At 39.7% G+C, this 144,179-nt stretch overlaps 3 protein-coding genes and 5 long non-coding RNA genes across 18 annotated transcripts; 4 read left to right on the top strand and 4 right to left on the bottom strand.

The window, feature by feature from the left end:
* Positions 1 to 2,958: 2,958 nt before the first annotated feature.
* Positions 2,959 to 8,858, top strand: LOC102081567 (uncharacterized). Of its 3 annotated transcripts, none has more exons than XR_002064024.2 (7): positions 2,959 to 3,080; positions 3,163 to 3,219; positions 3,883 to 3,935; positions 4,073 to 4,136; positions 4,240 to 4,312; positions 4,406 to 4,468; positions 4,561 to 8,858. It is a non-coding gene; the product is annotated as an uncharacterized LOC102081567 (long non-coding RNA). The 3 variants fall into 3 exon arrangements; XR_001224428.3 differs by having other exon boundaries at positions 4,237 to 4,312; XR_002064023.2 differs by having other exon boundaries at positions 4,052 to 4,136; positions 4,237 to 4,312.
* A 793-nt stretch (positions 8,859 to 9,651) lies between these two features.
* Positions 9,652 to 13,202, bottom strand: LOC112848303 (uncharacterized). 2 transcript variants are annotated; one of them, XR_003222357.1, is made up of 4 exons: positions 12,591 to 13,202; positions 10,542 to 10,689; positions 9,898 to 10,048; positions 9,652 to 9,803 (listed from the first exon to the last, which is right to left on the bottom strand). It is a non-coding gene; the product is annotated as an uncharacterized LOC112848303 (long non-coding RNA). The 2 variants fall into 2 exon arrangements; XR_003222356.1 differs by lacking the exons at positions 9,652 to 9,803; positions 9,898 to 10,048 and adding an exon at positions 10,183 to 10,211.
* Positions 13,203 to 21,249: 8,047 nt separating this feature from the next.
* Positions 21,250 to 21,703, top strand: LOC109204535 (uncharacterized). The gene is made up of 2 exons (XR_002064027.1): positions 21,250 to 21,505; positions 21,599 to 21,703. It is a non-coding gene; the product is annotated as an uncharacterized LOC109204535 (long non-coding RNA).
* A 1,308-nt stretch (positions 21,704 to 23,011) lies between these two features.
* LOC100710495 (glutathione hydrolase 5 proenzyme) lies at positions 23,012 to 36,013 on the bottom strand. Its single transcript, XM_025897093.1, has 13 exons — positions 35,948 to 36,013; positions 35,783 to 35,904; positions 34,762 to 34,889; positions 34,580 to 34,687; positions 31,708 to 31,885; positions 31,459 to 31,619; positions 31,084 to 31,230; positions 30,821 to 30,951; positions 28,174 to 28,367; positions 27,917 to 28,005; positions 24,298 to 24,404; positions 24,011 to 24,121; positions 23,012 to 23,925 (listed from the first exon to the last, which is right to left on the bottom strand). The coding sequence occupies exons 1-13, from the start codon at positions 36,011 to 36,013 to the stop codon at positions 23,788 to 23,790; spliced, it is 1,680 nt and encodes a 559-aa protein (XP_025752878.1). The 3' UTR covers positions 23,012 to 23,787.
* Positions 36,014 to 39,435: 3,422 nt separating this feature from the next.
* LOC109204407 (golgin subfamily A member 6-like protein 22) lies at positions 39,436 to 43,158 on the bottom strand. The gene is made up of 4 exons (XM_025897092.1): positions 41,938 to 43,158; positions 40,792 to 40,840; positions 40,256 to 40,347; positions 39,436 to 39,606 (listed from the first exon to the last, which is right to left on the bottom strand). The coding sequence occupies exons 1-4, from the start codon at positions 42,796 to 42,798 to the stop codon at positions 39,436 to 39,438; spliced, it is 1,173 nt and encodes a 390-aa protein (XP_025752877.1). The 5' UTR covers positions 42,799 to 43,158.
* Positions 43,159 to 47,667: 4,509 nt separating this feature from the next.
* LOC102081842 (glutathione hydrolase 5 proenzyme) lies at positions 47,668 to 137,695 on the bottom strand. Of its 7 annotated transcripts, none has more exons than XM_019365555.2 (12): positions 136,975 to 137,695; positions 135,954 to 136,081; positions 135,772 to 135,879; positions 132,711 to 132,888; positions 57,319 to 57,479; positions 56,945 to 57,091; positions 56,682 to 56,812; positions 55,296 to 55,471; positions 55,036 to 55,127; positions 53,377 to 53,483; positions 53,096 to 53,206; positions 47,668 to 53,009 (listed from the first exon to the last, which is right to left on the bottom strand). In XM_019365555.2, the coding sequence occupies exons 1-12, from the start codon at positions 137,208 to 137,210 to the stop codon at positions 52,872 to 52,874; spliced, it is 1,713 nt and encodes a 570-aa protein (XP_019221100.1). In that variant the 5' UTR covers positions 137,211 to 137,695; the 3' UTR covers positions 47,668 to 52,871. The 7 variants fall into 7 exon arrangements, with proteins under 7 accessions (XP_019221100.1, XP_019221099.1, XP_019221096.1 ...); XM_019365554.2 differs by lacking the exons at positions 56,945 to 57,091; positions 57,319 to 57,479 and adding exons at positions 132,088 to 132,234; positions 132,462 to 132,622 and having other exon boundaries at positions 136,975 to 137,691; XM_019365551.2 differs by lacking the exons at positions 55,296 to 55,471; positions 56,682 to 56,812; positions 56,945 to 57,091; positions 57,319 to 57,479 and adding exons at positions 130,309 to 130,493; positions 131,825 to 131,955; positions 132,088 to 132,234; positions 132,462 to 132,622 and having other exon boundaries at positions 136,975 to 137,688.
* On the top strand, positions 74,889 to 76,560 carry LOC109204537 (uncharacterized). 2 transcript variants are annotated; one of them, XR_002064030.2, is made up of 3 exons: positions 74,889 to 74,932; positions 75,353 to 75,698; positions 76,201 to 76,560. It is a non-coding gene; the product is annotated as an uncharacterized LOC109204537 (long non-coding RNA). The 2 variants fall into 2 exon arrangements; XR_002064031.2 differs by having other exon boundaries at positions 76,170 to 76,251.
* Positions 123,244 to 123,872, top strand: LOC109204534 (uncharacterized). The gene is made up of 2 exons (XR_002064026.2): positions 123,244 to 123,674; positions 123,768 to 123,872. It is a non-coding gene; the product is annotated as an uncharacterized LOC109204534 (long non-coding RNA).
* Positions 137,696 to 144,179: the final 6,484 nt, after the last annotated feature.

Genomic DNA, 144,179 nt, shown 5'->3' with positions numbered 1-144,179 from the left:
CAGCTGATTTGCAGCTGCCCACATGGACACTAACTCTACCGGTTCTGCCAAGAAGAATGGTCAAATATCCAGATAGTTCTGTTTGTTTATGAGCAGCACAAGATAATATTCCCACACTGTGTAACAATCCCACTGTGCCTCTACATCTGCACTCTGTCCTTATTGGCTGGATTTTTGTATTATTAAATATTAAATGTAAAATGTATCCTGCTGATCCTTGACCAGGAGTGATGCTATCAACTCTTCCACAGAAGTCAAACAGCTGGTTGTTGAGGATCTGTAAAGAAAAAAAAACTGGATGAACTAGATCTAGTGAGACAGACAACAGAAACTCAATCGTACAAAGCAGCTTCTAAAAATAAGTTTCCCAATATTGTCTTTTTTAAAACCTTTTTAATATTTCAGTTTCAAAGGAAGACACATTTATGATAGCTGGTTCCTAACAGTGAAACAGATTCATCCAGATACAGACATGTAGTTGATGCTGCTGGTGACAGACGCAGCAGATCCATCCTCGGCCAGCACAGACACATGTGTGGTACCCATGCTATCCAGATACGAGGTGATGTCATAATACTGGGGATCATGAGTCTCATTGATAATCAAGCTCCTTATATGGCTGGCAAATTATCCTCTGTGAATATCTTTGTCATCTGTATGAACAGAGTATTTAAACACACACACACACACACACACACACACACACACACACACACACACACACACACACACACACACACACATACAGGTATATCAAGTTATGTGGAGAGATGAAGGCAGATAGCGAGAGTTCAGTTTGACAACCATTTACTTAACTTAATGTGTCTGATGCGACAGCTAATTGCAGAACAACTAATGAGCAAAATTGTTGGTGGTTATTGTGCAGCTAAATGTATATAAGGTCACAACGACCCCAAAACCAATGAAGAATATGTATAAACTGATAAAACACAACAGCAAATTTTCACATAAAGTTAAATGAAACCAAATCCTTGCATTTTAAGAGATAAAGACAGATACTTTCCCCTACTTTAGGTGACTGTAGCTAAATTTGATACATATATGTTAGTCTTAAAAGAATGAGGAGGATACACCATGATACACCGAACTCAGAAAGCAGAACGTTCTGACAGACAGACTCAAGCTTATCAGAAAAATAGATAATAATTTTCTTTTTAGAAGAAGTGACCTTCACTTTTTAAATATTTTATACCATCTATATTTGGTGTTTTGTGCTATTTGTGGCATTTCTGGTATTGCTACATTCACTCTGATCAAGGATTTATTTCATTAATCCACTGGCAAATTTAAAAGATTGAACATAACGATGATAATAATAATGCTTTTTCATCAACTGTGTTAGGCTCTTAACCTTTTTTAAACAATTTTATTTTTTTTTAAATCCATTCTCAAGGCCTTTACACACCACACATGCAAAATCCATGCCAATATTTTGTGCATTCAAAATATATTTCGGACTGAGCTATTTTTCAACTTTTGCAACTGTTCACACCGGCCGCATAATTTCTCTGGCATCATTTCTTTTTTAAACCAAGCTTGATTTTTCCAATTTTCTTCATCTAAATAAAGTGATCCGACCAATCAGAACACTGCATTTGGCAACAGTTGCGCTCATGACTCAAAACGCCCAGATTCTCACACAGGTATGTTGCTGTGCTAATGACAACACAATAAGGAATAAGGAAGCAGTGTTACTGTGGTATTTTAAGATGCCATTTCATCAGCCTGAAACACAGTGGCATCTTCAAAGTGCCTCTCTCACCTCACAGATTCATTAGACCTACATACAATAAACAGATGCAGGTCTTATGGTATTATGGCAGATAAGCAGCCCATCTTCTTTCCAGCTATAGTCCTTGGGACATGTCTGAGGCAGGTCAGGGCTTGTGGTTGTGGGGACAGTCTCTTTGGAGTTGATAATTTTCACTTTACCTTTGAAAAAGATGGGATATTGTTACTTTATTCCGCAGCAGGGCTGAAGTGCGGCATCAGAAAAAGGATATCTTGTTACTGTAGCTGTCCATCACAGTGAATATGACCCCGCCTCCGATGCCCGCACTCTGTGGGCTAATGATGGAGGTGCACAGCAGTGCAGCAATGGCGCCATCTACTGCAGAGCCGGTCTCTGAAGAGAGTTCACGGTTATCACCTCGGGTGTCACTGTTATTGCTGCTGTGTTAGGGCTGGAAAATCAATCGAATCTTAATCTCGATCACGATTTTGGTGTGAAATTAAAATTGAACAAAACAAAACAAAACTGAAAAGCATGCCCTGCAAAAGGAAAAGCAAAAATCCATAATCAGCGCCTGACCACTGCCCGCGCCAGTCACAGCTGTTTCTTGCACCGTGCTGCTTGAAAGTTCCTGGATGAGTAACACTACTTTAAAGACATTTACAACTAAATCCACCTGTTTGGCATAGCAGAAGGCGAAGTGCTTGTTCTGAAAGCAAAAGAAGAAATAGAAGTCAAAGATCGCTACAGGTGTGTCTGTGCATCAAAACAGTATAATATTTGATCCCCAGAAAGCCTACCACAAGCTCTCTCACATCAACTGAATCTTAAAAAACGAGCCTCAAGTTATTTTTCTTTCGTTTTTTTATTGCCAAAACCGGTGCCGTATGGAAAACAGGTCAAAGGTAAAAATATAGAGCTGCCGAGTTTTACTGACATCCATCACGTAGTTTTAATGAATGGAGTGAAAGACTTTTTGCTATAAGATGCGTTTAGATCAGGACAATGAACCCCTTATTTAAACAGCGAGGTTTTAATTAGCAGAGATACAGCAAGATGTAAAAGTGAAAGCACTGCAATGTTGATTTATTCCAATTATTATTATTATTATTATTATTATTATTATTATTATTATTAGTGCTAGTAGCATAATTGGGAAGGCTTTAGGACCCAGGGGGATCAAAGGGAGGGTATAAAAGCGGAAGTAGCAGCAGGTGTTCTCTTCTCCTTTGCACTGTTAAGTGGCGGTGAACAATGGTGATTTGAGTCTGAGACGATTTAGTTGCCATTTACACGTAGTTGTATTGCCCTATGGCAGCGATTAAAGGTACAGGCTGTTTTCTTTCTTAGTCAGTTTTCTTTAAGTTTGTTGAAATGCATTTGATGTTTATTGTATTTTATGTTTTTAGTGGTCATTTAAGAAGACACTAAGCAAGTTGTGCAGCAAACATAGCAGTCAGCTGGGGGTATGTTAATTTAATATATTTCACATAAAAAGGAAATGTATGCACTGGCATGTAATTTATATTATATTGTCTCCTGTAGGACGATTGTGTCACTGTTTTTTCTTTTTCTGCTTTTGTTGCACTTTTCTCCTTAGTTTGCTTTAGAGTACAGGTCACATTTTAAAACTTTTTATTTTTTGGTATTTGGGTTTCCTTTTATGTTTACTGGGCCAATGGCCAATGTGCAGTCCCTGAGCTGGGGCTCATACCTTATAGAAATTAGGCTTTTCATAGGTGCTCATGGTAAATTGATTTGCTGTGTTTAAGATAACTTGATTGCAGTGATACCAGTCATTTCCTTAGGGAAACATTTAGTGCATGTGATAAGAGAAGTAAAATGTGTATATATAAGTGTGTGTGTGTGTGTGTGTGTATTATAAAAAAGAAAAACACACACACACACTTTTTCTTTTTTTAGAAATGCCTACCCCTCAAGAGTTACCACAGTTTACCTCTCCTATATAAAGCACACCTCAGAGCCGCTGCATTTTTTTCTCAGTACCTGCAGTGGACCAGTGCATTCTACCGATCAGCAAGGCTAACATTGTTCTTTTTGTTAACATGGACTGTATTTTATAAATGAATATCGTATACTGATACACAATCTATTTTCTAAAACAAAAGCTTGATTTTTGGAAGGTGTGAAAACGGCACAGGAGACGTTTTACAGGTGGAAGGTTGGTGTTCTTTATGTCTTTTAAAATATACTGATAGCCATCCTCTGACACAAAATAGTATCTTTGTACTGTGTGTCTAATGTTAGAGAAATCATCTGCCGTGTTTTATTTCATAGCACATGTCTGTGTTTCTTCAGAAACACCTGCTTTTATAGGTCAAAGACAAAGAAGGCCTGTTAGAGACCCTCTAACAAGCACAAGGTGTTTACAGAATTAGTTGTTTAAATACGTTTTTTTAATTTTATGTTATTAATTTTTTAAATGATTTAATAACTGTGCTTTTCTCTGACTTGCGCATCAGAAGGTTTTTCTGGTTAAAAAAAACTGACCAGAAAAACATTCAGACTCGGTGGTCATAAGACCAAGCCTTACGCCAGGTGTGTATGCAAGTGTCTGTATCCGTGTGTCAGAATTTAAAATGGTTTAAATAACTACAAATGATCTATTCCCCCCTGTTTTTATACCTACAGGTCAGAGACAGAGCGCGATGCGTGTGGAGAACTTGGCACAACCTGAATAACACTGGACAAACAGTAAGTAAAGTCATAAAGAAAAAAGAGACGTGTATATTCTGTTTTCAAACGATGCAGTGCGTGCATGTTTTAACACGTGTCTGTCTGCACAGCCAGCACAGAACCCCTCTGCATGATGAGGACGATGACGAGCCCATGACATTTCTGGAATATTTACGCCGTATAGAGCAGGAAGAAGACAAAAAACAAGCAACTACAATCCAGGCTGTGTGTGATAGTGGAGAGCTAGACCCCCTTTTTTTTTTTTTTTTTTCCTTTTTTCCAACAACTGGTCACCTCAGGGTGAGTGTGTGCCTGGTGATTTTATCAATGTTTTTGAGCACAGTGTATCAGACTTTAATCTCCTACCTACCATACCCAGGTGCATGAGTATTGATGATGATGCACGCATAGATTTTTGAAGGTTATATAACAGATTCTCAACTAGCAGAGTTTTACGATGCCTTCATCAATACCACTAGTGCTCCGCTTTCTGACCAGAGTTCTAGCGACCCAACAGCCGATAACGTGATAGAAGCTAAACTTAACAACAACAACAACAACCACAACCACAACAACAACCACAACCAACACATGAATACTTACAAGAGATAGCTGGAGCTCTAACTAAGGTTAACGTGGCAATAAACAAAATGTGCTGTCTATTAGATAATATCTGTACCAGGATTTTTAATGTTTGACTTTTAAAGCCCTAGCCATGGACCCTCTTAATAAGTTATTCAAACACAGTAATGGTACCGCTAAGCCTGTTACATGGTTTGACTCTGAGGTATTTAATCAGAGGACTGAAGAAATGATAACGAAATGTGATATTTTGCACAGAAGACTGAATAGTATGTGTATCTGAGAACGCAACCCGTGCCACACCATCTGATGCCGCTCCTGCGGCTTCTGCTGCTCCTGCACACATCACAGTACATCCCCATTCCTCTAATGTGATCACTATTCCTCCTCATGAGCCCTCCAACACTGACAATGTGTTAGGTGTTAATCCTTCACAGACAAGAGCTCCCCTTACAAACCCACACGGGTTTGGTAAACATAGTCATATCTGCTTCTAATGCAAAAGAATTGCGTGAGCGTATTGTTTTTAGAGACATAAGCGTGGATATTCCAGACCAGGTACCAGCGAGGGTAAGAGATTGCGTAGCCAATGTCATAGATAGGGCAGTGTCCGGCTCTCAGCCGGGCAAATGTTGTTTTGAGAGGCCCTTCCCTGGCTTCTGATGTACAGACTGTTTTAAATGCTGAAGATGAGTACGATGCAGATCTGTGTTTTGATGAAATGGCACAGGTCATGCAGAGTAATGATGGTTCTATAGGTGATGACGAATTAGTTTATTGTCATAGTAGCGCAGAACAGTAACGGTGGTGCCCGTTTAAGACTGGCACGCACACCATATGACAACATACTGTCAAAGAAAGGTAAAGATTTGTACATAGCAAACAATGCCCCCAACAACTTGTGCTATGCAAAAGGCATTACAGGCACCCAAAATTTCGTGGGTACACGTTCATAGCACATAACGCACCTGGCTTTGATAACTACATACTTCTGGAGTACTTTGTTAAGCAGGGCATAACACCCAGTATCACAATGAGAGGGAGCTGTGTGATTTTGATGTATGACATGGATTATGACCAGTGATGGATCGAGTCATTCGGCTTTTTGCCCATGGGACTTGCTAAAATACCCGTCGCTTTAGGTTTTGAAGACCTGGAGAAGGGTCACTTCAACAAAAAATTTAATACAAGAGGTAATGAGTATTATGTGGGACCATACCCAGACCCCTCCTTCTACGGCTATGACAGGATGTCTGAAAGTGGTGAGATTTATGGAATGGTACCAGACCGTCTCCCTCTGATTTTTCCATGCTGAATTGAGGCGTTACTGTGTTAACGATGTTGATGACATGCTTGCTCTTATGTATGATGGTGCATATGTTGACCAGAATAAGATGTTTTCTAACTTCTCTATTGAATGGCTTCAATATGTAGCCCACACTACCAACACAGTGGTAAAACACGTGCTCCGAGGAGCCGAACAGAGAGTTGGTCCGTATTTTGTGGATGGTTTTGACCTCACAAACAATATGGCTTATGAATTTGCAGGGTGTTTTCACCATGGGTGTGTTAAATGCTACCCCGAGAGTGAGGTTAACCCTGTCAGCAAGGCATCCTACGGACTGCTGCATCACGCGTTTTGTGATAAAGTGAATGCGTTGAGATCACAACACAGTGATGTGGGAGAGTGAATGGGAGGCATTGAAGTAGACAGCCCCCGCAGTTATGACATTCATGCGCACATACAGAAAGCCAGAACACCTGAACCCTCGAGACGCCCTCTTTGGAGAGTGCACCAACACCATGAAACTGTACCACAAGACTACTTGTGATGGAAAAAATACTTTACTATGACTTTACCAGCCTCTATCCCACAGTGCAGTCTAAAAAAGATTATCCTGTCAGGCACCCGCACATCATTTACAACAACTTTGACAGGCTGGAAAATTATTTCAGCTTTGTTAAATGCTCAGTACTCCACCTAGAGGTCTGTTTCACCCAGTCCTTTCCTACAGATGCCACAACAAACTGATGTTCCCACTCTGTAGCATGTGTTCTGAAAAGGGGAACCAGCAGACAGCATGCCTGCACACTGGCACTGAGAGGATGTTGGCAGGCACCTGGTTGTCATTTGAGCTTGAAAAAGCACTTGAGAAAGGATACAGGATTGTTTCTATTGAGGTGCAGCATTTTCTCAATAAGAGAGATACATTGTTTAAAGCCTTCTTAAAAAATTAAACAGGAGGCTTCAGGCTATCCAGAACATATTAAAACCCCTGATGACCAGCAGACTCGACCAAGAGATGTGTAACTAAAGCTGTTAGAAACTGTAACAAACTTCTGCTAAACTCGTTATGGGTGCGTTTCAGCATGAGTGCAAACATTCATCTGAGTTAATCACGGACCCTTCTAGATTCAGCCAGTTAATGTTTAGTGACCAGTATGACATGCGTCAGTTTAGTTTCATCTCTGATGTTGCCATAGTGCAGTGGTGCCAAGCTGGTGGTAGAGCAGCCCGTGTGAAGGATGTTAATGTCTTTGTGGATGCCATGACCACTGCACATGCTAGACTGATGCTGTATGATTTGCTATACAAGCTACAGCAGCGCGTGTTGTATTATGACACGGGCAGTGTCATTTTCACAGCACCCCCTGGCGACTGGATGCCGCCTCTAGGACCTTTCCTCAGGGATCTCACAGGTGAACTAGATTCTGGAGAGGGGGGTGCGGATTTAGTCGATAGTCGAATTTGTGTCCGCGGGGCCAAAATGCTATGCATATCACACCTTGCAGGTCAAGACACACAGGTTAAATGTAAAGGTGTAAAACTCAATGTGCTAAACTCAAAAGTTGTCACCCACGACTCCTTGAAAGGATTAGTCCATGTGTTTGTAGCCAATCAGACATCATACACACACCTAGTAGCTGTATCTGATACTATCAGACGTGATAAAAAGATCTTTCATTTGAAGAGTGAAACCATTGTGAGGAACGTCAAAGCGGTCTACAACAAGCTCCGTGTGTTCCCAGACTATACAACTCGCCCTTATGGATATTAAATCAGATTAAGGGTTTGATGGCAGACTGCAGCACCTTTTTAGCATGGTCGTCAGTGGCCCCAGTAACTGCAGAAAGACTTTTTGACCAAAAAAAAACGTTGTTGAAAATGCTTCCAGGATTATTTCACATAGTATTGATAGCATTGTGTATATACATATGTATGTGTATACTCATGCTGGCAGCCGCTATATAACCATTTTCTTCAGATAAGAGACATTAACTTTGTGGTATGCCTACCTACAGACAAGAACAATTTGCTTATTATAGATAATTTAATGAATGATGCCGCTAATAATGTAAAAGTACAAAATGTGTTCATGAAATATGTGCATCATAGGAATTTGAGTTGTATATATCTAGTTCAGAATTTGTTTTATTCAAGGAAAATCCAGTAGAACCATTTCCTTGAACACTAACTTACCTAATTTTGTTTAACCCTAGAGATAAATAGAACCAATTTACTGTCAGACCATCCTGTTGCTTATCCCAAAGCAAAAAACACTGAAGAGGTGAAAGGATGGCATTGCGCATGCAGGGGAATCCATCTCTGTTTGCACTTTATATACAAGTCACCCCCTAGCCTGCGCAGACTTATTATTAGTAATGCAAACATAGATTTCATTAATGCATTGTGAGATAGCCTTTAACGTACTGCAAGGCAGATCATTAGTACAAACAACCAAAAAAGGGGAAAAAACAATCAGACTGATCGCTGACAAAAAGATCAAAACTTTGAAAACCCTTTCGTAACCTGTCTGATTGTGAACAGGTGAACATGGAGCATGTGCAAAAGATGTTTTTGGTACCCCAACATCAATTGGACTTATTAAAGCAGCAGCAACAGCATGCAGGAACCATCAGGAATGGAGAGCTTATTTTATCAGTGCTGAATCGCTCGCCAGATTTGATTTCTTACAATGACAAAGGTGAAATTGTTGTTGATAAACACACCATCCCGCATTCTCGCATTTATGATCTGATTAAAGCAGTGACAACTACACAACATTTCTGAGGGTTTGAGACCTATTGGCTGGAAAGAATACATGGAGCGGACCGTCGAGGCTTAGTACATTAAAAAAAATAAAACAACTAGATTTTTTAATTCAGAGCCTTTTTTATGATTAAAATGTTGGGGTTTTTCTTTTATTTCTGCTAAAAATGTTTGTTGGTTGTTTTTCCACTTATTACCGCTAAAATATTGAATTTTCTTTTATTTCAGCTAAAATGGCTATGATGTGAATGTATAATATACATTAAAAATTGATAATAAATAATGCTGACTCGATTAAATCATGCTCTCTTATTATGTTATTATTCTCATTAGTACATATCAGTATCCACGTTGCCCACACACATAATCACGGCATAGAGCAACAGGTTGTATGTTGTTGACAAAACGACACACCATAGCATCATTACAAATAAAATTAGTACCATGTGATGGAGATGTCGTTCTGCACTTGTTTTTCCGAAATTAAAACACTAGAACAGTGTTTTGTTTTTTTTGTTTTTTTTGTTGTTTTTTTTTAGAAAAAAAAATCTTTATCGCTGGGGTAAAGCTGTCTCGGGAGTTGCTAAAACTATCAAAAAAATAACTGTCTCTCGAAATATAAACAGCCAGCGTTCCCCGGACAATGTGGAAGGGTGGGTGTTTACAATAGTGGCGGAGACGTCAGGGGGCGGAAGGCGTTCCCTCAGTGGCGCTCCTCTTCTGCGATTGTGTAAAAACATAAGTCAATGTAGTGTAAGCAGCTTGAAAAGAAAGTAATTGAACTTGTTCAGTTTTCTGGGAGACGGTTACTCACACAAGGGCAGCACACTGGTTAGCACCGTTACCCAACCGGAAGAAGGTCCTGAGTTCAGCTCTACCATCGTTCTGTGTGGAGTTGGCATGTTCTCCCCGGTTTTGCGTGGGTTGTCTCCTTGTACTCCGGCTTCCTGCCACAGTCCAACGACCTGCAGTTAGTGGCAATAGCCTAATTGGAAAACCTAAATTGCCCATAGGTGCCAATGGTTTTCTGTGTCTGTGTTAGCCCTGCAACAGACTGGTGACCTGTCGAGAGTGTACCCTGCCTCTCGCCCTAAGATAGCTGGGATAGGCTCGAGCTCCCCTGTGACACTGAAAAAGAAAATGAGCAGAGAATAGATGGGTGGTTGGTCAAACATAAATATTCCCAGTCACTTTCAGTTCAAGCTGCTTAGCATGATCTCATATTTGCCAATTTCTCTACCTCTTCCCCCTCTGTTGTGTGTTTGTGTGAGATATTCTCACTTTTGCCATTTCTTCTGTCTCTTTCCCCTGATCTGTGTGTGTGTGTGTGTGTGTGTGTGTGTGTGTCCCACAAATTGCATACTCTGCTTTTGTCCTCAAATCGGGTAGGAAGTGTCTGTGTGGTTGAGCTGGTCTGGTCTGTCTAGACTTTCACTAGATAGATCAGGCTTCACCCACCTGTGAAACAGGTGGAGGGTCACCAGGACATGCAGAACTCGCTGACAGACTCCTGGCCACCTCTTGCCTCCTTAGTAGAAAGGGCCACTCCCACAGGCGGAGGGCTGTGAGGCATCCATCCCCCGTCTCATCAATAGGGGGGTATCATCTGAAATAACAATAGATCGCAAGTGTCAATAAGTGGAAGAGCACATTTTTCAGTGACAAATTAATTTATCCAATAGAACATTTTGTGGATAGGAGCATAGTCGGAGCATGCCCTTGATGGAGTTTTATGAAAACTCCAAATGTCAACAACGCAATAGGATTGTTTTAATTGTTTCTGCCGATTTTGATTTAGTGAGTATCCTTATTAGAGCTTCTTTCTAGGTTAGAGAGCACACAGTTTGTACCTCCAGCTAAAATAAGATTGTGTGTTGTCATATCCAGAATTCATGAGAATAAATAGACAATGAAGGTTTCATCATCCCAGTTGGGGTCGTAAACGTTGGCTTAAATCAGTTGGAGTCCATAAAGTTGGTCAACCACAATAATACAAGGACCCATAGGATCAGATAAAATGGTTGATACAGCAAATGGGACGTTTTTACCAATAAGGATGGCCACCCCTCTGTCTTAGAGTTAAAGTTGGAATGGACTATTTGGCCAACCCAACCAGTCTTTAATCTATATTGGTCTGTTATACAAAGGTGAGTCCCCTGCGGAAAAGAGATATCAGATTTTTGAGTTGTGTAAGCACCTTTTTGCACTTAACAGGGTGATTCATAGACTTAATGTTGCAACTTACAAAGTTGGCTCCATAATCCGTAAGCTTCGCCTGTTTATTGACAGCAGCCATAGAGTTATCTAATCAAAGAGCAACAGTATGAATGTGTATGTGTGATAGCCACTAACGTCCAATCACATTTATGTGAATTAACTTATATTTAAGCTTTTTTACTTTAAATGTAAGTGATATTTTCTTTTGAAAATTCTCTAAATTAACTAGTTTTAACTATAGAGCTGGTAAGTAGTCTGGGATATTTGTAGCTGATGCTCCATTTTTGTACCAGTAGGTGGCGGTGTGAGACCATGGTTTGGCCTGTTGTTAGTAGTCAGAAGCATGCTCAGCACTGTTTTCTCATAATGGTGGTGTATTCCCTGCCTTATCATTTCTTTCCTGCTTGCAGGCTAGTATTGTGCCAGAAATAGAAAAAAGCAGTCACACCTGATATATTGCATAGATTAGTTATTAAGGTCCGAAACTGAAAGCACAGAAACATTTAGGCTAGTAAATTCAACGTTCTGCAATGTTATTGATCGGATCCACCTTTATCGTGTGTTGTTTTAGTTGTTTGTTTTCTGCCATAAAGTATTTACTTAAATTCAGTGCACATATCAAGATGGTGGTGATTACACCATTCTTTTGGAATCTTTCGAAATTCATGGATTTATCTTTTTTGCATTCATTTTGAAGCGAGTTTCATAAGAAGATACTCGATGGTCGGTTGCGTCATGTGTCTGGCGACACTCAATAGAGGACATTGAACGAGATCTACCCATTCGGAACCATGATAACAGAGTTCTGGCTGATCGGAGCTGGCTTGAACCTGGCTTATCGAAGAACAAAGAAAGCGGTCCCACAAGGCTCGCCGACATGACTGACGATGGGCAATACCTAAGTACTCACACTGTGTTTATTGAATGCAATATGGATAAGATCTTGGAGAAGCTCACGGCTCTGCAATGGGAAATTGATAGACCTAGTGACCAGTGATGGACATTAGACCAATTGTGAAATTGCATGCAGTTGTTCACATTAACCCAAACAATCATCTCCTTCACTCATTTGGCTCCTGAACAACAAATTCTCTCTGATCCCATCCTTCAAGGACACCTGTGTCGGATGAGAACTGTTGACTTTGCTTAACCGGGTGAAAGGACGCTCTCTCTCAAGTTGAACAGAATACACACACACACACACGCACACGCACACACACGCGCACACACACACGCGCACACACACACGCACACGCGCACGCATGTACACTGACGCAGATGTACACTCACCCCCCTCCAAACTCCTCCGATGGTTGCACCCACCCAATGCAGACGGCGATTGATTGGGCCAGCGTGGAATTATGCTGCTGTCTACACCGGCGAACTCTCACCCCATTTACCCACCCCTGTTGCTTGTCATGTGTTTTCATGGTGTTACAGTGTGAAGATTCATGTGCTTTTTGTGCTGAGGAATTTTTGTTTTCTGTTCTCATACTGATCCCCTACCAGGAGCTCAGTCTGAGTAGAGTTCTCTTTCTTCATCCTCCACTCCCCTATTGTGTTGCACATTTCACTGTTTTTCTGTAAGCTCCCTGTTCTGACCTGTCTCCCCAATGTGATGTTTGTGTAATGTATGTATGGTCGGAAGGGGTCCAATTTTGCTGCAGGCAACTGCAAGTGACAAATAACTCCTCGTCGTCACCGCCGCCGCCGCCATGTTTGGAAAAAGTAAATACACAGTTGTAATACTATAAAGTAACAAAAGACTGCATAAGTTTGAATTGGAATAAATAATGGAGCAACGACTAGCCACGTCTCCCTGACTAGTAATTTCTTTCCTGGTTGCAGGAAAGTAATTTTGGAGTAATTTTTGACCAGGATATGTCCTTCAGTTCAGGTGTGTGTGTGGATAGTGTTAATGTTAGTAGTACTACCCGGGTAGTGTATTGTTTTCAGATCTCATGAGCTTATCTGTCAGGAAGTAACGCGGCTGTCACTTCTAAGTAGGCTGGAAACCTTCCTGCATCGCAGCTGGGGATCCTGAATCCTGACTCGCTGCAGGTGAATTTACTGGTCTCACTCACACAATTTCAGACTCCAACAAAAAGACCAACCTGCACAGGGCAGTGAACACATTTTGCATTAATATAAAACAACTTAATCAACACTAGTGACCATACACCTCTCACTCTTCGTATATGACAACTTAATGCAATCGATAATAACAGAATTAAAGAACCTTAAAACAGTTTCCAAAGGCAGTTATCACACAAAATTAACTCACATCTCCTCTTTTGTAAACAACAGTAACATTAATCCAGCGCTTACTGAATTGTGAGAATGCACCTCATCGACGCACGAGAGAAGTACAAAACGTGGTCGTAGTACTATTTATCCAAAGACTGGTCATATTTATTTCACTTCAGTTCATTTTCATTTCAAACATGTACATTCACCATCATTACATAATATCATTCCATTATTTTGTTTGAAAAGGAGTAGGCAGAAGTATACACTTATTTGCCCCTACCCCCTCAAATTTTACATCTCATTCATTTAATTTTCTTTGTCTTAAATTAAACAAACAAACAAATGAAACAACAGCAAAACAAACAAAAAAAATATGACAATATCGTTTCTTTCATATAAATAAAGACAGAATATGTCAATTTGATTCACAAATAATAAACAAACCAAAACATCACTTCAATTACCGTCCTGGGTTAACCCCGTTTTCTTCATTCTTATATTTGTTTAAGATTTGTTTTTTATATTTTATTTTAAACTGGTTTATGTTGTTACTTTCTTTTATTTCTTCTGTTAGACTGTTCCATAATTTAAATCCCGCTATTGAGATAGACATACTGTGTCCTTGTTCTAGCGCTTTGTATTTTTAAATTCCATTTCCCTCTTGTTATACCCCCCTCCTCTTTCTATAAACAATTTACAGATATCTTTTGGAAGCATTTTATTTCTTGCTTTAAATATTATTTGCGCTGTTTTAAACTTCACCAAGTCTTGGAATTTCATGCATTTTGATAAAGAGTGCATTTAGCCTGGAGAAATAGTTTGCTGATTTATAAGAAAGCCCTCCGCAAAGCCAGAACATCTTACTATTCATCACTGATTGAAGAAAATAAGAACAACCCCAGGTTTCTCTTCAGCACTGTAGCCAGGCTGACAAAAAGTCAGAGCTCTACTGAGCCAACAATCCCTTTAACATTAACTAGTAATGACTTCATGAACTTCTTCACAAATAAAATTTTTATCATTAGAGAAAAAATTACCAATAATCATCCCACAGATGTAATATTATCTACAGCTACTCTTAGTACCATCAGTGTTAAGTTGGACTCTTTTTCTCCAACTGATCTTTCTGAGTTAACTTCAATAATTACTTCCTCCAAACCATCAACGTGTCTTTTAGACCCCATTCCTACAAAACTGCTCAAAGAAGTCCTGCCATTAATTAATTCTTCGATCTTAAATATGATCAACCTATCTCTAATAATCAGCTATGTACCACAGGCCTTCAAGGTGGCTGTAGTTAAACCTTCTCTAGACCCAGCTGTCTTAGCTAATTATAGGCCAATCTCCAACCTTCCTTTCATATCAAAATTCCTTGAAAGAGTAGTTGTCAAACAGCTAACTGATCATCTGCAGAGGAATGGCTTATTTGAAGAGTTTCAGTCAGGTTTCAGAGCTCATCACAGCACAGAAACAGCTTTAGTGAAGGTTACAAATGATCTTCTTATGGCCTCTGACAGTGGACTCATCTCTGTGCTTGTCCTGCTAGACCTCAGTGCTGTGTTCGATACTGTCAACCATAATATCCTATTAGAGCGATTAGAACATGCTGTAGGTATTACAGGTACTGTGCTGCAGTGGTTTGTATCATATCTATCTAATAGACTCCAATTTGTGCATGTAAATGGAGAGTCCTCTTCACCCACTAAGGTCAATTATGGAGTTCCACAGGGTTCAGTGCTAGGACCAATTCTATTTGCATTATACATGCTTCCCTTAGGCAGCATCATTAGAAGACATAGCATAAATTTTCACTGCTATGCAGATGACACGCAGCTCTATCTATCCATGAAGCCAGGTAACACACACCAATTAGTTAAACTGCAGGAATGTCTTAAAGACATAAAGACCTGGATGGCCGCTAACTTTCTGCTTCTTAATTCAGATAAAACTGAGGTTATTGTACTCGGCCCTGAAAATCTTAGAAATATGGTATCTAACCAGATTCTTACTCTGGATGGCATTACCTTGGCCTCCAGTAATGCTGTGAGGAACCTTGGAGTCATTTTTGACCAGGACATGTCCTTCAACGCACATATTAAACAAATATGTAAGACTGCTTTCTTCCATTTGCGCAACATCTTTAAAATTAGAAATATCCTGTCTCAGAGTGACGCTGAAAAACTAGTTCATGCATTCATTACTTCCAGGCTGGACTACCGTAATTCATTATTATCAGGCTGTCCTAAAAACTCACTGAAAAGTCTTCAGTTAATCCAAAATGCTGCAGCAAGAGTCCTGACAGGGACTAGAAAGAGAGAGCATATTTCTCCTGTTTTGGCTTCCCTTCATTGGCTTCCTGTTAAATCCAGAATTGAATTCAAAATCCTGCTCCTCACATACAAGGTCTTAAATAATCAGGCCCCATCTTATCTTAATGACCTTGTAGTACCATATCACCCTATTAGAGCACTTCCCTCTCGCTCTGCAGGCCTACTTGCTGTTCCTAGAGTATTAAAAGTAGAATGGGAGGGAGAGCCTTCAGTTTTCAGGCCCCTCTTCTGTGGAACCAGCTTCCAGTTTGGATTCGGGAGACAGACACTATCTCTACTTTCAAGATTAGGCTTAAAACTTTCCTTTTTGCTAAAGCATATAGTTAGGGCTGGACCAGGTGACCCTGAATCCTCCCTTAGTTATGCTGCAATAGACGTAGGCTGCCAGGGGATTCCCATGATGCATTGAGTTTTTCCTTTCCAGTTACCTTTCTCACTCACTATGTGTTAATAGACCTCTCTGCATCGAATCATATCTGTTATTAATCTCTGTCTCTCTTCCACAGCATGTCTTTATCCTGTTTTCCTTCTCTCACCCCAACCGGTCGCAGCAGATGGCCCCGCCCCTCCCTGAGCCTGGTTCTGCCGGAGGTTTCTTCCTGTTAAAAGGGAGTTTTTCCTTCCCACTGTCGCCAAAGTGCTTGCTCATAGGGGGATTTTCTCCTTAACACTTTGCATCTTCATCCACCAACTGCAACCACTCACCTGCCACCTCCGCTGGAGGATTCGCTGCCCGGCCCGCCGGAGGACTTGCTGCATGAACTGCCGGCGTGAATAATTATCGTCTCACCCAGTTCATCCAGCATTTCCACACCACAGCAGGAGCAGCCACGTCAGAGTTGTTCCACATCACCATCACTTTTCCCTGCTGATCCCGCTCCTCCTTCCAGGAGGACGCAACATCTACACCACTGGCAGTCATCAGCAGATGCGGTGAGTCAAAAAGACTTTTGTTTTGCTCCTTCCGACCCAGGAAATACAATTTCAGAGACTGTGTTTTCTGAGGCTGAAATTTCCCACTCGATGGACTTAAAGGATTGTCTATCTTGTGCTCTGCCTGGACATAGAGATACAAAAGTCTGTGTTCTTTCTGCTCCTTCCAAGCCTGGACCCTGTGTCAGTCATTCCCGAGTCTATAAACTTTATGACAGCTAACTCAGGTTTTGTCATATTTGAAATTGTAAATGCAGAGACCATATTTTCTGGCTTCATGGACTTTTTTCATGCTCCTTCTGAGCCCAGGAATATTTTTTATTTATTTATTTAACCTTTATTTAACCAGGAATGTCCCATTGAGATTAAAAACCTCTTTTTCAAGGGAGTCCTGGCCAAGAGGCAGCACATTTCCAAACAAATACATACAAACAAACAAGATTAAAAATTACACAAAACAATTACACATTATTGAGGCAGTCTGTAGGCCTTTGAGTTTAGTTTTAAAAACATTTAAGGACAACAATTCAGTCAGTTTCCAGTCTTTCTGTAACAGGTTCCATGAAAAAGGCGCAGAGTGGACAAAGGCTTTCTTACCCAACTCTGTGCGGACAAGGGGAACAGACAGCAGCAGCTGATCATTTGAACGCAAGAAGTAAGAACCACTATTTGTCCTTGTGACCAAAGTACAAATATAAGGAGGCAACAATCCAAGAATAGCTTTGTAAATAAAAGTGTACCAATGCATATGTATATAATAATACATACAGCAGATGCTGGCTCCAAGTCTGCATCCTCAAAGACTGTTTCTGTTGTTTAAAAAACTGGCTTTTCCAGAGACTCTAATTTTCCCCAGGGCTTCCCCAGAGGTTGGGTTCCTGACCTCATCTGACTCTGGACCTTTGGAAGTAACGGAATCTGTACAGCCTGTGAATTTAAAGGACCGTCCCCAACGTCTCAGGTGGGACAGACAAGCATGAGCAAGCATCAGACACAGCCTGCACCTGTGTCTGATTTCGCTGGAGGCACTGGTGAGCCCGTCCAGCTGGTTAACCCATGTTCTGGAGCCTCAGGAGAACCAACATCACCACCAACTCTACGTCCACTACAGCTTTCAGCTCAGCTTCCTGCTCAGTTTTCAGCTCAGCTTCCTGCTCAGCCTGCAGCTCAGCCATCTGCTTTGCGAGAGGTCTTCATACCTGCTGATCCTGTGTCTGCCTCTGCTGCAGGGTCCGAGGGGCTTGTCCAGCTGTCTTCAGTTCCCGCTGGAGGGTCCGAGGAACTGCTTCAGCTGTCTTCTATTCCTGCTCGAGGGTCAGAGGGGTTCCTTCAGCCGTCTTCTCTTCCTGCTGGACGGTCCGAGGGGTAACTGAACAATACAAAAGTCTGCTCTTCTTTCTTGTCCTCTTGTTACTGTTGTAAGGACTGCACTCACTTTCAGCTGACTTTTTTCACTCCCATGGGGCAGCAGCTGAGGTGAGTTTAATTTGGTCTTCTGCGTTTAAGCCTTTATTCTTAAGTTAGTGACTTAAAGTCCAACCTTGTTTTCTCTTTCAGAGTTTAGCAGTCCATGTGTGTCTTCCTTTAAGTTAAGTTACCACTGATTACACTGAAATAAACCCAGTTACCACAACTAATTGATGGCTTTCTTTGCATTCTGACCGGATGAGGCCATGGTGATAACAATTTTAATTTCCTTTAAACCTCCTAATTAACAATCGGTCTTCGTATTTTCATCTTCTTAATATTAATTTTTTTAATTTATTTGTCCTTCACTCACTTCAAACAGTACCACCATGCTTGTCAATGCTCTTGTAACATCTCATTTAGATTACTGTAATTCTTTAATCTCTCGTCTACTCGTCTTACTTTCAAAGCGCTTCATAACCTTGCTCCTCCATATTTATCTGTCTTCTTCATACGTACTCACCCCCTGGTACACTCTGCACTTCTTCAGCTTCCTTTCTGTCTGTTCCACCTGCTCGCCTGACTTCCATGGGACTCGGAGCCTTTAGTAGTTCTGCCGAGACTTTGGAATGCACTTCCACCAGATCTTCAGACTACAAACTGTCTCCACTTTTAAACCGTGTCTTAAAACCCATCTATTTAAAATTGCATACCCTTCATCATGATTAAGTCTTAGACTATTATTACCTTTTTTACCTTTTATTCCTGCTTTCATACTTTCATCTTTCATACTTGTTTTATTTTTCATTTACCTTTGGTTTTTATTTTATTGTACTAATGTAAAGTGACCTTGAGGGTCTTTAAAGCCGCCTATAAATAAAATGTGTTATTGTTATTTTCATTATCATCTTGAACAAAAACATTCATCCATATGAAGGACATCTTAAGCTATAAAACACAGACAACATGCCTCATAAATCAACCTCTTTATATTTCTGTGCAGATTATTGAGACTTGCAAATTTAAAACGTGTTTTGTAGCTAGGAATCAGTGCATCGTAGTCTTTTATGAAGCATGGAGTTTCTGATATCCAACTTTAACTCATTTCAATACCCTCTCCATCAAGACTTTTACTTTGGAAGGTATAGCCTTTATTTTTATTTTATTTTATTTTATTTTTTTCACTGCAAGCCGGCTGGTGTCCCTGGTGGAGGTTTAGTATTTACATCAATATTATCTGAACCTTATCCGACACTGTTATTCAGTGCACAGCCAGACACGCAGTTGACCTGTCAGTGGCACAGCTTTGAATTAATTTTTTGTTATTTTCTATTGTGGGTTCCAATCACATTTTTTGTGCATTTTGGAGCCATTTCCTGTGATGCTGGTGAGTTATATCCAAATGGGTGCATTATCATGGTGTGCAGCTTTGCCTGGAGACACAAGTGTTCGTCGGTTCTTTCTATACTGGCCACAGTCATGAATGTTAAGTATGAATGCAGAATTTGTGCCTCACACATAAAAGTAGAGAGAAATGACACGGTACTTGTTAATGAGCCTTATGAACACTATAGTCCATTAATGTTTTGGGTATCAGTTTGTATTAGGGTTGGTGGGGTCAGTAATTGTGTGATGCTTTATTCTGGTTGTCTCCTGTAAGTTTAGTATGTTGCTCTTGTACATCAGAAAGCAGACATGTCTGTTTATACAGTTTAAACGCTTTGCTTGGCCTCCTCCTTTTTGCTCTGCTGTGTTCCTGAAAAAGAAGTCAGAATTTCCACGTTCCCGGTCATAATTTGAGTCTGAAGTCCCCTCAACTCAGATTTCCCACTCTGGAAGTCAGAGCAGCCCCATTGCCCCCCGACTTACCAATCCATGGAACATAAATAATAGACAGTAAAACTTTTAATTTGTCCTGCCACTATTGTGTATTTGTGACTTGTTAAATAAGTCGTACGTAGAGCACGGACCAGGTTCTATCCATGAACATGCTGCAGCTGTGTCTTTAAGCACATAATAGGATTCATTTGGGGGGTTTTGCTGAGAACCAATAAAATCCCCCCCCTGCATTCATATGACTGTGTCTCACTTCTCATGACAATATGCTGGTAGTTCAGGAACAACAGCCAAACTCTTATTAAGACTTGGGAATAATTCTTAAAACTGTATTGCTGACCAACATTTGATAACTTTAAAGCAGCTTTTTTGCAACTTTCAGTTTGCATGCATACCAACTGTTTAAGTAAAAAAAAACTTTACTTTTTAGCATTCTCTGATAACAGCAATGGGCATCGGAGTCAGATGGAGTTGTTCCATATTATCTGGACAAGGTCTACATTAGTATTGGTTACAAAACATTACTTAGCACCTTAGACACTATAAAAGATTTAAACTGTCAATATTTTTTTATACCATCTATATACAGAGGATGATCCATAAGGATGTCTGACAATGGTGTTCTCACATCTGCAGCTGCGCGCTGACTGGTTTCCCAGAATGTCCATCATGTAGCAGCATCCTGTTTGAACTATATATTAACCTTCATGTGCTACATGAGTCTCTAAATCGTGAATTTATTTGTGTAATCATGGAGTCATAAGCTGTTCTGTTTATTTAACAAAAAATAAACAAATTATTTAATAAAATTCAGGGATATAGAGGAAGCCCATATGTCCCAGTTTTTCACTGGCACTTTAAACACAGCTTACATTTCTTCCAACTTACATGGAACAAACAGGTTAGGGATATAGAACAAACAACAAATTCAAAGAGGTGGCAAAAGTGCAGACTTTAATTGCGTAGAAGTACAGATATCTGTGTTAAAAGATACTCCAGTAAAAGTACAAGTAAAGTTCTGAGGCAACTACTTCACTCAAGTAAAAGTGAAAAAGTACAGGCTCTAAGATGTACTCCAAGTAAGACAGTAAAAAGTAGCGCCGTGAAAGACAACTCTACTACTTTTGTACAAAGATGACTGAACCTTATGCAATATTAATATAATATTGAAATAATATTTGCACATAAAAATTGTTTTAACCTGGCCTGAAAGGTTTTGCTTCTAAAATAATGAACTGACACTGGAGGGATTCATGTGGATTTGCTGTGATCAAAAGACTGGATTGGAGACCCTCGGTGTGCTGAGTTCAAGGAGGAAATGCCTACCCTGGAATTAGGTGGTAACCAATGAGAGGAAATTGTTCAAAACTTGGAGAAGAAGAGCTTGAGAGTTGAAGTCCCAGGATCTGGTGTGGAATCCCACTCTCTAACTACACAAGGCCTGATAAGGTGGGTGGAAAGCCTTTCTCAGGAAGACGCAAGATTGATATGTGCTTGGCTACTTGTTCTTCTGAGTGACCACCTTTTCCTGTTTTTAACCAGGTTAACAACTCCAACCGTGGTGGCTTTGGGCCTTGGATTGCAGGCCAGCACTGTGTCTTCAGCCACTAGTCTTCTTTGGAGGAAAAATAAATCTTGTGTACTCCATTTTATTGTGAGTGTAGTGGTTTCCTCCTGGTCACTATTGGAACTTATTACTTTCTTGTATGGAGGCCAAGACCTCACCCGCCTCCAAAAATAGAAATGACTGGCCCGTCCTGTAGAGTGCAGTCCAGTTTATTTTCTATGTGTACTCCAAGGTATTTATAGTCTTCCGCAATTTCCTCAGCAACCTCCTGGATTGCACAGGTTTCCTGGTCCTCCTACAATCAATTCTTTGGTCTTAGTCACATTGAGCTGCAAATGATTCTGCTTGCACCACGTGACAAAGGAGTCAATCACAGCCCAGTACTCCGTCTCAATCACCCTCACTGATGCATCCAATCACCGCAGAGTCATCAGAAAACTTCTGAAGATGCCAGGTCTCTGTGCAGCGGCTGAAGTCTGTGATGTAGAGAGCTGGTCCAGATGGGCATAGACACGATTGAGCAGGTAGATGATGGTGTCCTCATTTCCAAGACAGGCTCGTGGGGGAACTGAAGGGGATCCTGTTGTGGCATGAGAATAGGCTGAAGCTGGTCATGGATGAATCTTTCCAGTGTCTTCATTATGTGAGAAGTCGGTGCCACAAGCCTGTAATCCTGGGGGCCACCGGAACATGGCGTCTTTGGTACAGGACCGAGGCATGATGTCTTCCACAGCACTGGGACCCTCTGCAGAGGTTCTTCATGAAGAGTTTATGAGTCTCCACAAAGCTTCGGGGCACAGACCTTTAGGACATAGGGACTCACCCCATCTGGTTTAGCAGATTTGCCTAAGTGGAGTCTTCTCATTTGTCTCTGAACATGCTCATGAATAAAAGCAATAGGTGGGGAAAGGATGTCAGGACGTTTAACGGAGGCTATGGTGCAGCGTGGAGAAGAGTGTCGTGGCTGTGAATTGCAGGCTGACCATAGGCACCACAGTCACAGACAGTGCTTTAATGCACTGGACAAGACTACTCTGTATTTTCATGCAACATTTGAAAAGTTTCTGACTCGTGATTTCCAAAAGGCAGCTTGGATGTAATCCAATAATGGAAACAAGGCAGACATTAAACACTGAAGAAAGGACTTTATTGTACACAAAACTGACATTTTCAAAACAAAACATATCCATTCAAGTCTGGGTTATCTATATCTATCAGTAAAACACATTAAACAACTATAAAAAGCAAACTGTTGCTTCGCAAACTGCTTGCCTGATTAACTTTTACCCTGACCACATCAGCAGAATTACCCACACTTTATAACAGCACAACAATAGCAGGATGGACTAATAAAGCAAAAAAATCTTAATATGCAAACTGAATTTAAAAAAAAAAACAATACTAAAAAGCATTTAAATGTAGCTAGTAATATTCAGATTTTTAAAAAAGACCTTTCTATTTGGCTCGAACAGTCTGTGAGATCCAGCTTTGTTGATGCTCACATCCCTGTAACAGTAACTGCAGGTTATGCTGGCCTTTTTTTTTTCTTTTTTTTTTAAACTACAAATCAATTGATGGATAACTTAGGGTACACTTTAGGGCAGCCCTATTTTATCTCCCTTCTGGACAATCCAGTGGGCTAAAATTTACAAAGTAAACATGAATTTGATAAGACTTGAAAATATGAATTGTTTACTGGTGGAATGGAACATGAAGTCTGTAGCTCTTTTTCCAACAGTCTTTTATATAACCAAACATCTTTGCAGTCAGTCTCGTCCTGCTGCTTAGAAAGAGTGCTTGACCTTGACCTTGTTTAGCCTATTCTATGTGTATCAAAAACCAAAATTAACAAATATTTAAAAGGTCATATTGATTTTTTTATTTTTATTTTAAAAAGACGGATATCAACAGCAACCCCTGAAATTTTCAAAAAAAAGTAACATAGTTTTTACAATGCTGTTGTTGCACTATTTTGCAAGTAACGGATTTAAATAATCTGATTATCGCATTATGTTTTCAATATTACAAATTTTTCTGGACACATGAGTAAAGCATGAATGTACTATCAGTTAACAGATGAATATAGATTGTCCAATGCTGTAGCTACAGCAGTGTCCATAACCCTAAGACCATGCTGTATAACTAATATCACTGACTCTTGGTCTCAGTAACCAGCTGCTTTGCCTTTTTTCCTTTCATCAGACCATGCAGAGATACAGCTGCCCGCCTTTTCCACAGCGTTAACTGTGTTGTAGAATTTTGCTATTTTATGTCCCTTAGCTTCAAGACCATCAACTACATCCTGCAGAGCAAAGAGGAGAGAGACTCAGATGGAACAAGAGCAATAGAACAAGGCATTTATCATTTGAATGCACTGAATATATTACCTTTTCAAGCTTAGATTCAATTTCTACTTCACTTTGACAGTCAACAAAAACAACAGGAGTAACAATTGCCTCCTTAAGGCTCTTTCCAAACCAAAGGTGGTTCATGAGCGCCTTGAAGAGAAAAAATAATTCTATGAGATGAGAAAGTGATGATTACAGGATAAATTAGGGTGAAGAATCTTGTTACTATGGTGCAAGCTTTAACAGTAAAGACGGGCATCAGTCTGCATCAATTTATTTTATTTAATATGTAATGGCACTTTTGTGTGTTTACCATGCATACATACCGAGGCCACTGCCGGGGGAATCATTTCAGAACCAGACCCTCCAATCACCAGCGTCTTCGACTGAGACTTCAGCACAGATGGGGCCATATTGGAGGGAGGCCGCTCCCCTGAGAAATACAACAAAGACCTTGAATTGCAGGACAAAACTAGAAAGCAGTCAGTATCTGGTGTGCAGGGGCGGATCTAGAGAAATTTTCTTAGGGTGGCATGAGGGTGGCAAAGAAATTAAATGGGGTGGCAAAATCAAAGCCTTTTTTTTCCCCCAAACACATATGCAGGTGGTTACATATGGTTAAAATAATTCAAATGCACTAAGTATACACGTTTTTCATATAAATATAGTCTATAACTTAATTATTGTCTGTAGCCCACATAATTAAACACTTTAGTTACATAAAACATGTGAGTTTTGACTCTATGTACTGTATAGCCTAAATATGTAGCCCAATAAGTATAAAATCCAGAAAGCTACACAACATGGGGCGGTTCATTTACAAACACAAGTCTAACTTAAGTTTCACACTGTTATTTGTTAGAAAACAATCACGTTGTTACAGCTTAAATTACACAAAATGTCAGAAATCTGCACTGTCATGAACAAAAATTTAAACCTAATTTTTCATGATTTGTTAGATTAACCCACTCAGGTCCAAAATATAACCGGTTATTTTTGACTCCTTTTGAGTTTACATTTGTATTTCACCCTCAGATTGTTTCATTTTATTTTTTTCCCTTTGCCTTGTTTGGTATCATTCTTTTCAGCTCAACTGAATTTAGTTGTTTTTTTCACTGACATACTGCATTAGTATTACTGATCTGAAGTCACACAAAGAACTTAAAATCCTAGTAGTATTTTTTTACTGTAAAAAAAACCACAGGCATGTTGACTAAATTTTTATAACTTGAAATGCAAATATAAAATGTACATTTTGTAAATATATACAACTATTTATCTAAAAAATGCAGCCAATACACCTGCCGTTTTCTTCATTTTGTACAACCATTTCAAAATATTACTAAAACTAAAATGAGAGAACAATCAGGTTTCGCAATAAGATGCCCCACAAATGATGTGTGCCAGTAAAAAAAAGGTTGTCCACCAAAAGACAGAGGAGAACAGCACAAGGATAAACCTGCAGGCCTTACAGCAGGAGGTGTATCACTCCGCTGGTTTTCTACTTAGTGACAGTGTTTACATTGCAATGTGCCTTAGTGACGTTCATTAGTGCCCTCACTGACACACAAAACAAAACAACGACTACACAACAGAACAACTACACAAGACCACACAACACACTAAGTATACACTCCACACTAAACGTCACAAATCTCCCACATCTAAAAACTCTCTCCCTCTCTCTCACTCGCTCGCTCTGTCTCGCTGCCGTTACCGTCACTCCCAAAACTTTTCCCTCTTCCTAAACAACCAAATAACCAAATCACACGTGTTGACTTTTTTTTTTTTTAAATTGGTCGACATGGTACATTTTTCCACCGATAGGAAAGAGGTGGCTTCTTTTCCTTTCTTTACTGTTTTCGCGCTTTCCTTAGAAAACGCTTAAAACACACACACACAAAAACGTGACGACAGTATTTAGAAAAAAGCATGGCTTATATATATTATCATAACTCTGGATTTACTGGCCTGTAATTAAAATTTAAAAACTATGAAGTCCGAACTTTTAATGTGGGCTGAAATAGAGACTCAGCGTGGCTGCAGCTTGTTGCTATGTCAGCTTAAAATAGTCATGTGATTTGGAGGTGCAGCGTGTCTGTGGACCACGGAGGGTTAATAACACTCACCTTCCTTCCATTTCCAGAGTGTAACATCCAACCACCTGTGTAAAATCCGAAATTCCCATGGTGTTGTTCAAAATGTGCTCTGGCACAATCATAAGCATCGCTTGCTACTGAAAACAAGAAAAAAGCCGGTCCTACTATGGGCTGAACCATTTGTTAATGGTGGAGGGGGGGAACACTATGCAATATATTCAGTTTTAGCATTTATATTCACTGTTAACTGTAACTACGCCCAAACTGTTAATGTTATCTTATTTTAATAAACAACACTGTCATATGCAAAACTGGGGTGGCACTTGGGGTGGCAAGGGATCATTTTAGGGTGGCACTTGCCACCCCATGCCACCCTTCTAGATCCACCCCTGCTGGTGTGGCCATCATTTGCCTCACGCAGTGCAAAACATCTCCGTTGCATTGTTCGGGTTGTTGATTGTGGGCTGTAGAATGTTGGTCTACAATAGCTGTGCAAAGTTGCACATACACCTGCCCATACCAGAACTCCACTGCCACCATGAGCCGCTCGATCCACAACGTTGACGTCAGCAAACCGGTCACCCACACGACGCCACACGTGCTGTCTGCCATCTGCTCTGAACAGTGAAAATCGAGACTCATCCGTGAACAGAACGCCACTCCAGCGTGCCAGACGCCATCAAATGTGAGCATTTGCCCACTTAAGTTGGTTATGACAACAAACTGCAGTCAGGTCCAGGCCCTGATGAGGACGATGAGCATGCAGATGAGTTTCCCTGAGACGGTTTCTGACAGTTCATGCAGAAATTCTTCGGTTATGCAAACCGATTGTTGCTGCAGCTGTCCGGGTGGCTGGTCTCAGACCATTCTGGAGGTGAACATGCTGGATGTGGAGGTCCTGGGCTGGTGTGGTTACACGTTGTCTACAGTTGTGAAGCCAGTTGGATGTACAGCCAAATTCTCTGAAACACCTTTGGAGACGGCTTATGGTAGAGAAATGAACATTCATTTCATGGGCAACAGCTCTGGTAGACATTCCTGCAGTCAGGATGCCAACTGCACACTCCCTCAAAGGATGGGACATCTGTGGCTGTCATGGTCCCTGTGTCTGCCCAGCCGGCCCCACAAGGCTACATGCGTTTTTGTTTTGCTCTCTCTCCCTCTTTCCTTCGCCACTCTGCCTGGGCGGAGCTCACTGCAGGTTCCTGCTCTTGGTCCACACACCTGTTCGCTATTATGTTGCCATTATGTGTCTACCATTTAAGGCTGGGACGCAGACCTTCTTGTCGCTGGATGATTGTGTGAGACACGTTAGTGATCCTCTCTAGTGCTTGTGAATGTTAGCTTGTGTAAGAGTCGTGACTTTGTGTAACCTGCCTTTCCTGTGTGATAGTTTTCCTCTTCAGACCCGCGACCTTCCCGCTGGGTGGACGTGTGTGTGTTGGAGTATAGGAGAAGAGAACGAGTGCAAGAGAGTTTTCCCCTGGACCTTTCCCTTGGATCCTTGGAACCCCGGATTTTCCCCCACTGTATATATTCTGCACTGCTCTGCGCTTGAGTCCCCGCAACCGCATGTGACAGTGGCATTGTGCTGTGTGATCAAACTGCACATTTCAGAGTGGCCTTTTATTGCAGGCAGTCTAAGGCACACCTTTGCAATATTCATGCTTTCTAATCAGCACCTTGATATGCCACACCTGTGAGGTGGAATGCCCTTTCAGGAAAATAATTTCAAGAAAAAAATTAAACTCTTTGTGGTGTTAGTTTTGAAATAATCCGCCTTCCTCATCTGATTACTTGTATTTCATAAAAAATAAATGTAAAAAGTATCCTGCTGATCTCCTACCGGGAGAGGTGCTGGTTCTATTACAGAAGTCAGTCAGCTGGTTGTTGAGAATGATTCCAGTGCTTGGAGAGAGGACCTTGGAGCCAAATCTGTAAAGAATAAACATTAAATTAACTACAACACCAAGACACTCTTTGTAGTATAGAAATAGTCTAAAAATAAGTTCCTCCATAATCTCTTAAATCTTCAGATTCAAGAAAGGAAAAATATCTGATAGCTGGTTTCTAACAGAGAAACAGAATGATGCAAGTACTGACTCGTCGTTGATGCTGCTGGTGACAGACACAGCAGATCCATCTTCAGCCAGCACAGACACATGTGTGGTGCCGATGCTGTCCAGATGCAAGGTGTCGCCGTAATACTGGGGATCATGAGTCTTTTCGCTGCTGATCAAGTTCCGTTTGTTGTCTGCAAAGCTATCCTCTGTCAGATTCTTTGCCATCTGTGTGAACTACAGAGCATCGGAAAACATCACATTACAGAAAACTGACAAATACTAAAATAATAATACATATTAAAATACTTAGAGACAAATATTAAAGCAATTTAGGTTTATGTGCATTGAAAACTTTTATTCTTACATGTTTCAAAAGTTTCATCAGAATTATGCTGAAATGAAAATGCAGAGTTACTGGGAAATTTTTCACATTACTCTAAACAGACCTGTAAAGTACACCCTTAGTGCTTCTATAAGAACTTTAATTGTAAGTAGCAGCCAGGTACTGATAATCAAATGCCCCTGATTAGCTGATAATTAGGAAGGGTGAACACCTCTGTAAAAGCACTTTGTTAACACAAAGTCAGAATCTCACCCAGCAAATTAACCTAAAGTCCAACTGTGCAAAGCTCAGAGATATTACAAAAAACTTCAGATCTGTTCACACCTCAACTCATTATCAATGTGCATAAACCGACTGTGGTGGGGTGTGGTTTGTGGATGAGCTGCGGGCGGGGGTGGAGCAGCGGGTTCAGGCAGAGCAGAGGCTCATTATTTTCATCATGTCCCCCCTATTTTAGTAACAAGCTGGGGCCTGGAGGCAGAGGTGGCAAGTAGTAGTAAAGATACTAGTGTAAAAAACTTGTGTGAATCTGAGTGAAGTTAGCTCTCTTTCTTTTCTCTCCCTGTGAAATACAGCAGCTGGACCTTTAGCTGGCAACACACCATGAGACAAACTGCCAAGGTTATTATCGTTAACGAAAACTAACGAAATAACGAAAACTAGAAGTGAAAAAACATTTTCGTTAACGGAAATAAAAATAAAAACAAAAAAAGGAAAACTAACTAAAACTGTAATGAGTGTTCACAAAACTAACTAAAATTAACTGAATTTATAGCAAAAATGCGTTTAGTTTTAGTTGATGTGTGCGTGTCATACAATAGTCAAGGGTGAAAATGAAGTTTAGTTTCCAGGTTTTTTTCTTGCTGTGTCTCATTATGCCAGCAGGTGGCAGTACGTTAGTCGAGTCGTCTCTGTGTTGCTGCTCAGTCCACGCGCAGAATCATGTCAGGAAAAGTCTGGAGAAAGCGCCAGCTTCCAATTTGGGATTACTTTGAATATGACTGTGTTTTGGATAAAGCAAGTGTCTTGTAGTGGAAAGAGACAAATTATGAGGGACATTTCTAAAAGGAAAAAAATCCCACAAACCTTAAAGTGCACTTGAAAAGCTCACACAAGAAGGCTAACCTAGCTTACCTGGAGAAGGTAAGGGAGCACGCCCAACCCTCATCCCCAGAAACAGAAGCTAACCCCAGGCAAGGCAGCGTGATGCATCCCGAGACAACAGGACTGGGATATCTACATAACTGTGAGTCAATTGCCTTAACACCCGGTGCTCCAAGAGTTAATAGTCTCATTGGGGCCAAGATATACATTTTATAGTTGCCTGGTATCAATGGTTGTTCATCTGCCTTTATTTATTTATTTAAAGAACCCATAGGTGGCAACGTGAGTTGTCTGTCTCTGCGTGTTAGCCCTGCAACAGACAGGCGACCTGTCCAGGGTGCAGGGTATGGTAGCTGGAATAGCAACATACCCAAGGATAAGCAGAAGAGAATGACTGATATGATGAAACTGGGATTTTGTTACACTTTATTGCAAACACAACTAAAACTATAACTGAAACTAATCAAAACTAAACTGAAACTAAGGATTTTCCAAAAAATAAAAATTAAACTAAACTAGCAAACAATTGGGAAAAACTAATTAAAACTAATATAAAATTGAAAATCTGAAGTCAAAACGAAATAAAAATAAAAACTAATGAAAATTGCAAAACTATTAAAACCCTGCAAACTGCACACAAACAATTTGTGTGTTTGCTGATGTTTGTTGAGCTGACAGAAACGTTGCACAGCCTCTTGTGATTAATATCTGAATAGGATTACCTTTCACGTGTTACTGTTTCGACTTAAATTGGTTTGATTTTTGAAAGCTTGCAGTGACGAAATAATAACTTCCTTCAAATGCTTTAAAGCAAAAGTAAAGAACCTATTTTTAAAGTGTAAGGAGTAGAAAGGACAGATGTTTATTTATAAACGTAGGGAGTAAAATTTAAAAAAAGTCAAAGTACAGATACCTGAAAATTCTGCTTAAGTACAGTAACTAAATATTTGTACTTCGTTACTTCCCACCTCTGCCTGGGGGAGAGGGGATGCAGCTGGATTTTTCAAATATACTGATAATTATAAAGTAAATGGGTACATTTATAATTATAAGTAAATTTTGCTAACAACGCTAATATTATACTCATATTGAAACCAGGGCATCCCTTTTAAATATTTTACACTATATATTTTGTGTTTTGTGATGTGGTATTGCTACTTTTACTTGTTTAGTCACTTAAATAGAATCATACTTTATGCAACAAAGCAGGTGCAAATCTGTAGGATTTTCAGATACTTACTTCATCTGAGCTGAAGTTTGGATCTCTGATATTTTTCTTTAATCCATTGGCAATTTTTAAAGCTTCAATATAACGGTGATAAAACAAAATCTTTTCATCAGTCGTCTTAGGTTCTGAATTCATTTTGTATCCTGAAAATATAAATAATTGTTATTTATTTCATTTAAAACATCGATTCGTAGCGTATCACATTTGTAAAAATTGATAAGGATCATTTTCTTATATGAAACAAACTCTACATGCTATAAGCAACAATCAGGAACCTTTCATGATGTTGAGGATGAGGCTGAGGATGGCTGCTCCTGAAGGAGGCGGAGGGAAGTACATCCGGTACTCTCCCAGAGAAATATTCCACGCATCAGTCACATTAGCTTGATACGATGCCAAGTCCTCCAGTGTGAGGTTTCCTTCTGAGCAACAACAGTCAAACAAATGATTCCGCTGAGTCAAAATGAACACAATGCATTTCATAATCAAGACTTTGAATGGATCCAGACAGATCACAGTGTAGCCTGTGAGGGATCATGGTAGATTTTTATAGAACCAATTGATTTTTTAATTTGTAATTAGATCATTGTGCCTGGCAGACATAGAAAATGGTCAGAAAAGAGAGCAGGATGAAACCTGTCTGATAATACCTGCTTTCTGTATGTCACTGATTAAATTCTTCGCTATTGTTCCGTTGTAAAACGCATCTGGTCCCTCGTTTGCGATCGTCTCCAAAGTGTCAGCAAGTTTCTCAAATTTCACAGTATCACCAGTCTTAAGCAGGTTCCCATTTTTATCTAAATATAACTCCCTAAAAGACAAAGACAGTGAAATAAAGCTGAAACATTCATTGTTTGCTCTTTTTATTTATGAAATCACATTGTGGGTGTATTTCATACCGTATTGACGTATTATTAATGCGTGGGATGTGTTGACCTTGGTAGTAAGGAATAGGGAATCCTTCTCTGGCTAATTTGATGGTCGGCTGAAAGAGGTCGGCCCACGGCAACTTCCCATAAAGCCGGTGTGCCGCTTCATAACCTCGAATTTCCCCAGGAACCCCAATCCATCTGCTATCTGGTTAGACAGATAATGGACAGTCAGTGCTGGAAAGTCACACATACATTTGCTCGTGTTTTGAGTAAACTGTAAGGTCCTGACCTTTAATGATCTGAGATGATATTTCTTATAAATTGTTGCTTTATAAATACTCTATTCTATTCTGCTCCATTTCAGAGGGAAACATTGTAATTTTTAAATGTGTGTCTGTTTGTAACTGATTATGTTAGAGATAATCGATAGATAGAGATAACATTTTGCATCTTACATTTACTTTTAGATTATTTCACTATATTTACATATTTACACTATTTCTGGCTTAAAGAAGCATTTAGCATATCTTATACTTACTTTTCTTACTGTTTATGCAGCCTGTGTGCAGGAGTGTAGCACAGAACTCTGGGCCCCATAAATAAATGATGTCTGTAGCTCCCTTTCTTTTCTTGATCCATCTTTCTCACACATATTCTAATTTCTATTTTCTTTATTTTTCTATGTCTGCCACAAGTGAACTGCTATAATAAATACTCCCAGCTCTTATTGCGCTCCATCCCATACTCAAATGCTGTCAAAAAACACTTCTTAACAGAGACTATGCTCATTCTATATATGGATCCACAGCTTCGCTTCAAAGTCAACACACTATAGACGATCAGGAAGTAATGCAGGAAGGTCATTTGTACTCTGCTGACAGGAACAAAAGGGACAGGGACATGTGCATCCACAGTAACCTGTGTCTCTGGCCCCACTTTAGCATCTCACAAGATTTCCAGCTTCACCTCCACAGACAGAAAATCTGCCAGGGAACGAGCGGGGATTAGCCAAAGATGTAGAAACAATGACTGATTAACATGGACTTGTGAGGAAATTTAAGATTCGTCCTGGGGTTGAATTTATATTATCTGGAGACCAGAAAATGGAAAAGATGGGACAGCATTCTGGCAAGCTGTCTATTGTTCAACACCCCATTCAGAAACTGATCTTGCTCTTAGAAGCTGTTTAATGTGATGATTATATCTTTTACTGTATGAAGACTTAATGTGTGGACATTCTCTGCAGACTTGCATTAATAATTCTTTTAGAGTTGGACAGATCGATCCAAATATTGATAGTATCGCTACCATCACTGGTATCAGTATCGGATCGATCCTAACACAATTTGATCAAATTTGAATTTGTTTTTATCCTTAAAGTCCAGTATGTATTCTACTGTCCATCCATTCATACATTCTGCAGGACAATTCAGGGTTGCAGGGGGCAGCTGGAGCCTATCCCAGCTGCCTTTGGAGGAAAGCTGGGTATATTTTTCTTTCTTTTTTTTGTCTTTTAACAAATGTATTTAATAAACCTATGTAATTTTTTGTTTAGTCTGAAAACACACTCTCTTTATATTTCCTAGGGGTGAAATTCCCCTAGGTGGCGCTGTTGCATTTTAATCATAACACCCCCTGACCACCTCTCCACAACAGTGAGCATCTACTTCATTTGTCATGGTTCAGTGTGCCATCCAGAAATTGAAACTGTTAAGTGCTGCTGTTTTTGCAGCTTGTTATCAACACTCAATTCAAAACATTTGAAGGTGGTTACATTACTGCCTATGGAATTGGCTGCTTGCACATCTGGCAATGCACCATCAGTGCTGAAAGGTGTACACAGGTATTAGAGCAACTTATGCTCCCATCAAGTTGACATCAGCAAGACCACGCTAAACCGCATACTGTACAATAGCATGGCTTCACAGTAGAAGTACCTGGGTGTGAAAATGGCCTGCCTGCAGTTCAAACCTTTGACCAAGAAAAAACACATTGGGAGCATGATGAAGCGAAAGATATGACAAACAAGACTGTGGAGCAGTCTTTAGTGTTTGGGGGTTTCATTCTTTTGTCCAATTGTTTTGTCCTAATTTAACTGTGAACTAAACTTTCATAAATTCTCATAGAAAATGAGAATTCAATCAAACTGTTCATCAGAAGGAAAATGTGATTTTTAGGAAACTCAAGCCTGCTATAATGTTAGCTTATAACCAGCTGTCGTTGTTGACTGCCTGCAGCTGGGAGCGCTCCATGTCCAATTAGCTTACAGTAATTACATAAGAATGGTTATGCACTTAGTGTGTTAGAGTCCCGACTTTAGTTCAGGAGATGAGGTTAGAGGTGAGGATGAGGGTGACATTTTAATAAGATACCGCTCATAGTGTCTCTTTCCTTCCCTTCTTTGGTGACCAGAACCCTATCTCAGATGATAAAACGTAGGTATGATCCTTGAGTTTGTCTTGCACACTAAGGTGTAGAATTAAAAAAAAATACCTCTACAGATAACTGACTACACCTTCAAAACCTTTGTGTTTCATCTTGTGCATCATTTGAAAAAAGACCTGACTGCTTCAATCTCTCTGGCTGTTTCTGAAACTAAGGAGCAATATATGTCATGTTGTTAATTTATGTAAGATTATTTTGATAGTGTCACATATGAAACTGACTCATTGTCTTTAATAACTGCCGACAGCCAAACCCTCTGTAGTGGTTTGCTTTATCTCTTTTTTCTTTTCTTTTTTATTATCCCAGTTTTGCTTTCTTGAGGAAAGAGGAATGACTCAGTGTGCATTAGCAGTCACCTGTACAGAATAAATTAACTGTGGCATAAAGGTGAGTCCAAGAGCAGATTAGACTAAACCATTATAAATATTAGCATTATGGCAGAAAAACAGCCCACCTTGCGTCCACTCCATGCTCCACTCAGTGGTTTTAGGACACGACTTAAGCAGGTCAGAGTTCACATTTCTGGGGACAGTCTCTCTGGAGGTGATGATTTTCACTTTACCTTTCAAAACATTACATATTATTATGTTATTCCCCAGCAGGGCTGAGCAAAGAGGAGCGAGGGTGTCTTGATACCGGAGCTGTCCATCACAGTGAATATGACCCTGCCTCCGATCCCCGCACTCTGTGGGTTGATGATGGAGGTGCACAGCAGCGCAGCAATGGCAGCATCTACTGCAGAGCCGCCTTTCTGAAGAATGTCCCTGAAAGAGTTCACCGTTATCACTTTAGTGTTATTGTTATCATGTGTGCACAATTAATTTAATTTTAATCTTTATTAAAATTGTAATGTCACACAATTAAATTGCCATGACTGAATAACACAACGATGTGTTGTCTTTGTTGTTATTGCATGTGCTAAGGATGCACAGTTCATTGAATCTTAATCTCAATCACGTCCCAAATTTAAATTAACCTGATCTTGAAATGTATAAAACCACTTTTTTAGGTGTCTGTGAGGAGCCTAGCATCAGGACTGTGGACAAGCTGGAGACAGGGCAGAGAGGACTGACTGAGACCAGTGTAAAGTCAACAGAAACAGTCCAAGTGGGAGGAAATGAGTCCATGACTTACAATTTCACCATCTCTCACGGAAAGAAAAGGCCTCAGTTCGATATGGAGCAGAGATGGAGCTATTTTTAACCACTAAGTTAAATATGTCAACTATCACACAAAGATTTTTTGCATAGGGTTTGATGCTGGAGAGGAACTAAGCACTTTGAGTGCTCAGTTTCAGTAGAAAGGCAATTTAAACAACAATTTAAAAGTGAAAGCAGTGCTCTGTGGATTTAATCCTGTGTTTAGTTTTGGTTATTGCACTGAACCTGCACTAAATTTAGGTGAATAAGGAGGACCAACTTAATTTTGATCCAAAGATTTGTACATTAGTGGGGAAGTTAAAAGTTTGTATCCAAAGAAGATCCAAAGAAGCAAAAAAGACAGCTGCATTGTGGTGGCAAATTAAAAAAGTGGAAGTAAAATGGTTACATACTGTTTAAAATAAGCCAATAAAAATAATAAACATTTGATATAACCTATATTTAATGCATTAGTAATGCTAACTTTATAAGTTTTAGAAGTTTAAAATGTTACTCACCGTCCAATCTCTGAACATTTCTCGGAGTCTGCGGCCACTGCAGCTTTTGAGAAAGGGCGATCAGGGTCCTTGCACGACGGGTTATCATCATTTTTTACCTTTATAATACCAAATAACAACACCTAGACCAGCTAAACCTACCAATACACAAACCAAAACTCTTACTAATATAACGTTGCGGTGGCGAGAACGACTCGTATTTGCCCCCTCGAAGTCCTGGTATGCAAACATTGCTGCTTTCTTCTCTGCGTAATCGTCGGTAGTTCACTTCCTCTGAAAGTTTACCGCTTGTTGATGTCCCAGATAGCACAGCGACGTATTGCGCACATATATCCGCTGTGTGGGTAATGGTAGGTGAAGCGTAGTACTAGCGGAGACGTGTGTTTGTTCATTGGTAAGCAGAGGTAGATGCTACGTTTAACGATGCTTCCCCTACCTCTCTCTTTGCGCACGCTACACAGAGAGGGGTCCGGTAGCGCTGATATTTTTTACTCATCTATGCAAGATACTGGGTGAACCTCGTTTAACTCAGCTTTTTCCTCCCTGTATGTGATCCCACCAGGGATTGCGTGCACATCGTTTTCCAATTGAAAAAAAGTAGCATTGACGGTCCTACTGTTCTCTATGCGATGTTCATGAGCCACGGGCTGATCTTCCTCACCCAAACCGTAAAGCACTTTGCCTCACGACCTAGTCTCAGGGCAGTGATGCTGGTTCACTGTCTGACCGAGATCTTTGTAAATCCGTCTGCGGAAGGGAGCGAGGGCAGACACGTTACTACAGTAAATTATGATCTTCAGTTCTGCAGCTGAATGTTCAGGTATCTGTCAGGACTCTTTAATTTTGAATTATTTATAGTGATCTAAAACTGAAATTAAAACTCAAGGGTGAAAAATGCAGTTAACTGAAATTTAAAACTAAACTTTAGGAAAAATTAAAACTGAAACAATATTTTGTATCAAAGATGAAACCTATGTGAACTGTATTGAGCTTAAATGTACTTTGTTAGCTTCAGACTTAGACAAATTTGCCAACATAACCATCATGAACTGCATTCAAAGTGCGGTATTTTAATATCTTTTCTTTATCTTTCAGAACATATTATATCTATATGTGTTGTAAATGCGTTGTATAAATAAAATAAATAAATAAAAATATGCGATGCATAGTGTTTGCAAATATACATGTTTCTGATAATAGGACAACTGGTTTGCTGAAATTCTACTTAAAGTGTGGATAGCATCAGGGACATGTGATAGTCTACGAATGGAAAAATATTTGGGCTAAATAACTATTTATCAGCATCATATTTCAACACATCTGGAATAATCTTTTCTTCACTGTCATATAAAAATATTCCCCACTCGCCCTGTAGGTGGCCTTTTATCCTTCAAGCCCAGGTCCTGTCCCAGAGGCCTTGGAGCTTGAGGGTCCAGCGCAGTATCATCGCTGTTTGTAGGACTGTGCTCTTCTGTACACAGATCTCAGATGTCATTCCTGGGATCACACAGCCTGCACCTGAGGTCTTGCCTGGTGTGGTAGACGCCAGCCTCTATTGATCTTGTGCTTCGGCTTGCTCTTGTGCTCCCATGATTTATGCCTCTGTGTTGTCTTTCAGACCAGGTTTATCCAGCCATTGGTAAATTTTCTGAATGCCAGCCACATCTCCTATCTGCCTGTGTTACATGAAGTGAAGGGGCCTGTCCTTCCATGATGGCTCCTCTCTTCTTCAAGTTTCTACTGGCTTTTGGGGTAACCTTATCACAAAACGTTGAGGACTTATATAAACTTAACTACGTTAACTTAGATAAGGAAATTAAGAGTGATTTGGATAGGTGGGCTACTCTTCCATCAGATATTGGCGCTCAAATAGAGATGATAAAAGTATGTCTCTTACCCCGACTTCTCTATTTTTTTCAGTCACTACCCATTGATATACCTGAAAAACAATTTAGATTATGGGACAAAATTATATCCAAGTTTATATGGAATGGTCATAGACCGAGAATTAAATTTGAAACACTACAGATAAGAAAGGATAAGGGGGGTTTGGCACTCCCAAATCTTGAGGCATACTTTTATGCTGCACAAATCAGGTACATCATTTGTTGGTGTGACAATGATTATGAAGCCAAATGGAAGAATTTAGAAAAATCAGTCCAAGGAAGAGAAATTCAAAGCCTTATAGGAGACAGAAAAGAAACAATGAGAGTAATTAAACAGCTGAATTCAGTCACTCAGTTTACGCTTAAAATATGGTTTAACCTGATACGAAAATACAAACTAGAAAAAGAGCTTGGATTAATCCGATGGATAGCCTATGATAAGGGTTTTACACCCGGTTCTATGGACCAAAGATTTAAACAGTGGATTCCTACTGGATTAACAGCGATGTGTACACTAATCAAAGATGGGAATTTTATGAGTTTCCAGGAGATTAAACAAAAATATGACTTAAGTAATCAAGATCACTACAGATATTTACAGATTAGGGACTTTTTTAATAAAGAAGTAAAACATAGTGTAGATCTGGATAAAAATTCGATAATTAAAACCATAACTGAAGTTTACAGAGCAAAAAAAATTAGAATAATCTCTACAATTTCCGAGCATATAATGGAGGCAAGAGGGTGTACGACAACATATGTAAAACTGAAGTGGCAGAGAGAGTTGGGAGTGAACATATCTGATGAGGAATGGTCACAAACCTGGAAAATACAGCAGTCAACAACATCATCACGTGCCTGGAGACTGCACTGCTGGAAAAATGTAATTAGATTTTTTATAACACCCAAAATTAAGAACAAACATACTTCATTACCACAACCGTGTTGGAGGGGCTGTGGAGAGGTAGATGTGAATCATTCCCATGTGTTCTGGTTCTGTCCCAAGATTACAAAATTTTGGGAAGATGTTCATTTAGTTATAGGTAAAATTCTGGGTTATGCTGTATCTAAGACTTGTACATTATTATATTTTGGTGTCATTACGGGAAATGTGATGAAAGAAGATAGATACATATTGAAAATTATGCTTGCTGCCTGTAAAAAGGCAATTACAAGAAAATGGAACAAGATAGACCCACCATCACAGGACGAATGGATAAAAATTATAGATGAAATACAAATCATGGAACAATTGACCTACAGAATAAGGACTCAGGAAGATCAATACCATAAAAAGTGGGAGAAATGGACTGAGTACATAAACCTAAAAGGATAAAGACCAACACATTGATAATGAGAAATGATCAAACTGTAGAAACAAGGAGATCCAACATGTTTTTTTGTTGTTGTTGCTGTTTTTTTGTTTTTTTGTTTCTGTTATCCTACTTGCAGTATTTATTTATTTTTTGTTGTTGTTTTGTTTTGTTGTTACCCCCCTACCCCCCTGTATAGTGTTTAAAGAAAAACAATAAAAAGAAAGTTAAAAAAAAAAAAAAAGTTTCTACTGGCTGAAGTATAAAGTAAGCACATGATCAGTTTTAGCCATCTTCCTAAAGAAGTCATGGATCTCTGTTGTTTCATCTTGGACGATGTTTCTGACACTCACTAGTCCTCGGCCTCCTTCCTTCTCCTTAGCCTACAGTCTCAGGTTGCTGGATTTGGAGTGAAACCCTTTCATCCATGGTAAAGAAATTTCTTGCCTGGGCGTCATTGGCTTCTATCTATCTCAGAAGGGTACCTGATCACCGGCAGGGCATAGGTATTGATTGTCTGGATCTTGTTTTTCCTATTCAGCAGACTACTCCTCACTTGCCTCACTCTCTGCAGGTATTTGGTGGTTCCGGCTTTCCTAGTGGCCTCTTCATAGTTGTCTTTTGCCTGGGGGATTCAAACTCATAACTATCCTTGATAGCAACAATGTTGCCTTCTAGTAGTGCAATCCCCTCAGTTCTGACTCCCTTCCCTCTCTTTGTTACCGTCTGACTAAACCAGACTGAATGAGATTCCAGTGCTGTTGGGGTGTGGATCAGTAAATCAATGGCATAGAGTCATAATCATTTGTGTAATCAATCCAGGTGGTGCACAGGTTAGTCAGTTTGGTCTTACAGTTATAGTAAGTGACTGCTCTATCTACCAGGAGCTGGTGTTTAGCCCATCTCATGTTTCTGACAATTTCTTTCTGGGCCCTGCTCATGTATTAAACCATGTGCCTGTGCACCTTAGCTGCTATGATACCTGATTGGAGCTTCCAGCTGTGCAGAGGCAGTTTATTGGCTGGCTGCTGGATGGGACCAATTCCTTCTGGAGATTATTGGGGATCAGGCCATTCCCCTTTGTCTCATCCAACAGCAGCTGGTTTATTTGTGCTGCCAGGTGCTCATGGAGTGCAGTTAGCTTCTTTAGCTACTAGGCGTGAATCATATCAGGGCCTGGTGCTGTCCAGCTCTTCATGCTTGAGACTCTTTCTTGGATGTCTGTCACTGTGATGATCACTGGAGTTTGTTCAGGGGGGATTGCTGTAGCTTACTCTTATCTCCATGAGCCACTGAGCATTGTTGTTATGTGTTGTCTCTTTTCCTATATGCTCTTGCAGTATGTTGTTTCCAGCCTTCGTGGGATCTGCACAGAGGAGAAAACAGTTACAGTTAAGTAATCATCAAGGCAACAATGGGAAAACAGACTTGTTGATTGAAGAAGGTTTCACTACCACAGTTAGTTCAACACTCAGGGAAAGACTGAAGGTTTGCTTTCAGCATAAACAGTGGCCAGCTAATCAGCAAATGAAAAACAGGTGAGCTTACCCTGCGGAGATCCCAAAAGGATCCCTCAGGGTAAGGTGATCCTGCAAGTCATAGGCAAGTTTAGACCAGGTTTGAGCACCCTCCAAATGTAGCTTAAATCACTAGACATTGTAAGTTAATGTTAACCTTCTGATCCACTAGTCTGCTGGTATATTAGGAGTTGCCAGCAAAGGAGCTGATCTTCCTTACTATTTTAGTTTGTTAAAAACATCTGTTCCTAGTCTGGTTTAATTGGGTTTCAGTGTTTGTTAACGGGCCTTACTCCATGTGGTCCGCCCGGGCACAGCCCGAAAAAGGGACGTGGATCCACCCTGTAGAGAAAAAAAAGATAATAGGATACATCTATGACAATAGGACTGGTGAAGGACTTCTCTAAGTCATTTTAGTATGTATTAAGTATGATCTTAGAACATTGCTATTGTGCACCACACTAAACAGAACAAATTATGTCAAAACTTACTTTAGCAAGATCTCATAAAAGTTTTGCAAGATCTTGAGAAAGACTTTTTCTTTGCATTTATCATGCTTCCATTGGTACCTAAAAAGCTGTCCAGAATGCTGCAGCTGGTTGTTAAAATAACAAGAAGGCTAATTTATAGATAGAAGTACACAGCTAAAGACAGACTCTCATTTTTGTGTGGTGTGACAGTATATTTTTCAGTGATTTTATGCACAGCTGAAGGGTGTACAATGTACACCATCCTTATAATTCCCCAAAAGGTGGCAGCATTTCTACCCCCTGAAAGCTGAATACTTGTGTTGCTTTAACAGGTTTCAAGTGGAGTCGCAGTCGGTCATATTTAACAAGTTTTATTACCTATTCATTAGTCTGTTTATCTACTGGTTTTTAGTTTATAGGGAAACGGGTTGCATAATTGTGCTTTCTCATAAAAAGAAATGCTTATTTAGTTCTGATTATGTTCAACTTTATTTTTTATTATGATACAGAGAAAAGAGATCTTCACGTAGAAAGACCTGTCGATGGAGATGGCAAATGGAGGTTGCAGGGGTAGGGGGGAAAGGAGGGAAGAAGGGGGTAGACGAAGGGTAGAGGGAGGTGCAGGGAGGATACGGGTGGGATGGAGATGTGAAGGGGGAGAAGGAGGGAAGAAGGGGGTAGACGAAGGGTAGAGGGAGGTGCAGGGAGTATCCGGGTGGAGATGTGAAAAGTAATGAAATGGAGAACCTCCTACAGTTGTCCAGACTCAGCAGCCTCTTCCACTCTCATCTCACCAGAACGTTTCTTACTCCTGAAAAACCAGCTCCAGCAGCCTTTCTTCTTCTTCTTCTTCTTCTTCTTCTTCTTCTTCTTCTTCTTCTTCTTCTTCTTCTTCTTCTTCTTCTTCTTCTTCTTCTTCTTCTTCTTTCCTTTCTCTTTTTCTTCTACTTTGCCGTTTATCTTTTCTACCTTTTCTTCTTTCTCTACGCTTTCCTGGTCTTCTTTTGGTTTTTCCTCTTTCTTGCTTGACTTCCTCTTGAAAAAGCTGGATCGTTTTTTCTTTTGCTTTTCTTGCGCCTGCAACGCATCATTTTTCATCTCCAGTGTGTTATTTTCTTTGAGGTTTTCATTGTCTGCTTGAATCTTCTCAAAATCTTCCTGCAGTTTGTTAAACTTTTCATCCTCTTCTTTGCCCTTTTGTTCAAGCTCCTCTTGTTTCTGCTTTTTCTGATCCTCCTGGTTTTCACTGTTTCTGCTTTGCAGTTCTTTGTGAATCCTCTCAAGTTCTTCATATTTTTGCAGGTGTTGGATCTTCTCCTGAAGCATTTCTGTGCTCCTGTCCTGGACTTCTTTATGCTTCTGCTCAAGCGCTGTATATTTGTCTTCTACCTTTTCCTTGTCTTCCTCCAATTCTTTATTTCTGTCCTCCAGTTTTGTCTTCTCTTCCTCCAATTCTTTATTTTTGTCCTCCAGTTTTATCTTCTCTTCCTCCAATTCTTTATTTTTGTCCTCCAGTTTTATCTTCTCTTCCTCCAATTCTTTATTTCTGTCCTCCAGTTTTATCTTCTCTTCCTCCAATTCTTTATTTTTGTCCTCCAGTTTTATCTTCTCTTCCTCCAATTCTTTATTTTTGTCCTCCAGTTTTATCTTCTCTTCCTCCAATTCTTTATTTCTGTCCTCCAGTTTTGTCTTCTCTTCCTCCAATTCTTTATTTTTGTCCTCCAGTTTTGTCTTCTCTTCCTCCAATTCTTTATTTTTGTCCTCCAGTTTTATCTTCTCTTCCTCCAATTCTTTATTTTTGTCTTCTAGTTTTGTCTTCTCTTCTTCCATGTCTTTATTTTTGTCCTCCAAGAGTGCCTGCTTCTGTTCCAGGTCTTGACATTTCTCCTTCAAAGTTTGGACTTCCTCCGAATGTTTCTCCCTTAGAAATTGCTGGTACTCATTTTCTGCTTCAATTCTTGAGTATGCGTCTGACAGCTTTTCCTTCAAGTCATCCGCGTCTAGCTGCTTCCCTTCTAGTATTTTGTTTTCTTGTTACAGCTTTTCATTTCTTTTCTCCAGTTGCTTGTATTTGGACTCCATTTCTTCTCTAAGAGCTACAAGCCCATCCTTATGGCATAAATGCCTCCTCTCTGCCAGAAGACCGTTTAGGCAACTTTTCAGTTGGTACTTGCTCTCTCGTAGGTGAAGGTTTTCCCTCCTGCAGTTCTCAAAAGCTTGTCTGAGACCATTGTATTCACCGGGGGGACCGTACTGCCCAGCGCAGTGAGGAGGAGGTCCTCTGAATCTCGGTTGATAGTGGTTTTGAGACATGGCAAAACAAACCAAGGCAGTAGACTGATGTTCTTCTTGTTTTTTGAAGACGAGTGGAAAATCTTTGCAAAGACGAATTCAAAACTTGTTTAAATGTTTTCAGAAATGTGGCGATGTGAACGTCTAACCGGCGAAAACACACTAAAGAAAAATGCCGAACACTGTGCTTACTTCACAGACTGCACTTCACTGTAACAAACATTAAAACGTTCTATATGCAAATTACGCTGAGACATCGCGTTCGGCTAATGTCTATCACGTGACATCAAATCTGATTTAAAAGAAAACATATTTTCATGAATTTATTTATTTTGCCATTTTCAATAAAGTTTTAATTTCTTATTCTTCAACATATTTAGGATCCTTCTTACTGAGTGTTTATGTCGCAGGTGTAAGTTAGAACGGAACCCCTTCTATAACAGGGAAAGCAGCAGGGGGTGATCACAGAAACAGAAGACGTAATACCCAGTTAAACAGGATTTTCTCCTTAACACTTTGCATCTTCACCCACCAACTGCAACCACTCACCTGCCACCTCCGCCAGAGGATTCGCTGCCTGGCCTGCCGGAGGACTCGCTGCATGAACTGCTGGACGTAATGCTACCATTAGCAACTTTGACATAGAGGCATGTGGCTCAAGTCACTTCCATTAATATTTATGTGGCAGGGCGTGGTCAGTGGTGCGACTGCGGCGAGGTGGACACACCTGAGCAGCATCAGCGATCATGCCGCATCTGTATTAAAAGGCTGTATTGGGTCTTGAGTGTTGTTGTTGGTAGTGTGTATGTTTGGCTGCGAGCTGAAAGGCTGCAGCCGTATCTGTAAAAACACCAGCACGAATAAAGTATGCTTCACATGCGTGCGAGTCTGCCATGGATCTGCCATGTCTCATTAGTAGAAACATTGCCTGTGTAGACTCCTCCAAAAGGCTTCTCTTACTTTACAGACTCACTGTTCAGTGTCACTGTGCCTTCTGTCATCAAAATAAATGATTACTGTGAATGTGAATATAGCCTGGCATGGCACAACTCACCATGGTTTTTAGGGTTTCCCATTAGGTGATAGTACCTGATACCCGGTACTTTTTTAATAATAATAATAATAATAATAGATTGGGTGCCTTGAAAAGCGCTATATGAAATCCAAAGCGCTTTACAATGCCACTATTCATTCACTCTCACACCCTGGTGGAGGCAAGCTACTGTTGTAGCCACAGCTGCCCTGGGGCAGACTGACAGAGGCGAGGCTGCCATATCGCGCCATCGGCCCCTCTGGCCAACACCAGTAGGCGGTAGGGTAAAGTGTCTTGCCCAAGGACACAACGACCAGGACAGAGAGCCCAGGGATCAAACCGGCGACCTTCCGGTTGCAGATACCCTTCCCAACCCCCTGAGCCACGTTTTAGTACCTACTCCGTCAGGGTTCCAAGAGATTCGAGGTGATGCAAAAATGTGACGTCAACAGACTGCATGCCACCAATTGGCTGGACAGTGACATCACTCAATGGGTCATGAAAGCTTCTCCTTCACAAAAAATCAAAACTGCTAATGCCCAACAGTGTGAGCATTCATCCATCCACCTATCATTCAGTAGAGTTAGAAGTCTCGCCTGTATGGGCAGTTAGCTGCCAGTGTCCATCCCAATTACCAGATTCAAGCACCCACCAACCAGCTGGGACCAGCAGCATTCTTTAGCAGCACAAAGACCCATCATAACATCATTCCAGTATTCTTTTTTTTAAATTTATTTATTTGATTAGCATTCAAATCTCTCAGTGAATACAGAATAAAGATCTACCACAAAGTAAGAATGCATGAGATAAGGCTAATCAAAAAGGTGCTGGCTGAAGCACATGCTTATTATGCCAAGCCTTTTAACAAAAGATCCATTAGCATGCAGCTCATGTAGATTGGGCTCGAAGCAAAAGAGTAAAACAAAACAAACAAAAGAACAAAACAAAACAAGTATAAACCTCATTCCTCCCTTGCATACCAGCCATCATACATAACTGCACAAAAGAGAATGTAAAACTCCTTCTATTCCTGATCTAATTAAGAAGGACCCCAGTGAGTTTGCACAGCTGAATAATCCTCTTGACAAGCTGCTGCCACCGGATAGAACAGATTTATTCAAGGATGGATCATTTGAAACTGAATAAAACTCTCCTCGTAGCTGATACCTTAATTCTCCAACCCCCTTATCATGACACTGTGGAAGCTCTATCTGAGAAATTCGGTCAGCCCCACCAGTTAAACCCACAGAAAGATTGTAAGTGTCATTGATGCACCGGATATCTGTCGTGGGGATGTGGGGACTTTTCAGAATTTTGTGCTGCAGATTTGTGCTCTTGTTGGTATGCTGAAGACCCTTGGTCTGGATGGTTAAGTGAAACTGATTTGCGGTTCTCATGTGTCATGACTCCTTAGTAAGCTGCCAGCTGAAATGAGGTTTGAGTTCTGGAGACACATGTGACTGGTTGAAGCTGAAAACACTGAAACATTTAGATAGTTGGTAAGTTTATAGCAAAAGGACAGAGTGAGGACCATCCAGAAATCAAAGAGTCAAAGTCAGTAACACGCACAGCCACTATACTCCATGGCACAGAGAATCTGCTGGCAAAGCAGTCTATTGAGCTACTGAACAGCAAATCGTCTGCTCAGAGCAAGAAGAAAGGCCCACTGAAAGCCTATTGTCCATACTGCAATACAGAGGACTATTATCTCAGTCAATGCCCAACATTCAAATCCTTTGATAAGGTTCAAATCATAGACTGGGTTAAGACAAACCAACATTGCTGGTGATGTGAAAGATCACATCTAGCAGTACAGTGCAACCTGAAGAAAGTGTGCACCATACGTCAAGTCAAACATCTCTGGATCCTACATGAGGTCAACATCAAGAGTGTGAAGGAAGGTACTTTCCTGGTGAGCTCTGCCACTGAAATCCTCCAACTAGACAAACCTTCAGACCGCTCCTGTATTCTGCTTAAAGTGATCAAAGTCCTACTGAGACATGGAGACATGACACTGGACACTTATGCTGTCTTGCATGATGGTTCTGACTGCACCATGCTACGTTCATCTTCAGCTTAGCAACTAGGATTAACAGGCACTCCTGAGGACCTTTCCATGAGAACTACTAACAAATATTTCATACCTTCACTACTCAGCATTTTGATTTAGCTCAACATTCATATCCAGCTACTTTCCTCAAGAAATCTACAAACATCTCGAGGATTTACCCCTACAAACCTTCAGCCGAGTTTCACAGCTGCTAATTGGGGCTGCACCTTATAAACCCTGCAGAACCTGTGCACTTTGAATCACCACGAGGGACAGCTGCAAGGGTTGGACACTGCAAGACATAGCAAAGATTCTTGAGTCACAGCTAGAGCTGCAACTGTGCCTCCTGCAGCCCCCTATCTGTTGAGCTTCAGAGGGGTGTTGAAAAACTGTGGCAAGTTGACATTCTACCATAAAAACGTGAAAAGGAGGTGACAATGTCAAAGGAGGATCAGAAAGCCCTTTAGATACTGGAGGCAAAACAAATAAAGTGAACGTGAATGGAGTGCTCCGGTATGCCAAACCCTTGTTGAGGAGAAAGGATATGCCATTTTTCCAAGCAACCCAAGAAGCAATATTGCCAAACTGTAAGAGTATAGAGAAACATCTAAGCAATGGGTGCTGCAAACAGTGCAGAAATTGAAAAACTGGTAAGCTGTGGTGTTGTAGCCAAACTGCAACCGGATGTTACCTCCCAAGAGCAAAGAGAGATGGTAAATACTTCATCACATTGTCCAGCATAATGGCAAAAATAGAATGGTCTTGAACTGCTCCTTTCATTACAAGGAACTTCATCTGAACAAGACTCTATTGCCTGGCCCTGTCTTGAGTCCTACCCCGGTTGGATTGCGCTTCAGGGAACACAGCAACAGTGATGTAGGGGCATGTTTCACCAGGTGTGCCTACTCTCCAAAGACAAACAACTCTTGAGGTTTCTTTGGTGCATAAACAGAGATGAGCCCCCATACATACATGGATAGCAGGTCCTTCCATTTGGGAGTACCTGTAGCCCATGTTGTGCATCCTTTGCTTTTCAACCTCCTATCAACATGTCCTCCTTCACAGCAAACCCAGAGAAGATGTAAGGTTTTTAAATCCATCATTCAGTGATTCTATGTAGACAATTATCTGAAAAACTGTTTCATCAGTTAAAACTGGGGTGAAGTGCACCAAAGCGTTGGATTTAGTTGTGATCATGTGACCTGTGTGTTTTGAAAGGCATTCTTTTCTATAAGCTTCTGCCGCTTCATAAAGTTTCTGACTTGTGATTTCCATAAGGGAAATTTGGATGCAATCCAACAATAAAAACAAGGCAGACATTAAAAACTGAAGAAAAGAATTTATTGTACACAAAGTTGACAGTTTCAAAACAAAACATATCCAGTTTAAGTCCAGGTTATCTATTCCTATCAATAAAACACATAAAACAACTATAAAAAGTTCAAGGTCAAATTTATTTATATAGCACATTTCCAGACGGACCATGATGCACAAAAAGTGCTTAACAATATGAAAATGCCATTAAAACAAAAACAATGTAAAACAATAGTACAACAATAAAAATAAAAGGACAGCATGAGAATTAAAACAATAACGGGGCGCTAGTGAGGCATGTGAAGACGTCCCTCGGGATAGCTCGTCAAAATAACTTAAAAAAATCTTTTAATACGCTCAAAAGCACGTCAAACGCATTTTTTTTGTAAAATTCATAACCTGCTGATTACTGTGGATTTATTTCTTGGAGCCTCTCGACAATGTTGAAGCCCAAACTTAAGAAGAACGATGCGAGCGATGTAGGGCTCGAAGCCTCTTCGGACTCACCTGGTGGGCACCCCCCACCTGCACTGGAAAAGGATGAATGCGAGCTGTCGAATAAAGCGCTACTACCGCTATAACTAACTTGCGTTCGGAGATAAATTCCATCAAGTCTGAATTGTGCGCTACACTGGACACTCGCATATTAGAGATTTCTACCACCATAAGAGGCGAGATATCATCCTTGAACCAGAGCATCCAGGCCTCAATTTCGGACATAAAAAGCGATGTGGCCAGGCATGATAACACTTTGACTGAACTGCAGGCCTGTGCCTCAAACCACTCTGACACCATCGCCACTCTCGAGGCCACTGTGGAGCGTTTGTCTACGGAGTTAAAGAAGTTGGATGAGAAATGTGAAGATCTTGAGGCACGCTCCAGGAGGAATAATGTCAGAATCGTGGGAATACCAGAAGGCAAAGAGGGAGTTTGTTTAACAACTTTTGGCGGAGGCGCCATCTCTCGAGGAGAAGCCACTTATCGATCGAGCACATAGAGTGAATCGCCAACGTCCCAAACAAAGTGATCCTCCTCGGCCCATCATCTTGAGATTGCTCTACTACCACGTTCGCGAGGACATTCTGCGGAAAGCTGCAGAGAACAGGACCCTGATGTATAAGGGGTTTAAAATAAACATCTTCCCAGATTTCCCTCCCTCTGTTGCCAAACGCAGAGCCGCATTTGCAAATGTGAGATGAATGCTATGTGGGATGCCCGGCGTCAGGCACGGACTGGTATACCCTGCAAAGCTGTTAGGGACCCATGGTGATGTGAGGAAAACTTTTACCGATCCCAAAGAGGCCCTCGACTACGCAGAGAAGCACCTCTCCCATCCACCTTAAAATGTATTAAAAGCACGGATACATCTATATCTATGACGTTGACACAGGACTGTGTTTTTTCTTTTCCATTTATATCCCACTTAAATGTGAATACGGAGCGTTTATTACTATTGACGAGCTGTCAGTTAGAAGGTAAGAGTTACTAGGTTAACAGAGGTTAGCAGTAACAGTACGGGGAAGTATATTGTGTTGTTCTTTTGTTGTTCTTTATTTGATTTTACTTTACCTTTTGATTGTTATTTTACCTGTTGTGAGTGCTTCCCGTAGTTCTCTTTTCTCACACCGCTGCTTGTTTACCCTTGTATATGCAGCCAGAGTTCACACCCATGTTTACTGATTTAAATCTGTTTTTTCTAATGTTTGTTTAGGGGGTTAGTAGGGAGGGTACGGTGGGTCCCACACCCAGCTGTTACGTTGTCGCTTTAAATACTGCAGAGCCAGATAATAACACTCCCTACTTTTCATTGACATGGCTGCTCAGAATAATGTAAGCTTACAAAGCGGTAGAAATGTAACCTTCGTTAGTTGGAATGTGCGAGGATTAAACAATCCAGTTAAAAGAGGGAAAGTTCTTTCTCATCTTAAAACACTGGGACTGGATATTGTGTTCTTGCAGGAAACTCATTTGAAAGATAAATATACGATTAGGTGGATTGAGAATGTGTACCATTCTACCTTCCCTGCTAAAGCGAGAGGTACAGCTATTATGACAAAGAAGAGTATTCCATTTGTACATAAAAGCACAATATCAGACAGAAACGGACGCTATTTGATTGTAGTCGGGGAGCTGTTTTCTATACCCCTCACTCTACTGAATATATACGCCCCGAATGTGGACAGTCCATCTTTCTTCAAAAAAAGTGATGACACTTATCCCAGACATGTCCCAAAGAAACATTATCATTGGTGGGTTTTTAACTGTGTGTTGGACCCCTACCTTGACAGATCTTCTGTAACTAAGCAGGTCAGGAACAACTCCAGTGCATTTCTTAACACCTTTACTGATAATTCAAATGTGTCTGATGTTTGGAGAATTGCCAACCCCGCTGGGAGGGATTACTCTTTCTTTTCAACTAGGCATAATTCATATAGTAGAATTGACTACTTTCTTTTGGATGCCAAATTAACACCATATGTCATTGACACAAAATATCACAACATTGTCATCTCAGATCACTCCCCTGTCACATTAACCTTAAACATCCAAAATGCAACTAGACCGCAGCAAAAATAGAGGCTTAACCCTCTATTGTTAACGAGAAGGATTTTCAGGAATATTTGGAGACACAGATCTCTCTGTATTTTGATGTAAATGACAACTCAGAAACTAAGCCTGCTACACTTTGGGAGGCCTTTAAGACTTACTTAAGGGGTGCTATTATCTCTTTTGAATCAGCTAGAAGGAAGAGAAACCGGGCTAAGCTCCTTCACTTTGACAAACAAATTAAAGATTTGGATAAAGAGAACGCCTGAACGCCATCCACTATGCTACATAAGAGAATACTGTCTTTAAAATATGAATATAATAATATACTCTCAGCAAAAATCAGTAAAGCCTTTTTGTACACCAAGCAAAAATACTTTGAGCTTGGTGACAAACCACATAAAATGTTAGCAAGACAACTTAGAAAACAAGAACAAGACCGTACAATTCATAAAATTACAAATAATGCAGGTGAGGCTTCAACAGACCCCAGAGACATTAACAATCAATTTTTTCAATTTTATCCAAATTTATACGCTGCACAAAATATAGATCGTGACTCTATGAAAAAGTTCTTGGATAGCTGCACTTTTCCAAACCTAGGGGAGGATGAACTCGCACACTTAAACTCAGAAATAACAATATCCATAAATGCTCCTATAATGCAAGACACCGCTTGATTCAGTTTAAATTTTTACATCGTCTACACTTTTCAAGAGAAAGGTTAAATAAAATATACCCTGAGGTCTCTCCTGTGAGAAATGCTCCCTAGCTGAAGATACGTTAAGCCACAGTTTTGTTTTTTGTCCCAAGGCAAAAAAATATTGGGCCGACATCTTTGATTTAATCTCTCAAATTCTTCATGTGCAGTTGAACCCTGATCCACTAATAATTATTCTGGGCGTTTTTGATGATACTGTGGGAATAGACAGTGCAAAGTGGTGTTTTATATCCTATTGTATTGTTATTGCAAAGAAACTTATTCTCACTCATTGGAAGAAGAGAGATGCAAATACACTACATCTGGAGCGAATACGATATACTTTTTGTGATAGACTCTTCTTTCAGTAAAATTTGGGCACCTCTCTCTACATTTCTGCAGCTATAACAAGCAGTTATAGTTTCTTGGCTTCTCATTAGGATAAGCTAGCTGGACAGCTGGGACTGGGGTTGTGGGCGTGTGGGAGCGTATTGTACCATGTTATGTTATGTTTTGTTACATTTTGTTATGCTATGTGATGTTAATGTACAAAAGCAGAGCAACTATCTGATGCTGTAAACTCCACTGTCATATAAACATGTGAATTGGTCAATAAATATATCTTGAAAGAATTAAAACAATAACTAATACTATTAAATAAGACCAAAATCATTGGGTCATAATGTGTTAAAAGCCAGGCCATAAAAATGTGTCTTTAGAAGCGATTTAAATTGATCAAGTGTTTGTGCAGATCTAATATTTAGGGGAAGACTATTCCAAAGTCTGGGACCTGCCACAGAGAAGGCTCCATCACCACAAGTGAGTTGAGTTTAGCCCGAGGGATAGATAGCATTAATCTTGAACTGGACCTCATGTTTTTTTCTGGAGCATAAACAGAGGAACTCAGACAGATAAAAGGTAAAAAGAAAACTGTTGCCTCACAAACTGCTTGTCTGATTAACTTTTACCCTGAGCACATCAGCAGAATTACCCACACTTTATAACTGCAAAACAATAGCAGGATGAACTAATGAAGCAGAAAATCTTAATATGCAAACTAAATATAAAAACATAATAATAAAAAGCATTTAAATGCGGCTTCTAATATTCAGATAAAAAACTGACCTGACCTTTCTATTTAGCTCTAACAGTCTGTGAGATCTAGCTTTGTTGATGCTGACATGCCTGTAACAGTAACTACACCGGTGTTAGGTGTACTCCTGTCCTACAGTTGTGATTTTGAGTTTCACATATGCTGTATATAAAAGATGGTCACAGACTTTTCCCACTAGTTTGTAAAGTTCCATTTGTGAAGCCTTAAACTGAACATTTTGGCTGTCATCAGCGTTTGCTTTTAGTTTTTTGCTTTTTTTTTGGAGGGGGGCGGGGGTAAACTACAAATCAATTGATAGATAACTTAGGGCTCCCCTAAAGGGTACCTTACTTTATCTCCCTTCTGGACTATCCAGTGGGTTAAAATTTACAAAGTAAACATGAATTTGATGAGACTTGAAAATATGAATTGTTTACTATAACCAAAATTTTTGCAGTCAGTCTCAACCTGCTGGCCTGCTGTTTAGAAAAAATGAAGGTCGATGAAACATAGGCATGGGCTTCACATTTTGACCTGAAAGCTGTTTCCTTGTTTAGTCAAAACCCAAAATGAACAAATATTGAAAAGGTCATATTGATTGTAAAAAATTGAGGCGGATATCAACAGCAATTCCTAAAAAAAAAGAAAGAAAGAAATGTCTAGTTTTTACATTGCTATCTTTGCACAATTTTGCATGAAATTTGGGATGTAAATGATCTGATCGTTTTCAATATCACAAACTTTTTAGACACATGAGTAAAACATGTATGTACTGTCAGTTAACAGACAAATATAGATTTACCAGTGTTGTAGCTACAGCAGTATCATTAACCTTAAGACCATGCTGTATAACTAACATCACTGACTTTTGGTCTCAGTAACCAGCTGCTTTGCCTTTTTTCCTTTCATCAGACCATGCAGAGATACAGCTGCCCGCCTTTTCCACAGCGTTAACTGTGTTGTAGAATTTTGCTATTTTATGTCCCTTAGCTTCAAGACCATCAACTACATCCTGCAGGGCAAAGAGGAGAGAGACTCAGATGGAACAAGAGAAGTAGAACTTACTAATTTATCATTTAAATACATTGAATAAATTACCTTTTCAAGCTTGGGTTCAAGTTTTACTTCACTTTGAGAGTCTACATGAACAACAGGAGTATCAATTGCCTCCTTAAGGCTCTTTCCAAACCAAAGGTGGTTCATGAGCACCTTGGAGAGAAAAAAAATGAGGTGAGAATGTGATGATTACAGGATAAATTAGGGTGAAGAATCTTGTTACTATGATGTAAGCTTTAACAGCAAAGACGGGCATCAGTCTGCATCAATTTATTTTATTTAATATGTAATGGCACTTTTGTGTGTTTACCATGCATACGTACCGAGGCCACTGCCGGTGGAATCATTTCAGCACCAGACCCTCCAATCACCAGCGTCTTCGACTGAGACTTCAGCACAGATGGGGCCATATTGGAGGGAGGCCGCTCCCCTGAGAAATACAACAAAGACCTTGAATGACAAAACTAGAAAGCAGAAATCAGTCTGTACACACATATTTGTGCATAAATCATTCATGCAAATGTTTCATACACAAATCAGTTACTGTATTTTCATGCAGTATTTTCATACCTGAATTTTTTTATACTCTACAACAGGGGTGTCAAACTCCAGGCCTCGAGGGCCGGTGTCCTGCAGGTTTTAGATAAGACCCTGGGTGAACACACCTGAATCAAATGATTAGTTCATTACCAGGCTTCTGGAGAACTCCAAGACATGTTGAGGAGGTAATTTAGCCATTTAAATCAGCTGTGTTGGATCAAGGACACATCTAAAATCTGCAGGACACTGGCCCTCGAGGCCTGGAGTTCGACACCTGTGCTCTACAAACAAATTTAGAATTGCATCCGCCCATGCTTATCAAGAAATGATGAAAGTGCACACACAACAAGTGAATTCTCTCTACTGAATCTGTATCAAACTAAAGTGAAATGTCTGTCAAAGTGCAGCTGTTACTGAGACGCTGTCAGTGTGTTAGATTAATGTTTGAATGATGCTATGTCCAAACTGAATTATACAGAACCTTGAACACACTTGAATCAATATTATAGATCTATATATAGATTCATCCATCGATTCTCTTCAGCTTATCCTTCTCAGGGTTGCAGGGGTGGTGAAGCCAATCCTAGCTATCATAGGGCGAGAGGCAGGGTAAACAGAGGTCAGGTCGCTAGCCTGATGCAGCGCTAGCACACAGAGACACTCGCATTCACACCTATGGGCAATTTAGAGTCACCAATTAGCCTAACCCTACTAACTGCATGTCTTTGGACTGTGGGAGGATGCTGCAGTACCCAGAGAGAACTCACACAAACATGGAGGGAACCTGCAAGCTCCACACCAGTGGGATCAAACTCAGGGCCTTCTTGCTATAAGGCAACACCGTGCCAGTGTGCTGTCCTATGTATATATTTAAATGAATAGAAATATCCATATACCGTCAAATCACAATGGTACATTTATATTATAAGGTTAACCCACTTCAGTAGAGAGAAACCCCCAACAATAAGAAGAGCCCCTTATGAGCAAGTACTTGGTGACAGTGTGAAGGAAAAACTTCACACAACAACACGTTCACATGGAAACAGATTTTATTACAGCAGTGTGTTCAACTGTGCCTGTTCTTCAACATTCAAAACATTTTAGCAGGCTATGGTATTAAACAGAATGTAACAGAAATGCAATTTTATTCCAAATTCACATGATGTGCTTCAGTTTGGCAGTTTTGTTGATCATTTCCATGATCAACAAAACATGATGCATCACAATGGATTATGAAATGCCATTTTCTCCTTTCATTTCCTCAATGGTACTATTTTGCCATTATTAGAAGTTACTTAAAGAAATATGTCCTGTCAGGAAAATACTTTCAGGAAAAAAATTAAACTCTTTGTGGTATTAGTTATGAAATAATCCGCCTTCCTCGTCTGATTACTTGTATTTCACAAATAATAAATGTAAAAAGCATCCTACTGATCTCTTACCAGGAGAGAAGCTATTAGCTCTACCACAGAAGTCAGACAGCTGGTTGTTTAGAATGATTCCAGTGCTTGGAGAGAGGATCTTGGAGCCAAATCTGTAAAAAAAAAAAAATTAAATTAACTACAACACCAAGACATTCTTTGTAGTATAGAAATAGTCTAAAAATAAGTTCCTCAATAATCTCTTAAATCTTCAGTTTCAAGAAAGAAAAATGTCTGATAGCTGGTTTCTAACAGAGAAACAGAATGATGCAAGTACTGACCCGTCATTGATGCTACTGGTGACAGACACAGCAGATCCATCTGCAGCCACTACAGATACATGTGTGGTGCCGATGCTGTCCAGATACAAGTTGATGCCAGGATCACGAGTCTTGTCGCTGCTGATCAAGCTTCGTTTGCTGTCTGCAAAACTATCCTCTGTCAGATTCATTGCCATCTGTGTGAAATACAGAGAATTAATAAAATGAATTAATAAAACTAAATAAATAAGCACATTACAGAAAATACATTGCTGTCAAGAAAATTAACAAATTACAGCGAAATGTTAACAGAATTTTGATCATTGATGCATCACTGATGCAAGATGAATGAATGAATGAATTAATTAATACTAGAGGTTATAATATTGGTTAGTGATCAAGCTCAACATGTGACTGGCAAAGATATATTCTCTGAAATTTTTTGTCGTCTGTGTGAACTACAGAGCATCAGAAAACATCACATTACACAAAATTATACTTATTTTTAAATACTAAAATAATAATAAGAATAATAAGAATACATATTAAATTACTTAGAGACAAATATTAAACCAATTTAGGTTTATGTGCTTTTAAAACTTGTATTTATACGTATATGTTTCAAAAGTTACATCACTGCTCAGAATGATGCTGAAATGAAAATGCAGACTTACTGGGAAAAGCTGAGACTCAAAGGAATTTTTACAGCTCTCTACTGGTTCTCTACACCCTTAGTGCTTCTATAAGAACTTTAATTGTAAGTAGCAGCCAGGTACTGATAATCAAATGCCCTTGATTGATCATTAACAAAGGTGAACACCTCTGTAAAATTACTTTGTTAACACATAGTCACAATCTCACCTCAGCAAATTAACCTAAAGTCCGACTGTGCAAAGCTCAGAGATATTACAAAAAAAACTTCAGATCTGTTCACACATCAACTCATTATCAATGTGCATAAACTGACTGTGGTGGGGTGTGGTTTGTGGATGAGCTGCAGGCAAGGGGTGGAGCAGTGGGTTCAGGCAGAGCAGAGGCTCATTAATTTCATCATGTCCCCCCTATTTTAGTAACACGCCGGGGCCTGGAGGCAGAGGTGGCAAGTAGAAGTAACTATTGTTAAAAACTTGAGTGAATCTAAGTGATGTTAGCTCTCTTTCTAGCTATATTGTTCAAATATTATGATAATTATCAAGTAAATGGGTACATTTACAATTATAAGTAAATTTCAAACAATGCGAATATTATTCTCATATTGAAACCAGGGCATCCCTTTTAAATATTTTGCACTATTTATTTTGTGTTTTGTGATGTGGTATTGCTACTTTTACTTGTTTAGTCACTTAAATAGAATCATACTTTATGCAACAAAGCAGGTGCAAATCTGTAGGATTTTCAGATACTTACTTTATCCGAGCCGAAGTTTGGATCTCTGACATTTGTCTTTAATTCATTGGCAATTTTTAAAGCTTCAATATAACGGTGATAAAACAAAATCTTTTCATCAGTCGTCTTAGGTTCTGAATTCATTTTGTATCCTGAAAATATAAATAATTTTTATTTTTTGGATTTAAAACATCGATTCTTAGTGTATCACATTTGTAAAGATTGATAAGGATCATTTTCTTATATGAAACAAACTCTACATGCTATAAGCAACAATCAGGAACCTTTCATGATGTTGAGGATGAGGCTGAGGATGGCTCCTCCTGCAGGGGGCGGAGGGAAGTACATCTGATACTCTCCCAAAGAAATATTCCACGCATCAGTCACTTCAGCGTCATACGATGCCAAGTCCTCCAGTGTGAGTTTTCCTCCTGAGCAAAAACAGTGAAACAAATGATTCTGCTGAAAAAAAATGAACACAACACATCTCATAATCAAGACTTTGAATGGATCCAGACAGATCACAGTGTAGCCTGTGAGGGATCATGGTAGATTTTTCCAAAACCAATCGATTTTTTAATTTGTAATTAGATCATTGTGCCTGGCAGACATAGAAAATGGTCAGAAAGAGAGCAGGATGAAACCTGTCTGATAATACCTGCTTTCTGTATGTCACTGATTAAATTCTTCGCTATTGTTCCTTTGTAAAACGCATGTGGTCCCTCGTTTGCGATTGTCTCCAAAGTGTCAGCCAGTTTCTCAAATTTCACAGTATCACCAGTCTTAAGCAGCGTCCCATTTTTATCTAAATATAACTCCCTAAAAGACAAAGACAGTGAAATAAAGCTGAAACATTCATTGTTTGCTCTTCGTATTTTTGAAATCACATTGTGGGTGTTTTTCATACCTTATTGATGTATTATTAAGGCGTGGGATGTGTTGACCTTGGACATAAGGAATAGGGAATCCTTCTCTGGCTAATTTGATGGCCGGCTGAAAGAGTTCAGCCCACGGCAACTTCCCATAAAGCCAGTGTGCTGCTTCATAACCTCGAATTTCCCCAGGAACCCCAATCCAACTCCTCTCTGGTTAGACAGATAATGGACAGTCAGTGCTGGAAAGTCACACATACATTTGCTCGTGTTTTGAGTAAACTGTAAGGTCCTGACCTTTAATGATCTGAGATAACATTTGTTATAAATTGTTGCTTTGTAAATACTCTATTCTATTCTGCTCCATTTCAGAGGGAAACACTGTAATTTTTAAATGTGTTTCTGTTTGTAACTGATTATGTTAGAGATAACATTTTGCATCTTACAGTTATTTTAAGTTTATTTCAACATATTTACATATTTACACTATTTTTGGCTTAAAGAAGCATTTAGTATATCTTATACTTACTTTTCTTACTGTTTATGCAGCCTGTGTGCAGGAGTGTAGCACAGAACTCTGGGCTATATAAGTATATGGTGTCTGTAGCTCCCTTTCTTTCCTTGATCCATCTTTCTCGCACATATTCTAATTTCTATTTTCTTTATTTTTTATGTCTGCCACAAGTGAACTGCTATAATAAATACTACACTTACACATATTACAGCTCTTATTGCGCTCCATCCCATACTCAAATGCTGTTAAAAGACGCTTCTTAACAGAGACTATGCTGATTCTATATATGGATCCACAGCTTCCCTTCAAAGTCAACACACTATAGACGATCAGGAAGTAATGCAGGAAGGTCATTTGTACTCTGCTGACAGGAACAAAAGGGACAGGGACATGTGCATCCACAGTAACCTGTGTCTCTGGCCCCACTTCAGCATTTCACAAGATTTCCAGCTTCACTAGAAATTGGCCAAAGCAGAAACAATGACTGATTAACATGGACTTGTGAGGAAAGTTAAGATTCGTCCTGGGGTTGAATTTATATTATCTGGAGACCAGAAAATGGGAAAGATGGGACAACATTCTAACAAACTGCCTATTGTTGAACAGCCCATTCAGAAACTGATCTTGCTCTTAGAAGCTGTTTAATGTGATGATTATATTTTTATTGTATGAAGACTTTTTGTGTGGACATTCTCTGCAGACTCGCATTGATAATTCTATTAGAGGTGGACTGATCAATCCAAATATCGATAGTATCAATACCATCACTGATATCAGTATCAAATCGATCCATCCATCCATTCTTTGGCACTTATCCTTTTTCAGGGTTGCGGGGCGGCTGGAGCCTATTCCAGCTGTCTTAGGGTGAGAAGCGGGGTGCACCCTTGACAGGTCGAATTTGGCAAATGTGCAGTAATTCAGCTTGAAAATCATGACACATTGCTCTCCCCTACATAAGCTCTCAATACTGCTCTTAATTTACATAGTATCGGAGCGATACCAAAATTTGTAGTATTGCACAAACTAAATTCTAAAGTACGTAAAAAGCTGTGTGGTTAAGGGTTATTTTGAGTTTAGAAATCATTAATGTTATATTTCTCTTTGTTGTTAAAACACACATAATTTGGTGGAAATGTAATATAATAGGACACTTTAGGACACTATTGAGGCCGTGCCACAGTCAACTTTCATTGTGCTCTGGGCTTATTAATCCTTTTTTGTCTTTTAACAAATGTATTTAATAAAGGCATTTTAATATTGAAACCAATTTGCCTCAGTAGTGTCTCTTCAGACCTATGTATTTCTTTTGTTTAGTCTGAAAACACACTCTTTATATTTCCTAGGGGTGAATTTCCCCTAGGTGGCGCTGTTGCATTTTAATCATAACACCCCCTGACCACCTCGCCACAACAGTAAGCATGTACTTAGTTTTTCATGGTTCAGTGTGCCATCCACAAATTTAAATTCTCTATCATGCAAAAAAGAAAGTCATACATGAACATGATCCAGTCTTCTCTGGGCCAAAGCTCATTTAAAAAGGACTGAGGCAAAGTGGAAAACTGTTCTAATGTCAGACAAATCATTTTTTTAGTTTTTTGGAAAATATGGATCCTGCATCCTGTGGGCTAAACAGTAAAGGGCTTTAACGTTGTTAAGTGCTGCTGTTTTTGCAGCTTGTTATCAACACTCAATTCAAAACGTTTGAAGGTATGTGATTATATTACTGCCTATGGAATTGGCTGCTTGCACATCTGGCAATGCACCATCAGTGCTGAAAGGTGTACACAGGTCTTACAGCAACTTATGCTCCCATCGAGTTGACATCTATTTCAGCAAGACAGCGCTAAACCGCATACTGCATCTATTACAATAGCATCTCATCACAGTAGAAGTACCTGGGTGTTAAAATTACCTGCCTGCAGTTCAAACCTTTGACCAAGAAAAGTTAAAAACACGTCGGGTGCATCATGAAATGAAATATATGACAAAAAGGACCCAGGACTGTGGAGCAGCAAGAATCCTATGCCTAACAAAAAATGTGGGCTTTTTGAACCGGTATTTGAATTTCTCTGGACTTGTTAATTATTTGTTTGAAGAGGTATAAGATAATTTATGTTTTTGTTCTTGAGTGTATTATTTTCTTGTGCTTTTGAGTTTGATGATGTTTTCTTTGTGTCCGGTCTGTCCCTGTCTCATCTGAGGGTCCTGTCTTTAGTGTTTGGGGGTTTCATTCTTTTGCCTAATTGTTTCATCCTAGTTCAAGTGTGTGTGTGTGTGTGTGTGTGTGTGTGTGTGTGTGTGTGTGTGTGTGTGTGTGTCAGTCAGTGAAGCTTGCTTCCGTGCAATAACGATACTGAGCCGAGTTGTTTAAGATGTCCTGAACTTCCATAAATAGGAAACTCAAGCCTGCTTTAATGTTAGCTTATAACCAGCTGTTGTTGTTTAGCTGGTTTGTTGTTGACTGCCTGGAGTTGGAAGCGCTCCATGTGTAATCTCCTTACAGTAATTAAATAATAATGTTTATGCGCTCCTTAGTGTGTTAGAGTCCTGACTGTATTTCAGGAGATGAGGTTAGAGGTGAGGAGGAGGGTGACATTTTAACAAGATACCTGTCATGCTGTCTCTTTCCTTCGCTTCTTTGGTGACAAGAACCCTATCTCAGATGATAAAACATAGGTATGATCCTTCATATCTTGAGTTTGTCTTACAGACTAAGGTGCAGAATTTAAAAAATACCTCTACAGATAACTGACTACACCTTTAAAACTTTTGTGTTACATCTTGTGCATGATTTGGAGAAAGACCTGTTAAGACCTGTTAGAAGAAAAATCTGACTGCTTCAATCTCTCTGGTTGTTTTTGAAACCAACTAGCATGTGTTTCGTGGTGTTAATTTATGCTAGATTATTCTGTCATATATGACACCAACTCATTGTCTTTAATAACTGCCAACAGCCAAACCCTCTGTAGTGGTTTGCTTTATCTCTTTTTTCTTTTCTTTTCTTTTTTAATATCCTAGTTTTGCTTTCTTGAGGAAAGAGGAATGACTCAGTGTGCATTAACAGTCACCTGTACAGAATAAATGAGCTGTGTCATAAAGGTGAGTCCAAGAGCAGATTAGACTAAAACATTATAAATATTAGCATTATGGTAGAAAAACAGCCCACCTTGCTTCCACTCCATGCTCCACTCTGTGGTTTTAGGACACGACTTAAGCAGGTCAGAGTTCACATTTCTGGGGACAGTCTCTCTGGAGTTGATGATTTTCACTTTACCTTTGAAAACATTACATATTATTATGTTATTCCCCAGCAGGGCTGAGCAAAGAGGAGCAAGGGTGTCTTGTTACCGGAGCTGTCCATCACTGTGAATATGACCCCGCCTCCGATCCCCATGCACTGTGGGTTGATGATGGAGGTGCACAGCAGCGCAGCAATGGCAGCATCTACTGCAGAGCCGCCTTTCTGAAGAATGTCCCTGAAAGAGTTCACCGTTATCACTTTAGTGTTATTGTTATCATGTGTGCACAATTAAATTCATTTTAATCTTCATCGAAACTGTAATGTCCCACAATTAAATTGCCATGACTGAATAACACAACAATGTGTTGTCTTTGTTGTTATTGCATGTGCTAAGGATGCACACTTCATTGAATTTTAATCTCAATCATGTCCCACAATTAAATTAACCTGATCATTTGCAGACAAACAGGAGGATCTTGAAATCTATACAACGACTTTTTCAGGTATCTGTGAGGAGCCTAGCATCAGGACTGTGGACAAGCTGGAGACAGGGCAGAGAGGACTGACTGAGACCAGTGTAAGGTCAGTTGCAGTCGTCCAAGTGGGAGGAAATGAGAGCATGAATTACAATTTCACCATCTTTCATAGAAAGAAAATGCCTCTGTTCAATATTTAACCACCAAGTTAAAAATGTCAAATATCACACCAAGATTTTTTGCATAGGGTTTGATGCTGGACAGATTGCCAAGCTGATCGCAAAGCTCTCTACTTAAACTGATCACTTTGAGTGCTCAGTTTCAGTAGAAAAGCAATTTAAACAACAGTTTAAAAGTGAAAGCAGTGCTCTGCGGATTTAATCCTGTGTTAGGTTTTGATAATTGCACTGAACCTGCACTGAATTTAGGTGAATAAGGAGGAACAACCTTATTTTGATCCAAAGATTTATACATTAGTGGGGAAGTTAAAGTTTGTAACCAAAGTAGCAGAAAAGACATTAGCATTGTGTTTGCAAATTAAAAAAGTGCAAGTAAAATGGTTACATACTGTTTCAAACAAATAAACTAAGAAAAATATTGAAAGTTGTAGCAAAAAGAGGTAAAATAAGACGGCAGATTACAAGGTTTAAATTAAATGAATTTGAGCCTACATGAGAAAAAGCTCAGTAATTAAAAAATAAATGACAGAATCAGAAAATATTGAATGTAAGCTTATATTCTTTATGGGACTGGGAAGATTTGATACTAGAATTGTGACTTAAACAAGTCGCTACTTACCAAGGAAAGTATGAATTACATTCCAGGCTCCTTCTATACCAGGTAGGGTTATGCTAGGTAGCTGATATGCATTTATATGTGAATGTTTTGGTAATATCTCTTTAAACATTTGTTTTCATGTTGGCTTGAAAGAAAATATCACTGTTGTACTGCAACTTAAGTATGCGTTTAAATGTAATGCTTAGGAGAGGCAAAGCGTGATATCCACTTGTTGGACCAGCATATCTATTACATGCTTTACCGTGATACTGGGATATTATTCCCTATGCCTTATGGAAATTTTAACAATAACCTGCAACACACCCAGTGAGCTTGATTTGAAGTGGGTTTAATAAACACATTGCAATGTGGAGAGAGCATCCCAGTGAAACACCAGGACCATCTCTGAATTGTGGCCACCACCCTTACATCTTATATACAGAGACATAGACAAAGAACATTCCTCAAACTCTTACATGTTGGCCCCATTGACTCTACAGTCAATGGTTGGCCCCTCTCACGGGGGGCTATACCTCCTCCCGCACAGAGAGAATTATGACCTTGTTTTCTGCTTAGCCTTCACCTAAGGATTTACATCCCTGAAAAGCAGAAGGAGCATCACTATCTGTTAAATGTCTCCCATTACAATGCCCTCACCAGGGTTTTAATAGTTTTGCAATTTTCATTAGTTTTTATTTTTATTTAGCTTTGACTTCAGATTTTCAATTTTATATTAGTTTTAATTAGTTTTTACCAATTGTTTGCTAGTTTAGTTTAGTTTTTTTTTTTTTTTTTTTGAAAATCCTTAGTTTCAGTTTAGTTTTGATTAGTTTCAGTTATAGTTTTAGTTGTGTTTGCAATAATTAAGTGTAACAAAATCCCAGTTTCATCATATCAGTCATGCTCTTCTGCTTATGCTTGGGTATGTTGCTATTCCAGCTACCATACCCTGCACCCTGGACAGGTCGCCTGTCTGTCGCAGGGCTAACACGCAGAGACAGACAACTCACATTCCCACCTATGGGTTCTTTAAATAAATAAATGAATAAATAAATTAGGGCAGATGAACAACCGTTGATACCAGGCAACTATAAAATGTATATCTTGGCCGCAATGAGACTATTAACTCTTGCAGCACCGGGTGTTAAGGCAATTGACTCACACAGTTATGTAGATATCCCAGTCCTGTTGTCTCGGGATGCATCACGCTGCCTTGCCTGGTGTTAACTTCTGTTTCTGGGGATGAGGGCTGAGTGTGCTCCCTTACCTTCTCAAGCTACGTTAGCCTTCTTGTGTGAGCTTTTCAAGTGCACTTTAAGGTTTGTGGGATTTTTTTCCCTTTAGAAATGTTCCTCATAATTTGTCTCTTTCCACTACAAGACACTTGCTTTATCCAAAACACAGTCATATTCAAAGTAATCCCAAATTGGAAGCTGGCGCTTTCTCCAGACTTTTCCTGACATGATTCTGCGCGTGGACGGAGCAGCAGCACAGACGACTCGACTAACGTACTTGCCACCTGCTGGCATAATGAGACACAGCAAGAAAAAAACCTGGAAACTAAACTTCTTTTTCACCCTTGACTATTGTATGACACGCACACATCAACGAAAACTAAACACATTTTGGCTGTAAATTCAGTTAATTTTAGTTAGTTTTGTGAACACTCATTACAGTTTTAGTTAGTTTTCCTTTTTTCGCTTTTATTTTTATTTCCGTTAACGAAAATGTTTTTTCACTTCTAGTTTTCGTTATTTCGTTAGTTTTAGTTAACGATAATAACCTTGGCCCTCACTGTGTTAACTTTCCACATGCATGTAAAGTAGTGGCAGGAGTGCTCTTACTATGGTAAAGTGAGAAAGTGATATTACTATAACTAATGTGATATAATTAAATATGTGATTAATATATGAGAAAAGAAATCTGCCACCACATTTGTCAGTCGGGAACAAAACAGGTCTTAGATATGGATCTTTGAAGTGAACGATGGGATCCGATTCCACACACACACACCACAGCAAAATCTCCAGTGTTAAATTAACACTACAGAGTGTTTATATGTGTCCACACTGTTGAGTGTTAAATGAACACTTTTGACAGTGTTGTATTTTTAAAAGTAACCTAGTCAGTTTTCAAGATTTACAATGAATAAAACTGAGCAGTGCTGATTTTCTGAACACTGGAAAATAACTCAAAATGTTAGAAATATTCCAGTGTTAGAAAATCAGCACTGCTCAGTTTTATTCATTGTAAATCTTGAAAACTGACTAGGTTACTTTTAAAAATACAACACTGTCAAAAGTGTTCATTTAACACTCAACAGTGTGGACACATATAAACACTCTGTAGTGTTAATTTAACACTGGAGATTTTGCTGTGGGAAAAGAGACGATTAAGAGAATAGCGGTAAGTGGGTATAAAAAGATTTATTTTTGACATATATGACCTATGAAAGATGTAGGCTAATGCAGATTTTGCTGTGGACAATCCGTTTGTCAGGACGTCGTTTTTAAATGTAAGTTCATTAAGAAAAAAGCCATCTGAGAACCTAAAGAATAACACATTTCTTAACAAATCAACTCAAAGAAAGCGACTAACAAGCGTTTGTTTTATTTCTTTTTTAAATTCATTACATTAGCGTTTTATTTACTATAATGTAATAACGTATGTCGGGTAGAATGTCTCGTAAATAGGGAAATGGGGTGAAGATTTTGCACTGATCTGTGTTATGCAGATCGGACTGAATTTTGCCCTTTATGAAATGGCATATTGGTTTCGTAAAGAACGAGAAATTAGAATTTATGAGTAGTTGTCTTGTAAATTGATGTAGAGAAAAAAACATAACCACACACTTCTGTGATGAGAGGCTATGCAGTTTTTCAAAGATGTTTTAGCGCCAAAGTGTGCATTTGGAACAGTGCATATAATATTATGTATAATGTGGAAACAAAAATGTGTCAGGAGTTTAAAATGTTACTCACCGTCCAATCTCTGAACAGGTCACGGAGTCTGCGGCCACTGCAGCTTTTAAGAAAGAGCAATTAGGACCCTTGTCCGACATGCCACACACTTTTTTACCTCTATAAAACCCCCAAATATAAAAACAAGCTAATAAACCAGCTAATACAAGACATCCAAACAAGATTTTTTTTACGAGATCTTTGTCCGGACATTTAGAGGGCCAAGAACGATTCCCATTTTCTCCCTCATTTGCCCCCTCAGCGTCGTTGAGGGGGCACAGAGGAACGTTATCTGCAGCAACGTCCCCGTTTGACCCAGGCATCGCTGCTTTCTTCTCTGCGTAACCGTCGGTGGTTCACTTCCTCTGAAAGTTTACTGCTTTTTGATTTCCCAGATAGCACAGCGACGTATTGCGCTCATGCTGTGTGGGTACTGATAGGCGCAGCGTAGCGGAGACGTGTTTGTGGTAAGCAGAGGTAGCTGCTACAACGTTTAACGCTGCGGAAGCCACACAGAGAGGGGTCCGGTAGCGCCGATGTTTTTTTTTCTTCTCATCTCTGCAAGACACTTGGTGGACCTCAGTTTTTTCCTCCTTATGTGTGATCCCACCAGGGATAGTGTGGACATCGTTTTCCCACTGAAAAAAAATGTAGCATCGATGGCCCTTATCGCTGCTTTATCGACTTCCTGCTGTTCTTCCTGCTGTTCTCTATGTGATGTTCATGAACCTCGCGCTGAGGTTCCTCAGGTTCCTGATCTTCCTCACCTAAACCATAAAGCACTTTGCATCAAGATTGTGACTTTTCGTCTCTCATCAGTGATGTTGGTCTGACCGAGATCTGTGTAAATCCGTCTGTGGAGGGGAATGAGGGAAGAGGTCATTTGGAGTACAGGGAGCACTTTTAAAGACCTTCTATGACTCTGTGGTGGCATCTGTCATTTTTTTACAGTGTTGTATGTTGCAGCAGCAGTTTATCGACAGCTGAGAGGAAGAGGTTGGATAAACTCATTAGGAAGGCCAGCTCTGGTCTGGGATGCACCCTGGACCCAGTGCAGGTGGTGGGAGACAGGACTCTGGTTAAAATAACATCTCTGATGGACAGAGTCTCCCACCCCATGCATGTAAATGTTGCTGAACTGCAGAGCTCCTTTAGTGACAGACTGCTGCATCCTAAATGCATGAAGGAGCGTTTCCGCAGGTCCTTCCTCCCTGCAACTGTCAGACTGTACAATCAAAACTGCTCCCAACAAACAGAGGTTTACATCAGCGCTATAACTTGCACTATTTTATCAACCGATTCACACTACAACCTGGGTTTGCCTCTTATCTGTATTTAATTTTATTTTATTTAATAACGGTAATTGTCCTTGATGTAAATATGTAAAATTTGTGTATCTTTCTGTTCTGTGTCTTGTGTACTATTTGTCTTTCTTGCTGCTGTTACATCCAAATTTCCCCTTGTGGGACAATTAAAGGATTATTCAATTCAATTCAATTCAATTTTATTTATATAGCGCCAAATCACAACAACAGTCGCCTCAAGGTGCTTTATATTGTACAGTAGATCGTACAATAATAGATTCAGAGAAAACCCAACAATCATATGACCCCCTATGAGCAAGCACTTTGGCGACAGTGAGAAGGAAAAACTCCCTTTTAACAGGAAGAAACCTCCGGCAGAACCAGGCTCAGGGAGGGGCGGGGCCATCTGCTCCTTCTCTCAGCCCAATCTGCTGCAGCCGGTTGGGGTGAGAGAAAGAAAACAGGATAAAGACATGCTGTGGAAGAGAGACAGAGATTAATAACAGATATGATTTAATGCAGAGAGGTCTATTAACACATAGTGAGTGAGAAAGGTGACTGGAAAGGAAAACCTCAATGCATCATGGGAATCACCCCGCAGCCTACGTCTATTGCAGCATAACTAAGGGAGGATTCAGGGTCACCTGGTCCAGCCCTAACTATATGCTTTAGCAAAAAGGAAATTTTTAAGCCTAATCTTAAAAGTAGAGATAGTGTCTGTCTCCCGAATTGAAGACTTTTCCGGGAGTTTTTCGGACTTCCTGATAATAATGAATTACAGTAGTCCAGCCTAGAAGTAATAAATGCATGAACTAGTTTTTCAGCATCACTCTGAGACAGGATATTTCTAATTTTAGAGATGTTGCACAAATGGAAGAAAGCAGTCTTACATATTTGTTTAATATGTGCATTGAGGGACATGTCTTGGTCAAAAATGACTCCAAGGTTCCTCACAGTGTTACTGGAGGCCAAGGTAATGCCATCCATAGTAAGAATCTGGTTAGATACCATATTTCTAAGATTTTCAGGGCCGAGTACAATAACCTCAGTTTTATCTGAATTAAGAAGCAGAAAGTTAGCGGCCATCCAGGTCTTTATGTCTTTAAGACATTCCTGCAGTTTAACTAATTGCTGTGTGTTACCTGGCTTCATGGATAGATAGAGCTGCGTGTCATCTGCATAGCAGTGAAAATGTATGCTATGCCTTCTGATGATACTGCCTAAGGGAAGCATGTATAATGTAAACAGAATTGGCACAGAACCCTGTGAAACGCCATAATAAACCTTAGTGTGTGAAGAGGACTCTCCATTTACATGAATATATTGTAGTCTATTAGATAGATGTGATACAAACCACTGCAGTACAGTACCTGTAATACCTACAGCATGCTCTAATTGCTCTAATAGGATATTATGGTCGACAGTATCGAAAGCTGCACTGAGGTCTAGCAGGACAAGCACACACAGAGTCCACTGTCAGAGGCAACAAGAAGATCATTTGTAACCTTCACTAAAGCTGTTTCTGTACTGTGAGTTCAATTACAGTGGATGTGAAAAAATAGCTATTTACAATATCTTTAAGCAAGGAAAATCTACAGTCTTTGTTTGCAAAGTCTGTTGTAAAGGTAAGTCTGACAGGGAAATCCAGAGCTTCCGATCACACGCGACACAGGAACGGATTCTCCTCCACAACTTTCTTACAGAGATGAACATGGGGCATCTGCATAGAGGCGAGAACAGTTATTGTAGGGTAATCATCAAGGCAACAACAGGAAAACAGATTTATTGATTGGAGAAGATTTCACTACCGCAGTTAGTTCAACACTCAGGGAAAGACTGAAGGTTTGCTTTCAGCATAAATACTGGCCAGCTAGTCAGCAAATGAAAAACAGGTGAGCTTGATTTCTTCAATCATGCACAGAAGGAGGACGGAGATCCCAAAAGGATTCCGCAGGGTAAAGCAATCCTGCAAGTCATAGCCAAGTTCAGGCCAGGCTTGAGCACCCTCCAAATGTAGCTTAAATATCAGGAGTTTCAAGCATAGGAGCTGATGTGCCTTACTATTTCAGTTTGTTAAAAATGTCCTATTCTGGTTTAATTGGGCTTCAGTGTTTGTTAGCGGGCCATACTCCATGGGATCTGCCCGGGCACAGCCCAAAAAAGGGACATGGGCCCACCCTCCTGTAGACCCACCACACGCAGGAGGCACCATAGGGGTCGAGTGCACACAGTGCACCCATCCCATTCGAGACTAGACTATCGGCTTGATATAGGTGGGCTCACCTCAATGCGCGGCTCGGGCTCTGGAACCAGTCTCCCGGTGAGGGGCTGCAATCTGTCTCAGTTTGGAGTTGATGAGAGGCGGCAGTCTGGGGTGGAAATCTTAGCATCCCCTCAGGTTGCTGCCTGTATGTTGGAGTTTTTCCCAGTTGATGAGAGGGTTTGTTCCCTGCACCCTCGGGTTTGGTAATGTGCGACTGTCGTTTATGCCTATGCACCGAACAACAGTTAAGAGTACCCGGCCTTCTTGGAGTCCCTGGGTTGGGTGAGACTTGGAGGGCCGTGACTGAGTGAATTGGCCTGCCAGATCTGAACCTGAGTGGTGTTCTGTTACTGGATTTCTGTGCAAAACATTGTGTCGATAACAAACACCATGTTCAAACATAAGGGAGTCTATAAGTGTATGTGGTACCAGGACACCCTTGGGCACAGGTCAGTCATTGAATTTGTAATCATGTCATCAGATCTGTGGCTGTATCTTCTGGAGAGTTGAGTGAAGAGAGATGCTGAGCTGTCAACTGATCAACACCTGGTGGTGAGTTTGTTCAGGTCGCAGAAGAGGATGCTGGACAGACCTGGGGTGCCTAAACGTATAGTGAGGGTGCACTTGGAGCGCCTGGCAGAGGTCCCCATCTGTATTCTCACACATTCTCATGTATCATGCATTCTTTTTAGAACTTTATTTTTAGCATTTATTTTTATATTGTTATATTTTAATTCTTGTTGCCTTCTGACCAGGGCTGTTTTGATTGTTTGTTTTTATTGTAAATAAACTATATTTAGCTTTTAACATTCTACTACCTTGGCTGGCCCTTGCTTGCTCTTCCAAATGGACCCACATCAGTTAAACAACTCCGCGGGGTGGAAAAGGTTTGCCCTGAGTAACTGAAGGCTCTGGATATTATAAGGCTGTCCTGGTTGATATGTTTCTACAATGTTGCATGGAGATTAAGGGTACCTCTGGATTGGCAGACCGAGGTGGTGATTCCCATCTTCAAGAAGGGGGTCAGGAGAGTGGATGAGTTTCTTCCACTGACAATATGTATGTCCAGAGGCACAGATTAAACTTTTTGTGATTTCCTTATCTGGATGATTGGGCATGTATCAAGACTTAACCTCCTAGGACCTGGTGTCCACATATGTGGACATCACATTTTGGGTTATTTAGACCAAAATACTCAATGTTGCTCTACAAGGGCCTGATATCCACTTACGAGGACATTATACTGCTACTGTTCTATTGAAATTTTAAACGAATATCCTCATATGTGGCTCTTATTTTTCTTAGAAACAAAAAATAGGTAAAAAAAAAAAAAAAAATCTGGTAATTCTTTGTTTTTACATTCATCAGGTCCCAATCAGCCCAAATATCAAAGAGAAATTAAAAATGCATGCCATGGAAGAGTTTGGGTCTTAGGAGGTTAAGAGGGTTGTTTTTTATTTTTTAGTATACAAGTTTTATTCACGACAAAATAAGTGTTTGTTGTAGAATGTGTAGCATGAAAGTAGCATGCATGTTTTGCATAGAACTGTTTTATAAAATCGCATATGCATTTCACAAAGAATGACAAATTGGTATACAGGACAACAAATAAATTCTAATGTATACAAAAATGATAATAGGATACGCCCATGACAATAAGACTGATAAAGGACTTCATAAAGTCAATTTATTGCTAAAGTGTGATCTTAGAAAATTGCTATTGTGCACCATACTAAACAGAACAAATTCTGTCAAAAATTACTTTTGCAAGATCCCACAAATGTTTTGCAAGATCTTGAGAGTTTTTTTCTTTGCATTTATCATTTTTCCATTGGTACCTGTAAAGCTGTCCAGAGTACTGCAGCTGGTTGTTAATGAATGCAACAAAGACCACCAGATCAAAGTACACCTAGCCACGAGTGTTTCCCCTTCCACTAAGCACTATCTTCATCTCGCAAAATACATGTTCAAATTTTTTTCTTCAACTTGTCTTACGAGGCTCCATAACACACCTATCAATCTCTGAGCATTTCTCAGAGGCTGCAGCAACTGCAGCTTTTGAGGAAGTTGCAACAGCACATTTGTGCATTCTCACATGTAGCCCTACAAGAACACCCACAGTTACAACAACCATAGCGACCAACATCAGTGCTACTACTGCCCACAGTTCATGTAGAGGAAACAAAAAGGTGTCATACAATAAACTACATAATCAGCATTGTTGCACAAACGTGTATTCAATCCTGTTACCCTTCTTTGAAGTTCACCACCTGTGCTGCATGTGAAGTTGATGCATTAACACATTGAAAGTTGTGGCACTTCTTATTATTTGACGTGCACAGCTGCTCTGTGTGAGGGTCAAACATTTGGGAATAAGACATCGGCTACTGAGAAAAAATGCATAGATAGCAAGAGAAGCAAATTATAGCACTGCACGCCATAAAACCCAGTTTCTTGATTAACATTTTTAAGAGTTAAGTTGTAATATTTTTGTGCATTATCCAACAAATCCTAAAATTCTGTATCACTGTGCTGTTACGAGAAGGTAGCTTGAATGTAGGTATCTGACCCTGTGTAAATCTTGAGCATTAGTAATGTTGTGGGACAGTGCACCAACTACACAGGCACAACAGCCGGAGAACCAAGAACCAGGAACAGCTACTTGGCGATCCTGACACAGACTCCAGCTTTCCATGTCTGCATCTGCAATAAATATTAATAGAGATAAAATACAATAGAGATTTGCACTCTCAGAGTGCTTCTTGTTTGTTTTTGTAGTAATCCCACTGTGGATTTTGCTGTTTTTAAAAGCATAATACAGCAAAAAAAACACAAAAAAACAGAAGGCCTTTTGAAACAAGTGGAGATCTTAACTTTTATTTAAATAATGTTCTGCTTTAGTGAAATCAAAACGATCGTATATTATTAACTTGAAATTGAATTGTGATTTTAATTTTAGGAATAGAATTTTAAGAATATTATTTTTACTGTCTCCAAATGGACAGGTAAAAAGCAGCTTGAATTGACAGACCTCAAATAATAATATATTTCTTGGATTGTAGGGGGCACCCAAACTCCAACTACACTACTGACAATGAGTGGGCAATAAATAAAACAAGGATGATTCTACAATTTGACTTAAATAATATGGTAGTTGATTCTTGATTTCTATGCTCACAGCATGGCAAAATGTGTAATAGATACGCCAGTCCACCATGTACATTTCGCACTTCACCTCTCCAAAACGTGAAATGGACAGGCATACAGAAGTTGCATTGTGGGCAAGGGGGATAATATATTTAGCCCTTTCATGCATGATTTATGACAACCTTAATCAGGATTTTTTTTTCATAAGTATTTTTATTCATCTTTAGGCATAAAAAAAGATTTTTGAACTTCATTTTTTTAAACATGTACTTCAAAGAGTTTTTTACATGTCCAGTGGGTGGCAGGGTATGGAGTGACACATCAGTGTCCAATGTAGTGGTTTATGTGCAAGTATATAAACCACTATATACTGAGACAAATACATGAAAACAGCCTTTGAATAGCTGTCCACTGTAGTGACCACCATGCGTGAAAGGGTTAAGGCCAAGAAATCGATAGTAAATTCCAGGTCCCTAATCATCAGAAACTATTAAGCTAGGTGACTAATATGTATATACATGTAAATGCGTTAATAATGTTTCTCTGTTTAAATGCTTTCCCATGATTATTTTCATGTTGGTTCCCTCTGCTGTTACTGCAACTCAAGGCATCTATTTACATATTTTGCTAATTTTCCTATTTAAGTGTGGAGGTAAAGTCAACCTCTACAAATAGGCAACACAAAATTGTTTTTGGTTTTGTTTGTTTTTTTCAAAAATTCTCTTTCACTGCTTGGGTCCTACACAAAAGATTCAAGCTGAGTACATTCGTTAGAATTTAAATAATTAGAACTTTGATTCAAATAACATATGTTTTCTTAATCTGGATATTTTATTATTATTATTATAATAGATAGTATAGTACCAGCTACTTTACTTTCTTACTTCAAGTGCATTTCAGAGCCTGTACTTTTTCACTTTTACTTGATTACTGAAGTCAATTCAATAATCTGGACTTTAATTCAAGAATGTTTGCACTTTTGCCTCCTCTTGTCAGATATGATGAATGTGATGATTTTCTGAATAACTTCTCTCTGATAACTGCAGATACAGTTTGGTTACAGTGTGCAGTGACCTTTAAGAGCACATAACACAGTGAATCTTGCAATGTAATGTAATGTGGTGGAGTACCTGGGTAGTCACATCAACAACAAGCTGAATCAAAGATCAATACAGAGGCTGTATTTTATATTATATATGTCTTCCTCTTCTCACACTTGCATACAGAGCACTTAATGGACAAGCTCCAGACTATTTATCTCAGCTTCATGTTAAACACAATGCTACTCGTTGTCTTTGCTCACAAGTATAAAATCTATCAGCTGTCCCTTGCACAAGACTGAAGAGAGTGGGGACAGAGCCTAACAATATATCTGTCAGGCAGAGAGGCATCTGCTCCCCACAGGCACGTGCAGAGGTGAGGGCAGAAGGGGCTTGAGCGCCCTGCCTGGGCGGTCTGGAGCTGTAAGAGAAACACAAATTAACTCAAAGACACAGACTGATGTGACACAACCAGTAAGTAGGTGTGCAGCGTACACTGTAGTCTATAGCACACAGGAGTATTAGCTTATTATATACAAGTTGGTAAGTTGTTTTGTGGCAACTGACGAATTGAAACAAATGAGCGTGCTGTGTGTGTAACAGCGCGACTAACATTACCTGTCCTTTTATTAACTGCACAAGTAGTGCTGGTCATAGCTGATAGCTAACTGGGTAATAGTGACATGGGTCTGTAGCTCTGTCCACCGTTTTAGGGAACATATTTAGTTTTAAAGTAAGTTACAGGGCTTTTCCTGCCTTTCTGGAGGGCTTATATTTCACTTAAAACGATGTAATATGCATGTCCACATAATTATGGAATATTATAATTGTGATATTTAAAAAACACACACTGTATTTTAAAGAACACACATTAAGAAACGGATTATATTAGATTTATATTTTAAATATGACAAAATGCTGATTTTACAGCAGCAAAATTATTGTATCTCTACAGTTTAAACATTTAATAAACTTTGTGCCTGTACAGAATGGATAGTCAAACATACATTATTTTATATTTATATTTATTTTTGTATTCTTTTTACTTTATTATTATAGCACTAGGAATAAATAATAAGGGACGGATTCTGGATCAGCTCCATGATCCAAACTTGTGCCCATAGTATATGCAGTATTCTGAAGAATGTCTAAAATGTCACTGTGTGTGTGTGTGTGTGTGTGTGTGTGTGTGTGTGTGTTTTATGTATATAGATTTTTTCTAATTATTACTCATGATATAACACAGTCCAGACATGCCTTGTAAGGATGTTTCTATAACATTTTCTATCATTACTTTATTATGGATTAGGTGCGAAAGTTTTTAAGTGTGGACTATTAAATAATAGACTCATGCAACAGCAAATTGTGTCTTGTTCTCAGATGGACAGCAAGTGGAGAGTGATAGCTCAGATGAGGAGATGAAGGAGGAAGACAAGCAAAGAGTGATTCACAGGCAGAGCCTAGTTTATTTCTCACAGTTTTTTGTTGCCTTGTGGTTCCAATCGCTGTCACCAATCTTTGTATTTTGTTATTATCTCATAACACTTGTTTAATCAGCTACCATCTCTCCTATGGACTTTTTAATGTCTACAGTCTGAGATCAACACAGCCCTGCCCTCCAGCACTATCAGTAGCAGGAGCAGCAGAAATCCCTCAACAGCAACATTGTACCCATCAGGTAAAACATAGGCTATGTTTGCTTTGCCTTGTCGCCACCTCACAACAGTAATATAGTATGATGCGATTCCATATGAGATTCTTCATGAATGTGTGTTGTTGTTATTCGGCCTTGGTCAATGTGCCCCTTTAAACATCTCTGCACGGCCCTGGCTCCCCAAAGTTAACAGTTTATTTCAACCCTGCAATGTAACAACACTAAACGCACACTTTACTAAGCTGCTTTAACACTTGCTACGCTGTTTTAATATATTTAGTGAGCCATTTGAAATCCTGTTTTGTTTTTGTTTTTTTGCTTTGTTTATTTTGAAATAATTTTCTCTTTAATAGTTTTTTTAAACTGTACATTTTATTTTATGCCAGAAATTTTTTTAGGTATTTATTTTATCATATTATAGCTAGCTCTTTTTACTTCTTTCAGGTGCTCCTTTCAGAGGTCGCCAGAGTGAATAATCTGGCTCCAGCTCAGCCTATTGCTAGCGTCCCCCTCTGTCACATGTCCTCCTTCACTGTGGTCTTCGTCTTTTCCTTATGCCTGACAGCTCCATCTTCAACTCCCTTTGTCCAATATATCCACTATCTCTCCTTTGCACTTGTCCACACAATCAGCCTGGTTTCTCTAACTTTGCCCACTCAGCCTGAGCTATCCTTCTGATGTACTCATTTCTGGTTATGTGCTTTGTGATCACTCCTTAAGTAAATCTTAACATCTTCAACTCTGCTTTCTGTCAGTGCCACCGTCTCCAGACCTCCAAACATCTTAACAGGTCATACACCCATCTTATAAAGCGTTATTTTAACTTTTGCTGCTATCCTTCTGTCACAATATATGTTGCTTTGGATGGTTAACCCCAGGTTTTAAAATTCATCTACATTCACTATCTTCACTAATGAATATGTGCTAAACCAGCTGGAGAAGAAAAGTGTGAACTTGATGAGTTCAGATGATAAAATGCTGACAGTTCAAGAGTAGGAGCCAGACTCGTAAAGACTGTATTGCTAACCACATTTTAAAAAGATAACCATAGACACTAACCATTTAAATCAAGCTAAAAATGTTGTGATAAACATTGAGGTGCAAGACATAGTTATCCCATATTACTTGGAATATGTCCACTTTCAAATTGCTGACAAAGCATTAGTTAGCACCATAGACACTGTAAAAGATTTATATTGTCTATATTGGTTTATTCTGTGTATATGATTAGCACATACTCACTTCAGAGGATTTCCAACAGGATTTCTGACCAGATATTCCCTCATCTGCAGCTCTGCACTGACCGTGATGGGTTAAGGACTTTCTACGGTCCTGTCCAGCTGATGGCCTGTCTCCTGGAAACAATGTTCTTTGGACTGTGCTGGGAGACACAGTAAACATTCTGGCTGTGACATGTGTTAATGTGCAATCCACGAGGACTTGGATTACCTGTGTTTGTTTGCTATTTTGGCCTTAGAGACGCTGATGTTGTTTTGCTTTCTTTTTAATCTCCTGTTTATTTTAATGATGTAAGTTAATTATAAATAGTTTATTGTAAATAAATACTATGCAGTAAGGGGTTTGTAACTGTATATGTAAACTTCTGACCACAATTGTACATCAGTATTTTCTGAAGCCAATCTCATATGCTGTCCAGCCCAATCAGACTGAAAGACCATCTGTCAGTTTAACTGCAGCAGTCATAATTTTTGTGTCAGTATCAATGTCATGTGTGAATCAATCAGTGCCTCAAACATCCAAATAGAGCCTTATGTATTGCTACAGCTCATCAATATTTTGGGTATCAATTTGTAGGCACCATCTTTGAGTGCTCAGATTAAATCAAAATAGTGGAGTGTTTGAAAGAATAGGGCAGAACGAGTTTTCTTTCTATTCCCATTAAAAAAAGAGGATTGTTTATCACATTTTTGTAAATAAAAATAGAAACTTTCAAAGATGATGACTCTGTTTCTGTAACATTTCAGGTAAAAAGCAACGTTGACCCACAGGAGGCTAATGAGGGAAGTGGGAACACATGGGGAAACAGCTGACACACATGAACATAACAATGTCACAAGGGGAGTGTAAAACTAAACACAGAACACAGGAACACAGGACTTCTTCAAAATAAAACAGAAAACATAATGAGACGCAGACACGAAAACATGAACTTGACAACATAAGAGACATAGACATGAAACACATGAAGGGCAAGGGAGACTTAACAGGGGATGAAAACACAAGGGGAAACTAATAAGCAAATGAACTTAGAAAACCTAATGAGCGTGATCCTCATTATTATATTCCTCAGAATACGCGCTTCTTTTGCGGTGGAGGATTACCAAAGTAATTGCTTACGGAGCTTGCTTCTTTGACACCTTTAAGAGTTGTTAACAAATGTCTGTCCTCCTCCAGAACATCTTATGTACGCAAACGCGCGTTCCAACTTCTTATCTGGTGCGCATCTTTGACAGCGAATGCATACCTGCGGACCACTTATGTGCAGCCCTGTATATATATATGTATATATATATATATATATATGTATATATATATATGTATATATATATATATATATGTGTATATATATGATCTTTCCAAACCAAAGGTGGTTCATGAGTGCCTTGGAGAGAAATAAAAGAATAGCAATCTTAGCGAGGGGAAAGTGAGGACTACAGGATGGATTAAAATGATGGATTAAAATGAAGCAAATTGTGACTATGCCACTTACTACAGCAACAAAGATGGGCATTAATCTGTGCCAATTTATCTTAGTGGCACTTTGTGTGATTACAATAGACACATACCGACACATCATCCCACCTGCCCCTTCAATGCCCAAGATCTTTGACTCAGACTTCAACAAAGCTGGTGCCGTATAGGGAGGCTGCTCCCCTGAGAAATTCAACAGGACAGGGCAAAACTACAATCTTGAGTCATCCATGTGAGAAAAACAAAAAGAAAATGACTGGACCTCATTCTCAAGCAGTATGTACATCAAATCTATGTGTAAATCATATGTACAAACATTTCACAAACCAATCAGTGATTAAATACTTTCATATGGGAAGTTGTTCAAACTCTAGGAACAACTTCAGAAGTCCCTCTTACCATGCATACAAACAATGAGCAATGAATAAATGATGAAGGCCTGGCTGTTACAAGTCTTTAAACTGAATATTAATACTAATACTGTAGTTACTACCGGTAAGTAGCAACAGCATCCAAAAGAAACTCCTCAAGTATCCATTTCAATTTGATTTATAGCATTGGACAGACTGGTATAGAGAGTATTTGAAGTTTGCTCCAAAGCTATTACCAAAATTTCCTTGTGTTTCTGTAACAATATCATCAGTGTGAAGTGGATTTTTCCATTCACAGCAATTGAAACTGGTTGAGCGGCCTACTAGATTACTATCCCCAAACTGAGTAACATCTTAATTACCCTTTATTATGTGAAATATGTGTCAGAAAGTTATGAAAGGCTTATGTGGACAGGTAAGCTGACACTTTATTTAAAGAAATGTCAGGAACTGTCAGGAAAATAATTTCAGGAAAAAAATTTAACTCTTTGCGGTATTAGTTTTGAGATAATCTGCCCTCCTCATCTGAGTACTTGTATTTGTATGTAAATATTAAATGTAGAAAGCATCCTGCTGATCTCTTCACCAGGAGAAATGCTATTAGTTCTATTGCAGAAGTCAGACTGGTTGTTGAGAATGATTCCAGTGCTTGGAGAGAGGACCTTACAGCCAAATCTGTAAACAAAAAGATATTAAATTTTTATCAAAGAAAGAAAAATGTGTGATAGCTGGTTTCTAACAGTCACACAGAATGATGTAGGTGCTGACTTGTCATTGATGGTGCTAATCACAGACACAATAGGTCCATCTTCAGCCAGCACAGACATGTGTGGTACCAGTGGTGTCTCAATTTGAGATGATTTTGTAATAATTGTTATCATGAGTCTCGTTAGTTATTTTTTGCCATAGAGAGAATGAAAAGAGAATCAAAAACAAAAACATTACAGAAAATACGGCAATATCAAAACAATAAGCAATATTAAAAAGAAAAGAAAATCCATCCATCTTCTTCCACTTATCCGGGCCCGGGTCATGGGGGTAGCAGCACTACGCATAGAACCTCACTTTCCCCAGCCACCTCCTACAGCTTATCTGGGGGAACCCCAAGGCGTTCCCAGTCCAACCAAGAGATATAATTTCTCCAGCGTGTCCTGGGTCTGCCCCAGAGCCTCCTTCCAGTGGAACATGCCCAGAATATCTCACCCAGGTGGCGCCTAGGAAGCATCCTTTCGATGTGGAAGAGCAAGGGCTCTACTCTGAGTACCTCCCTCTGGTCCCGAGTGAGGGACCAGACAAAGAGCCACTCAAGGGACCCCCATGCGAGGAAGATCAAGAAAAAGTTCACCCTGCCTGGGCTAGGGTTACCAGGCAACTCCAGGCCCAGGGAGGGTGCCCCAGGGCTTCTGGTGTTTGAGCTTTGGGCTTTTAGAAATATTGTTACTCATTTGTGTCAGTTGCTACACCACTTGAAAATTAAAGTTAAGTCATAACTAAATGCAGTGTTGTACTATTTTGTTGCACTGTATGCAACCAAAGCAGGTTCTACTCTATTAGTGAATTTTCTTAGCAGTATTTCATGATACTTACTTTATCTGAGTGGAACTTTGGATCTCAGATATGTTCCTTTAATCCATTGGCAAATTTTAAAGCTTCAATATAACGGTGATAAAATAATGTTTTTTCATCAATTGTCTTTGGTTCTGAACTCCTTTTATATCCTGAAAATATAAACAATTTTTAGTGTGTGTGTGCCTGTTGCCATATGCAATAACCACTAAATCCATTATTTAAACAGATCAGTTCAAAACATAAACGTATCCAACAAGCATCATTTTCAAAGTGTAAATGAGCAGCAGCCCTTGAGTCAGTGTCTAACAGGAACCTTTCATGATGCACGAGACTGAGGATGGCTCCTCCTGCAGGGGGTGGAGGGAAGTACATCTGGTACTCTCCCAAAGAAATATTTCACCCATCAGTCACTGTAACTCTACACAATACTATGTCCTCCAGTGTGAGTGTTCCTTCTGAGCAAAAACATTTAAACAAATTACTCTGCTGAGCAAAACTGAACACAATGCCTTTCATAATAATTTAATTCATCCAGACAGCTCACAGTGTAGTCTGTGAAGAATCATGGCAAAGCTTTACAGAGTCAGTTTTTTAATTTGCAATTAGATCATTGTGCCTGGCATACAAAAGGTCAAAAAAGAGAGCAGCATGAATCCCGCCTGACAATACCTGTCACTGATTAAATTCTTTGCTCTTGTTCCGTTGTAAAACACATCTGGCCCCTGCTCTGCAATCATCTCCAAAGTCTTACTCAGATTCTCAAATTTCACAATATCACCGGTTTTAAGAAGGGCCCCGTTCTCATCTGTGTATAAGTTCCTAAAAGACAAAGACAGTGAGAGAAAACTGAAACATTCAATGTTTGCTCCTCATATTTTTATAATCACACTGTGGATATATTTCCTACTGTGGTAAGGTATTATTAATCTGTGGGATCTGCTGACTTTGGACTAGAGGAATTGGAAATCCTTCTCTGGCCAGCTGGATTGTCAACTGAAAGAGGTTGGCTCACAGCAACTTCCCAAAACACCGATGTGCCTCATCATAGCCTCGAATTTCACCAGGAAAACCAATCCATTTGCTATCTGTTTAGAGGAATAATGGATAGTCAGGCTTAAATTTAAAATGTACATTTGCTAGTGGCATTCCATCAGGACAACCAAAGTCAAATTTAAAATTAGACATAAAGTAAAACGTACCAAAGCATATCAGTCACTCTCTCCTTTCATCTCCGACACCACTGCCAGCTCCTAGCCTGTCAATTAATATGTGAATCTAACCTTTACATTACTGCCATCTTGTTGCTACAATTGAATATTGTCACTGAAAGCTTACTTCAATCTCATAGCTCTGTTTCTGAGAGCACGTCCTTCTCCTTTAAACAATGAGTGAAACTGGGCAAACTGAGAGGTCAGCTCCTGGTGGTTTGCACATGCAGATTGTGGATAAACTCTAACGCTTGGACATTAGACTGAGGGGAGACCAGCATGCAGGGCAAGCTGCTGCTGGCTCAGCTTTCCTAAGTCCTTTAGTAAATTAACAAGTAAAGCTTTGATAGTGATGGAGAGAGGTCGTCAGCTCCAACCATGCCAATAAAAAAGGCAAGGTGACCAGGTGCAGGCTCAGCCAACACTTTCAAATTAGCATCTAAGACCATAACTGAATGTTATAAGTTTAATCGTCTGTTTTTGTCACACTCAAATGATACACAACACCAGAAAGACAAAACAGAGCAAGCTACACAAACAAATATACAATTTTGCTGGGAAAGAAAGAGAATGTGAGTGTCTGAGTTTGAGTGTTTGTCATGGAAAATACTTGAAAAATGAGGGTGAGTGACTGCAACAATGATGTCATATACTTATCTTCCTTTCTATTTAAGTAGGCCTCCATGTGGGAACATAACGCAGATGTCTGGGCACCATCCATAAGCAGTCTCTGTGGACCCCCTGTCTTTCTTGATCCATATCTTTCACATATCTTCTGATTTTTTATTTTTTTAATAAGGAGTTGATCCAACAAATGTACAAAACAATTTGTAGTGGTCATTAGGGTAGCTGGTATTTCTATATCACATTTAATGAAAGTCTAAAATAGGTCAGTAAGTCTGCATAGTTTGAAATTTCCCCATAATTTAATCCTAATGCTGTAGTTTACATTTACTTCATAGTTAAATAAGTTATGCTTTGAGAGGTCAAACCAAATCCTCGGGGTGCCCCATAACAACTGCAATTATCTTCATAATTGTGAAAGTTTTAGTAAGTGTCCAGTATTATATGTGTTTATGAAACTGTAACCACAAGACTAAACTACCTTTGTTGAATAGGCCTAATAGAAGCATATTAAATGCATTGGATTAGATTAACCTGTATTTTTACAGGTTTTTGACACACACACACAAATATCAGCATATCAGTGTTTTTTGGAGGAACCCTGACTGATATATTCAGAAGATAATAAACTCCTGTCTGAATCTCAAATAGGGTTGGTGTTCACCAGGTCAGCTCAGAGTTTGCTAATAATACTCCTGATGTAGAAGTTATGATACACAGGAATTCCGATCTATCTACAGGGCAACAAGACAAGCGGTGATGAAATGTGATGATATGTTTCTTGCCCATGATTAGGATTGTGGCTACACAAATGTAATCACTTACTCTGTCCCCACAGATATGGCGCTACCTATTAAAGAACGACACAGGCCAATTCCCCCCCATTATGTATCAGGACTTGTTTCTATCTCTATCTCTATCTAAAGAGATAGAGATAGAAAAAGATAGAAAGAGATATATAGATATTACTGGTCAAATGTTTGGGATCAGACATGAAGTTTGTCTGTATAGGAAATTTGGCAAATGGGCAGGAAATGCTGACAATGTCAGAGTTAGAAATAATGATTTCAGTGGAAATCAAATCATGAATGTGTTCTTCCAACTTTGCCTTCCTCAAAACAAATACCTCTTTCAGCAGTTACGGCCTGGCAGATAATTCTACGTGTCAATTTTTCAAGGTAATCTGATGAGACTTCACCCCATACTTCCTGGAGTAAATACCACAAGTTGGATTGGCATGATGGAGTCTTCCTCCCTGTCTAACAGTTCAAGCTGTTCTGACAGCTCAATAGTGTTTAGATCCAGAGACTGTGCTTGCCACTCCATTACAATCAGGATTCTAGCTGACTGATTATTTTTTTAAATATTGCTGAGGTGTGTTTTAGGTCATCCTGTTATAGGATGAAATTGGGCCCAATCAAGTGTTGTCCACATGGTGGTGGTCCTTACTTAAGTTGCCCTTTTATTCCATACAAATAGGCTATTTTAACACCCCCAAAGCACCTCCAGACCATTATGCAGCATCTATCCATCATATTTAACTTATGGTATTAAGCAGTGTTCTTGTCAGTGTTCTCTCCACTTTAGGCTCACTGTTTTTTTTGTTTGGGTTTTTTTGGGGTTGTTTTTTTTGGTTGTTTTTGTTTTCTCTCTCTCGCTCCTTATTCCTCATTCTCTCCTTTCCTCTATCAGTTTGTGTTTAGTTTTTATTTTGGTTGTGTTCAGTTGCAAGACTCATTCTGGGGCCCAGCCCCTGGTTCCATGTGCCTCAAAGTAATCTGTGCACCTGTTCCTGATGACCTTATTACCATCACTAGTTAAGGTAGTGGTTAACCTTCGGTCTTTGCTGGATTGTTGAACTAGTTTCAGTTAGTGAAGCCTGGCTCCTTGCCTTTTGCTGCTTAACTCACTCCAAGCTAATGCTGATTTTGTTCTTATCTTTGGGGAGAGAGAGGTTGGTGGTGAGAGCACTTTGAGCACTGAAGTTGTGTTCCACCTCAGTTCCACCTCTGACAGCTACTATTTAGTGCAGCTACCAGTTGAAAACCTGTCTTTGTCAGTAACTACACAGGTATTTGTCTTCCACAGTTGTGCATCGGGGCTTCTCACTCCTTTTTCTGTCCTTGTCTGTGAAGGCAGTAGTTAACAGCACAGTAAGAGATTTAAAGTATTCTTGCAATTTCTCTGGTTGAATAGTCTTTCTATGCACAGCACTACACTGATGGGTATTTGTAAACAAACAACTGCTGATGCTTCAGATACTAAACTAACAAAGAATGCCAAGCTCCCATTTTTGCCCTTATTAGCATAGTAGTTTTCAGTTGAGTAACACAACTGCAAAATGGTTTCCAGTTGGTCAGTTTTGAAAAATGAATAACTAGGATTAGCATCCATCTGCAGAGGGCTGACAGTTGTGACAAGAAGCCTCTATGCAAAAATGTAGATCACTCTGTAAAAATCATCTGATTCATTTTTTATAAAATGGATAAAGCTGTTTGTGAAATACATGAAAATGCTTTTCTTTTGATTTTTTTTAAATGTAATCATCAATTTAATAATTCACAGGCTTATTATGTGTAATACTTTATTGGGAAAGATCAGTTTAAAGTGTTGATAACACTTCTCCTTTCATTAGGGTCGGTTTATTTATATATATATATATATATATATATATATATATAAACACTACTGGTTAAAGGTTTGGGATCACTTGCAAATTATTTTGTAAAACACATCTGGTCCCTGCTCTGCTGTCATCTTCAAAATATCAGCCAGTTTCTCAAATTTCACAAAATTACCAGTTTTAAGCAGGTTCCCATTTTTATCTGGATATAACTTCCTAAAAGACAAACTCAGTGAGATAAAGTTAAAACATTCATTGTTTGCTCCTCATATTTTTGAAATCACATTTTGGGTGAATTTTATACAGTAGTGACATTTAAGCAATGCGTGGGATGTGTTGACCTGGAACTTGAGGAATAGGAAACCTTTCTCTGGCCAGTTTGATGGTCGGCTAAAAGAGTTCAGCCCACGGCAACTTCCCATAAAGTCGGTGTGCTTCTTCATAACCTCAAATTTCCCCAGGAACCCCAATCTATTTTCGTTTGTAATCAATAATGGATAGTCAGTGCTGGAAAGTAACACATACCTTGACTTATGTTTTGAGTATACTGTAACCCCCTGACCTTTAATGGCCTGAGATGATATTTGTTATAATTTGTTGCTATGTAATTTAAATTTCTATTCATTTCTTTTCTACTACATTTCAAAGGGAAAGTGTACTTTTTAAATCGTATGTCCATTCATAACTAGTTAAATGTTTTGCATATTATACTTGCCTTTGCTTTTTATTTTTATTTATTTCATTGCATTTATTTACTTTTTCTTCCTTAAATATTTGTTCATGATAATGTATACATGCATTATTCTCTAATAATGGATAATGCAGGGGTGGAGCACAGTTTTCTAGGCATTATACATAAGTGTCTGGATTTTTTTTATGAATTGCTTGATCCAATAACTCTATACAACAATAGCGGTCATTCAGTTAACCAGTAATGAACTGTTCCTACACCACATTTTATAATTTATTATATCTCAATGTATATGCATAATTTGAAATTGCTCCAGATTTCAACCCTCAGTTCTCAGCATGTCGTAGTCCACAGTCACTTCATGGTTAAATATGTTTTTGTGTCAAATGTCAAACCAGATCATTAGAGCACACTACAAAAACTGTAAATCATGCAATTATCTTGATAATTGTGAAAGTATAAGAGTCCAAAATTATTTGTATTTTTGAAACTATCACACTAAGATTATACTACCTTATTAAGTAGGCCTTAATGTCAGTATGTTGAATACGGTAAAAATACGGTCCTATGAAAATATAATTCTTAGAATGTACACATCAGGACATAGTCTTAAAAAAAAACAGGTAAATACAACCTCAGATGAAAGGGAAGACATTACATATTACATTGTGTCATTTATTTAATAAAAATAATCAGCTAAAACGTAGAACTGCACTGAAAAAAAGGGATTGCCCATCTCTTGGATTTATGTAAGCATCTTGCATGTATTCAACACAATTGTCTCATGCTTTAAAGTTAAATTTAACTATATAGTGTAGAAACTACATGACATGCAGAGAGGGTATATTAAATTGTTCATATCATGTTTGAGTGAAGTAAGTCAAAAATATGTTAAATATGTTAAATCTCCCAACACCACACATGATTTCACGCTTTGTATCGTGGTTTGAGGAAGGCATCCATCTCAGTCAAGTCAAGCAGCCACCTTTACTTTTTTCGGTATACCAAAAAAACAAAATTGGGTGGTTGTTACATTTACAAAAGTATAACTTGTAATTTGAACAAAATAATTTCATGTTTCTATGGTGAAGGTAATTAAATCATGTAGGATCTGTATGAAATTCAACAACTTAATTTGTTCTTGTTGAGATGACATGATACAATCTAGTAACAGTGGTTAGTTGCTGGACTCATGAAATTTAGGAGATCACATGAGATGTCAAACTGCAGGAAAATCACTGGAGATATAAGAGGCAGACAACTACGCACACACCACGTGTATGCTATTGCTATTTATTGTGGTTTAACCTGTCAAGGACAAAAACGTACAGATTTCAAGCCTCAAGTTTCGCCTGGATTGGTGGTGTGTTGGTTAGTGCTGTTGCCTCCTGGGTTCAAATCCATAATCTGGCTAGTTGGCAGTGGGTTCTCTCTGGGTATTCTGGTTTCCTCCCACTGTTAAAAGTCATGCAGTTATTTGAGTTAGGGTAACTGGTGATTCCAAATTGCCCATGAATGTAAGTGCAAATGGTTGTTTGTCTCTTTGTGATAGACTGGTGAGCTGTCCAGGGAGTACCCTGCCTGTTAACTTATCACTTCTGGGTTATGCCCCTGCAACCTGGATAAAAATTGGAGGATGGTAGTTGTTGTAAATCCATTCAATTTTTATATTAACCAGACTCTAGACTTTGTTGAACATTATGTAATATTAAGACAACATGTAGTATTTAAATGACCAAGTAGTATTGTGGTAAAAGTTACTGAATAATGTTGGAATAAAATGACAAAATATTTAAGGATTAAAATATTCCAAGAGCTCAACTTCATTCATCTAAACATGTTTCAATCATGTTTTATCAACACAAAATGCACAGGTTTATTGGATATGAATGAGTTGTGTTAATTTAACTAAGTTGTTTAAGTTTCTGCCAAAGCAAAACAATTGTGTGCAACCAATGTCCACTACTGAATTAAGTACATCCAACATGGTCTTTTTTTCAGTGTGTGTATATATAAACTACTAAGAATCCCCTGTTAGGTGTAACTGTTTACAATGAGAAAAATTTGCATTTTAAGAGAAAATATTAGCTCATTTTGAATTTGATAGCAGCAACACATCTTTAAAAAACCAAAAAATTGGCAACAATTCAAAAACATGACTGGTTCTTATTTTTTAAAAAAAGAGAGAGACCATCTCAGAAAGGCAGAGTTTCTCAGAGGTAAAGGTGGACAGAGGATCACCAATCTGCAACAAACTGCATCTACAAATTGTGACTAATTTTCAGATTACAATTTCTTATTGTAAAAATGTGAAGGCTTTAAAAATCTTTTTATTTACAATAGATAATAATATCAAGAGATGTAAAGATTCTGGAGAAATCTCTGTACATAAGATGAAGAACTCACTGCAGGGGATCAGAAATACTTCTACAAATATATTCTCAGTGCTGAGAGGTGTATACAGGTTTTAGAGCAACATACGCTCTAATCCAAATGATGTCTTTTTCAGGTAAGACCATCTACACTTCAACAAAAGAAAGTATCCACGACCCTCTTAGGGACACTCGCAGTAGGGTATAAAATCTGGGACTCTCCACCAGTTGTTCTTGGAACTGAAGAAGCTTCTCCGATCTTCAAGAAACTTACAGAAGTCCAGACACTTTTCTTTCCAAGCTCCTTTGACTACGATGACCTGGATGACTGAGAACCTTCACAGACAATCATACTTCTACCTTTACTGTTTCACAAAAGGTTAAAAAGTGAATGTCCACAATTTAGACTTTAATTGCAGGAAATTTTATTAAATGAATTTAGCAAAAGAAAAGCAAAAGCTGATCAAAAGTAAAAATCACAAAACAATAATCAAATCAATTAAACTATAGTTATATAGCTAACTTTATGCTTCATTTGGTTTATATAATTCTACTTCAGTTAGATTTGTTTTTAGCACATTTTTAAATGAACATTCATTGTACATAATCTCTTTTCAATTCAAATCCAGAGAAACACTTTCTTTTACTTTAAAAACTGTGTTGATTATGATATATTTTTCAATTTCACTTTATTTTATGGAACTTCTGTTATTAAATCATACCGCTACATATATATTACATTTTGTAAGTCAGACATTCTTTGAGATTAGTGGCTCCAGTCTATCACTCCCATCCTGCACCACACACACACACACACACACACACACACACACACACACACACACACACACAGACACACACACACACACACACACACACACACAAGCCACCAGAAAACTCAGACATTAGAAACGTTATTTCCACTAGTCAAACTATGTTTCTCATTTATTTATTGATCAAACTTATATTTTGATTTCTCTTTGATTAAGAATAAAAATGCTTTATTATTAGGAAATAGAGAACAGCTCTGTTATAACACACATTTAATCACATAAGACTGGATATAAAGACCTTTTAACCTCTCCTGCCTGTGATGCAGAGGCGGCAGAGGGAGGCTTTAATCTCTTTCTACTACAGGTGTCACGACAATAGATACAATCAAATTCAATTTAAAATGCAACACTCCCATTTATCAGGGGTTGGAACTAGAGGTGGGTTTAAAAGAATCGATTTCCCAATTTAAATACAATTTAATTTGATTAATCCAATATCGATTCATTACATCCTGAAATCGATTTTAATTATAAATGTATTTTGCCAGAAACATTACAATCTCAGCTAAAAGCTCACAAAACCATTTCAACAACCACCAAACAACTAAAACACCAAATGATTAAAGAGCAAGTAAACAGATTCCACAGAAAGATGTAAACACAAAGTGCAGATCGTTCACCCAACAGCACGTACATGAACATGCTGTCAGACGCTGTAAGCAGACATTTTCCCTACTGCCATGAAACTCCAGGAACCACTCAAAACAGGATGTCAAGTTTTCCCCCCATGACCTGATGGTTGCTTTTGCTTAGAGAAAAAAAAAATGTGGGTTTCAGTCTTTTAGTTCCTCATCACAACTTTTTTGGAATATGTTGCTGGCATCTAAATCAAAATAAACTCAACTGTTTAGAGCTGCATGAAATTTAGGGCTGATATCAATGTTTAAGATAACAATGTGGCCAACGATCAATATTTTGTTTATAATGTTCAAAACTATTTTTGTCTTTCAATTAAAAAATAAAATTTCTCAGTTTTTACAATGTTGTTTTGCACCTTTATGAATAATTATTTGAGTTTAAAGGATTTGATCATTGAATTAATTGAATAATCTATTTGTCATTAAGTTTATGTAGATGGAAAATGGAGACTCAGATGTAACAAAAGTAGTATGATTTCTTATTTTATCATATGACTGCACTGAATATATTACCTTTCGGGTAAGCTCAGGTTCAAACATAACTTTGTATTTAGAGTTGACAAAAAAAACTTGAGCTTTAATTGCATCTTCAAGACTCTTGTTAAACCAAAGATGATTGATGAGCGCCTTGGACAGAAATAACGAATACATAATACATAATCTTTGAGATGATGAAGTGATGATTACAGGATGGATTAGAGTGAAGAAAGTCTTGACTATGATACCTGCTATAACATCAAAGAGGAGCATCAGTCTGCATCAATTTATCACAGTTTTTGTGTTTACTATGGACACGTACCGAGGCCATTCCAGTTGTAATCATAGTCGAACCAGATCCTCCAATTACCAGCATGTCTGACTGGGACTTCAACACAGCTGGGGCCATAGAGGAAGGAGGACGCTCCCCTGAGAAATACAATAAAAGCCTTGAATGACAGGACAAAAGTATAATTCAGACTCATCACTGTGAGAACAAGAAAAAAATGATTGGGCCTCATTCATAAAAAGGACCCACACACAAATCTGTGCATAAGTCATGTGTACAAATGTTTGAGGACAGCTGGGGCCAAACAGAAAGAAGGACGCTCCAGTGAGAAGTTAAAAAAAATCATTGAGTGACAGAAAAAAGAAATAAAATCCACAATCATCACTGTGAGAAGAACGAGAAGAAAATTACAGAGCTGTGCGTAAATCATGTCTATGAATTTTTCAAATGCAAATCAGTGATTTAGCAGAATTTTCTTGTCTGAATCTGTACTCTAAGAACAAATTTAGAAGTACCTCTGACCATGCATTCAAACAAATCATTGTCTTAGAAAGTTTAAACTTGTCTTTAAACTAAATATTGATAGTAGTACTAACTAAGATAGTGATAATAATAATAATAATTGTTGAGGATGATTCCAGTGCTTAAGAGGACCTTGGAGCCAAATCTGTGAAGAAAAATATATTTAATGAATAGAATAATAGAATAGAATAGAAGAATAATATGTGATAACTGGTTCCCAACATTGAAACAGAACCATCCAGATACTGACATGTCATTGATGCTGCTGGTGACAGACACAGTGTATCCATTTTTATCCAGCACAGAAACGTGCGTGGTACCTGTGCTGTCCACATGCCGGGTTTTGCCATAATAATCAGGCCCATGAGTCTCATTAGTGATCAAACTCCGTTTTTCATCAGCAAAGTTATCCTCTGTTAAATTTTTTGCATTCTGTGTGAACTACACAGCATAAAAAATAAACACATTACACAATATCCATGAGTATCAAGACAAATACAAAACAATACATGAAATATTTAGAATCAAATATTAATAAGATTGAGGTTTATCTGCTTTTAAATCTCGATATTTATTTACACCACTTATCAGAATTATCATTTTAAAGAGAAAATGCAGATTTACTGGGAAATGTTGGGATTAGAGGAAAGTTTTCACAGCACTCAATCTTTAAAAAAACAAGTACAGCCTTGCTGCTTCTATAAGAATTGAGAGGGTAATTAGCAACCAGGTGCTGATAATCAAATGCACTTCATTAACTAATGATCAAACTGGGAGAACCTCTATAAATGCAGAAGTTTGGCAGTTTCCTGGTCCAGAGCATTCAGGTGTATTAACGCCGAACTCTGGATCTCTGATATTTTCCTTTAATCCATTGGCAAATTTTAAAGCTTCAATATAAAGGTGATAAAATAATGTCTTTTCATCAGTTGTGATAGGTTCTGACTTTATGTTATATCCTGAAAATACAAACAACTTGTTGAGGAGTACTTGGTGAGGGCTAGTTCTTTTAGGGGAACAGTTAAACACCAGCCGATTCTTCCCGTTATGACTGACAAGGTGATGTGGTATGTACCAGTTCTCCTTGGGCGAAGTCTCATGTGTAACTTCCTTCACGGCTCCTGAATGGATTTGTGTACAGCGGTTTGTGACTGCCTGTCTGTGAAAAGCGCTTAATAAATAAACTTTACTTACTTACTTTAGTTGTTCACACAAAGCACAAAGGTAAAAAAAACAATATTTACAGTGTTGTCTTCATTTTAGATTTCAAAAAGTATTTTCCCAGTGTTTTCTTTTGCGTTGAAACCGGGTCCAAGTGGCTCTTTGGGTGTTAAAGGTTGCAGACCCCTGGTTTAGAGGAAGGATACAGAAAGCTGTCTCAGAGATTTAAGCTGTCTGTTTCCACAGTTAGGAACATATTGAGAAAATGGAAGACCACAGGCGCAGTTCAAGTTAAGGCTTGAAGTGGCAGACCACGAAAAATCTCTGATAGACAGAAGCGACGAATGGTGAGAACAGTCAGAGTCAACCCACAGACCAGCACCAAAGTCCTACAACATCATCTTGCAGCAGATGGAGTCACTGTGCATCGTTCACCCATTCGGCGCTCTTTACACAAGGAGTTGCTGTATGTGAGAGTGATGCAGAGGAAGCCTTTTCTCCGCCCACAGCACAAACACAGCCGCTTGAGGTATGCTAAAGCACATTTGGACAAGCCAGCTTCATTCTGGAATAAGGTGCTGTGGACTGATGAAACTAAAATCATTTGGGCATAACAAGAGGCGTTATGCATGGAGGAAAAAGGACACAGCATTCCAAGAAAAACACCTGCTACCTACAGTAAATATGGTGGTGGTTCCATCATGCTGTGGGGCTGTGTGGCCAGTGCAGGGACTGGGAATCTTGTCAAAGTTGAGGGACACATGGATTCCACTCCATATCAGCAGATTCTGGAGACCAATGTCCAGGAATCAGTGACAAAGCTGAAGCTGCGCCGGGGCTGGATCTTTCAACAAGACAACCACCCGAAACACTGCTCAAAATCCACTAAGGTATTCATGCAGAGGAACAAGTACAACATTTTGGAACGGCCATCTCAGTCCCCAGACCTGAATATTATTGAAAATCTGTGGTGTGAGTTAAAGAGAGCTGTCCATGCTCGGAAGCCATCAAACCTGAATGAACTAGAGACGTTTTGTAAAGAGGAATGGTCCAAAATACCTTCAACCACAATCCAGACTCTCACTGGAACCTACAGGAAGCGTTTAGAGGCTGTAATTTCTGCAAAAAGCGGATCTACTAAATATTGATTTCATTTCTTTTTTTGTGGTGCCCAAATTTATGCAGCTGCCTGATTTTGTTTAAACAATTATTGGACACTTTCTGTAAATCCAATAAACTTCATTTCACTTCTCAAATATCACTGTGTGTGTCTCCTATATGATATATTTAACTGACATTTTTTATCGTAACAACCAACGATTTATACAGGAAAATAATGACTATTAACAAGGTTGCCCAAACTTTTGCATCCCAGTGTAGTATAAACAGTACAGAGTCAGTTTAGGGATGGACACCAGCCACGATAGCTTGTAAACGTCACTCTCACAGTGTAGGCACCAGGAAATCTTTTTGTTTTGTTTTTTATTCTATTTAGATTAAAATAATATTTGTATTCTTATTTACTAATATTTTATTATTAATATAGCAGTTAATTTAATATGGTTCAGTTACCTTTGTATGAAAATGGTCCATACAATTGTCCTTAAATTAGCTGCTTTTTACTTTCTTTGTCATAACTGCAGTAGTATGTGCATGGCAGGCACAGTTGGGGACCCAAAAATAGGGATAGGTACCTCGATATGTGGGTTTTGATACCACACCGAGCTTCCAATGGGCAGATGTTTCAAAATATTGCTCCAAAGAGCGGTGCAAAACACACAGGTCACACGACCACAACTAAATCCAAGGTTTTGGTGTGCTTCACCCCAGTTTCGACAGAAGGTGTACCTGCTGCTTCTCGCTAGTTCAGTGTGCCAGGATTGCCATTTTTATGAATCAGTCATTTGTAATTACTGAGTTAATGTTTTTGATGCCGCTTCTATTATTTATACACCCACATGTGTAAAAGAAAATAATTCCCTCGCTTTCATTGCTATTTTTGCTGCAGATTGTGAAGAACAATGCATACCATTCAGTCAGTTAAACACTGGAATCAAAAGTGTATCTTATTCGATTGATTACTGGCATATAGATGAAAGTAAGAAGCATACCGCTGGGTGAGCTTCATTCACTCATATTGACAGAGAGAATGACACGCTGAATTATAAACTCATTAAAATATTTTAATAGGAGGGAGGAGGCTGTCTGATCGCGGTTTGGGGCTGGTGGGCCTTCCTGCTGCTGCGGGAACCGTCTGTTTGTGTCGACCCCAGAGTAAAGGGGACCATCTCCTTGGTCTGGGGGTGGATTGCCCCTCTGGAGGTGTTGGCGCCTGGAAGGGCTGTGGCTCCCCACACATTATATTAGATGCTTACATGGGGAAACCTTATGAACACAAGCGCGCTCATACACACAAGTGTATACATACAGGTACTCATAGACACACACTGTGTTGGTAACTTGTTGCCTCAAAACATGTCCTGTATTATCAATACTGTGTGCTGCTCAGTAACATTTATTGTTTACTGTTACTTATGCATGTGTTGGTTGTTGCTATGATTCTTTTTTGTGCAGGTATTGAAGCAGATTTTTCATGTTTTTCTCTCTCTATCCTTCTGTTAACTTTCTCCCCAACCCGTCTTACTTTCCTTTTTCTCTGCCCCCTTTTCTTGTCTATTGTGAGTGTAATAACGCAAAATAAAAAATATACTTAAAAAAAATCTAATAAAACATGACTATCAAATGGGCCAATATAACAAAAGCTGTAATTGTAATTGTCCATTTTGGAAAATAAATCTGTTGGGCTTTTTATTTCTGATTGCTACACTAGGTGAACCAAGCCAAGCCACCAAGGTGAACACCACTGCTATATAACCAACACCTATACAGTCCCAAGTGAATAAAAACCTAATATTGGTCCTTTGAGCTAGAGGGTGCTTTCCTTCCTTTCTGGTAGAATGTCTCACAAATAGGGACTGAAGTGCATGTTTAGACCTGTGTTTTACATAAACCCGTGTTTTGCATAGGTCTGTGGTACTTGCATGATTGTGATGATCCCAATTGAGAATTCATTTTAGTCATTTTAGTCCTACAGTTTGTTCTTTGAAAATTGCATATTAAGCACCATGTAAAGCCTTTGTTAGCAACATACTGAACAGAACAAATTCTGTCAAAAGTTTAAAATATTACTCACCGTCCAATATTTGAACAATTCTCAGTCTGCGGCCACTGCAGCTTCTAAGAAAGGGCTGTCAGTGTCAGTGTTATTAGACATCTGCTGTGTGGTCCGAGACCTAATTAAATATATAATAGCAATACATAACAGTGCTTAACAAATGGCAACATTCATATGGTAATAAACAATCAAACAGCAACTACAGAACTTTTTTTTTTGTTTATTCACGATAACATATGTTTTTGGTAATGTCTCACAAATAGTGAGGTGGTGTGCATGATTTGCAAAGACCTGAGTACTTCTTTTGTAAATAGGTGTTGAGGGGAAACAACATAAAACGATACTTTTCACAATGATTATGTGGGTTAAGGAGTTAGAGACGTGCTAAAGTTTCTTATTAGAAAATTGCATATTATGAACAGTGGGAATCCTTCAATCAGAATAAACTGTGTCAAAATTTTAAAATGTTACTCACCATCCAGTCCCTGAACATTTCCCACAGCCTGCAGCTTCTGAGGGAGTTCCACTGGACCATTTGGACTTCATATGTAGACCCACAGGGACACCCACAATTATAGCAACCACAATTGCACCGACACCCAAAATCAAAAAGCAAACCTTTGTTGGTTCTTTCTTCTCTATTTCTGTTCTCTGAAAGTTACTTTCTCTGAAATTTTTACAACTGATTTGATAGCTGACAAATTATTAACTCTATAACTAACTGGGAGAGACGCTGCTCCATCAGAAGGTGGTTGGCTTAAGTCTCTGTCACATGCGTAGTTTATGTATTAACAGCTATGGCTTTGGATTGTCCGTTTGACAGGGTGAACTGGTCAGCATTTATATCAAACATTTGTTTATGTTAAGGCATGTAAATGAATTTGCACAACAGCTGCTTTGAGGATAAAAGAAAAAGAAAGGGTGAGATCCTCCTTTTTAGGTCCTCTTTTTTTAGATCCTCCTTTTTAGATCCTCCTTTTTCCAGATCTTCGTTTTTTTCTTTCATGATTTTATTTTCAGTTACAGCAGCATGTTAATAGCAAAACTTTGAACACACAATACTTTGCTGTTCAATATTTACAATACCCCAAAAGATAACAGAAAGAGAGGAGAAGAAAATCAAACAAACACACAAACAAACATGCAAACAAAAACCTCCACTTTTGTGTAGGTTCAACTTGTAACCTGAAATATTGCCACACATTCAAAAATGGCGAGAGCATGCGGAAGAGAGTGTAAGTCTCTGACATATACAACAGGAGATATAAGGAAGTTTTGTGCTCCTGGTCAGCTCTGTAGATGCTCTTGATGCAATTAACAGCTCGCAGCTTAATCACCAGTGGTTTAATTGATAATGCAAAAAGAAGAGGGGATATGGGACATCCTTGTCTCGCACCACGGAGAAGTGGGAAATAAGAAGAGAATAACAAATTTGTTTTAACACGTGCCATAGGTGAGGAGTAAAGTAACTGAACCCATGAAATGAAATTAGGGCGAAATCCATATTTATTTAAAGTATTAAACAGGTGATTAAATGCCTTCTCAGCATCGAGTAATAAGGCAATTTCAGCGGCTGCAGTTGACTCGGTGTGTAATATGTTTTAAAACCTGCACAGGTTGAAAAAACCATGCCTACCCTTCACGAAGCCTGTCTGATCTGGAGAGATTAACAATGGTAGATATTGCTCTAACCACAGAGCAAGTGTTTTTGATAGTATTTTTAAATCTACATTTAAAAGTGATATAGGACGATATGATGAACACCCTAGTGGATCCTTAACTGGCTTCAGTAAGAGTGAAATGGTCACTTGTTGAAACATAAGGGGAAGACATTTTGAAATAAACGAGTCAATGAACATGTCTTGTAATAATGGTGATAAACTGTCTTTAAAGGTCTTGAAAATTCAACCGGATAACCATCTGGACCCGGGGATTTGCCACTTTGCATTGAACTAATCGCCAATTTAATTTCTTCCACTGTAATTTGCTCCTCCAAGTGGTCTCTGAATGCCGAGTTCAAAGTCTGGACTGCCATTCCATCCAAAAAAGCTTCAAACAGTTCAGGCATGTTTAAAGATTCAGAATCATAGAGACTGGAATAGAATATTCTGAAACTCTCATTTATTTTTTGTTGTGTTGTGGTGACGTCCAGATTTGGTCCTAATTTCAGGGATTATGCGATTTGCTTCTGGCTGCAGAGCTGATGTGCTAAAATTTTAGATGCTTTTTCTCCATGCTCTACCGTCTTCCCCTAGATTTGAAAATCATAGACTCTGACTGCTGGATTGAGATTAAATTAAATTCAGTTTGTAAAGTTAATCTTTGTTTATCCAGATCTTGTTTTTTAATGCTCTGCCTGGGTGTTACTGCAGTGACTTTCAGTTTCTGCTTGTTTGTGGCCCTTATTGTCCAAAGTTTAGTCTTCAACAAGTGAAATTCATGCTGAACTGGGTTAAGATGAGGTGACTGAGTTGGCCACTCAAGAATATTCCACTTCTTTGCTTTAATGAACCCCTGGGTTGCTTTGGCTGTATGTTTCGGGTCATTGTCCATCTGTATTATGAAAGGCTGCCCAATCAGTTTGACTGCAATTAACTGGTTATGAGCAGACAGTATGTCTCTGAACACAGAATTCATTCGGCTGCTTCTGTCCTGTCACATCATCAATAAACTCTAGTGTCCCACCGGGAGCCATCCACACCCAAGCCATCACAATGCCTCTGCCGTGTTTTAGACTGAAGGCAGCGGTCGTTTTTTCTGTCTGTTTGACAGGGTGGACTGGTCAACATTTATATCAAACATTTGTTTATGTTAACAAATGTAAATGAATTACACAACAGCTGCTTTGAGGGAAAAAGAAAAAGAAAGGGTGAGATCCTCCTTTTTAGTTCCTCTTGTTTAGATCCTCCTTTTTCCAGATCTTCTTTTTTAATGCTCTGCCTCGGTGTTACTGCAGTGACTTTCAGTTTCTGCTTATTTGTGGGCCTTTTTGTCCAAATTTTAGTCTCGTAGTGAAATGGATGCTCAACTGGGTTAAAATTAGGTGACTGTGTTGGCCACTCAAGAATATTCCACTTCTTTGCTTTGATAAACCCCTGGGTTGCTTTGGCTGTATGTTTTGGGTCATTATGCATCTGTATTATGAAAGGCTGACCAATCAGTTTGACTGCAGTTAGCTGGATTTGAGCAGACAGTGTGTCTCTGAACTCCTCAGAATTAATTCGACTGCTTCTGTCCTGTCACATCATCAATAAACATTTCTGTCCCAGTGCCACTTGCAGCCCTGTTGTATAGATGGTGTGGTATGCTTTGGATCATGAGCTGTTCCACAAGACGCATTTCGTCACTCATCCAAGTGACTGACTCAGGTGACTGCAGGTTTCTGCAACCTTATAAACAGCACAATGACTGAAAATGACTGAAGGCAGGTTAGCCTTCTTAAACTGTGAGATTTCCATCAGTACTGGGGGGCATTTAAAGGCTGAAGTATACCATAAACCTACGCATTCGGATCAGTATTTAAGGTTTGACTCTTATCATCCACTGGTGCACAAACTGGGTGTCATCAGGATGCTACAACATCCAGCGAACACCATCCCAACAGATACAGCTGCTTTTGTCATAGCTGGGAAGGCACCTAAAGAATGCTCCAGTGCTGTGGCTTTTAATTCCCAAAACACTACGCCAACAATTGGTCGACCCCAAGGATCGGGTCCCCCAACACAAACAGAGTAATATAGTGACAAAACGTTTCTCCCACTGAAAACGCTACGTCCAGATGAACAGAATCAACCTTTTGGGGAGGATTAGTGCAGTGGCAACTTTTGTTGCTAGGCCCCCCTTTGTTTTACAAGAAAAATGCCCCCCCCGATACACAACCTCCAACCACACACAAGTAAGCAAATACAAGTAAACTGCAATAAATTACAGGTAGTAATAAAATAAACTCCTAACTCCTTTACGCTACGTTTACACCTACACAGGTAGCTGTTTGGGCCTTTCGTCCACACGTAAACGGCGTTTCGAATCAACGAAAACTGAGATTTTTTAAAACTCCTTTTTTGCGTTTACGTGTGGCCAGGGATACAGAGTTCGTCACGCAACGTCAACGGTGTGTGCCTTTTTTCACGTCACGCTGTGCGCCACATTGTTGTTCAAATGACATTAATTGCAGAATGGCAGATAGAGACAAAATACTGTTACTGTTAATCTGACTATCTTCAGGTTTTACACGCTTATATATACACACGCAGTTACTGTCCCTCCATTTAGAAAGGCAGAGGCGTCACGGTGTGATTATTTTGCGTGTAGTTGTTTTTTTTCCTGTGTAATAATGTTCAACATTGCTATCAATACATTTTTCAAAAAATGTCTCTCTGTGCAAAATGGGTTAAAAAACAAACAACTGTGGGATACTGTTTGTCTGTAATTTGGAGAGCCCAGCGCTGCTCCCAACCCACGGAAAACCAGTCCTGCAGGGGAGACCTACCTTGGCACTTGTGCAGGTGAAGCCAAAGGGAAGATATGCTTCACCATATTTTCCTGTCTTTTGCTTGGAAGGAAATTAGTTTGGAAACATATTTGGTGATGCTTCATCTCCTGCTTTGCGTCTGTGTGGGAGCCCCGTCAAAAACCTGTTCATTATGCTAGCAGTGTCCAACCGTTCTTTTTATTTTTTCTTTTCACACCGCCCCCCGCAATGGCTCTGCGCCCCCCCTAGGGGGTGGGCCCCACACTTTGGGAACCTCTGGATTAGTGTCACTTTACCAGAAACACTTTAAAGTCAACAGTATATGTCATGGTCCTGGGTCAGTGACCCAGTGTTTTTGGTTGTTGTAATTTTACTTTTGATAGTTTTATGCATTATGACTGTTGTGTTTTGGTTTCCCAGGGTTTAGTTGTGTTCCCTCTGTTTGGTGTCATCCCTGCCTGTGTATCCCCTTTTGTGTAGTCAGGTCTCTGTGTTTAGTTCGCGTTTCTGAGTCTGTCTTTGCGTGTGTGCGTTTCCTGTTTTACTTTGAAGGTCCGTGTCTGATCTCAGTGTGTTCAGGTTACGTTTCCCCGCCTCGTCAGTTGTGATTTCTCCCAGGTGTGTTTCCCTCCTGTCTCCCATCCCCTGATTACTGCTGTGTGTATTTAAGCCCTGTGTGTTCTCCTGCTTGTTGCTGGTTCATCTGCGTTATTTGGTATGTTATGGTCTGCGTCTCTCTGTCCATCGTTCTGTGTATTTCCCTGTGCCTCCCTGCATCTCTGTTTCTGTTAGTTTCTGTTAGTTTTTCCCAGTTTAGGTTTTCTTAGTTTCATGCTCACCCTCGCCGTCTCTTTTGTATCTTCATTTGGTTAATAAACTCACTTGCACCAGAGCTGCCGCATCTTGGGTCCTAAATAATTCACACACGGCTTGCCCCGGCAACCCGTGACAGTATAGGCAACTGTAACACAAGTATTATTACAGAATTACTAAAATTATTTCTTCTTGTCTATACAGTAGGACAGCATTACGTTTTCACTTTTCCCAGTTATGTACATCCTGACTTTAGCTCATTAGCTAGTTAGCAGTCACAGCTGTGTAAAACCCAGAGAGTAGCAGGCAGCTAACTTTAGTATTTATGAACACTGGTCCAGCCACTGGAGGGCAAAACTGGTGGTATCATAGCAAAAAATGTAATATTAACTAAAATGGAAAGCTTAAGTCATGTTAAACCTAAATAACAATTATTCTCAAAATTTGGGTCAAAATTATGACTCATCTGGATACAGCAGACACCAATAGAAGCAAAACCTACAGCTGCGCTAAGTTCAACCACAACATGAAGGAAAACATTCTGTGCATGTTTGAGTTTGGTGAACTTTTTGGCACAGGTTTATACAGGGAGTGCAGAATTATTAGGCAAGTTGTATTTTTGAGGAATAATTTTATTATTGAACAACAACCATGTTCTCAATGAACCCAAAAAACTCATTAATATCAAAGCTGAATGTTTGTGGAAGTAGTTTTTAGTTTGTTTTTAGTTTTAGCTATTTTAGGGGGATATCTGTGTGTGCAGGTGACTATTACTGTGCATAATTATTAGGCAACGTAACAAAAAACAAATATATACCCATTTCAATTATTTATTTTTACCAGTGAAACCAATATAACATCTCCACATTCACAAATATACATTTCTGACATTCAAAAACAAAACAAAAACAAATCAGCGACCAATATAGCCACCTTTCTTTGCAAGGACACTCAAAAGCCTGCCATCCATGGATTCCGTCAGTGTTTTGATCTGCTCCCTCTGGGCGATGTGCTGCGCAAACATAATGTGTCCTTTCACTTTTTTGCTGATGACATTCAGATCTACCTCCCACTGAGGTTAGACTGTAAGGACTCTTTGCAGCCGTTATTCTCCTGTCTGTCGGACGTTAAGACTTGGATGGCTCTTAACTTTCTACATCTAAATGAAAGTAAAACTGAAGTCATTGTGTTTGGGCTTCCTAAAGACCCTAACTCTTCTTTTGATTTTATGGGACCACTAACTTCTGAATGTACTTCCTCTATTAAGAGCCTCGGTGTTACTTTTGACAGTGCTTTTAAATTTGATAAACAAATCAGCTCCGTAGTCAAGGGATCTTTTTATCACCTACGGATTTTAGCTAAAGTCAAGTCCTATCTGTGCAGGAACGATCTAGAAAGGGTGGTCCATGCTTTTATCACTTCACGGCTGGACTACTGTAACTCCCTTTATGCTGGTTTAGATCGTTCCTGTTTGCATCGCCTCCAACTGGTGCAGAACGCTGCTGCTCGCATGCTGACCGGTTCCAAAAAGAGAGACCACATCACTCCGGTCCCCTGCTCTCTCCACTGGCTCCCAGTTGCTTTTAGGATTGATTTTAAAATTTTACTGCTGGTTTTTAAGGTTCTTAACGGCACTGCACCTCCTTATCTGGCAGAGCTTCTTAGCATTTACTGCCCCAGGAGATCTTTGAGGTCAGCAGACTTGATGCTTTTAGATGTTCCCAGGTACAGATTAAAGACTAGGGGAGAGAGGGCTTTTGCTGTGGCTGCACCCAGACTGTGGAACAGTCTACCCCCTCACATCAGATTCTCCACAAGCCTAGGAACTTTTAAAACTGCTCTTAAAACTCACCTATTTTCACTGGCTTTTAGCAAGGTTTAACCTATTGTTTTTAATTTATTGTTTTATTTGTGAGGCATTTTATGTACCTGTGTTTTATAGTATTTTATATTTGTATTTTATTGTACAGCACTTTGGTCAGCCTCGGTTGTTTTTAAATGTGCTTTATAAATAAACTTGACTTGACTTGACACCATCAACATTGCGTGCAGCAGCAACCACAGCCTCCCAGACACTGTTCAGAGAGGTGTACTGTTTTCCCTCCTTGTAAATCTCACATTTGATGATGGACCACAGGTTCTCAATGGGGTTCAGATCAGGTGAACAAGGAGGCCATGTCATTAGTTTTTCTTCTTTTATACCCTTTCTTGCCAGCCACGCTGTGGAGTACTTGGACGCGTGTGATGGAGCATTGTCCTGCATGAAAATCATGTTTTTCTTGAAGGATGCAGACTTCTTCCTGTACCACTGCTTGAAGAAGGTGTCTTCCAGAAACTGGCAGTAGGACTGGGAGTTGAGCTTGACTCCATCCTCAACCCGAAAAGGCCCCACAAGCTCATCTTTGATGATACCTGCCCAAACCAGTACTCCACCTCCACCTTGCTGGCGTCTGAGTCGGACTGGAGCTCTCTGCCCTTTACCAATCCAGCCACGGGCCCATCCATCTGGCCCATCAAGACTCACTCTCATTTCATCAGTCCATAAAACCTTAGAAAAATCAGTCTTGAGATATTTCTTGGCCCAGTCTTGACGTTTCAGCTTGTGTGTCTTGTTCAGTGGTGGTCGTCTTTCAGCCTTTCTTACCTTGGCCATGTCTCTGAGTATTGCACAGCTTGTGCTTTTGGGCACTCCAGTGATGTTGCAGCTCTGAAATATGGCCAAACTGGTGGCAAGTGGCATCTTGGCAGCTGCACGCTTGACTTTTCTCAGTTCATGGGCAGTTATTTTGCGCCTTGGTTTTTCCACACGCTTCTTGCCACCCTGTTGACTATTTTGAATGAAACGCTTGATTGTTCGATGATCACGCTTCAGAAGCTTTGCAATTTTAAGACTGCTGCATCCCTCTGCAAGATATCTCACTATTTTTGACTTTTCTGAGCCTGTCAAGTCCTTCTTTTGACTCATTTTGCCAAAGGAAAGGAGGTTGCCTAATAATTATGCACACCTGATATAGGGTGTTGATGTCATTAGACCACACCCCTTCTCATTACAGAGATGCACATCACCTAATATGCTTAATTGGTAGTAGGCTTTCGAGCCTATACAGCTTGGAGTAAGACAACATGCATGAAGAGGATGATGTGGACAAAATACTCATTTGCCTAATAATTCTGCACTCCCTGTATACATATACAGGGACCTCCCGAGCCTTTTCTATGGCTCTGTGGACATCACGGCCTTTTTTATTAAACATTTGAACATAATTTCATGATTTAATTTACTCATTATAACCAGTGTTGGGCAAGTTACTTTGAAAAAGTAATTCAATTATAGTTACTAGTTACTTCTTCAAAAAAGTAACTGAGTTAGTAACTGAGTTACAATATTCTAAAAGTAATTAATTACTTGGAAAAGTAACTATTGCGTTACTTTAAAAAAAAAAAAAAAAAGTTTAACCCTGTGGGGTCCAGGGTATAATTGGCCATTTTTTTACTACTCTTGATTTTCCCTCCACATTTTACCTTTAAAAACTATTTACTTTGCCTTCTTTGGTATCATTCTTTTTAGCACAACCTCACGTGCCTGAATTTACAGTCATGTTGTCATTTTGTCATACTGTATAACCAGAATTGATCTAAAATCAGACAAAAAACATATAAATCACAGTAGAAAAAGTTATATTTTTACTGTAACAACCATAAACATGATTAATGAATCATATTTCATAACTTCAAATGCAAATATTAATTGTCAATTTTAAAATCCTATGCACAAGTTTTGCAAACAACAAAGTTATTTGCATCCATTTACCTTTTACCCTTTTTTTAAGTAACCATTTCAAACTATTTACAAAACAATCAGCTGTTCTTCAATAAGAAACCACACAAATTATTTGTGCCACTGCAAAAAAATCATTTCTGTCCACTATAAAGGAGAACATCACAGCCTGATACCTGCAGGTCTGACAGCAGCAGGTGTATCACTCCTGTTTCTACCTGGAGACAGCAGTCGCCTCATTGTTCTGACACACAACAGAAAACTATCCACGACACCACACACTAACTACACAAGACATTAACTACACAAGACAACACATTAACTACACACTCCAAACACGCTAAACGTCACAAATCTCACATCTCAAAACTCGCTCTCTCTCTTTTCCTGCTCTCTCTCTCTCTCTCTTTCTCTCTCTCTCCCTCCCTCCCTCCCTCTCTTTCTCTCTCTCTCCCTCCCTCCCTCCCTCTCTTTCTCTCTCTCTCTTTCTCTCTCTCTCCCTCCCTCCCTCCCTCTCTTTCTCTCTCTCTCTTTCTCTCTCTCTCCCTCCCTCCCTCCCTCTCTCTCTCTCTCTCTCTTTCTCTCTCTCTCCCTCCCTCCCTCCCTCTCTTTCTCTCTCTCTCTTTCTCTCGCCGTCACTCCTAAAACTTTTTTTTGTTTTGTTTTGTTGCTCATAAGCAGAGAGTGCTTGCTAGCGCTAACGTGGCGAAACTATTGAGGAAAAAACGCCGCGTATATCTTGTTTATCCTGACTCTGGTTTTACGTGGCCTATCGACACAATTTAAAAACTGGCACCTTGTTGCTTTGTCTTTAAGTGGTCATGTGATTGACTTACCACGACTACTTTATTCTTCCTCAGTCAAACAGCAGCACTCATGCGATTGTTTTGCCTCCTTAGCTCCAGGTGTTGTGCTGGACAGTGATCGTGATTACCGTCCGCGGGAGCGCGCAGCTGCTTAAAGCTGTAGCGTCCAGATTACTTACAGCTACTTCCTGCAGCTGATATAAGATGCGGTAAGCTGAACACAGCTTCAACCGTCTGTTTGTTGAAAAATAGTAACGGACCGCGTTTTCTTGTTAGTAACTGTAACGCCGTTGTAACGATAGGAATAGTAATTAGTTAGATTACTCGTTACTGAAAAAAGTAACGCCGTTAGTAACGCCGTTACTTGTAACGCCGTTATTCCCATCACTGATTATAACTGACATTAAATGACTATTACAATTGTTGTACATTACTCTAAAGTCAGTGCTATGAGATTAACTTAAATCACAACCTGATTTAAAACAGAATCTTACGTAAACATTGTTGTTTGGAAATAGCTCTAAGATGTTAGGAGAATGTGGCAAATGAGATCACAGGATGGCAAAAATGTACTTTAAAATGAGATCTTCCTGTTTTACTTGAACAGTACCACAACAAAGAATAAGTGCACCTATGTAAGAACAAGTATCACTGCTATGGAGTTTTCATGTTTTGCATGCAGACTCAGGGCTGCGAGTCTCCTCTTGGCATTTTCTTATTTAAACATTGGTGATTTAGAACCTCAAAGTTTAGCAGCACAACACTATGTTTCCTTTTTCCATCAAACATTTCTTTCAGCCATCTGTTTTTATCAGTGCTATATGTGGCTGTAATTAATCCACGGCAGACCCCACCATGTTTCCATGCTTTTCAGCATGCACTTTATTCACGGTTGTCGTTCACACACTGGCTGCAGCTTTCCAGCTCGCAGCCACAAACTCCAACAACAACAAACAGTCAGGACCCAATTCAGACTTTAAGCCAGTGAGGTGTGATTGCCGTCCAGGTGCATCCGCCTCCCTTGCAGCTGCACCGCAGACCACACCCCACCACAGTGGCTAATATTTATTCAATAACCACAAAGCACAAAATATTAAATAAATATTTTATTTTTCAAAGATACATGATTATACATAGAATAAAGAAAGGTTCTATAAAAAATACACATGGTGTAAGAAAAACATTATAACATACAAATGACTGTTTAATGAAAATCTGACATACTTTCAAAGCATAAGGATAAAAGTTTTATTAAAATCATGTTCTTTGATGATCATGTCAATAAAATCATGTTTCACATTTGAAAAGGATAACATACTTAGAAAAGTGTTCACAAACAGTTTTAGAGAACTTACACACATTTTTACTTTTTCCACAGTGCCTGTATGCCTCTTCCAAAACTTTGGGCTTTTCACCATCACACACAATAATAATATTAAAATAATATTTGTACATGAAAATAAAAATGTTCAAATCTAAATTCTGATTCTAATGAATGAGAATACTTTATCAAATCCTAAGGAAATTATAAGGTTACAGTTGCTCCAAGACAATGAGAACAGAAGAGACTGCATATTTTATTATTTAATTTAGTTCAAAGTTTACAAAATATACGAAACAGATGTAATATATACAAATAGCTCAATTATAAATATCCAGAAAATCAGATAGAATAGATAGAATGCCTTATTGTCACTATTCAGATGTACAATGACATACAGAGCATCTCCTACTCAGTGCAAATGTGTGGGAGAAAAAAGGGGGTGAGGTGCACAGTTTCTGCCGCACTATATACATATGGACAGTATTTAAAAAAATTAATAAAATGCACAAATATATCCGTGGAGGAGAGAAAAAGAGAACTCTTCTCAGACCGAGCTTCTAGTAGGGGATCAGTATGAGAACAGAAAACAAAATTCCTCAGCACAAAAAGCACATGAATCTTTACAACTTAACACCATGAGAACACATCACAAGTAACAGGGGTGGATATGGGGTGAGAGTTTTGCGGTGTAGACAGCAGCATCCGGTCCTGCGGCATCTCTGCGCTGGGGGCAAGTATCTGAGGTGTTTGGAGGGAGGAGGGGGGTGAGTGTATGTATGTGTGTGTGTGCATGTGTATGTGTATCCTGTGTTCAGCTGAGAGAGTGTCCCTTCACCCGGTTGGGGGGAAGTAAACAGTCCTACAGCCAGCCTTGGTGGCCTTGAAGGGTGTATCGCAGAGAGTCATAACACAATCTCGTTATAAGGGAGAAGAATTTGTTGTTTTCAGCCAGCCTCGACCTTGAGGGCCTTCTAGCAGCAACTTGGGTAGTTAGATGAGAGAAATGGTGGTTGTTTGGGTTTAGTGCGAACGAGCTGCATCCAATTTTACAGCCAATCTACACGTCCATCAACAGTCTGTGTTCAATAAGAACAGTCTGAGTACTCAGAGCCCATCTTTAGGTTTTAGAGAACAAGACTGAGAGACTCTCTGAGGGTTAAAGGTAGATGAAACTAGACAAGGACATAAGAAGCAAAGCAGGAAAGATAAGATGAGGGAGAGGGAGAGCCAAAAAGAAGAAGTTAGTGAATGTGTGCGTTCTGGGTAGTTATAGCTTTTGGGGAGAAACTATTTTTGAGTCTGTCAGTCTTTGTACTGATGCACCTGTAGCACTTCCCTGAGGGAAGCAGGTTGAACAGGTCAAAACCAGGGTGGGAGCGGTCCTTGATGATGTTTGTTGCTCTGTTGAGGCAGCAGAAGGAATAGATGTCCATCAGGGAGGGGAAAGGGCCGCAGGTCATCTTATGTGTTGCCTTGACTACTCCTCTATCCGCCTTAGTGCAACTGTCATAACATGCTGTGATGCAGTATGTCAGCGAGCTCTCAATGGATGAGCAGTAGGTCAGCAGCAGGTTGGAGTCCAGTTCGTACTTCCTGAGGACCCCTACAATCAATTCTTTGGTCTTTGTCACACTGAGCTGCAAAGGATTCTGCTTGCACCACGTGACAAAGGACTCAATCACAGCCTCCCTCTCATCACCCATGTATCCAACCACCGCAGAGTCATCAGAAAACTTCTGAAGATGGCAGGTCTCTGTGCAGTGGCTGAAGTCTGTGGTGTAGAGGGTAGAGAGCTGGTCCAGATGGGCGTAGACACGATTGAGCAGGTAGATGATGGTGTCCTCAGCTCCAAGGCGGGGCTGGTGAGGGAACTGAAGGGGATCCTGTTGTGGCATGACAATAGGCTGGAGCTGGTCGTGGATGAATCTTTGCAGTGTCTTCATGACGTGTAAGTCCCTGCCACAGGCCTGTAATTCTGGGGGCCACTGGAACATGGCGTACCAGTCGGGGGACGGAGGAGGAACTGTATGCGTCCTTAACATTAGCATACAGTATGTCTACAATTCTCTCCCTGTGTGAAAGTTAGCAGTGTAGTCAAAGGTGACATGGTTGAAGTCACCCATACATAGCAATGAAGGCACTCGGGTACTGAGTCTATAACCAGGCTATGGCAGAGTGGATAATGTGACAAGCAGCCTCGCCTGTCTAAAGTGTTAAGTAAATAATAAATAAAAAATTTTTTTTTATTTATATAGCATCTTTCTAGACAGAATCACAAAGTGCTGCACATAAGATAACAAATAATAAAAGGGTAAAACAGACAATATAAAACAGGCAGAAATTTAACCAAAAACAGTTTTAAAAACGTGAGTTTTGAGTTGTTTTTTAAAAACAACTACCGAGTCCACAGTTCTTAATGTACGAGGGAGAGAGTTCCACAGTCTCTGGGCCACAGTGGCAAAAGCTCTGTCACCCTTAGTTCTCATCTTAGTCTGTTTTATAGCAAGTAAGCCCTGATCAGATGACCTCAGGGACCTGCTAGGGACATAGGGCTGTATCAGATCGGATATGTAGGGTGGTGCCAGTCCATCCAAGGCTCTAAATGTCAAGACCAGGATCTTAAAATGTACTCTAAATTCAACAGGAAGCCAGTGTAGCTGAAATAGCAATGGTGTCACATGTGAATACTTGGAGGATTTTGTCAACAGCCTAGCTGCAGCGTTTTGCACAACCTGCAGACGATCCAGAGAACCTTCGCTTAGACACATAAACAAAGAGTTACAATAGTCCAAACGTGAGGAAATAAATGCATGTACAGCTATCTCCAGTTCAGGGCGAGATAAAATAGGGCTTAACTTAGCCACATTCCACATTCAAGTTATAGCAAGTCCTATGCGGTCCTTGCTATAACTTGTGGAGTCCAAGCTAACTCAGATAGCTTAGTCGGCTAGCTGCTAACTGGCTTTCTGGGAGGAGATACAATGGCTAGTCAGAGCTGCACTAACCCACCTATCTCTTGCTCAACTCTTTGGCTGTGGACGTGGGATGGGTTATCCTCGCCATCCCGCACAAGTGAGCCCCCAAATATATCTCTGGGTAACATTACTACATTTACTGTAATAACCACACAGGTTTATAGTTAGTTTTGGGCTCAGTCGGCTTTATTTTTTGCTCACAGCCCTCAAAATTTGGATGTGTTTGGTTGACTTTTTTTGTTACATTTTCTGGGAGTTTGTGTCATCAGGTTTGTTCTCCTGTGTGTAGAAAAAGTAACGCAAAGCTAGAAGCTGGCATAGAATTTGGCTTTATTTTTAGTCAATTAAAAAATATATATTTAAATGAAAGAAAATAATAAATGTGTTTTCCTTCTTTATAAAAAGTTAACATGTATTATATTTTGATAGACTAATTCTGCTCAGTTGTAACAGTCCATTTCATGCATCTTGACTCATACACTTTTAAATCATCCTCTGCTGAGCGACTTCTGAAACATGAAGAAACATTTTTTTTATTTATACAGCTGTGAATGTTGTGTATCTCATAACACTGAGATGATGTTTACTGTGAGTGTGGAGTTTTGGTTATAGGAAACCAAAAGAAGCATCAGTGAAAATTTTCTTTTAAAAAAGCAAAAGAAAAACACTAAAACTGTCATGAAAACTGTTAAGAAATCGATCACCTGAAATTAATGGATGTGTTTTTCTAGCTTTTATTTTCTACAGTACAAATATATTCTTTTTGACAGTGCAGTATGTGAATAACCGGTTATAGTGAAGATAACATTTTTTATTGAGATATTTTTATGAGTTTGCAGTTTGGTGTGCCTCTCTCTCTCTCTCTGCTTATATGAGTGAATGGAGCTCACCCAGCAGTATCTTGCTTTATCCCATCTTTATACCAGTAATTATTCTAGTAAGATATCTATTCAATATTTACTTGATTACATTTTAAATTCAGATCATAGAGAGGGTATTGTTTTCTTTTACACTAGCGCATTTAATAAATTGAAGCGGTAGTATCAAAAACGAATCAGTATTACCAATGATGGGCAGTAACGCATTACAAGTAACGCGTTACTATAATTAGAAGATTAAAGATTACTTTTTTCAAGTAACGAGTAAAGTAAGGGATTAGTATTGCAAAAAGGGTAATTAGATTACTGTTACTTTCCCGTAAGCACGCTGCGTTTCTGCGCTACTAAACCGTGATTTTGTTCAACAATGGATAATATATCGAGTGCGGGAGAGAGTACGACTGTGCAGCGTTTGAAGTGTGGAAGAACTTTCCTTACTTTGAGTTTGATTCCGTAAGAAGTGACAAAAACATTAGCGTCCGCTGTTCACTGCGTGGGAAGAAAATTTATTTTTACAGCGAACCCCCCTCCCCGCCCGCAAATTCTGAGCTAGCACCTAGCACGCTGCCACGTGAATGTGAAATTCACAGGGAAACCCTGAATCCCGGACACTGACATGATCACTGCGGCCCACCTATACCAGGGCAAACCTCCACCTGCCCCACTCCTGCTAAACAGGTGAAAATAGATTTAAAAGCAACAGGACTTAGTGCCACTGAGTCTTTGATTTTATTTATTTTCTTCTGTGTTTTCCTTGCATCTATTTGAAAGAGTATAAACACAAAAAATTTTATATGATGGATTATGCAGAAAATAGGTTTAAATGTTCAACAGTTTCTTCAAGTCAAAGACTGTTGTATATGATTTAATTTTTGCTTGATGCAATGTGCATAAATTTAAGAGATTAAAACTAATAAAACAAATATTTAAAAATGACTTTTTCATTTGATTACATTTTATATGATAGATTATGCATTAAAAATAGAATTGGGCTGAAAGTCTATAGCTTTATTACCTATTCAGGTTGCGTATCATGTTTTTAAAAAGTAAATAAGTAACTAATTACTTTTGAAAATAAGTAATCACTAAAGTAATGGGATTTACTCCTTTGAAGAAGTAATCAGTAATTAATTACTAATTACTTTTTCCAAGTAACTTGACCAACACTGATTATTACAAATCTCTCCGGTTTACAAAAATGTGAATTCTGGTGCCTGGCAGAACCTTGAAGCAGCAGGTACGCCACCTGTTGAAACTGGGGTGAAGCGCACCAAAACTTCAGATTTCGTCACGATCACGTGATCCGTGTATTTTGAAACCAATTGTTTTTGTTAAGCTTCTGCCACTTCTGTAGAATATAAAGTTTCTGACTCTTTATTTCCAAAAGGCAGCTTTGATGTAATCCAATAATGAAACCATTAAACAGTGAAGAAAGGAATTTATTGTGCACAAAATTGACAGTTTCAAAACAAAACACATCTACTTCAAGTCCAGGTTATTTATTCCTATGAGTAAACAGTGTTGGGGAGTAATGGAATATATGTAAATATGTGTAACAGTATTTCATTACAGTTACCGTTGTTAAGGTTCATTTGAGGAGAGAGAGAGATGGTGGAGATCAGAATAACACACTGACCCAGTCAGTTGGAGTCAACGAATGATTTTTAATGAAGCACACGCAGCGTGTGGAGATCTGTACCCAGACAGCATCAGATCTCATCTCCAAAACGTCAGAACACAGTTTTATACATCGGGGTATTAGAACGCCCCCTCAAGCGTCAATCAGATACATACATGCATACGTCAACCCAAAACCACAAATGTTCTCTTTGACAACTTGTGACACAATTAAAACGACACTGGCTTCCATCTTCTCCCCGGTGGTTTCCCGCAAGCCAGCTCAGCTCTCGCATTGTGCACCTGCTTCTTCATCAAACAGTCACGTACACCAACATAAAACTGCAACCCTAGCAAAACATGCTTAAACTTTCACCTACAAATGAACCCACTAGCTGTATGTGTGTCTCGTCCTTAAATGCTCTCTCATCTCACCCGTTGCACTTCTGACCTTTCACCAGAACAGAGGCTCATCCTTACATGTAATAACCTAACTGGAACTATATATGTAATATGTTGAATAAATGTTTTAATCAAGAACCTCTACTAAAAGCTTAATCAAAAGATATAGATGAATACAAGATAATAAAGAATAACCTGATTGTTCATAAACTGCTCAAAATACTTGCACTCAGACTCTGCTTTTGGTTTCACTTTTGCAAAGCATGGCGTTTCCTGTCAGCCTGCAGTTTCCTGTCTCATTTTGGCACAGAGTATACTCAACGTTAGGGCCTTTCTTTTACAATGCAGTCTGCATATAAACATTTAAGATTATAGATTCAAAACCATTTCGGGTTATAGATTCAACTCCACAGTTTAAAGTGGTTCTCACTAAACCTGTAATAAAGGCTAATATGATACCAGTATATTTGAACATCTGAATCCAATATCACTATTAATAATAAAATGGTAATGATGATTATAAAAAATAGCAGCAAATAATAGCAGCAAAATATCTTTCTACTCTTCACACCGTTTAAAAAGGTCGTATTCAGAATACAGTTACTTTGTTGAAATAAATGGATTATATGGCGGTCTTTTCCTGTTTCATATGTTAGGCTGTCCCCTCTGTATATTTGGTAATTCCACGCTGGTGGAAACCCAAACAAAACAGGAGGCTCTAATGCCTGCATGCAAATCTCGCAGCCCATGTCACCTCTACTTGCGCTTAATGAAGGGAAGAAATATTTTTTGAAATTATTATTCAAAAAATTATTTAATATGAAGGCAATAGGAGAAGTGTTACAGGCATAGCCCTAAAGAATGTAGCCTCATGGGCAGTGTAGTCCGTGCTGCAGGGAGAATGGCCCACCATACCCGTTTTGTGTCTATGAGTGTGAGGGAGGGAGAAAAAGGAGAGTCGAAAAGTATGAGTTGTAACCGACCAGAAACAGGAGCTGGAAGCATGTAAATATAATAATAACCACTGCAGCCAAAAAGAGTGCCTGACGAGTCCGGTTGTAAGTAAGCTATTAAGACTTGACTGTACACTGTGTTCGTATTTTCCTCCAAAACAATAAGGTCCGTTGGAGCAGCCTTTCAATGCCTCTCTCTGTCTCTCGCTAGCAAAGTTGACCCAGACATCAAAATAAAGCTAGTTTTCAGCTACGAGCCCAACACGGAACTCGGCGTATTAGCCAGAGGTCCCTTTACTACGGTTCAGAGCTGTGGACCTGTATTATATACGCGCGGAATAGTTTTCTATTCGAGATCGCTGCAAAAAGTGCAGCCTTACCAAATGTCCACCTTACTGTTACTCATTATATATTAAGATTTAAAAATCTAGTTGGTTTTGGTTGTTAGGAGACCTGGGTCGTTGACACAGAGTTTTGTGTTTTCTTTACTATTGTACTTTGATTTTGCCATTATTTATTGTTTCTAGTCTTTTGGTTTCTTTGTTAATGTTCTGCTTTCAGGTTTCTGTCTGTGTTCCTTCCCATATGGAAAAGATATATATAAATCTTATAAAGTTTGTATCTGTCTTGTGTGAAACTTGTATGAAAAGCATACAAGAGTGAAAACAGATATAAGATCCCTTGAAAAATTATATAAATGAAACTTGTATGTTTTGGATACTTACTAAAACAATATATGAAAGTAATGAAAAAGTGGCCACTTTCATGTGTAAATCATATAAGCCTTATATGATTCACTATATGAAGTAGGCCACATCTTACTCAAGTCTTTTATAAGTTTTTACTATTTCTTTTCCATATGGGTTAGTTGCTCTGTCTCCCCTGTCTGCTGTGTCCCATTGTCAAGTCCACGTCTCTGTGTTATGTTTCCTATTTTACTTTGAAAGTCCATGTCTCATGTTAATGTATCTGGTTTTGCTTCCCTTGTCTCATTAGCCCTGATTTGCCCCAGCTGTGTTTCCCTCCTGTTTCCCCATTCCCTGATTGCTCCCTCTGTGTATTTAAGCCCTGTGTTTTCCTTTGTCTGTGTTGTTATCTACCCTCATCTTATGCTGTTTCATGCATTTTCAGTTTTGGTTATTTTTTGTGTCAGCATTAAAGCTGTTTTTGAGTGCAGTTTTGCCTCAGAGTGTCTACACATTGGGTCCTCGATATCACCACTCCTGCCTGCACACAGCCCAAACATGAAATTGGTATGGCGAGTAACCTTCAGTAATAGTAATAAATCACACAGCAATAGTACATTCATGCAGTTCTAAAAAGCATGATAATATATTAAGTAATCCAAAGAATTCATTAGTATTCCGTTACGTTACTCTCATTGAGTAAAGTAACGGAATACATTACAAAATACATTTTGGGGCATGTATTCTGTAATCTCTAGTGGAATACATTTTAAAAGTAACCTTCCCAACACTGTCGGTAGAACACATTGAACAACTATAAAAACAAAACTGTGGCTTTACAAACTGCTTGTCTGATTAACTTTTACCCTGAGCACATCAGCAGAATTACCCACACTTTATAACAGCAAAATAATAGCAGGATGAACTAAGCAAAAAATCTTAATATGCAAACTGAATTAAAAAAAAATACTAATATTGAAAAGCATGTGGAGTATAATATTCAGATAAAAAACTGACCTTTCAGTTGGGCTCTAACCAGTGTTGGGACTAACGCGTTATTAAGTAACGCGTTACAGTAACTACGTTATTATTGTGGTAACGAGCACGGTAACTAGTTATTATGCCAAAACCAGGAACGCGTTACTCGTTACTGGGATTTAGATAGGCTCGTTACTCGTTACTTCGTGTGGTGGATATCGCGGAGCTTCCACAGATTCAATAACATTAGCAAGTGGTGGAAGCCAGCAGGTGGATGAAGGAAAAGGGAGGCAAGAGGAGAGACCCGAAGCGGCCGCCGGTCCGAGTGTCAGGTGAACTGAACTTCAGGTAAGAAGTTATGACCTGCAGTCTATCTGGGTCAGATATAAACCAAATTTAGGTGGAGTTTATTTTCGGTATGCTGACATTTTCGTACTGCGTGCTAGCTAGCATGACGGAGTTTCTATACAGCTGTGTGGGTGCTATGTTACTGATGTTGAACTTTATTTTGTTCATACGGTTAATTATTAGAGTTTCCAACCGTCCCCTAAAAAACAGAGTCGTCTGGTATCCAGAGAAAATATTACGCGTTTCGTACTGAGGTGAAAAGGAACACAGTTTGTCCCGGACTTCAGCTACAATGAAAAAGACACAAAGCTGAAGCTGCACAGCTGCCTCTTCTTCTCTCATTCTCTTTTTTTTTTTTTTTTTTTTTTTTTTAACCTGTCCCGTTTGGTTCTTTTGCCATCAGAATTATTGTCTAAAGGCGAAGAAAGATGCCCAACGGATTTACTTTACCAAATGGACCATCCCAGCCTTGCCGTAATGGTCCATCTGATTCACTTTTTATTGTTTATTTTATTTTCACTTGCTGAATACGGGACAGACTTGACTGGTGGAAAGAAAGGGGAGAAAGAAAGAGGGAAAAAAAAAAAAAAAAAAAAAAACCTGAGAAGAGGGACGGGGAAAAAGGGCAAAAAACAAAAACCAACAGAATAAGCAGACAAAAAAAAAATAAATACATATCGATCACCTGGATCACCTGTTGAGAAAGAAAAAAGAAAGCAAGCAGAAGAAGACAAGAGTAATAAACAAGATCACAATGATATATGGGAATATGACAGTAAATACTAAATATTAAACATTATGGTGCAGCACGTGAGATCGACAGCGCACAGTGTGCTTTGAGGTAGGAGCTCAAAAGGGTGTAGTTTGTGTGTGTGATCACCCGTGTGTACACCTGTGAGCATGAACGCGCTTGTTTTTAAAAGGTTCCTTCATGTAATGATCTGCTAGAGGGTGTGGGGGGCCACTGCCCCGACCTCCAGGGCATGAAGCAGGTATGGAGGAGATCAAAACTCCAGACATCCAGAGGCCCCCAGAACACAAGAGACCAAGGAAGACCAACAGAGGGGCAGCTGCGCCACTATCCCAGAAAGAGCTGAGGAGAGTCCCAGATGAGGGGTCACTCAGCAGCCGCGGAGCAGAAGCCAGGGGGGTTGCAGTGACGTGCCCGTGAGCTCCGCCGGCAGCCAGCTGTGCCTGAGTGACCGAGCCCCGGGCCGAGAGGCCGAGGGCACCCCATCCCCGAAGTGGCCCGAGCGAGCCCCAGGCTCCAGGCCCCGATAAGCAGCCGCCAAGGAGTGAGCCGGTGGGTACCTGGGCGCCCACCCCCGGACACAAAGAACCACCAGTGCACCGATGTCTGAGGGCGTCTGCCACCGGCAGGGGAAGTGGTGGGGGGAGATGGGCCTCCAAACCTTGGAGGGCCTGAGATGTCCCCAGAGAGGTGGGGTCTGATACCCAACCTGACATATAGACACAGACAAACAGGCACACAGAGATACAAACATCTATTCCCACCCTCATGCTCTCAACACTCACCCAACGTGGAGACAGACATAGAGAGACACTGTACACACAATCACACTCCCCAAGCGTACTCTAAGCCCCGGGTCTAGGTACCCTTGCCCCTGGAGGGGGAAACTGCGCCCAGACCCAGGTGGTGTTACCCTTTTCCCTGCAGTGGGGAGAAGCAGACCGCCCCGACTCCGCAGCAGCAGGGAGGCCCCACATTCCAGACCCCAGTCGGACGGCCAACTCCTCCTCCTAGCCCCCCCGCTCCAGCAGGCCGCAGAGAACGGGGGTGTAGGAAGACTCCAAACCTCCCTCCACCCGCTCATATGTAGTGTTGATGTATGTGTGTTCTAAGGTGCATTTAAAACCCAGGAGGGCATGGAGCTACCTGCCAGAGCAGCAGGTAAGCGTATAGCCCCTCCTGCTAGCCCTTAATGTCTACGTGTATTTAAAATTGAGAGGTGGGCAGCGACGCCAGGGGTGAGGTGTACACCCTGATGGTGATTGGAATCCGTGTAGCGTGCCCACCCCCAAGATCCTATATGTATGTGTAATGAGAGTGTGAGTAATGTGAATGTGTAAGTTGTGGGATAAAATTGAGACAGAGGCAGCCAGAAGGGGAGGGAAGGAAGGGAGGGGCAAGTGACCCCTCCCTGGGGTCAGCTCCCCCGCTCTGCAACCCGCCAGGGAAAGGGGGGCCCAGGCCCATCCAGACCGGGGCCCAGTGGAGCAGCGCCTCCCGGCCCCACAGAGCCCGGGACAGTCCACCTGACCCCACCACAGAGAAAACTGCACCCACCCCATCATCCACTCATCTTCCAGACTACACAAGACAATAGACGCCCAGGCTGAGATCTTCCTCCACCTCTCCTGTATCTCCCCCTCCTGCAGAGAGAGTTCCTGAAGAGAGGAAGGCTCCTGCAGGATGTGACAACCTCCCCCACCAGTTGAAGAGCCCCCCAGGTGGTTCGATGCACAGGCGGCACCCTGCACCAGGACTGGGCCCCCATACACCCACCCGCCCACAACCCCGGCAACACACCAACCAGGACCCAAGCCCCTGAGGCTTGGCCAGGGCCCCAGCCCAGAGACGGAGTGCCCCCAGAACCTCACGCCCATCCCGGACCCACCCAGGGGCAGCCAGGCTACCAGGTCAGTAACCCACGTCCGTCAGCACAGACCCTCCCCTAGCCCTGCTGCACACAGCCACGAGGAAACCGTCACCTAAGAGCCAACAGAGCCCCTAATTGGCCATGACCGCTACCCCGGGTTGAGCCCCCAAGGAAGATGCTCCCGGGGAACCCCCGATGCCCTAAGCCTGTCCCTACCCCCACACCAATCACAACAGTGAAGGTGGGACCAAACTAAGACCCCCCACCCCCACTAGGTGATGGAGCTGATCAAAGGAGCCCAGAGCAATTGATCTGATGTGGTGGCAGAGGCTGTATCAAGACTAATGTGATCTAATAGATAATTTCTATATTGGTTAGAATTAAGATTATTTTTATTTTTCCAGTTCATGAGGACTGTTTTCTTGGCTATGCATAGGGCAGTGAAAACCATATGGGCTATATTCTTTTCCGGAGTGACATTATCTAAGCTGCCCAACAAACACACTAAAGGGGAAGTTGGAATGTTACATTTCAGACACTTTGGTAAGTCTTCACATATCTCGCGCCAAAACTTCTGAACTGGTGGACAGAACCAAAGTGCGTGGATATAATTGTCCGGTGAATTGGTTTGGCAGTGTGAGCAGTTGTTGGTAGACGTAAAGCCCATCTTGAACATCCGATGACCTGTATAGTGCACTCTATGTAGTATTTTGTATTGAATTAATTGAAGACTGGGATTTCTAATTAGATGAAAAGTTTTTAAGCAAATCTGAGACCAGAAGTTTTGGTCAAAGTTAACTGATAAATCCGCTTCCCATTTTGCAATAGGAAGTGATATTGATTCATCTGTTTTAGAAAGCATTCTTTATATTTTGGATAGTAATTTGGGGGTTTTAAGAGTAAGAAATTGAACCACACTTGGTGGTGTTTGTAGTTCAACTTGACCCGGTTTAAATCTCTTTTTTACTATGGATTTAATTTGTTGATATTCTAAAAATCTTTTCTTGTTGATCCCATATTGTGTAACTAGTCTGTCAAATGAAATAAATTCTGTTCCTTCTAGTATATGTTCTAAATATTTGATTCCTTTACCACTCCAATCTGAAAAGTTTATCATATTATTGTTTTGTAATATGTCAGGGTTGTTCCAGATAGGTGTACGTTTGCATGGGATTAATGAAGACTCAGTCAGCTTCAGAAACTCCCACCATGCTGTCAGAGAAGAGCTGATGTTGATGCTTTTGAAGCATTCATGTCGTTGGATGTTTGAGCTGATAAATGGTAGATCTGAAATCTCTAGATTATTGCAAAGTGCTTGTTCTACATCTAGCCAAGGTTCATCTAAGAGGGTATGTTTTTGCCATCCTGAGATAAACTGAAGCCTGTTGGCTAAGAAGTAGTGCTGAAAGTTAGGTAGTTCTAATCCTCCTTTATCCTTGGTCTTTTGTAGTGTTTTTAAGCTTATACGTGGGGGCTTATTTTTCCAAAGGAATTTGGACATATATGAATCTAGAGATCTGAACCAATCTTGCGGCGGTTTAGTTGGGATCATTGAGAATAAATAATTTATTTTTGGTAATACCATCATTTTTATAGCGGCAACCCTTCCCATGAGTGATATGGGTAGACATTTCCACCTAGCCAGATCACCTTCTACTTTCTTTAAAAGTGGGATATGGTTTAATTTAGTTAGATCTGCAAGCTTGGGAGAAACATTAATACCTAAATATTTTATATTTCCCGATTGCAGTGGAGTAGAAGAGGAATTATGGAAGGAGCAATTAATCGGAAGGACTGTAGATTTTGACCAGTTAATTGAGTAATCTGATATTCTTGCAAAAGAGTTTATCAGTTCAATCACCCCAGAGATATTGGTTTGTGAATTTTGGAGAAAGAGTAACACATCATCCGCATAAAGGCTGATTTTATGTTCCACGTTCTTGCATTTTATGCCCTTAATTACTGAATTCTGTCTAATTGCTGCTGCTAGTGGTTCGATAAAAATTGCAAACAGTGAAGGGGAGAGTGGGCATCCCTGCCTGGTGCCCCTCAGGAGACAGAAGCTGGAGGATGTCTGGTCATTTGTTCTGATACACACTGTTGGGGAATTATATAATATTTTTAACCAGTTGATGAAAGAAGATCCAAAACCAAATTTATGTAAAGTTGCAAATAGAAATTTCCAGTTAACTCTGTCAAACGCTTTTTCTGCATCTAAAGAAAATGTTGTAGTTTCAAGATTTTTACTGTATGAGTAGTCTATCAAATTAAGTAATCTACGTGTGTTAGTTGATGAGTGCCTACCTTTTATGAAACCAGTTTGGTCAGGATGAATTAAGAGGGGGGTTATTTTCTCTAGTCTCTTCGAGAGAGCTTTGCAGATTATTTTAAGGTCTACATTTATAAGGGATATTGGACGATAGCTTGAGGGATATACAGGGTCTTTGCCTAGTTTTAGCAGGAGATTAATGTTTGCAGAATTCATATTTGATGGAAGTCTGCCATTTTCTTTGATTTCCAACAACGTTCTGTAAAAAACTGGTGCTAGAATCGTCCAGAATTCTTTGTAGAATTCTGCAGGAAAGCCGTCTGGACCTGGAGCCTTATTATTGGGCATACTTATCAGGGCTTCCTGGAGTTCACCTGATGTCAGTGGCGAATCCAGTGCCATTGCTTGAGTGTCTAATAATTTTGGGAGAGTTATGTTGTCTAAAAACTGATCAATTTCCTTTTTAGATGGGTTTATTTGTGGTGAATACAACGTTTTATAGAAATCCCTGAAAATGTTGTTTATTTGTTTCGGTTCATATATTGTGTTCCCAGATGAGTCTTGAACAGCACATATAGTTGTTTTTTCTTTATTTATTTTTAGCTGGTTTGCTAGAAATTGACCGGATTTATTACTATGCAACCACTGCAACCACTCACCTGCCACCTCCGCTGGAGGATTCGCTGCCCGGCCCGCCGGAGGACTTGCTGCATGAACTGCCAGCGTGAATAATTATCGTCTCACCCAGTTCATCCAGCATTTCCACACCACAGCAGGAGCAGCCACGTCAGAGTTGTTCCACATCACCATCACTGCCGATCCCGCTCCTCCTTCCAGGAGGACGCAACATCTACACCACTGGCAGTCATAAGCAGATGCGGTGAGTCAAAAAGACTTTTGTTTTGCTCCTTCCGACCCAGGAAATACAATTTCAGAGACTGTGTTTTCTGAGGCTGAAATTTCCCACTCAATTGACTTAAAGGATTGTTTATCTTGTGCTCTGCCTGGACATAGAGATACAAAAGTCTGTGTTCTTTCTGCTCCTTCCGAGCCTGGACCCTGTGTCAGTCATTCCTGAGTCTATAAACTCTATGACAGCTAACTCAGGTTTTGTCATATTTGAAATTGTAAATGCAGAGACCATATTTTCTGGCTTCATGGACTTTAAAGACTTTTTTCATGCTCCTTCTGAGCCCAGGAATATAATAATACCAATATAATATAGCCAGCAGATGCTGGCTCCAAGTCTGCATCCTCAAAGACTGTTTCTGTTGTTTAAAAAACTGGCTTTTCCAGAGACTCTAATTTTCCCCAGGGCTTCCCCAGAGGTTGGGTTCCTGACCTCATCTGACTCTGGACCTTTGGAAGTAACGGAATCTGTACAGCCTGTGAATTTAAAGGACCGTCCCCAACGTCTCAGGTGGGAATGGCTGGTGTCCAGCAGGAGCCCGCACCTGTGTCTGATATCACTGGAGGCACTGGTGAGCCCGTCCAGCTGGTTAACCCATGTTCTGGAGCCTCAGGAGAACCAACATCACCACCAACTCTACGTCCACTACAGCTTTCAGCTCAGCTTCCTGCTCAGCCTGCAGCTCAGCCATCTGCTTTGCGAGAGGTCTTCATACCTGCTGATCCTGTGTCTGTCCAGCTGTCTTCAGTTCCCGCTGGAGGGTCCGAGGAACGGCTTCAGCCGTCTTCTATTCCTGCTCAAGGGTCAGAGGGGTTCCTTCAGCCGTCTTCTCTTCCTGCTGGACGGTCCGAGGGGTGACTGAACAATACAAAAGTCTGCTCTTCTTTCTTGTCCTCTTGTTACTGTTGTAAGGACTGCACTCACTTTCAGCTCACTCTTTTCACTCCCATGGGGCAGCAGCTGAGGTGAGTTTAATTTGGTCTTCTGCGTTTAAGCCTTTATTCTTAAGTTAGTGACTTAAAGTCCAACCTTGTTTTCTCTTTCAGAGTTTAGCAGTCCATGTGTGTCTTCCTTTAAGTTAAGTTACCACTGATTACACTGAAATAAACCCAGTTACCACAACTAATTGATGGCTTTCTTTGCATTCTGACCGGATGAGGCCATGGTGATAACAATTTTAATTTCCTTTAAACCTCCTAATTAACAATCGGTCTTCGTATTTTCATCTTCTTAATATTAATTTTTTTAATTTATTTGTCCTTCACTCACTCCAAACAGTACCACCATACTTGTCAATGCTCTTGTAACATCTCATTTAGATTACTGTAATTCTTTAATCTCTCGTCTACTCGTCTTACTTTCAAAGCGCTTCATAACCTTGCTCCTCCATATTTATCTGTCTTCTTCATACGTACTCACCCCCTGGTACACTCTGCTCTTCTTCAGCTTCCTTTCTGTCTGTTCCACCTGCTCGCCTGACTTCCATGGGACTCGGAGCCTTTAGTAGTTCTGCCGAGACTTTGGAATGCACTTCCACCAGATCTTCGGACTACAAACTCTCTCCACTTTTAAACTGCATCTTAAAACCCATCTATTCAAAATTGCATACCCTTCATCATGATTAAGTCTTAGACTATTATTACCTTTTTTGGCTTTTATTCCTGCTTTCATACTTTCATCTTTCATACTTGTTTTATTTTTCATTTACCTTTGGTTTTTATTTTATTGTACTAATGTAAAGTGACCTTGAGGGTCTTTAAAGCTGCCTATAAATAAAATGTGTTATTGTTATTTTCATTATCATCTTGAACAAAAACATTCATCCATATGAAGGACATCTTAAGCTATAAAACACAGACAACATGCCTCATAAATCAACCTCTTTATATTTCTGTGCAGATTATTGAGACTTGCAAATTTAAAATGTGTTTTGTAGCTAGGAATCAGTACATCATAGTCTTTTATGAAGCTTGGAGTTTCTGATATCCAACTTTAACTCATTTCAATACCCTCTCCATCAAGACTTTTACTTTGGAAGGTATAGCCTTTATTTTTATTTTATTTTATTTTATTTTTTTCACTGCAAGCCGGCTGGTGTCCCTGGTGGAGGTTTAGTATTTACATCAATATTATCTGAACCTTATCCGACACTGTTATTCAGTGCACAGCCAGACATGCAGTTGACCTGTCAGTAGCACAGCTTTGAATTAATTTTTTGTTATTTTCTATTGTGGGTTCCAATCACATTTTTTGTGCATTTTGGAGCCATTTCCTGTGATGCTGGTGAGTTATATCCAAATGGGTGCATTATCATGGTGTGCAGCTTTGCCTGGAGACACAAGTGTTCGTCGGTTCTTTCTATACTGGCCACAGTCATGAATGTTAAGTATGAATGCAGAATTTGTGCCTCACACATAAAAGTAGAGAGAAATGACACGGTACTTGTTAATGAGCCTTATGAACACTATAGTTCATTAATGTTTTGGGTATCAGTTTGTATTAGGGTTGGTGGGGTCAGTAATTGTGTGATGCTTTATTCTGGTTGTCTCCTGTAAGTTTAGTATGTTGCTCTTGTACATCAGAAAGCAGACATGTCTGTTTATACAGTTTAAACGCTTTGCTTGGCCTCCTCCTTTTTGCTCTGCTGTGTTCCTGAAAAAGAAGTCAGAATTTCCACGTTCCCGGTCATAATTTGAGTCTGAAGTCCCCTCAACTCAGATTTCCCACTCTGGAAGTCAGAGCAGCCCCATTGCCCCCCGACTTACCAATCCATGGAACATAAATAATAGACAGTAAAACTTTTAATTTGTCCTGCCACTATTGTGTATTTGTGACTTGTTAAATAAGTCGTACGTAGAGCACGGACCAGGTTCTATCCATGAACATGCTGCAGCTGGGTCTTTAAGCACATAATAGGATTCATTTGGGGGGTTTTGCTGAGAACCAATAAAATCCCCCCCCTGCATTCATATGACTGTGTCTCACTTCTCATGACAATATGCTGGTAGTTCAGGAACAACAGCCAAACTCTTATTAAGACTTGGGAATAATTCTTAAAACTGTATTGCTGACCAACATTTGATAACTTTAAAGCAGCTTTTTTGCAACTTTCAGTTTGCATGCATACCAACTGTTTAAGTAAAAAAAACTTTACTTTTTAGCATTCTCTGATAACAGCAATGGGCATCGGAGTCAGATGGAGTTGTTCCATATTATCTGGACAAGGTCTACATTAGTATTGGTTACAAAACATTACTTAGCACCTTAGACACTATAAAAGATTTAAACTGTCAATATTTTTTTATACCATCTATATACAGAGGATGATCCATAAGGATGTCTGACAATGGTGTTCTCACATCTGCAGCTGCGCGCTGACTGGTTTCCCAGAATGTCCATCATGTAGCAGCATCCTGTTTGAACTATATAGTGAAAGGTTTTGCTTCTAAAATAATGAACTGACACTGGAGGGATTCATGTGGATTTGCTGTGATCAAAAGACTGGATTGGAGACCCTCGGTGTGCTGAGTTCAAGGAGGAAATGCCTACCCTGGAATTAGGTGGTAACCAATGAGAGGAAATTGTTCAAAACTTGGAGAAGAAGAGCTTGAGAGTTGAAGTCCCAGGATCTGGTGTGGAAACCCACTCTCTAACTACACAAGGCCTGATAAGGTGGGTGGAAAGCCTTTCTCAGGAAGATGCAAGATTGATATGTGCTTGGCTACTTGTTCTTCTGAGTGACCACCTTTTCCTGTTTTTAACCAGGTTAACAACTCCAACCGTGGTGGCTTTGGGCCTTGGATTGCAGGCCAGCACTGTGTCTTCAGCCACTAGTCTTCTTTGGAGGAAAAATAAATCTTGTGTACTCCATTTTTATTGTGAGTGTAGTGGTTTCCTCCTGGTCACTATTGGAACTTATTACTTTCTTGTATGGAGGCCAAGACCTCACCCGCCTCCAAAAATAGAAATGACTGGCCCATCCTGTAGAGTGCAGTCCAGTTTATTTTCTGTGTACTCCAAGGTATTTATAGTCTTCCGCAATTTCCTCAGCAACCTCCTGGATTGCACAGGTTTCCTGGTCCTCCTACAATCAATTCTTTGGTCTTAGTCACATTGAGCTGCAAATGATTCTGCTTGCACCACGTGACAAAGGAGTCAATCACAGCCCGGTACTCCGTCTCAATCACCCTCACTGATGCATCCAATCACCGCAGAGTCATCAGAAAACTTCTGAAGATGCCAGGTCTCTGTGCAGCGGCTGAAGTCTGTGATGTAGAGAGCTGGTCCAGATGGGCATAGACACGATTGAGCAGGTAGATGATGGTGTCCTCATTTCCAAGACAGGCTCGTGGGGGAACTGAAGGGGATCCTGTTGTGGCATGAGAATAGGCTGAAGCTGGTCATGGATGAATCTTTCCAGTGTCTTCATTATGTGAGAAGTCGGTGCCACAAGCCTGTAATCCTGGGGGCCACCGGAACATGGCGTCTTTGGTACAGGACCGAGGCATGATGTCTTCCACAGCACTGGGACCCTCTGCAGAGGTTCTTCATGAAGAGTTTATGAGAGTCTCCACAAAGCTTCAGGGCACAGACCTTTAGGACATGGGGACTCACCCCATCTGGTTTAGCAGATTTGCTTAAGTGGAGTCTTCTCATTTGTCTCTGAACGTGCTCATGAATAAAAGCAATAGGTGGGGAAAGGATGTCAGGACGTTTAACGGAGGCTATGGTGCAGCGTGGAGAAGAGTGTCGTGGCTGTGAATTGCAGGCTGACCATAGGCACCACAGTCACAGACAGTCCTTTAATGCGCTGGACAAGACTACTCAGTATTTTCATGCAACATTTGAAAAGTTTCTGACTCGTGATTTCCAAAAGGCAGCTTGGATGTAATCTAATAATGGAAACAAGGCAGACATTAAACACTGAAGAAAGGACTTTATTGTACACAAAACTGACAGTTTCAAAACAAAACATATCCATTCAAGTCTGGGTTATCTATATCTATCAGTAAAACACATTAAACAACTATAAAAAGCAAACTGTTGCTTCGCAAACTGCTTGCCTGATTAACTTTTACCCTGACCACATCAGCAGAATTACCCACACTTTATAACAGCACAACAATAGCAGGATGGACTAATAAAGCAAAAAAATCTTAATATGCAAACTGAATAAAAAAAAAAACCAATACTAAAAAGCATTTAAATGTAGCTAGTAATATTCAGATTTTTAAAAAAGACCTTTCTATTTGGCTCGAACAGTCTGTGAGATCCAGCTTTGTTGATGCTCACATCCCTGTAACAGTAACTGCAGGTTATGCTGGCCTTTTTTTTTTTTTTTTAAACTACAAATCAATTGATGGATAACTTAGGGTACACTTCAGGGCAGCCCTATTTTATCTCCCTTCTGGACAATCCAGTGGGCTAAAATTTACAAAGTAAACATGAATTTGATAAGACTTGAAAATATGAATTGTTTACTGGTGGAATGGAACATGAAGTCTGTAGCTCTTTTTCCAACAGTCTTTTATATAACCAAACATCTTTGCAGTCAGTCTCGTCCTGCTGCTTAGAAAGAATGCTTGACCTTGACCTTGTTTAGCCTATTCTATGTGTATCAAAAACCAAAATTAACAAATATTTAAAAGGTCATATTGATTTTTTTTATTTTTATTTTAAAAAGACGGATATCAACAGCAACCCCTGAAATTTTTCAAAAAACAGTAACAGTTTTTACAATGCTGTTGTTGCACTATTTTGCATGAAATGGATTTAAATAATCTGATTATCGCATTATGTTTTCAATATTACAAATTTTTCTGGACACATGAGTAAAGCATGAATGTACTATCAGTTAACAGATGAATATAGATTGTCCAATGTTGTAGCTACAGCAGTGTCCATAACCTTAAAGCCATGCTGTATAACTAATATCACTGACTCTTGGTCTCAGTAACCAGCTGCTTTGCCTTTTTTCCTTTCATCAGACCATGCAGAGATACAGCTGTCCTCCTTTTCCACAGCGTTAACTGTGTTGTAGAATTTTGCTATTTTATGTCCCTTAGCTTCAAGACCATCAACTACATCCTGCAGAGCAAAGAGGAGAGAGACTCAGATGGAACAAGAGAAATAGAACAAGGCATTTATCATTTGAATGCACTGAATATATTACCTTTTCAAGCTTAGATTCAATTTCTACTTCACTTTGACAGTCAACAAAAACAACAGGAGTAACAATTGCCTCCTTAAGGCTCTTTCCAAACCAAAGGTGGTTCATGAGCGCCTTGAAGAGAAAAAATAATTCTATGAGATGAGAAAGTGATGATTACAGGATAAATTAGGGTGAAGAATCTTGTTACTATGGTGCAAGCTTTAACAGTAAAGACGGGCATCAGTCTGCATCAATTTATTTTATTTAATATGTAATGGCACTTTTGTGTGTTTACCATGCATACGTACCGAGGCCACTGCCGGGGGAATCATTTCAGAACCAGACCCTCCAATCACCAGCGTCTTCGACTGAGACTTCAGCACAGATGGGGCCATATTGGAGGGAGGCCGCTCCCCTGAGAAATACAACAAAGACCTTGAATTGCAGGACAAAACTAGAAAGCAGTCAGTATCTGGTGTGCAGGGGCGGATCTAGAGAAATTTTCTTAGGGTGGCATGAGGGTGGCAAAGAAATTAAATGGGGTGGCAAAATCAAAGCCTTTTTTTTCCCCCAAACACATATGCAGGTGGTTACATATGGTTAAAATAATTCAAATGCACTAAGTATACACGTTTTTCATATAAATATAGTCTATAACTTAATTATTGTCTGTAGCCCACATAATTAAACACTTTAGTTACATAAAACATGTGAGTTTTGACTCTATGTACTGTATAGCCTAAATATGTAGCCCAATAAGTATAAAACCCAGAAAGCTACACAACATGGGGCGGTTCATTTACAAACACAAGTCTAACTTAAGTTTCACACTGTTATTTGTTAGAAAACAATCACGTTGTTACAGCTTAAATTACACAAAATGTCAGAAATCTGCACTGTCATGAACAAAAATTTAAACCGAATTTTTCATGATTTGTTGGATTAACCCACTGAGGTCTGAAATACAACCGGCCATTTTTGATTAATTTTGAGTTTACGTTTGTATTTCACCCTCAGATTGTTTCATTTTATTTTTTTCCCTTTGCCTTGTTTGGTATCATTCTTTTCAGCTCAACTGAATTTAGTTGTTTTTTTCACTGACATACTGCATTAGTATTACTGATCTGAAGTCACACAAAGAACTTAAAATCCTAGTAGTATTTTTTTACTGTAAAAAAAACCACAGGCATGTTGACTAAATTTTTATAACTTGAAATGCAAATATAAATTGTACATTTTGTAAATATATACAACTATTTATCTAAAAAATGCAGCCAATACACCTGCCGTTTTCTTCCTTTTGTACAACCATTTCAAAATATTACTAAAACTAAAATGAGAGAACAATCAGGTGTCACAATAAGATGCCCCACAAATGATGTGTGGCAGTAAAAAAAAGGTTGTCCACCAAAAGACAGAGGAGAACAGCACAGGGATAAACCTGCAGGCCTTACAGCAGGAGGTGTATCACTCCGCTGGTTTTCTACTTAGTGACAGTGTTTACATTGCAATGTGCCTTAGTGACGTTCATTAGTGCCCTCACTGACACACAACACAAAACAACGACTACACAACAGAACAACTACACAAGACCACACAACACACTAAGTATACACTCCACACTAAATGTCACAAATCTCCCACATCTAAAAACTCTCTCCCTCTCTCTCACTCGCTCGCTCTGTCTCACTGCCGTTACCGTCACTCCCAAAACTTTTCCCTCTTCCTAAACAACCAAATAACCAAATCACACGTGTTGACTTTTTTTTTAATTGGTCGACATGGTACATCTTGCCACCGATAGGAAAGAGGTGGCTTTTTTTCCCTTTCTTTACTGTTTTCGCGCTGTCCTTAGAAAACGCTTAAAACACACACACACAAAAACGTGACGACAGTATTTAGAAAAAAGCGTGGCATATATATATTATCATAACTCTGGATTTACTGGCCTGTAATTAAAATTTAAAAACTATGAAGTCCGAACTTTTAATGTGGGCTGAAATAGAGACTCAGCGTGGCTGCAGCTTGTTGCTATGTCAGCTTAAAATAGTCATGTGATTTGGAGGTGCAGCATGTCCGTGGACCACAGAGGGTTAATACGCTCACCTTCCTCCCATTTCCAGAGTGTAACATCCAACCACCTGTGTAAAATCCGAAATTCCCATGGTGTTGTTCAAAATGTGCTCTGGCACAATCATAAACATCGCTTGCTACTGAAAACAAGAAAAAAAGCCGGTCCTACTATGGGCTGAACCATTTGTTAATGGTGGAGGGGGGGAACACTATGCAATATATTCAGTTTTAGCATTTATATTCACTGTTAACTGTAACTACACTCAAACTGTTAATGTTATCTTATTTTAATAAACAACACTGTCATATGCAAAACTGGGGTGGCAAGGGATCATTTTAGGGTGGCACTTGCCACCCCATGTCACCCTTCTAGATCCGCCCCTGCTGGTGTGGCCATCATTTGCCTCACGCAGTGCAAAACATCTCCGTTGCATTGTTCGGGTTGTTGATTGTGGGCTGTAGAATGTTGGTCTACAATAGCTGTGCAAAGTTGCACATACACCTGCCCATACCAGAACTCCACCGCCACCATGAGCCGCTCGATCCACAACGTTGACGTCAGCAAACCGGTCACCCACACGACGCCACACGCGCTGTCTGCCATCTGCTCTGAACAGTGAAAATAGAGACTCATCCGTGAACAGAACGCCACTCCAGCGTGCCAGACGCCATCAAATGTGAGCATTTGCCCACTTAAGTTGGTTATGACAACAAACTGCAGTCAGGTCCAGGCCCTGATGAGGACAATGAGTTTCCCTGAGACGGTTTCTGACAGTTCGTGCAGAAATTCTTCTGTTATGCAAACCGATTGTTGCTGCAGCTGTCCGGGTGGCTGGTCTCAGACCATTCTGGAGGTGAACATGCTGGATGTGGAGGTCCTGGGCTGGTGTGGTTACACGTGGTCTACGGTTGTGAAGCCAGTTGGATGTACAGCCAAATTCTCTGAAACACCTTTGGAGACGGCTTATGGTAGAGAAATGAACATTCATTTCATGGGCAACAGCTCTGGTAGACATTCCTGCAGTCAGGATGCCAACTGCACACTCCCTCAAAGGATGGGACATCTGTGGCTGTCATGGTCCCTGTGTCTGCCCAGCCGGCCCCACAAGGCTACATGCGTTTTTGTTTTGCTCTCTCTCCCTCTTTCCTTCGCCACTCTGCCTGGGCGGAGCTCACTGCAGGTTCCTGCTCTTGGTCCACACACCTGTTCGCTATTATGTTGCCATTATGCGTCTACCATTTAAGGCTGGGACGCAGACCTTCTTGTCGCTGGATGATTGTGTGAGACACGTTAGTGATCCTCTCTAGCTCTTGTGAATGTTAGCTTGTGTAAGAGTCGTGACTTTGTGTAACCTGCCTTTCCTGTGTGATAGTTTTCCTCTTCAGACCCGCGACCTTCCCGCTGGGTGGACGTGTGTGTGTTGGAGTATAGGAGAAGAGAACGAGTGCAAGAGAGTTTTCCCCTGGACCTTTCCCTTGGATCCTTGGAACCCCGGATTTTCCCCCACTGTATATATTCTGCACTGCTCTGCGCTTGAGTCCCCGCAACCGCATGTGACAGTGGCATTGTGCTGTGTGATCAAACTGCACATTTCAGAGTGGCCTTTTATTGCAGGCAGTCTAAGGCACACCTTTGCAATATTCATGCTTTCTAATCAGCACCTTGATATGCCACACCTGTGAGGTGGAATGTCCTTTCGGGAAAATAATTTCAAGAAAAAAATTAAACTCTTTGTGGTGTTAGTTTTGAAATAATCCACCTTCCTCGTCTGATTACTTGTATTTCATAAAAAATAAATGTAAAAAGTATCCTGCTGATCTCCTACCGGGAGAGGTGCTAGTTCTATTACAGAAGTCAGTCAGCTGGTTGTTGAGAATGATTCCAGTGCTTGGAGAGAGGATCTTGGAGCCAAATCTGTAAAGAATAAACATTAAATTAACTACAACACCAAGATACTCTTTGTAGTATAGAAATAGTCTAAAAATAAGTTCCTCCATAATCTCTTAAATCTTCAGATTCAAGAAAGAAAAATATCTGATAGCTGGTTTCTAACAGAGAAACAGAATGATGCAGGTACTGACTCGTCGTTGATGCTGCTGGTGACAGACACAGCAGATCCATCTTCAGCCAGCACAGACACATGTGTGGTGCCGATGCTGTCCAGATGCAAGGTGTCGCCGTAATACTGGGGATCATGAGTCTTTTCGCTGCTGATCAAGTTCCGTATGTTGTCTGCAAAGCTATCCTCTGTCAGATTCTTTGCCATCTGTGTGAACTACAGAGCATCGGAAAACATCACATTACACAAAACTGACAAATACTAAAATAATAATACATATTAAAATACTTAGAGACAATTTAGGTTTATGTGCATTGAAAACTTTTATTCTTACATGTTTCAAAAGTTTCATCAGAATTATGCTGAACTGAAAATGCAGAGTTACTGGGAAATTTTTCACAGTACTCTAAACAGACCTGTAAAGTACACCCTTAGTGCTTCTATAAGAACTTTAATTGTAAGTAGCAGCCAGGTACTGATAATCAAATGCCCTTGATTAGCTGATAATTAGGAAGGGTGAACACCTCTGTAAAAGCACTTTGTTAACACAAAGTCACAATCTCACCCCAGCAAATTAACCTAAAGTCCAACTGTGCAAAGCTCAGAGATATTACAAAAAACTTCAGATCTGTTCACACCTCAACTCATTATCAATGTGCATAAACTGACTGTGGTGGGGTGTGGTTTGTGGATGAGCTGCAGGCGGGGGTGGAGCAGCGGGTTCAGGCAGAGCAGAGGCTCATTATTTTCATCATGTCCCCCCTATTTTAGTAACACGCCGGGGCCTGGAGGCAGAGGTGGCAAGTGGAAGTAACTAGTGTTAAAAACTTGAGTGAATCTGAGTGATGTTAGCTCTCTTTCTTTTCTCTCCCTGTGAAATACAGCAGCTGGACCTTTAGCTGGCAACACACCATGAGACAAACTGCACACAAACAATTTGTGTGTTTGCTGATGTTTGTTGAGCTGATAGAAACATTGCACAGCCTCTTGTGATTAATATCTGAATAGGATTACCTTTCACGTGTTACTGTTTCGACTTAAATTGGTTTGATTTTTGAAAGCTTGCAGTGACGAAATAATAACTTCCTTTAAATGCTTTAAAGCAAAAGTAAAGAGCCTATTTTTAAAGTGTAAGGAGTAGAAAGGACAGATGTTTATTTATAAACGTAGGGAGTAAAAGTAAAAAAAAAAAAACCTCAAAGTACAGATACCTGAAAATTCTGCTTAAGTACAGTAACTAAATATTTGTACTTCGTTACCTCCCACCTCTGCCTGGGGGAGAGGGGATGCAGCTGGATTTTTCAAATATACTGATAATTATAAATGTACCCATTTACTTTATAATTATAAGTAAATTTTGCTAACAACGCTAATATTATACTCATATTGAAACCAGGGCATCCCTTTTAAATATTTTACACTATATATTTTGTGTTTTGTGATGTGGTATTGCTACTTTTACTTGTTTAGTCACTTAAATAGAATCATACTTTATGCAACAAAGCAGGTGCAAATCTGTAGGATTTTCAGATACTTACTTCATCTGAGCTGAAGTTTGGATCGCTGATATGTTTCTTTAATCCATTGGCAATTTTTAAAGCTTCAATATAACGGTGATAAAACAAAATCTTTTCATCAGTTGCATTAGGTTCTGAATTCATTTTGTATCCTGAAAATATAAATAATTGTTATTTATTTCATTTAAAACATCGATTCTTAGCGTATCACATTTGTAAAGATTGATAAGGATCATTTTCTTATATGAAACAAACTCTACATGCTATAAGCAACAATCAGGAACCTTTCATGATGTTGAGGATGAGGCTGAGGATGGCTCCTCCTGAAGGAGGCGGAGGGAAGTACATCCGGTAGTCTCCCAAAGTAATATTCCACGCATCAGTCACATTAGCTTGATACGATGCCAAGTCCTGCAGTGTGAGGTTTCCTCCTGAGCAAAAACAGTGAAACAAATGATTTTGTTGAGCAAAAATGAACACAATGCATTTCATAATCAAGACTTTGAATGGATCCAGACAGATCACAGTGTAGCCTGTGAGAGATCCTGGTAGATTTTTACAGAACGAATCAATTTTTTAATTTGTAATTAGATCATTGTGCCTGGCAGACATAGAAAATGGTCAGAAAGAGAGCAGGGTGAAACCTGTCTGATAATACCTGCTTTCTGTATGTCACTGATTAAATCCTTCGCTATTGTTCCGTTGTAAAACGCATCTGGTCCCTCGTTTGCAATCGTCTCCAAAGTGTCAGCAAGTTTCTCAAATTTCACAGTATCACCAGTCTTAAGCAGGTTCCCATTTTTATCTAAATATAACTCCCTAAAAGACAAAGACAGTGAAATAAAGCTGAAACATTCATTGTTTGCTCTTCGTATTTATGAAACCACATTGTGGGTGTATTTCATACCGTATTGACGTATTATTAATGCGTGGGATGTGTTGACCTTGGTAGTAAGGAATAGGGAATCCTTCTCTGGCTAATTTGATGGTCGGCTTAAAGAGTTCAGCCCACTTCAACTTCCCATAAAGCCGGTGTGCTGCTTCATAACCTCGAATTTCCCCAGGAACCCCAATCCAACTCCTCTCTGGTTAGACAGATAATGGATAGTCAGTGCTGGAAAGTCACACATACATTTGCTCCTGTTTTAGGTAAACTGTAAGGTCCTGACCTTTAATGATCTGAGATGACATTTGTTATAAATTGTTGCTTTGTAAATACTCTATTCTATTCTGCTCCATTTCAGAGGGAAACATTGTAATTTTTAAATGCATGTCTGTTTGTAACTGATTATGTTAGAGATAACATTTTGCATCTTACATTTACTTTTAGATTATTTCACTATATTTACATATTTACACTATTTCTGGCTTAAAGAAGCATTTAGCATATCTTATACTTACTTTTCTTACTATTTATGCAGCCTGTGTGCATGGGTGTAGCACAGATCTCTGGGCCCCATAAATATGATGTCTGGAGCCCCCTTTCTTTTCTTGATCCATCTTTCTCACACATATTCTAATTTCTATTTTTTTTATTTTTCTATGTCTGCCACAAGTGAACTGCTATAATAAATACTACACTTACACATACTACAGTTCTTATTGCGCTCCATCCCATACTCAAATGCTGTTAAAAGACGCTTCTTAACAGAGACTATGCTGATTCTATATATGGATCCACAGCTTCCCTTCAAAGTCAACACACTATAGACGATCAGGAAGTAGTGCAGGAAGGTCATTTGTACTCTGCTGACAGGAACAAAAGGGACAGGGACATGTGCATCCACAGTAACCTGTGTCTCTGGGCCCACTTTAGCATCTCACAAGATTTCCAGCTTCACCTCCACAGACAGAAAATCTGCCAGGGAACGAGCGGGGATTAGCCAAAGATGTAGAAACAATGACTGATAAAGATGGACTTGTGAGGAAATTTAAGATTCGTCCTGGGGTTGAATTTATATTATCTGGAGACCAGAAAATGGGAAAGGGGCAGCATTCTGGCAAGCTGTCTATTGTTCAACACCCCATTCAGAAACTGATCTTGCTCTTAGAAGCTGTTTAATGTGATGATTATATCTTTTACTGTATGAAGACTTTATATGTGGACATTCTCTGCAGACTTGCATTAAAAATTCTATTAGGAGTTGGACAGATCGATCCAAATATTGATAGTATTGCTACCATCACTGGTATCAGTATCGGATCGATCCTAACACAATTTGATCAAATTTGAATTTGTTTTTATCCTTAAAGTCCAGTATGTATTCTTCTGTCCATCCATTCATACATTCTGCAGGACAATTCAAGGTTGCAGGGGGCAGCTGGAGCCTATCCCAGCTGCCTTTGGAGAAAAGCTGGGTATATTTTTCTTTCTTTTTTTTGTCTTTTAACAAATGTATTTAATAAACCTATGTAATTTTTTGTGTAGTCTGAAAACACACTCTCTTTATATTTCCTAGGGGTGAAATTCCCCTAGGTGGCGCTGTTGCATTTTAATCATAACACCCCCGACCACCTCTCCACAACAGTGAGCATCTACTTCATTTGTCATGGTTCAGTGTGCCATCCAGAAATTGAAACTGTTAAGTGCTGCTGTTTTTCCAGCTTGTTATCAACACTCAATTCAAAACCTCTGAAGGTGATTACATTACTGCCTATGGAATTGGCTGCTTGCACATCTGGCAATGCACCATCAGTGCTGAAAGGTGTACACAGGTCTTACAGCAACTTATGCTCCCATCAAGTTGACATCAGCAAGACCACGCTAAACCGCATACTGTACAATAGCATGGCTTCACAGTAGAAGTACCTGGGTGTGAAAATGGCCTGCCTGCAGTTCAAACCTTTGACCAAGAAAAAACACATTGGGAGCATCATGAAGCGAAAGATATGACAAACAAGACTGTGGAGCAGCTAGAATCCTTTCGCAAATAAAAATGTGGGGTTTTTTACCCAGTATTTGAATTTATCTGGACTTGTTAATTATTTCTTTGAAGAGGTACAAGATAATTTATGTTTTTGTTCCTGAGTAAATTATTTTCTTGTGCTTTTGAGTTTGATTATGTTTCCTTTGTGTCCAGTCTGTCTCTGTCTCATCTCCAGGTCCTGTCTTTAGTGTTTGGGGGTTTCATTCTTTTGTCCAAATGTTTTGTCCTAATTTAAGTGTGAACTAAACTTTCATAAATTCTCATAGAAAATGAGAATTCAATCAAACTGTTCATCAGAAGGAAAATGTGATTTTTAGGAAACTCAAGCCTGCTATAATGTTAGCTTATAACCAGCTGTCGTTGTTGACTGCCTGCAGCTGGGAGCGCTCCATGTCCAATTAGCTTACAGTAATTACATAAGAATGGTTATGCACTTAGTGTGTTAGAGTCCCGACTTTAGTTCAGGAGATGAGGTTTGAGGTGAGGATGAGGGTGACATTTTAACAAGATACCGCTCATAGTGTCTCTTTCCTTCCCTTCTTTGGTGACCAGAACCCTATCTCAGATGATAAAACGTAGGTATGATCCTTGAGTTTGTCTTGCAGACTAAGGTGTAGAATTTAAAAAAAATACCTCTACAGATAACTGACTACACCTTCAAAACCTTTGTGTTTCATCTTGTGCATCATTTGAAAAAAGACCTGACTGCTTCAATCTCTCTGGCTGTTTCTGAAACTAAGGAGCAATATATGTCATGTTGTTAATTTATGTAAGATTATTTTGATAGTGTCACATATGAAACTGACTCATTGTCTTTAATAACTGCCGACAGCCAAACCCTCTGTAGTGGTTTGCTTTATCTCTTTTTTCTTTTCTTTTTTATTATCCCAGTTTTGCTTTCTTGAGGAAAGAGGAATGACTCACAGTGTGCATTAACAGTCACCTGTACAGAATAAATTAACTGTGGCATAAAGATGAGTCCAAGAGCAGATTAGACTAAACCATTATAAATATTAGCATTATGGCAGAAAAACAGCCCACCTTGCGTCCACTCCATGCTCCACTCTGTGGTTTTAGGACACGACTTAAGCAGGTCAGAGTTCACATTTCTGGGGACAGTCTCTCTGGAGTTGATGATTTTCACTTTACCTTTCAAAACATTACATATTATTATGTTATTCCCCAGCAGGGCTGAGCAAAGAGGAGCGAGGGTGTCTTGTTACCAGAGCTGTCCATCACAGTGAATATGACCCCGCCTCCGATCCCCGCACTCTGTGGGTTGATGATGGAGGTGCACAGCAGCGCAGCAATGGCAGCATCTACTGCAGAGCCGCCTTTCTGAAGAATGTCCCTGAAAGAGTTCACCGTTATCACTTTAGTGTTATTGTTATCATGTGTGCACAATTAATTTAATTTTAATCTTTATTAAAATTGTAATGTCACACAATTAAATTGCCATGACTGAATAACACAACAATATGTCGTCTTTGTTGTTATTGCATGTGCTAAGGATGCACAGTTCATTGAATCTTAATCTCAATCACGTCCCAAATTTAAATTAACCTGATCTTGAAATGTATAAAACCACTTTTTTAGGTGTCTGTGAGGAGCCTAGCATCAGGACTGTGGACAAGCTGGAGACAGGGCAGAGAGGACTGACTGAGACCAGTGTAAAGTCAACAGAAACAGTCCAAGTGGGAGGAAATGAGTCCATGGCTTACAATTTCACCATCTCTCACGGAAAGAAAAGGTCTCAGTTCGATATGGAGCAGAGATGGAGCTATTTTTAACCACTAAGTTAAATATGTCAACTATCACACAAAGATTTTTTGCATAGGGTTTGATGCTGGAGAGGAACTAAGCACTTTGAGTGCTCAGTTTCAGTAGAAAGACAATTTAAACAACAATTTAAAAGTGAAAGCAGTGCTCTGTGGATTTAATCCTGTGTTTAGTTTTGGTTATTGCACTGAACCTGCACTAAATTTAGGTGAATAAGGAGGACCAACTTAATTTTGATCCAAAGATTTGTACATTAGTGGGGAAGTTAAAAGTTTGTATCCAAAGAAGATCCAAAGAAGCAAAAAAGACAGCTGCATTGTGGTGGCAAATTAAAAAAGTGGAAGTAAAATGGTTACATACTGTTTAAAATAAGCCAATAAAAATAATAAACATTTGATATAACCTATATTTAATGCATTAGTAATGCTAACTTTATAAGTTTTAGAAGTTTAAAATGTTACTCACCGTCCAATCTCTGAACATTTCTCGGAGTCTGCAGCCACTGCAGCTTTTGAGAAAGGGCGATCAGGGTCCTTGCACGACGGGTTATCATCATTTTTACCTTTATAATACCAAATAACAACACCTACACCTAGACCAGCTAAACCTACCAATACACAAACCAAAACTCTTACTAATATAACGTTGCGGTGGCGAGAACGACTCGTATTTGCCCCCTCGAAGTCCTGGTATGCAAACATTGCTGCTTTCTTCTCTGCGTAATCGTCGGTAGTTCACTTCCTCTGAAAGTTTACCGCTTGTTGATGTCCCAGATAGCACAGCGACGTATTGCGCACATATATCCGCTGTGTGGGTAATGGTAGGTGAAGCGTAGTACTAGCGGAGACGTGTGTTTGTTCATTGGTAAGCAGAGGTAGATGCTACGTAGTTTAACGATGCTTCCCCTACCTCTCTCTTTGCGCACGCTACACAGAGAGGGGTCCGGTAGCGCTGATATTTTTTACTCATCTATGCAAGATATTGGGTGAACCTCGTTTAACTCAGCTTTTTCCTCCCTGTATGTGATCCCACCAGGGATTGCGTGCACATCGTTTTCCAATTGAAAAAAAGTAGCATTGACGGTCCTTATCGCTGCTTTAGCGATTTCCTACTGTTCTCTATGCGATGTTCATGAGCCACGGGCTGATCTTCCTCACCCAAACAGTTAAAGCACTTTGCCTCACGACCTAGTCTCAGGGCAGTGATGCTGGTTCACTGTCTGACCGAGATCTTTGTAAATCCGTCTGTGGAAGGGAGCGAGGGCAGACACGTTACTACAGTAAATTATGATCTTCAGTTCTGCAGCTGAATGTTCAGGTATCTGTCAGGACTCTTTAATTGTGAATTATTTATAGTGATCTAAAACTGAAATTAAAACTCAAGGGTGAAAAATGCAGTTAACTGAAATTTAAAACTAAACTTTAGGAAAAATTAAAACTGAAACAATATTTTGTATCAAAGATGAAACCTATGTGAACTGTATTGAGCTTAAATGTACTTTGTTAGCTTCAGACTTAGACAAATTTGCCAACATAACCATCATGAACTGCATTCAAAGTGCGGTATTTTAATATCTTTTCTTTATCTTTCAGAACATATTATATCTATATGTGTTGTAAATGCGTTGTATAAATAAAATAAATAAATAAAAATATGCGATGCATAGTGTTTGCAAATATACATGTTTCTGATAATAGGACAACTGGTTTGCTGAAATTCTACTTAAAGTGTGGATAGCATCAGGGACGTGATTGTCTACGAATGGAAAAATATTTGGGCTAAATAACTATTTATCAGCATCATATTTCAACACATCTGGAATAATCTTTTCTTCACTGTCATATATAAATATTCCCCACTCGCCCTGTAGGTGGCCTTTTATCCTTCAAGCCCAGGTCCTGTCCCAGAGGCCTTGGAGCTTGAGGGTCCAGCGCAGTATCATCGCTGTTTGTAGGACTGTGCTCTTCTGTAGACAGATCTCAGATGTCATTCCTGGGATCACACAGCCTGTTACGGCTGCGGCCATATGACCACTGTGTGCTGTCTTGTTCTGTCTCTCTACTGTGTTTTAGACTCTTTGCAGGTCCATCCTCTAATGAAGAGTAGCGAGCGGCTGATTGGCCCGTGGAACACGTGCCCACGTTCAAAAGCCGCTCTGACAGCTCCAGAGAGAGAGAGAGAGAGAGAAGCGAGCAAGCGGTTTGACAGCCGACGCGGTCCTGGCCCTGGTTTCCAGCTTATACCTTTTGTTGTGTATCTGTGTGAGCGTGTTCGGTGAGAGCAGCTCCTAGTGTGTTAACTTAGTGCTTAGGCACTTATAGGCTGAAGCAGAAGGGGTGAGCCGCCTTTTTCTTTGGAACAGTTTTCTCCTGTTTTCCGGGTTAGGGAGCGAGGGTTAGTACTGTCATTTGTTTTATTTCTTTCATAGGGTTTAGTTAGTTTTCTCTGGTGGGATTTAGTTGGTTTTGTTTATTGCTTTGGCCTGGGTTCACCCTGGAGCTATGCTTCATCACCTTTAATAAAATCACTTTTTACTCACAACTGGTTTTGGATGTTTGGCTTGGGAACCAGGGCGGGTATTTGTCTCTCTCTCTTCCAACCTTTATGTGCGTCTCCACCCGCCTAGACTGGGGGCGTAACACAGCCTGTACCTGAGGTCTTGCCTGGTGTGGTAGACGCCAGCCTCTGTTGATCTTGTGCTTCGGCTTGTTCTTGTGCTCCCATGATTTATGCCTCTGTGTTGTCTTTCAGACCAGGTTTATCCAGCCATTGGTAAATTTTCTGAATGTCAGCCACATCTCCTATCTGCCTGTGGTACATGAAGTGAAGGGGCCTGTCCTTCCATGATGGCTCCTCTCTTCTTCAAGTTTCTACTGGCTGTTGGGGTAACCTTATCACAAAACGTTGAGGACTTATATAAACTTAACTACGTTAACTTAGATAAGGAAATTAAGAGTGATTTGGATAGGTGGGCTACTCTTCCATCAGATATTGGCGCTCGAATAGAGATGATAAAAGTATGTGTCTTACCCCGACTTCTCTATTTTTTTCAGTCACTACCCATTGATATACCTGAAAAACAATTTAGATTATGGGACAAAATTATATCCAAGTTTATATGGAATGGTCATAGACCGAGAATTAAATTTGAAACACTACAGATAAGAAAGGATAAGGGGGGTTTGGCACTCCCAAATCTTGAGGCATACTTTTATGCTGCACAAATCAGGTACATCATTTGTTGGTGTGACAATGATTATGAAGCCAAATGGAAGAATTTAGAAAAATCAGTCCAAGGAAGAGAAATTCAAAGCCTTATAGGAGACAGAAAAGAAACAATGAGAGTAATTAAACAGCTGAATTCAGTCACTCAGTTTACGCTTAAAATATGGTTTAACCTGATACGAAAATACAAACTAGAAAAAGAGCTTGGATTAATCCGATGGATAGCCTATGATAAGGGTTTTACACCCGGTTCTATGGACCAAAGATTTAAACAGTGGATTCCTACTGGATTAACAGCGATGTGTACACTAATCAAAGATGGGAATTTTATGAGTTTCCAGGAGATTAAACAAAAATATGACTTAAGTAATCAAGATCACTACAGATATTTACAGATTAGGGACTTTTTTAATAAAGAAGTAAAACATAGTGTAGATCTGGATAAAAATTCGATAATTAAAACCATAACTGAAGTTTACAGAGCAAAAAAAATTAGAATAATCTCTACAATTTACGAGCATATAATGGAGGCAAGAGGGTGTACAACAACATATGTAAAACTGAAGTGGCAGAGAGAGTTGGGAGTGAACATATCTGATGAGGAATGGTCACAAACCTGGAAAATACAGCAGTCAACAACATCATCACGTGCCTGGAGACTGCACTGCTGGAAAAATGTAATTAGATTTTTTATAACACCCAAAATTAAGAACAAACATACTTCATTACCACAACCGTGTTGGAGGGGCTGTGGAGAGGTAGATGTGAATCATTCCCATGTGTTCTGGTTCTGTCCCAAGATTACAAAATTTTGGGAAGATGTTCATTTAGTTATAGGTAAAATTCTGGGTTATGCTGTATCTAAGACTTGTACATTATTATATTTTGGTGTCATTACGGGAAATGTGATGAAAGAAGATAGATACATATTGAAAATTATGCTTGCTGCCTGTAAAAAGGCAATTACAAGAAAATGGAACAAGATAGACCCACCATCACAGGACGAATGGATAAAAATTATAGATGAAATACAAATCATGGAACAATTGACCTACAGAATAAGGACTCAGGAAGATCAATACCATAAAAAGTGGGAGAAATGGACTGAGTACATAAACCTAACAGGATAAAGACCAACACATTGATAATGAGAAATGATCAAACTGTAGAAACAAGGAGATCCAACATGTTTTTTTGTTGTTGTTGCTGTTTTTTGGGGGGTTTTTTTGTTTCTGTTATCCTACTTGCAGTATTTATTTATTTTTTGTTGTTGTTTTGTTTTGTTGTTACCCCCCTACCCCCCTGTATAGTGTTTAAAGAAAAACAATAAAAAGAAAGTAAAAAAAAAAAAAAAAGTTTCTACTGGCTGAAGTATAAAGTAAGCACATGAGTTTTAGCCATCTTCCTAAAGAAGTCATGGATCTCTGTTGTTTCATCTTGGACGATGTTTCTGACACTCACTAGTCCTCGGCCTCCTTCCTTCTCCTTAGCCTACAGTCTCAGGTTGCTGGATTTGGAGTGAAACCCTTTCATCCATGGTAAAGAAATTTCTTGCCTGGGCGTCATTGGCTTCTATCTATCTCAGAAGGGTACCTGATCACCGGCAGGGCATAGGTATTGATTGTCTGGATCTTGTTTTTCCTATTCAGCAGACTACTCCTCACTTGCCTCACTCTCTGCAGGTATTTGGTGGTTCCGGCTTTCCTAGTGGCCTCTTCATAGTTGTCTTTTGCCTGGGGGATTCAAACTCATAACTATCCTTGATAGCAACAATGTTGCCTTCTAGTAGTGCAATCCCCTCAGTTCTGACTCCCTTCCCTCTCTTTGTTACCGTCTGACTAAACCAGACTGAATGAGATTCCAGTGCTGTTGGGGTGTGGATCAGTAAATCAATGGCATAGAGTCATAATCATTTGGGTAATCAATCCAGGTGGTGCACAGGTTAGTCAGTTTGGTCTTACAGTTATAGTAAGTGACTGCTCTATCTACCAGGAGCTGGTGTTTAGCCCATCTCATGTTTCTGACAATTTCTTTCTGGGCCCTGCTCATGTATTAAACCATGTGCCTGTGCACCTTAGCTGCTATGATACCTGATTGGAGCTTCCAGCTGTGCAGAGGCAGTTTATTGGCTGGCTGCTGGATGGGACCAATTCCTTCTGGGGATTATTGGGGATCAGGCCATTCCCCTTTGTCTCATCCAACAGCAGCTGGTTTATTTGTGCTGCCAGGTGCTCATGGAGTGCAGTTAGCTTCTTTAGCTACTAGGCATGAATCATATCAGGGCCTGGTGCTGTCCAGCTCTTCATGCTTGAGACTCTTTCTTGGATGTCTGTCACTGTGATGATCACTGGAGTTTGTTCAGGGGGATTGCTGTAGCTTACTCTTATCTCCATGAGCCACTGAGCATTGTTGTTATGTGTTGTCTCTTTTCCTATATGCTCTTGCAGTATTGTTGTTTCCAGCCTTCGTGGGATCTGCACAGAGGAGAAAACAGTTACAGTTAAGTAATCATCAAGGCAACAATGGGAAAACAGACTTGTTGATTGAAGAAGGTTTCACTACCACAGTTACTCTGGACGTAGCGTTTTGTGGGAGAAACGTTTCGTCACTCATCCAAGTGACTTCTTCAGTCTCAGCTGACTGCAGGTTTCCCCAAACCTTATAAACAGTACATTTGCTTAATGACTGAAACCCATTGTTCCTTCAGTGGGCTGGTTTCAGTCATTATGCAAATGTACTGTTTATAAGGTTTGGGGAAACCTGCAGTCAGCTGAGACTGAAGAAGTCACTTGGATGAGTGACGAAACGTTTCTCCCACAAAACGCTACGTCCAGATGAACAGATTCAACTTTTGGAGATTTACTTTCCTGGATGATTGAGAATGCATCAAGACTACCACAGTTAGTTCAACACTCAGGGAAAGACTGAAGGTTTGCTTTCAGCATAAACAGTGGCCAGCTAATCAGCAAATGAAAAACAGGTGAGCTTACCCTGCGGAGATCCCAAAAGGATCCCTCAGGGTAAGGTGATCCTGCAAGTCATAGGCAAGTTTAGACCAGGTTTGAGCACCCTCTAAATGTAGCTTAAATCACTAGACATTGTAAGTTAATGTTAACCTTCTGATCCACTAGTCTGCTGGTATATTGGGAGTTGCCAGCAAAGGAGCTGATCTTCCTTACTATTTTAGTTTGTTAAAAACATCTGTTCCTAGTCTGGTTTAATTGGGTTTCAGTGTTTGTTAACGGGCCTTACTCCATGTGGTCCGCCCGGGCACAGCCCGAAAAAGGGACGTGGATCCACCCTGTAGAGAAAAAAAAGATAATAGGATACATCTATGACAATAGGACTGGTGAAGGACTTCTCTAAGTCATTTTAGTATGTATTAAGTATGATCTTAGAACATTGCTATTGTGCACCACACTAAACAGAACAAATTATGTCAAAACTTACTTTAGCAAGATCTCATAAAAGTTTTGCAAGATCTTGAGAAAGACTTTTTCTTTGCATTTATCATGCTTCCATTGGTACCTAAAAAGCTGTCCAGAATGCTGCAGCTGGTTGTTAATGAATGCAACCAAGACCACCAGATCGAAGGACACCTTGCCAGAGTGTTTTTCCTTCCACTAAGTACTATCTTCATCTCACAAAATACATGTTCAAATTTTTTTTTCTTCAACATCCCTTGCAAGGCTCTGTAATGTACTGTCCAATCTCTGAACATTTCTCAGAGGCTGCAGCAACTGCAGCTTTTGAGGAAGTGCCAACAGCACATTTGTGCATTCTCGCAAGCAGCCCTACAGGAAAACCCACAGTTACAATAACCATAGTGACCAACATCAATGCGTACAATATGCATACCTACACCTTTTTTGACACACACATGGCTGTTTCTTCTCTCTGTCACTGTTAGTAAGCTACTTCCTCTAAAAGGTGCACTCAGTACAGTGCACGGCTACAACTACTGCCCACAGCTCATGTAGAGGAAAGAAAAAGGTGCGATACAATCAACTACTAAATCAGCATTGTTGCAGACATGGATGACTGGAGAATACACAGCTGTGTAGTCACTCTGTTATATTTCTTTGAATTCTGTGTATTCAAAGAAGTTGATGTGAAGTTGATGCATTAATACACTCAAAGTTGTGGTTCTTCTGACTGTTCATTTGAGAGGCCTAACTGGTCTGCGTGGACGTCAAACATTTGTTTAGTCAAGACTTGTGAAGCTATCGCACAACAGCTACTAAAAGAAAGGATGGATGGCAAGAGTAGGAGATTAAAGAACAGCATGTCATGAAGACAAATTCCTTGACCTTGTGAATAGCTGTTTTTTAAGAGTAAAGTTGTAAAATTTTTGTGCATTCACAAATCCTAAAGTTATGTATCACCACGCTTTTGCCAGAAGCTAACGTCAAGGGAGTTATCTGGCCCTGTGTAAATGTTAAACA

This window comes from Oreochromis niloticus, linkage group LG12, assembly GCF_001858045.2.
Source record: "Oreochromis niloticus isolate F11D_XX linkage group LG12, O_niloticus_UMD_NMBU, whole genome shotgun sequence".
In the NCBI taxonomy this organism is placed as follows: domain Eukaryota; kingdom Metazoa; phylum Chordata; class Actinopteri; order Cichliformes; family Cichlidae; genus Oreochromis; species Oreochromis niloticus.
This window is presented reverse-complemented; position numbering and strand designations above follow the sequence as displayed.

Bases quoted from the DNA above. Each gene is read 5' to 3' on its own strand.
- LOC100710495 (XM_025897093.1), bottom strand. From the start codon at position 36,013: ATGTTTGCATACCAGGACTTCGAGGGGGCAAATACGAGTCGTTCTCGC. The intron at 34,688-34,761 runs GTATCAAGACAC...ATGTTTTGAAAG, and splicing joins CACTGTGATGGACAGCTCCG to GTAAAGTGAAAATCATCACC. The intron at 24,405-27,916 runs GTAGGAGATCAG...TGTATTTCTCAG, and splicing joins TAGAACCAGCACCTCTCCCG to GGGAGCGGCCTCCCTCCAAT.
- LOC109204407 (XM_025897092.1), bottom strand. From the start codon at position 42,798: ATGGAAGAAGAGAAGACAAAACTAGAAGACAAAAATAAAGAATTGGAG. The intron at 40,841-41,937 runs GTAGAAAAGATA...TTTTCTCTACAG, and splicing joins GCGTAGAGAAAGAAGAAAAG to GGTGGATCCACGTCCCTTTT. The intron at 39,607-40,255 runs GTAAGCTACAGC...TGAATCCCCCAG, and splicing joins AGTGGCTCATGGAGATAAGA to GCAAAAGACAACTATGAAGA.
- LOC102081842 (XM_019365550.2), bottom strand. From the start codon at position 137,210: ATGTTTGCATACCAGGACTTCGAGGGGGCAAATACGAGTCGTTCTCGC. The intron at 130,503-131,824 runs GTAAGTATCTGA...GATGCTCTGTAG, and splicing joins CAAACTTCAGCTCAGATGAA to TTCACACAGATGGCAAAGAA. The intron at 53,010-53,095 runs GTAATTTATTCA...TTTGCCCTGCAG, and splicing joins TTGAACCCAAGCTTGAAAAG to GATGTAGTTGATGGTCTTGA.